Source organism: Narcine bancroftii, chromosome 2, assembly GCF_036971445.1.
Source record: "Narcine bancroftii isolate sNarBan1 chromosome 2, sNarBan1.hap1, whole genome shotgun sequence".
In the NCBI taxonomy this organism is placed as follows: Eukaryota; Metazoa; Chordata; class Chondrichthyes; order Torpediniformes; family Narcinidae; genus Narcine; species Narcine bancroftii.
This window is the reverse complement of record NC_091470.1, coordinates 367,491,952-367,636,130: the sequence shown is the minus strand read 5'-3', so window position 1 is coordinate 367,636,130 and position 144,179 is coordinate 367,491,952. Positions and strand designations below refer to the sequence as shown.

The window sequence follows — 144,179 nt, the reverse complement described above, 5'->3', positions numbered from 1 at the left end:
ATAAACACAGGATTCCCCTTGTCTTCACCTACCACCCCATCAGCCTCCGCATCCAGCACATTATCCTCTGCAATTTCAGTCACTTACTAAAGGATCCAACCACCAGACACATTTACCCTCTCCTCCTCTCTCTGGCTTCCATAGGCACCGCTCCATCCATGATTCCCTCGTGCATTCATTTCCCCCCCCCCCACCCCCATCCCGGCACCTTCCCCTGCGTGCCACACTTGCGCCCACACCTCTTTCACTCACCATGGTTTGGGGCCCCACTTCACCTGTGTCTCCGCAGAACTGATTTACTGCATCCAGTCCTCCCTTTGTGGCCTTCTCTACATCAGAGTGACCGGGTGCAGATTGGGAGATCACTTCACTGAGCACCTCTGCTCCATCCGCACCAGTCAGAGATCTCCCAGAGGCCAATCATTTCAGTTCTGTGTCACACTCCCATACTCTGTCCATGGTCCCACACAGAGCACCCGCATTCTGGAGGATTTTCCTCCTGGTAATTCTCCAGCCAGATGGCATTAACCGACTTCTCCAGCTTCTGCTCTCTTCTCCCCCACCCCCTTTTCCTTCCCCTGTCATCTCTCCAACCCCCTCCTTCTCTATTCACTCAGCCATCTCCCCCTGTTTGCTGCTGTGCCCATCCTCCCTTCTGCACCTATCACCTCCTGCCTTTGCGACCACTCCTCCCCTTACCCTTTTATTTGGACACCTGCCAACATTTTCCCATACCTCGATGAAGGGCTCAAACCCGAAACGTCAGTTATGTATTTTTATCTTTGTTCTATAAAGAGCGCTGTTTGACCTGCTGAGTTTCTCCAGCGTCATGTCTTTGCTGAACGAAACATTGGTTAGGCCACATTTGGAGGAATACGTGCAGTTCTGATCACCATGTTACAGGAAGGATATGAAGGCTTTGGAGCAAGTGCAGAAGAGATTCACCAGGATGTTTCTGGGTTAGAAAGTAATAGCCTAGAAGGAGGTTGGACACATATGGACTGTTTTCTCTGAAGTGTCAGAGGCTGAGGGGAGACCTGATGGTTTATCAAACTACTAGGGTCAATGATAGGATGGAATCTTGTCCCAGGGTTCAAATGTCAAATTCAAGAGGACGCAAGTTTAAGATGAGAGGGGGAAGTTCAAAGGAGATGCGTGAGACATTTCTTTTACACAGAGAGCGATGAGTGTTTGGGGGAATGAGGGGACAATAGAATCTGATACAAGGTCTGTCCGGGTCGATCGGAGGACATCAAGGAGCACTGAGCACTGGCGCACCTCAGGGTCGTGGGTTCAACCCGTTTCTGTTCACGCCACTGACCCACGACTGCATCACCAGATCCAGCTCCAACAGGGTCATCAAGTTTGCAGATGACACGACAGTCGTTGGCCTTGTCAGCAACAACGTCGAGTCGCACCACAGAGAAGGGGTGGAAAGTCTCGTGAGATGGTGCGAGAGGAACAACCCGAGTCTCAACGCGGACAAGACGAAGGAAATGATTGTGGACTTCAGGAGGGCCAGGAACGAATACCCTCCACTACACATCAACAGCTCAGTAGTGGAGAGAGTGGAGAGCATCAAGTTCCTTGGAGTTCACTTAACTAGTGACCTATCATGGACACTCAACATCTCCTCAGTGGTCAGGAAGGCGCACTTCTCACTTCGTGAGAAAACTGAAGCGGGCAAGGATACTGGCCACCACTACGTCAACCTTTTACAGGAGCTCTATTGAGGGTGTCCATCCTGGCCATGGATCGGAGGGCAATCCACTGGACCATAAGAGTAGCAGAGAGGATCACTGGAGTTCCCTTCCCTCTCACCCACACCCCCCCCATTGATGTGATCTACTGGGATCATTATTTGAAGTGGGTGGAAAACCATTGAGGACCTCTTCCACCCCGCACACATCTTTCAGCTGCTCCCGTCGGGGAAGAGATCCAGGGGTATCAGAGCCAACACCATCAAGCTGAGGAACAGCTTCTTCCCACAGGCAGTGAGAACGTTGAACAAGCAAAAGAACTGTTCACACTGACCCTCCGAGACTCTCATATGACAAAAACAACATTTATCTATTTATTTATTTGCAGAAATAAAATATTTGCCCTGCTTATGTAGTATGTGTTATGTCTGGTTGTGTGTCTGCGTGTTTTACACTGAGGACTGGAGAACGCTGTTTCATTGGGCTGTACTTGCACAATCAGATGACAATAAACTTGACTTGATGTTCATCAGGGTGAGAAAGTCTTAACCTAGAAGGGAGTTGGACAAACATGGGCTGTTTCCTCTGGAACGTCAGAGGCTGAGGGGAGATCTGACGGTTTATATAACTATGAGGAGCAATGATAGGACAGGCCGTCCCAGGGCGCAAATGTCAAATTCAAGAGGACATAAGTTTAAGATGAGAGGGAGAAATTGAAAGGAGATGTGTGAGACATCTACACAGAGAGGGGTTGGTGTCTAGGGGAATGAATCAGATAGAATCGTAATGATTGAAAAATGTGAAGAATGGAAGTAAATGGACTATTTACCCCCAATTAACCTACAACCCCCGGTATGTTTCAAACAGTGGGTGGAAGCCAGACCCCCCCCCCCAACCGGGGAAAACCCACTCAAAAACGTGGAGAGCATACAAACTCCTTACAGACAGCACGGGATTTAAAGCCCGTTTCCGATCACTGGCGCTGTAAAGTTGTTGCACTAACCGCTACGCCAGCCGTGCTGGATGAGGTAGATGGGATGCATTAGATTGGCATCATGGCCCACAGCAGAGATGATGGGCCAGGGAGCCTCTACCTCTACTGTACTGTTCGAGAGAACCACAGAACCCCACAGCGCAGATTGTCCAAATGAAGAAGGAGGCAAATTATTAGCTAATTTGTTGAATAAGCAACTGCAATTCATTAAACCATCTCAAATGAAATGTTATCCTAATGCAATGTTTGGCATTTTACAAGTTAGCTCTGCATGGCTGAATGCAGAGTCAATATTGACAGAGATCAGTGGGTTGCATTTGGGAGGGTTCAATCTTGCTGTGTAACTAGAGGCAGATTTGTGATAGAGATCAGTCACTGTTCTGGAATCCACCACCCAAACAACTCCAAAATTACGCCATGTAATTCAACACACAGAAAGGCTGGAGGAACTCAACAGGTCTCGTGGCGTCCATGTGAGGTGAAGGTTATATAACCAACGATTCGGGCCTGAGCCCTTCTTCAAGATATGAGCAAAAAGTAGGCAAGATGCTAGAATCAAAAGGCTGGGGGAGGAGGACATGCCAATGGGCAAAAGGCCAGAATTGGATGTGATGGAAGGACAGGAGAGAACATACATGTCCTCCTTTCTCAAGAGTTCAGAGCGTACACTCCACAGACTCCATCTGCATCTCCCCCTGCAGCAGGCTTGGAGACACTGTCTTCCCCGCAGCCATCAGGCTCCTGAATGAACCCCACAGCAGCCGCCCTTTGTTCTTCCTTTTCATTACAGTCCTCTTCTCTGTTAATTATGCTCTTAACACCACTTGATGAATGCTAGAGATAATCTGTTCACGGAAGAACCGGTTAATGATGTGACAAGTAAAATTAAATAAAATTTAAACATCAGAGTGTAGAAGCCCAGAACTCGAGTTCTTGGCTTCGTCCTGATTAGAGAAGCAGGGAAAATACCTCTAACTTGATGGAAAGGAGGTAATATTTAACCAATTTTCCCCTGCAACCGCTGCAACCGTGCCTGCCTGTCCCGCATCGGACTTGTCAGCCACAAACGTGCCTGCAGCTGACGTGGACATTTACCCCCTCCATAAATCTTCGTCCGCGAAGCCAAGCCAAAGAGAGAGATACTTAAGGGGTCCTCACAGTTCATGAGACGTGTGTGCACTCAGGAATTGGGTTGTAAGGTTCATTTCCTCGAGTCATTGTGGAATTGGTCACACCCAAGGACGAAGACAAACCTACTTGTGTATGTGAAAGCTTGGTCTAGTTTGCTGACACACTACTAAAGTTAACATTGTTATGTGGCACGTGAAAAGATTAAAAGACAGTGACTCAGGAACAAACCCATTGCTTTGTTTTTAAAAAGATATTGCTGAATATTAACCTATTTTAGCAGGTTGATATGTAATCCAGAGAAAATAAAATTCCAAAAGATCATCAGAACCATTTAGTGATCTACATGGTTATGGTCACAAGATCAAAGGTCTGCCTGTGTAACGTGAAACTCAATCGGTTTCACGATGCTCTCTTGAAATGCCAAACTGAGATTGGATCCATCACTTTACAAGAATGTTGCTGGGCCTTGAAGAAATGGAGTTACAGGGAAAGGTAAAACAGGTCAGGAGTGCAGAAGAATGAGGGAAGGTTTGATGGAGGTATACAAAATTATTAGTGCCAGCAGGCTTTTTCTGCTGAGGGGCAGTGAGATACAAACCGGAGGACGTGGGATAAGGGTGAAAGGGGAAAAGCTTAGGGGGAACATGAGGGGTGGGGGTGTGGAACGAGCTGCCAGTTGAAGTGGTGAATACGGGCTCAATATTAACATTCAAGAAGAATTTGGATGGCAGGTGGGGATATCTCCTAAAACATCCCTGACTCAGAATTATTTAATACCCTTAACTCTGGGTAATAAAATCCTGGTCACCTGGTGCAGAGTGGGATCAGGTGTATCGAGGATTTTATGAAAGGAGGAAACTTATGTCATTTGAGCAGTTGAGAAACAAATACGATTTGTCCAACGGAACATTCTTCTGTGATCTGCAAATAAGATCTTTCTTAAGGGAAAAAGTGCGACCTGCTATGACCTTACTTAAAATTAGTGACATGGAGATTGTAATTTAAAAGGGGAATGTATGTAAATTTATTTCTAAGATGTATTACATATTCCAAACTAATAGAGCTGTAAGTGGACAAATCCCCGGTCCTGATGGGATGCATTCCAGGGTACTGAAGGAAATGGCGGGAGTTATAGTCGATGCGTTGGTGGTCATTTACCTAGATTCTATGGATTCTGGGCAAGTCCCGGCAGATTGGAAGACAGCAAATGTCCCGCCATTTTTTAAAAAGGCATGTGGACAGAAGACAGGTGACTATCGGCCAGTTAGTTCAACGTCTGTAGTTGGGAAAATGCTTGAAGCGGTCCTTAAGAACGAAATAGCAACACATTTGGAATGAAGGGTTCCATCACGTAGACACAGCAGGGATTCAGAAAGGGCAGGTTTTGTTTGACAAACTCTGGAGTTCTTTGAGGATATCATGGGTGCGGTAGAGAGAGGGGAACAGCTTGATGATGTATATTTGGATTTCCAGAAGGCGTTTGATAAGGTGCCGCGCAAGAGACATCAATAAGATACAGATGAATGGAGGCGGGGAAGTATATTGGCATGGATTGCGGATTGGTTAACTGACAGAAGGCAGAGAGTCAAGATAAATGGGTGTTTTTCTGATTGACAAACAGTGGTAAGTTGGGGGGGGGGGGGCCGCAGGGGTCGGTGCTGGGCCCATAGCTGTTCACCATTCACAATGATGATGTGGAAGAGGGGACAGAGTGTCGTGTAGCCAACTTTTCAGATGATACTAAATTGAGTGGAAAAGCAAATTGTCCAGAGGGTGTGGAGAGGCTGCAGAGGGATATAGTTAAGTTAGGTAAGTGGGCAAAGGTCTGGCGGATGGAGAACAACGTTAGTAAATGCAAGGTCATCCACTTTGGCAGGAAAAATAGAAGAGCAGATTATTATTTAAATGGTGAAAGACTGTAACATGCTGTAGTGCAGAAGGACGAGAGTGCTTGTGCATGAATTACAAAAAATTGGGTTTCAGGCACAACAGATTATTAAGAAGGCAAATGGAATGTTGCCTTCATCGCTAGAGAAATTGAATTCAAAAGCAGGGAGGTCATGCTGCAACTGTACAAAGTCCTGGTGAGGCCACACCTGGAGTCCTGTGTGCAGTTCTGGCCTCCATATTTGAGGAAGGATATACTGGCCTTGGAGGCAGTCCAGAGGAGGTTCACCAGGCTGATCCCAGAAATGAGGGGGTTGACCTACGAGGAGAGACTAAATTGCCTGAGATTATACTCACTTGAATTCAGAAGTATGGGAGGAGATCTTATAGAAACATATCAAATGATGAAAGGGATGGATAAGATAGAGGCAGGAAAATTGTTTTCACTGGTAGGTGAGACCAGAACTAGGGGACACAGCCTCAAGGTTCGGGGGAGTCGTGAATCTGTGGAATTCACTGCCCAGGGAAGCGGTTGAGGCAACTTCATTAAACATATTTAAGGTTCAATTAGATATATTTTTACATAAATAAAAGGAATTAAAGGATATGGGGAAAAGGCAGGCCGATGGAGTTGAATCAATGGCGGAGCAGTCTCGATGGGCCGGTTGGCCGACTCCTGCTCTTATTTCTCATGTTCTTATGTGAAGTGAAGGTCTGAAACTGGACCTACAAAGGTCAAGGAAGAGATGGGAGTTGGACTTGGGTACAGAATGAAGAATGGTGGCAAGACCTGTGTCTGGGCAGTGTGACAGGGGTCGTTGACTGGTTTAATGTATCTTAGATTTTGTACTTTAAATAGATGGGGGGGAGGTAGGGAGGGTGGGATGGGAGGAGGGAGGGGTGGGGAGAAAATGACACTGTATATATTTGAAAAGGAAATTGTCAATGTGGTTTATGGTGTGAAAAATGACACTGTATATATTTGAAAAGGAAATTGTCAATGTGGTTTATGGTGTGAAAAATAAAAAATTAAAAAAAAACACTACATACAGGATGTAGCAAAATAATTTCTTTTACCAGTTGTACCTTACACCTCAGAAACTACACAAATCAAAGTCTAAGATTTCAGGAACATGTTTCAGGTGTGATGTGGAGGTGGGAACTTCTGTCCACTACACCTGGCTGTTCTCAAAAGTGAGACCTTTTGGGGGAGATCTTGGGGACATTCTAAAGCGAATTTCCCACAGGACCCAGAACTATTCCCTTTGGGGGATATTGGAGAAGTGCAGTTTAGACTGATTAAATTTCAAATTTTGTTCGTGAAGGTTGACTTGGTGGTATCAGGAAGTGTACAGAGGTTTTGTGGACATCCAACTCCAGCTAAATACCACACGATGGTATATGGAAACGCAGAGTTGCATTCCCCTGGAGAAAAATCACTTATAACCCAAAGAGGAAACTTGGCACACCCTAGTTGCAGTACATTAGTACTCAGATAGATTAATTCCCCCCTTCACATAGGGATAAGGCAACAAACCGCCCCAGTAAGGCCAGAGGTTTGAATATGGAAATAGGACTTGGCGCGGACGTCGTACCTTTTCTTTTCAGGTCCTTGGTTCCTTTTTCATCTCCAACCTTCATGTCATCAGCAAAATATCATGAGGACAGATGAGTAGCCTGGGACTTGTTATTGGAGTTTAATGGATGTAGGGGGGGGGTGTGGATTGGAGTCTTTTTGAAAGATTTTATATGAAAGTTGATCAGGAAGAAACGGAGGTTTCCACTGACAGATGAGACTGGAACTAGGGAGCATGGTCTTCAGATGTGGAAGAGTAGACTTTAAATTTAAACATTAAGCACGGTAACGAGCCCATTCCACCCAATTACACCCGATTAACCTACAACCCTTGGTAAATTTCAAATGATGGGAGGAAACTGGAACCCCCAGAGGACATGAGCACGGACATGGGGAGAACATACAAACTCCTTACAGACAGCACAGGATTCAAGCCCCTGGCCCTGTTCTCCGATGCTGTAACAGCGTTGTGCCGAATTTCACAATTGTCCTGTTTCTGCCACCCCCCCGGTTTCTGCCACCCCCCCCGGTTTCTGCCACCCCCCCGGTTTCTGCCACCCCCCGGTTTCTGCCACCCCCCCGGTTTCTGCCACCCCCTCGGTTTCTGCCACCCCCTCGGTTTCTGCCACCCCCTGTGTTTCTATCACCCCCTCTGTTTCTACCACCCCCTCTGTTTCTATCACCCCCTCTGGCAACTCATTTCACTCACCCACCACCCTCTGCTCCTCAACCCCCATTTAAAATTTTCCCCTCTCATTTCAAACCTCTAGTTTTAGACTCTCTGAACCGAGGGAAAATGACTGTGATCTTATGTACGCCCCTCATGTGCTGTTCGGGACACCCCATTACAGGAAAGATTTGGAAGGGGTGCGGAAGAAGTTTAACAGGATGCTGCTGGATTCAAGGGTGTGAGCTATGGGGAGAGGTTGGACAAATTTGTGCTGTCTTCTCTGAAGTGTGGGAGACTTGATAGGAGTTTCTAAAACCATGAGACATCGACAGGGTGGGAAGTCAGAAACCTTTCCTCAGGATAACACACACTGGATGACACACATTTAAGGTGGAGGAATTTCGAGGGAGATGTGTGGGGCAAATACTTCACGCAGAGAGTGGTAGGTGCCTTGAACGGGCAGCCAGCAGTAGTGGTAGAAGCAGGTGCATTAGTAGTATGTAATCAGCATCGAGAGGTACATATATCTATCAAATATCTATCAGAGGAACGGAGAAGAGCTTTTGTTTGATTTGGACATCATGTTCTACACAGATGGGATGAAGGACTTGTTCCTGTGCTTGAATGGTTCTATTGTACAAACATCCACAAGGACCCCCCTCTCCTACACTCCAGGGAGAAAAATCCCAGACTATCCTGGTGGGATCAGGTGAATAGTGGCAATCTCCTTCCAAGAGTGGGAGTATTGTTACGGGCCCAGAGGACCCCAAAACCCAGCAGCAATAGATATTCACCAAGATAAATGGTTACTTCAACAAAAGTTGCTTTTAATTACCTTTAACCATGAAAACAGAATCACACGAACATATCACTATTGATTTAACTAACCAAACTTAACCCCCCCTTATAATTCTAAGCATACGTGTATGTAATATGTGTGCAAGTTCAGAAAAGTTATTTGATTCACACTCTAATCTCACTTCTCACACCTCCAAGTTCACTGGTTGCAGGCAATTCTTGTACTGTGCACAGAATTATAAAGTTCACCAGGCTTTGGTGCTTGAAATGTAAATGGTTACCGCTTAAGAAGGTTCTTGTTGGATTTCAGAGAGTGATTTGTTGTTTGATGGACACCCAGCCACTCCAGTGTCTTGCCAAAGAAACTTGCCCCCTCTGGGTTCTCCAGATGATAACCTCTTTCCTTCAGGTCACCACAGAGTTCCTTCTTGTTTCACTTATTCCAAGTGAAACATTAGACAGCCAGTCCTCTCCTCTTGCATGAACCACAAGGGCTTTGACCAGGCTGAACTAAGATATCACAACCCATCTTCCAAATGGGGTTTTCCACAAGCCTGTCAGCTTGTCCTGTTCCAGTCCCAGCTGCTGTTGCTTGCTGTAGCGCTGTCGAACTGATCTCTCTCACACAGAGAAAGCCTGTTTGACTCTCTCTACTTGCAAAACCACATGACCTTCTTGGAACAGCAAGTTCCCTTCCAGACAATATGTGGCTCCGACAAGCTCTTTCATCTGTTGCCTTTTTTGTAAAGAACAATCCATTAGTGAAGTCTCTTAGGTACTCTCCAAAGCTTTTGTAAAGACTCTGAGGCCCCAACATGTCTAGCATGAGCAGAGCTCCAGTATTTTAAATAAGATCTGTTTTAAAGTGTTTGTACACTAACAAATCTTGCCCCAATTTATCTCCCCAAAACATCTATAATACTCTGTCACAGTATCGAGGGCCTAACTACAAGTTGAGGTGGGTGGAATTTAGAAAGGAGGTGACAGTTCTTCACTCAGAGGGTGGTGGGCACATGGAACAAGCTTCCAGACAATGTGGTAGAGGCAGGGACATTAGTTTCCTTTTTAAAAGCACTTGGACAACTCCTTGGACAGCTGGGGACTGGAGGGGTTTGGCCCTAATGCAGGCAGGTGGGACTAAAGTTGGAGAGCATGTGGTTCACTGTAGTCCAGCTGGGCTTGTTAGCCTGTTTCTGTGCTGTAGAACTCAATGATTCTAAATAAATACAGTTGCAGTTAGTGTACGAAAAAAGGAACATTTCAATCGTGCAAACAGATCTTTTGTTGGTTCCGGAGGGTTAGGCTAGTATGAGAGGTTCAAGAACCTGATAGCTCTAATTCCTTTGAACAATTTTGAATTTGATTTATAAATAAAGTCCTGCATAAAATCTTCTAATGTTTTACTCGATTCTATATTATCCCAAGCTGAGAGTTCATCTAAATCAGTGGTTCTCAACCTTTTTCTTCCCACTCATGTACCACTAAGTAATCCCTATGCCATCGATCCTCTATGGGATTGCTTAAGGTTGTATGTCGGTAGGAAGGGAAGGTAGAGAATCACTGCTCTAGACCCAATTATTACTGAAATATTTAGCTGAAGGAAAATGGTCATTGGCCCATTTCCTTTGGAGTTCTGAAACCATGCACATAACGAGTCAATGAGGGACGATTAAATCAGTGGTTTTCAAATGTTGTCTTTCCTCCCACATCCCACTTTAAGCAATCCCTTACAAATCACAGAACACTGATGGCACAGGGAATGCTTAAGGTGGGCTGTGAGTGGATAGAAAAAGGTTGAAAACCATTGATATAAATGTTTGCACCGTGATGCTGCCACAGAGCAACAAATTTTGTGACATGTTCATGACAACAACTTCTGATTCTGAGATCACCCCTCATTCTCCTGCGCTCCAGGGAACAAAGCCCCAGCCTGCTCATCCTCTCCCTGTAGCTCAGGCCCCTGACTCCTGGCAACATCCTCAAAAATCTTCTCTGCACCCACTCCTTCTCATGCTCTTGCATTTATCCACTTCAAGGTCTCTGTTTCAAGTCCTCAGCTAGGCGTTGGCCTGCTGTGGTTACGTGAGCTTGGGTTGAGTGAAAGATCCCTGTTGTTGTAGGTTGGCCTTGGGTTCCAATACTGGTTCTCCTGTTTCAAGTATTGGCAGGTTCCTGCACATTCGTTGCCAGCTGCAGCAGGTGTGGCCAAGGCCTTGCCTCAAAAAACAAGCTAATACAATCACTCACAAGCCAGGGCTAATTCACAGAGACTTCAATAAAGTGTATTCCCTGGCAATAAAATCAGAAAATTTTATACTCTAACAAACCATAGAACATTACAACCAGAAACAGGCTCCTTTGGCCCTTCTAGTCTGTGCCAAACCATTTTTTTTTGCCTAGTCCCACTTACCTGTACCCAGTCTATGTACCTATCCAAATTCTTCTTAACTGTTAAAATTGAGCCCACACTCCCCACTTCAGCTGGCAGCTTGTTCTGCACCCCACCACTCTCTGTGTGATGAAGTTTCCCCTCATGTTCCCGCTAAACTTTTCCCCTTTCACCCTTAACCCATGTCCTCTGGTTTGTATCTCACCTCCCCTCAATGGGAAAAAGCCTGTCTCCATTTACTCTATCCCCTCAAATTTAAATGCTTCTATAAAATCTCCCCTCATTCTTCTACACTGCAGAGAATAAAGTCCTGACCTGATTGACCTTTCCCTGTAACTCAATTCCTGAAGTCCAGGTAACATCCCAATAAATCGCCTCTGCCCTCTTTTCCATCTTATTGATATCTTTCCTGTCGTTAGGTGACCAAAACTGCACACAATATTCCAAATTTGGACCCCAAATATTCAAACTACTAACATCCCGGGTGAGAGCAAGTGGACAGAGCTGTCCACAGCCCACTAACCTCAGCAGAAATGCCAGAAAAGTGTCCGCCATGTAATAACACAGGACTATGATTTGACTTTGTTGAAATTTGTAGACATACAACATGGTAACAGGCCCTTTTGGCCCACGAGACCTACAACCCCAGTACATTTCTGAAGGGTGGGAGGAACCTGGAGTCCCCAGCGGAAACCCACGCAAACGGGGGGGGGGGGGGGGAGGGGGGAGAATGTACAAACTCCTTATAGACAGCACTGGATTCGAACCCCAGTTACTAACACTGTCACAGCATTTCACTAACCATGCTACCCTTACTCAGTGCAAAGGAGAAAAGTTCCAGACTATCCAGCTGGTATTGGGTGAAATCGAAGAAGGGGGAGGCCATGAACCTGTCCACATTTTTGGAACTGTTGCAGAAAGGTCTAGTAGTTTTAGGTTCCTGAGAGCCCACATATGTGTATGACAATAAGCTCATTACCATCTGGAGGATTTGTGGAGTGTGGTTTCCCGTTCATGCATTTATGCCAACTTCATCCAGTCCTTTCACTCTTCTCCAAGTCCTCTGCTTGTGGCGTCAGCATTATCAGGTCTACCAATTAGGTCAACGTTACCAGTCTCATTAAAGAGTTCGCTCGGCCATTCAATCATGAGCTGATCCATTCTCCCAATCAGCCCCAGTATCCTGCCCGCTCACCATGATACCCTGTCTATTTAGGTACCCACTGTACATCTCCACTGCCGCCCGTGGAAGGTTCACTCTGGCTGAAGAAATTCCTCCACATCTCGGTTTTAAATGGGCGTCCTTCCATCCTGAAGTTGTGCCCTCTTGTCAGAGTTCCTCCACCACATCTACTCTGTCCAGGCCTTTCAACATTCAAAATGCTTCTGTCAGGTCCCCCCTTCATTCTTCTGAACTCCAATGAGTCCAGTCAAACATTCCTCATATGATGATCCCTTCATTCCAGGAATCATTCTTGCAAACCTTCTCTGAATCCTCTCCACTTCCTGCACGTCCTTTCTTAAATAAGGACCCCAAAACAGTACCCCGTACTCCATGTGAGAGCCTGATAAAGCATCAATATCACATCCCAGCTCTTGTATCCTGCTCCTTCAGATAAGAATGCCAACACTTTGTTCGCCTTCACCACTGACTCAACCTGGAGATGAACCTTTAGGGTATCCTACATGAGAACTCCCAGAGGAAGGGGTAGAGGCAGGGGCCATTGCAATCTTTAAAGGACATTCAGACTGCTATGTGGATAGGACTGTTACCAGCTCAGGTTGGACCTGAGGTGTTGGACCAAAGGGCCTGTTTCTGTGCTCTGTCAATGACATGATTAACTTGAATGCTTTTGGACATTATTCACGGAGTTCTCCGTTCAGACTACTCTCCTCCCTTTCACTGGAAAGAGACTTATTCAGAATGTCAAGAGGCTCGGAATCCATGGAACCTTCCCTGTGTGGATTCAGAACTGGCTCATCTATAGAAAGCAGAGAGCAGTAGTGGGAGGAAAGTGTTCTGCCTGGAGGACAGTGACTAATGGAGTTCCGCAAGGATCTTTTCTGGGACCCCTGCTTGTGATTTTTATAAGTAACCTAGATGAAGAAACGGAAGGATGGGTTTGCAGAAGATACAAAGGTTGCCGGAGTTGTGGATAGTGTAGAAGGTGGTCATAGGTTACAAAAGGATTTAGACAGGATGCAGAGTTGAGTGGAAAAGTGGCAGGTGGCGTTCAATTCAGATGCATTTTGGAAGGTCATACACAGAAAGCGGAGTACAGGGTCAATGGTCAGATATTTATCAGTGAGGAGGAACCAAGGGACCTTGGGGTCCAGATCTAGACATCTCTCAAGGTTGCTGCACAGGTTGCTAGGATAGTTAAGGCGGCCGATGGAAAGTTGGGGTTCATTAATAGGGGGATTGATTTCAAGAGTAGAGTGTGGCAACTCTACAAATCTCCGATGAGACCACACTTAGAATATTATGTTCATTATGTGGCCTGGAATTGAAAATACATCTTATGAGGCAGGGTTTAGCAGAGTTAGGACTTCTTAAGAATGTAGAAGGATGAGAGGAGATGTAATAAGAGTCTACAATATTATGAGAGACATTGACAGGGTGAACAGCCAGGACCAGTTTCCCAGAGCAGGAGTAGCAAACACCAGAGGACATCTGTACAAATTGAAGGGAGGGAAGTTTAGGGGAGACATCAGGAATAAGTTTTATACATAGAGTTGTGGGTGCCTGGAAGGCCTTGCCAAGGGTGGGGGTGGAGGCTGAAACATTAGGAGCCATTTAAGAGATTCTTAGACAAGCACATGGATGGAAGAAAAATGGTGGGTTAAGAAGTGGGAAGGGTTTAGTACTTTTTTTTAGTAGGAATATATAGATTGACCTGGAGGGCTGAAAGGACTGTACTGTGCTGTGGTGTTCGATATTCTTTGTAACACTCTTCCTTTCATCCTTTCCAATGCACTGTCCCTCAATCTTGTACTTCTGTGTGGTTTACATATATGCATGTTGCCCCCCAAGTTCCATGTCCAGATGAGTGGAACCTTCTGTAATTCCTTTAAATACAAACACTAGAGCAGCCAAACCCACAACAAGAACGTGTTTAACTGATGCTAACCCAGCATTGTCTTAAAAACTGGCCAACCGTTTTCAGCCAGCGCACCATGGAGAATCTGGGGCCTATTTGATTAACTTGAAGAGGTTGTGCACTAACGGGATCCTTCTCTAATCACATACAGTGGCTCTCAACAATTCACAAATCAGTATTGAAGCAGAAACCATGGTCCCGCCAAGTCTGGACTCGTCCTCCACAGCTTTGGAACTTGCAAAGTACCAGAATGCTACAGCGCCCAAAAACCCAGGTTTAAATCTGGCACTGTCAGCAAGGAATTTGTATGTTCTGTGACAGAATATAGATATGCTTATGGGAGATAAATTGAGGCAGGGTTTTTAAGTGTAGGCCACAAACAAACACTAAAACATATTTTATTTAAAATACTGGAGCTCTGCTCATGACATGTTGGGGCCATGCCAATATTTGTCATACGTAAGGATATACAGTAAGTAACAGCTATATAATAATATTAATTGTGAGTTTAACTGTTGCATAAATACATTGCAAAAGCTTTGGAGTGTGCCCAAGAGACTTCACTAATGGATTGTTGTTTACAAAAAGGAAGTAGATGAAAAACCTTGTCGGAGCCACAGCCTGACTGGGATGGAGCTTGCTGCTCGATGAGGATCATGTGGTCTTGTAGACAGAGACAGAGAAGTTCTACAGTCAGCAGCTGGAAAGCTTGTGGAAAACCCCATTGGTTGTTAACAGGCATTCTGGGGCAACCTGAAAGAAAGAGGTTATCATCTGGCGAATCTTCGGCAAGACACTGAAGTGGCTGGTGGAAGTAAATTAGCATACAACGAATCTTTCTAAAAACCGACAAGAACCTTCCTCAGCAGTAACCATTTACCTTTCAAGCACCAAAGCCCAGTGAACTTTATAAATGTTAAATTCTGTGCACAGTCTAAGAATTGCCTGCAACCAGTGAACTTGGAGGAATGAGAAGTGAGATTGGACTGTGAATCAAAGATCTTTTCTGAACTTACACACACACATTACATACACGTTCAATTAGAATAAGAAGGGGGTTAAGTTAGATTATTTAAGTCAATAGTGATAAGTTAAAATGTGATTCTCATTTCATGTTTAAAGATAATTAAAAGTAACTTTTGTTTAAGTAACAATTTGTCTTGGTGAATATTTATTGCTGCTGGGTTTTGGGGTCCTCTGGGCTTGTAACAGTTCTCCCAGTGCCTGCATGTGTTTCCTCCGACCCTTCAAAAAGTACTGAGGTTGTAGCTTAATAGGGTGCAATTGGGCAACATGGGCTCGTGACCAGAAGGGCCTGTTACGGTGCTGTAGGTTTAAATTTAATTGTGAAACAAAAAGCTAATTCCCTAGTAATGTTGGATTTGTTCACTAAATCGACCAATTCCTGCCACGTAGAATAATGATGGTGCAATTTGATGGGTGGTATTCTGAGAAGACATGTGATGAAGAGGGAGTAGCAGGACATCAACCCCTCGATCTCCCGGACCAGTAAAGCCAAATAAAGTTAAAAAGGAAGCACTAAAAATTGCAAGAACAGATAAATAAAGATTCCTACCTGATAAAAATGGGGAGGGAAAAAGCCATTCAAATAAAGACAGTAAGGTAGGAGAAGCAGTTGGCACCCAATCCAGCCCGCCCAATATTGAGACATCAATTCCAGGCCTGAAGCCTGGGAGGTCCTGATGACCCACAGAACATGGCCAGAGGAGGGCAGCAAGAGGTGAGATCGATCCAGAGAGGAGAAGCTACACGGTTCCCGATCGGGGAGGGGGGGCGCGAGTGGCCTGCAAAGAGGTCCGAGTCTCAGGGGGGTGCGTCGCACTCCTCCTCACCCCACGAGGACAGCAAGAAGAGCGCCCAGGAGTGAAACGTGATGGGCGGTAGGAGCGGCTTGCGGGAGACCACAGCCCCAGGGAATCCACGAGGGAAGCAAGATGGCATCGGCAAGAGGGGGAAGGGGACCATGGAGCCCTCACTACAACACATTTTAAAGGCCATGGGAAGAATGGAGGAGAATCTGGCCAGAGATTTAAGGGGGAAAATGGGGAACTGTACAATAAAATGGATAGATGGGAAAATGTCCTAATTGGACTGACAGGAAGGGTGTCTGAAGTGGAAGAAAGAACTGGGGAATAATGAAGACAGAATAAATAAATTGGAGAGGAAAGTTACCACGAGGGTGAGGGGGGTGCAGAAAGGGGATGCCTCTGGCAGAGAATTGACACTCTGGAGAACCATAGCCAGAGGAATACCATTAAAATTGTGGGGCTGCCGGAAGGTAAAAAGGGAGGGATCCTGTAGCATTTTTCCAATGCTGGTTGCCAGAGGTTTTAGGAAGGGAGAAACTGGGGGAATCAGTGGCGGTAGAAAGGGCCCATCAGCCCATCAGTCCTCCTTCCTGAGCCCCAGTCAAAGGCCACGCTCGGTGCCAGAAAAGCTTCTGCGTCAGCAAGACCTTGGAAAATTTTAAGTGCAGTTATTGTTGTGGCAAAAGCGAGGGGGGGGGGCAAGTGAAATAGGGTGATATTTTCTACCCAGACTCTAGTGTAGGCCTCTTAACACAAAGAAAGTAATTTGAGCCAATAAAAAGAATGGCCAAGCAGAAAGGGTATGAATGTGTCCTTAGATTCCTGGCAACTCTAAAAATCTTAATGCCAGGGGTGAGACAAAGTTCCTGTTGGAGGACAGAGGCCCAACAGTTTGTCAGAAATAAGTGCCAAATGGGTAATGCCAATGTTTTGTTGTACGTAAGAATATACAGTAAGTAACAGCTATAATGATAATACTAATAGCGGGTTTAACTGTTTGTTGCATAAACACATCGATGAGAGAATTCGTTAAAAAGGAAAACGGTCCAGGGGTCTTGGGTTGGGGGAGGGGGTTAGGGTAGAGGGGTGTGGGAGGTAGATGCATGCAAAATGCACTGCTTCTGGTGAGGAGGGGTGTGGCGATGTCGTGAAGGGTGAAGTCACCAGAGAGGGGTGGGGGGGGAGGATTAAAGAGAGTGAGATATAGATGGGGAATATGTGAATTTGATAGTTTGTTGCCGCATTTATGTTGTTTTTTTTTTGTCTCTTATTATTTTCTCTTTCTGGGATTTGTCACAGACTTGATGGACTGGAGTGTCTGGCTGAAGGAAAAGGATTGGGTGGACGTACCGGGGAGAAGCATGGACTTGGGAAGAGTCTCTGTGGAAATGCCTAATAATATCACATATATGCTTTAGCATAAACAATCTGAATGGTACAGGAAGAGGAAAAGAGTCTTGGCACACAAAGAAAATGGGGGTGGATCTGGCCTTCCTCCAGGAAGCGCATTTAATAGAGCTGGAACAATAGTCTCCTTGTCTGGTTCTAAGGCAAGGGGTGTGGCAACCTTGATTTAATGGTGGGGGGTGGGAAAAGCATTCTGGTAAGAGTGGACAGCATGGTCACAGACAGAGCAAGGGGATTTGTATTGGTGCATTGTCAGATGTATTCATAGTCCGGGACTCTAGTGAATATATACACCCTAATCTTGATGACGAAAAGTTCATTCAAGATGTCCTGCATGTCAATGAAAAAAAAAATAGATGTATGGAGATAAAAAATGGCCAAGGGAGAGAGATTACTCCTTCTACTCAAGGCAACATGATTCCTCCTCTAGGATTTATTTTGGGTTTCAGCCCATAGAGGGTAGAATCTTGAAGACTGAGTATGCAATAAGGCTTCTGTCAGACCATTCAACTTTGACATTTAACTATAGAAATGCCAAATAAGCAAGAGGAAGTGTATAAATGCTGCCTTAATGTTGCTGATAAGGATGCAGAATTTTTGTAGCTTTGGTAGAACATAGATAGACACATTCTGTGAGACCAATTGCACCTCTACTCCAGATAAATTTCTCCTCTGGGACACCCTCAAGGCACATTTAAGAGGTCAAATAATTGGTAACGCTAAAGCAGTCAAAAAGGTATACACGAGGGAGCTGGAAAAATTGGAACAGGAAATTACCTGTTTAGAGAGGGACTTTCAAAAATCTGGCTCAGAAGAACAATAGAGATCTAACAAACAAAAAGCTGAAATACAATACGCTTCAAAAGTATAGTATAGAAAAGTCAATAATGAGGTCAAAATAAAAATATTGCTAATTGGGGAAAGAGTCCCCATAAAGTCCTCTCCTGGCAGTTGAGGGAAGAACAGGCCTCAAGGACTATCAATGCGATACAAACCAGGAATGAGAGGCTCTCGCACAAGTCAAGAGAAATTAATGAGTTGTTTTTGACAGTTTTACAAAAATATATACAAGAGAGTTAGATCTCCCCTTCAGAGGAAGAAATAAGAAAGGTATCAAGTTCCCAACAGACTAAAATCTCCAGGGGAGGATGGGTTCCCACCTGAGTTCTACAAGGAATTTAAAGATTTATTGATACATCTTTTTATGGAGGTGGTAGACCAGGAGATTGAGACCCATCTCCTCCTAGAATCCTTTTCTAAAGCAATTATTACAGTAATGCTCAAAAAAGACAAAGATTCATTGAAACTGTCCTTTTACACATCAATCTCATTATTAAATAAAGATTATAAGATACTTGCCAAAGCCCTGGTGAATAGATTGGTGAAACATTTGCCGAAATTAATAAATAAGGATCAACCAGACTTCGTGTATTAAAAAAATGCAGGCAGCAGATAACAATTCACCTGGAACAGTCAAAGGGTGAAAGAAGCATAACTGTAGCCCTGGATGCAGAGAAGACACTTGACAGACTGGAGTGGGACTTTTTGTTCAAGTTGCTGGAAAAATTGGGGCAAGGACCAACTTTTATAAATTGGACAATGGTGTTGTATCACACCCCCCAAGGCTAAATTTGTGACCAATGGTGAAAATTTCTTCAGCCTCCCCACTGTCAAGTGCCAGAAGACAATGGTATCCATTATCTTCAATTCTCTTCGTACTAGCTATGGAGCTGTTGGCCAAGGCCATTGGCCAGGATCCAGACATCAAGGGATTTAGGGTAGGAACACAAAAATAAATCTATTTGCTGATCTGACAGACCCACTGGCTAGGCTGCACTCAACTCTGGAAGACTATGGAGTCTCTGGGTACAAGATCAATTGGGTTAAGAGTAAAATCATACCACTTACTAAGGGAGAATTACAGTCCAGAGAATAGATTCTTTTCCTGTGGGCACAGCAGAATTACCACTAATTGGTAGTGCAAAAAGAACCTGCAAACTGGTGTCACTTGGGGAGTGCGGACCGCACTGGGTGACACCATCAGAGGGGGTGATACCAAAATGACTGTCTATAAATGTTTTGTGCAGTGTTCCAGCATAAATTTATTATTATTTTTTAATATAAAAATATCCCTGTACTTAGTTATAACAAAAACATTTTTTGTAATCCCAGCTGACATTATCAATATATCCACAAGGCTAAAACTCGATGCTCATCAACTTTTTGAACCGACTAATGCGCTGTAGTCAGAGCCATCGTTATTCCCAATGACGCTTCAAATCACGTGGATTCATCTGCACCAGCAAGTGCTGTTGTTTTCCCTGCTACTGTACATATGATTTTGTAATTTAAAGGTATAATTTTAATTTTGCTAGTTGTTTATCTCACCACTCTTGCCATTCCATTCCTGAGTAACGTTAGTATAAGAAACGTTACCAAGGATTCTATCTGGTCTGGTATGGGAGGAGGTCCATGGGGTGGGAGGGGGGTTGACACCATGAGCTACCGCACTGGATGACTCCAACCCTTGTGACACCACTTAGAAAGTGTGTACAGTGTGAATAGTGGGAGAGTGTTAACTTGGAGGAAGGTTGGAGGAACAAGAAGTCACAGGTACAAAACAAAAGGAAAGAGAATTAAGATTGACCTGGTTTGCTTACCACCCCCCCCCCCCACCCCACCCCACACAAGCGTGTGGTTGGAATCTGGAGGCACCGTCTGAGGGGAAGATGGAGATAGGTTCCACCGAGGGGTTTTGAGAAGTAATTGGATCAACCTATGGCAGGAGAATACTTAAAAGGCCACAGAGAAAGGAGCAGAGGGTGAAAATGGAATGTTCCCTCATTACAGACTAGGTGCAGGCACGATGTACTGAACAACTTCCTTCTTTGCTATAACAGTTTGACAGTCAACAACAAATGTGCCAAGGATACTATAATTAAGGTGTACGTATTGACATAGGACCGATAGAAAACAATGGTGGGGAAGTTATAATGGGTTATAAAGAGATGGCAGAAGAATTAACTCAATATTTTACATCAATCTTCACTGTGGAAGTGTGATATTACAGATCTATCACCAATGTACATAGTGTATATAGTTACTGTATCTAGACTGTGCTTACAGCGATTGGCTGAGAGCTAAGCCACACCTATTGTTTGGGCCTTAAAGGGGTGTGTCCCTAGCCAGGTCGGATCATTCCGGACTGGTCGGCCACCTGTGAAGAGCTCCGGTCTTTTGCTAATAAAAGCCTTGGTTTGGATCAACAAGTCTTTGGTTCTTTCGACGAGCTCTACAATTTTATTAGCAAAAAGAATTTTTTTTGAAAGGGATGGAGCGTTTAACTCGGCCAGAAAAACTTGATATCGACCCACAGTCAGCTACAGCCTTCAAAGCCTTTAACTTCTGGCTGCTGAACTTTGAAAACTTCCTGAGATTCATTCAGGTAGAGGAGGATAACCAGCGTCTAACAGCATTGCTGTCTATGGTGTCCTTGAGAGTCTACGAGAACATCCAGGATGAGACCACTTACACCGCAGCCATAAAGGTACTGAAAGGACTGTATGATCAACCGGTGAACAGAGTTCATGCCCGGCTCGTGCTTGCGTCGAGGAAGCAACAGCCCGGCGAGTCCAGCAGGGCATATTTACAAGTATTAAAGGCATTGGGCAAGGACTGTAACTGTGTGGACAAAACTGCTGCCGAGATCACAAATGATCTCGTCCGGGATGCCTATGTGGCCGGGCTCAGATCGAATGAAGTGAGGCTGCGCTTGCTCGAACAAGGGGTAGAAAAACTAGAGGACGTGGCCTGGATTGCAATCACAATGGAGGATGCAGCCTTAAAGTCCACCGAGCTCTCTAGGGTCTGGACCCCTCGTTCTGATGTGAGTAGAGTGCCCTTCTATCCTACCACCCCCCGAGATACTGACGGCCTGTCGGCTGCTGCTACACTGCTCCACCCGAACCCACATTACGCCTACGTTGAGTTCCCAGACGGGCGGGAGGACACTGTTTCGGTGCGGGACCTAGCTCAGGACGCGGTAGACCCAGCAAACCCCCCAACTCCTTATTCTCCAGGCCCCGTGCCGCAACAGAAGGACCAATAGCACCCCAATGACCCGGGCCACCCTGCCGACAACACGACTGGGGAATTGAGCGACAGAGCAGTTGCACCCGACGAGCCCGCTGGCGACACCACTCCAGCGACCCCAATCCCGGCACCATGGCGGTCACGCCGGATGGTCAGACCCCCTGACCGCTACAGTCCTTGACCTAACCCTTCCTTTCATTCTCTCCCTCATTTTTGTTTTTTTTTCCCCAGGGTCAATTCTCCAAGAAGGGGTGAATGTGATAGTACAGATCTATCACCAATGTACATAGTGTATATAGTTACTGTATCTAGACTGTGCTTACAGCGATTGGCTGAGAGCTAAGCCACACCTATTGTCTGGGCCTTAAAGGGTTGTGTCCCTAACCAGGTCGGATCATTCCGGACTGGTCGGCCACCTGTGAAGAGCTCCGGTCTTTTGCTAATAAAAGCCTTGGTTTGGATCAAGAAGTCTTTGGTTCTTTCGATGAGCTCTACAGGAAGATATTAGTGATATCCCTGATAGACAGAGACTTCAGTTAGATACAGTTAAGATTACTGGAAAAATTGTGCTAGGTAAATTGAATGGATTAACGAAAGATAAATCTCCCAGATTGGACGAGGTACACCTGTGGGTTTTGAAAGAGGTGGCTTTGGAGGTTGTAGAGCCATTGGTGACAATCTTCCAGAAATCAATAGACTCCAGCGTGGTTCCAGGGGATTGTACGGTTGTGAATGTGGTTCCATTGTACAACAAAGGTGGGAAACAGAAAAAAGGAAACTATAGACCTACAAGTCTGATGTCGGTGGTGGGGAAGATATTAGAGTTGATCCTCAAGGACGAAGTTATGAAACACCTGGAGATGCATGACAGGGTTGGTCCAAGTCAGCTGGTTTTTTTTAAAGGGTAGATCCTGCCTGACCAACCTATTAAGAGTTTTTTGAAGAAATCTCAAGTAGGACAGACAAAGGGGAGGCTGTGGATGTTGTATATTTGGATTTTCAGAAGGTGCCGCATGTTAGGCTGATAAATAAGATGAAGGTCCGTGGAATTACAGGGACACTATTAGACTGAATCGAAATTGGCTGATAGGCAGGAAGCAAAGGGTTGAAATTAAGGGATCCCATTCAGGATGGCTGCCTGTAGCAAGCTGTGTTCTGCAGAAGTTGATCTTAGGACCGCTTCTGTTTACAATTTAATATTAATGATTTGGATTGTGGAATGAATGGTTTTGTGGCCAAATTTGCAGATGACAATAAAATAGGTGGCGGAGCATGAACTGTTGAAGAAACCGTAAAATTGCAGAAGGACATTGGGAGACTGTACTTCATCTGCCACATTTTTGCCCAATGTTGAGAAGTGTTTGGTTCTACATTTTGGCAGTTGAAATAAACAGGCAGAGAAGTATTTGGATGGGGAGAAAATTCAGTCCTCGGGATGTGCAGAAAGACCTGGGCGTCTTTGTGCAGTGTCATTTAACAGTTAATGCCCAGGTGGGATTGGCAGTGAAGAAGGCGAATGCTATACTTGCATCCTTTTTCAAGAGGAATAATGTATAAGAGTAGACAGGTGTTAATGAGATTTTATGGGGCATTTTATGGGGCACAGTTATTCATTTGGAGTAACTGTGTGTAGTTTTGGGACCCCTATCTTAGAAAGGATGTGATGTTGATAGAGAGGAGATTTACTAGGATGATTCCGGAAATGCAGGGGCTGGCGAATGGGAAGCGTTTGGCAGCTCTTGGGTTGTATTCATTGAAGTATAGGAGAGTGAGGGGGATCTCAGAGAAATTTCGAATATTGAAAGGTTTTGACAGAGTGGAAGTAGATAAGATGTTTCCCTTAGTGGGTGAATCGAGGACAAGGGGTCATAGTCTTAAAATTATAAATTATCCAATTAAAACAGAGAGGAGGAAGAATTTCTTTAGTCAGAGGGTCGTGGATCTGTGGAACTCACTGCCGCATACAACAGTGGAAGCCCGATTACTGGGAGAATTTAAACAGGAAATGGATATCTCATTAGTCAGGGTATCAAGGGATATGGAGAAAAAGCTGGAAATTGGAAGGAGGTGTGAGCATAATTCAGCTTAGTGTAGAGTCACGGAACAGACACGATGGGCCTAGTGGCCTGCTTCTGCTCCTTTATCTTGTGATCTTGTCTGTGAATGAAGTACACTGAACTCAATGGCACATCGTGTTGACAACAAACTTACAGTAAATTCATTGCACAAAGAACATCCAAGCCCTTTAGCTCATGATGTGAAGCCGGCCTTAGGGAACCCACTCCAGCGTCAGATTGCACAGGTTTATTTACCTTATGTTTGGCCTGGAAGTCAGCCTGAAGAAAACTGAGGTCCTCCATCAGCCAGCTCCCCACCATGACTACCAGCCCCCCCACATTTCCATCGGGCACACAAAACTCAAAACGGTCAACCAGTTTACCTATCTCGGCTGCACCATTTCATCAGATGCAAGGATCGACAACGAGATTGACAACAGACTCGCCAAGGCAAATAGCGCCTTTGGAAGACCACACAAAAGAGTCTGGAAAAACAACCAACTGAAAAACCTCACAAAGATAAGCGTATACAGAGCCGTTGTCATACCCACACTCCTGTTCGGCTCCGAATCATGGGTCCTCTACCAGCAACACCTACGGCTCCTAGAACGCTTCCACCAGCGTTGTCTCCGCTCCATCCTCAACATTCATTGGAGCAACTTCATCCCTAACATCGAAGTACTCGAGATGGCAGAGGCCGACAGCATCGAATCCACGCTGCTGAAGATCCAACTGCGCTGGGTAGGTCACTTCTCCAGAATGGAGGACCATCGCCTTCCCAAGATCGTGTTATATGGTGAGCTCTCCACTGGCCACCGTGACAGAGGTGCACCAAAGAAGAGGTACAAGGACTGCCTAAAGAAATCCCTTGGTGCCTGCCACATTGACCACCGCCAGTGGGCTGATATCGCCTCAAACCGTGCATCTTGGCGCCTCACAGTTCGGCGGGCAGCAGCCTCCTTTGAAGAAGACCGCAGAGCCCACCTCACTGACAAAAGACAAAGGAGGAAAAACCCAACCCCAACCCACCAATTTTCCCCTGCAACCGCTGCAACCGTGTCTGCCTGTCCTGCATCGGACTTGTCAGCCACAAACGAGCCTGCAGCTGACGTGGACATTTACCCCCTCCATAAATCTTCATCTGCGAAGCTAAGCCAAAGAAGAAAAAAAGATTTACCTTATCAAGAGGAGGAAATTTGTAAAAGGAAATAAAAGCTTTTTTAATGAAGAGCAGCTACTAGTATTTAGGAGAGCGGGTTTGTACAGGAAATATGGAAAGTTATTTGCAATATCTTTGATCATTTTTTAAAAAATTATTACATACAGCAACAGTAACAGACCATTTTGGCAAACTGGTTTGTGCCCTCCAATTTACACCCAATTCACCTAAACCCCTGGTATCTTTCAAAAGGTGGGGGGGAGGGGAACTGGAACCCCCAGGGAAAAACCACCCAGACATGGGAAGAACATACAAACTCCTTACAGACTGCACGGTCAGGACTGGTGTTCGAATCTTGTGCTACGCCAACTCGTGCCACCCATAGATCATACAACGTAAAACATTACAGAAAATTCTTCTCAAATGTTAAAATTGAGCCCGCATTCACTACTTCAGTAGGCAGCTTGTTCCACACTCCCACCACTCTCTGTGTGAAGAGGTTCCCCCTCATGTTTCCCCCCCCCCATGTCCTCTGGTTTGAATCTCACCCACCCTCAGTGGAAAAAACCTACTGACATTTGCTCTATCCATCCCCCTTATAATTTTAAATACTTCTACATTACAACACAGTGTAGGCCAGTGGTTCTCAACCATTTTCTTTCCACTCACATGCCACTTTTAAGTATTCCCTATGCCATCGGTGCTCTGTGATTAGTAACGGATTGCTTAAGGTGGCATGTGGTTAGAAAGAAAAGGTTTGAAAACCACTGTTTTAATCGTACTTAATTGACTCATTATGTGCACGGTTTCATAACTCCAAAGGAAATGGGCCAATGACAATTTTTCTCAAGCAAAATATTTCAGGAACAATTGGGTCTGGAGCAGTGATTCTCAACCTTCCCACTCACATCCCACCTTAAGCAATCCCTTACTAATCACAGAGCACCAATGGCATAGGGATTACTTAAAGTGGGATGTGAGTGGAAAGAAAAAGGTTGAAAACCACTGGTGTAGGCCCTTCAGCCCACAATGTTGAGCCAACCTATATAAACCTTCTCCACAACAATCTACTTTCTCCCCACCTCACACCCATAACCCTCTATTTTTCATACATCCATATGCCTGTCTAAGAGCCTTTTGAAAGTCCCTATTGTACCAGCCTCCACTACCATCTTGGCAATTTCACCCAGCACTCTGTTATAAATCTACCTCTGACGTCTCCCCTAAACTTTCCTCCAATCATCTTAAGCAGATGTCCTCTGGTGCTTGCTACTGTCGGCCCGGAAAAAAAGGTGTTGGCTCGCCACCCTACCTAAGCCCTTCATTATCTTATAGACCTCAATTGTCAAGTCTGTCCCTGCATCACTCCATAAAGAAAAGTTTGCTCAACCCATCTTCATAAGACATGAGCCGGGAAGATGATACACAGAAAGATTCCAATTTAGATTTATTGTCAGAGGATGTACATGACATCACGTACAACCTTGAAATTCTTTATCCTGTGGGTACAGCAGAATTACCACTCATTTGTTGTGCAAAAAAAACTACACAGCATAAACATGTAAACAAACAAAACTGTAAACCGATAACGAATGTCAATGAACTGAATGTGCAATACAGAGGGCATCAAAGGATCCCTGATCTTGTCGGAGGTTTGGATCTGGAGCTCGGGTTGCCAATGGTTTGGATTGGACTCTTGAGTGGCAGTGGAGGCTGCTGGAAGGTGAATCTACGGACATTTGGTGACTCTGGGGAACTTTCTTTTGCTTCTCCCTCTCTGACCGTAAGAAGCGCTTAGGCAATTCCTGCCAGTGGCGAATCTGTCTGCCTTGCAGCAGGCAAAAGGGAATTTCATGTAATATTATTCTGACAATATATTGAATCTTGAATAAAAATAAAACCAATAAAGTGCATGAGTCCTTAAATGAGTCCATGATTGAGTTTGTTGTTGAGGAGTCGGATGGTGGAGGGGTAGCAGCTGTTCCTGAACCTGGGGGCGCGAGTCTTGTGGCACCGACACCTCTTTCAAGATGGCAGCAGGTGGATGGACGTGCTGGGTGGATGGACGTGCTGGGTGGATGGACGTGCTGGGTGGATGGACGTGCTGGGTGGATGGACGTGCTGGGTGGATGGACGTGCTGGGTGGATGGACGTGCTGGGTGGATGGACGTGCTGGGTGGATGGACGTGCTGGGTGGATGGAATCAGAGACCCACCCTTCAACAACCTGATTGGAGACAATTGGACCTCAAGCCTTGAAACAAAGTTCGATCCAAATGTGAGGTAGTAGGGTGGGATCCAGGGGGAAAATTTTCCCAAGCATCAGAGGAGTAAAAGAATGGGTAGGATCTTCTGAAAATTACCATTATATGGGGATAGGGTGGATTTAGAAGGATATGGGACAAATGCAGGCAAGCAGGAGACTGGTGTGGATCAAACATTGTGGTCAGTATGGGCAAGATGGGCCAGAGGGCCTGTTTCCACGTTGTATGATTAATTGCTTTGTTGGAAGAGGGAAAGAGATAAAATGTTAAAAATAAAAAAATAAAATAAATACTGCAGGCACTTAAATTAAAGCATAAAATCCAGGAAACACTTCTCAGATCATCTGTTGGGAGTTGAAACATGGGAGAACTTTTCAAACCTCCTTCGTCACAACTGGGAAGCTTGTTGAACTGCAGGGAGGATGGGGAGAGGGTGAGGAAGGGGTGCCCCTGAGGATAAGGTACAGATGGGAAGAATGGAGAGAGGGTATCCCTGGGAGTTAAGGTGGGGTAGGGTGGGGAGGGAGTGCTTCTTGCCGTAAGGTGGGGGAGGGTAAGATGTAGGATGGTGGGGAGAGGGTGCCTCTAGGGGTAAGGTGGGGTAGGGAGAGTATGGGTTGGTGATGGGTGGAAGAGGGTGGGGAAATTTGGGGGGTGGATGAGGAAGGTTGGGGCTAAAGGGTGATATGGCAGCAGCAGGTAGAAGATTTTGTCTGCTGGACCTGTTGTGTTGGATCAAGAACCTTTGAGTTGACGTCAGTCCAACCTGAAAGGTTTAGGCATGGATTTTATTCGATATGTATTCATGTGTGCAAGGACTTGTGGAGACAGAGGATTAAAAGATAAATTAATCTTTGCACTGCAGAATCTGGATATGATATAACAAAACATCCAGTGGAATTGTGTGGCTTGGTACAAGAATAACACCATCTGCAAATATGTTGACGATTCCTTGTATAAAGGAAGGGGATGAATCAGCGTACGGGAGGGAGCCTGAAAACATGGCTGAACAGTGCACCAACAACAACCTCGCACTAAATGTTACCAAAGCTAAGGAGCTGATTGTTGACTTCAGGAAAGTAAAACCAGAGGTGTAGATCCAGCGATCATTGGGGGATTGGGCAAATTTAAGTTCTTGGGAGTTACCATCTCGGAGGATCTTTCCAGGACCCATCACACCAATGGCATCACGAAGAATGCATTTCAGCTCTTTTTCCTCAGGAGTTTGTGGGAGGTTCGATATGACATTGCAACCCTTGGCAAATTTCTAGATGTGTGGTGGAAAGTGTGGTGACCAGCTGCATCACGATCTGGTACGGGGACACCAATACCCGAGTGTAAAGCCCTGTAAAAGCAGCCCAGGACTTCACAGACAAAACCCTGCCTACCATCGAGAACATCTACGGGGAGTGCTGCCGTCAGAGAGCAGCAGCGATCATTCAGGATCCACACTGCCCAGCACAGGCTCTGTTCTCGCTGCTGCCATCAGGAAAGAGATGTCAGTGCCATAAGACTCACACCATCAGGTTCAGGAATAGCTGCTACCCTCCACCATCAACTCCTCAATGAAAAACTCAATCAGGGACTCATTTAAGGACTCTTATTGATTTATTGCATTTTATTGATTTTTTTTGTTCTTGTATTGCACAGTCAGCTTGTTTACCATAAAACAATTACAGCACAGAAACAGGCCATCTCAGCCCTTCTGGTCTGCACCGAACCAAGTACTCTCCTCTAGTTCCACCTATCTGCACCTTGCCCATAACCCTCTATTGCCCTCCCATCCAATTTTTCCTTAAATGACAAAATGGACCCTGCTGCCACTTCTCCCAGAAGCTCATTCCAAACAACCATCACTCTCTGAGTGAAGAAGATCCCCCTCATGTTACTTCTAAACTTTTGCCTCTTAACTTTTAACTCATGAACCCTTGTTTCAATCTCTCCAACCCTCAAGGGAAAAGCTGATCCACATCAACTCTATCTATCCCCTTCAATCTCCAAGGAATGCTCCAAGGAATAAAGATCTCATCTTCTCAATCTTTCTTTGTAATCTAGATTCTGAAACCCAGGCAAAATTTTCATAAATCTTTTCTGCATTTTCTCTACCTTGTTGATATCCTTCCTATAATTTGGTGACTAGAACTGCACACAGTATTCTAAATTTGGCCTCACCAATGCCTTAAACAGTCTCAATCACCTCTCAACTCCTGTATTCTAAGCATTGAGTTATAAAGGTCAGCATACTAAAAGACATCTTCACCACCCTATCCACACAAGATTCAACCTTCAGGGAATGATGAACCGTTATTCCTAGATCTTTCTGCCCACTCCATTCCTCAATGCCCTCCCATTTACTACGCACATCCCGTTTTGATTATTCCTTCCAAAATGAAACACTTCACACTTCTCAGCATTAAACTCCATCTGCCATCTTTCAGCCCACTCTTCTAATCAGTCCAAATCCTTGCAATCTTTGAAAACCTTCTTCATTATCCACAATTCCACCTATTTTAGTGTCATCTGCATATTTACTAATCCAATTTACTACCCCATTATCCAGATCATTAATGTAAATGACAAACAGCAAAGGACCCAATACAAATCCCTGAGGCCTCCAGCCTGACAAACAGTTATCCATTACAATTCCCTGGCATCTCCATTACAACCACCAATGAATCCATTTGACGATCTCAAGGTTAATACCTAACGAATGAACCTTCCTAACTAACCTTCCATGTGGAACCTTACTGAAATCCATATAGACAACATTCACTGCTCTACCCTCATCAACACTCCTAGTCACCTCTTCAAAAAGGTTCAACAAGATTGGTGAAACATGACCTTCCACACACAAATCTGTGTTGCATGTTCCTGATCAGACCTGGTCTCTCCAGATACTTATATATTATCTCGAAGAACGCTTTCCATTAACTTGCCTACCACAGATGTCAAACTTACAGGCCAATAATTGCTAGGCTTGCTCCTCGACCCCTTTTTAAACAAAGGGACCACATGTGCAATGCGGCAATTCTCCAGCATTATACCCATCTCAAATGGGATTTGAAAAATCACTGCCAGGGCTGCTGATATTTTCTCTCTAACTTCTCTCAAGGTTCTGGGGAAAATCCCGTTGGGACCTGGAGACTTATCCACCTTTATATGCTACAAAATCTCCAGAACTACCTTTTTCTTAGTCACTATATTTTCCATAATTACTCTCTTTGCTTCCTTTACCCTGCACAATTCAATATCCTTGTCCTTAGTGAATACCGAAGAAAAGAACTTGTTCAAGATCTCCTCCATCTCATTCGGCTCCACATACAGTTGTCTGCTCTGATTCTCTAATGGACCAATTTTATTCCTCACTCTCCTTTTGCTATTAACATATTTATAGAAATCTTTTGGATTTATTTTCACCAGTTGCTAAAGCCACCTCATACCTTCTTTCAGCTTTACTTATTTCTTTCCTTATGGTTCTTTTTACATTCAATGTATCCTCCAAACATCTCCTTTATTCCTCGTTTCTTATATTTATTGTAGGTCTCCCTCTTTTTTTGAACCAAGTTTCCAATATCCCTTGAAAATCTTGACTCTCTCAAACTTTTGACCCTGCCTTTTAACCTAACACGAACAAAAATTTTGACCCTCAAGATCTCACCTTTAAAAGACCTCCATTTCTCTACTACATCCTGTTCATCAAACAAATCGTCCCAATCCACTCCTCGTAAACCCCTTATCATCTGCCCAAATCTGACTTTTACCCACTCGAAAACCTCAACCCTAGGTCCTGACCTATCCCTTTCCATAATTACATTGATACTAACTGTACTATGACCACTGGACCCAAAGTGCTCCCCAACACATATCTCCATCACCTGACCTATCTCATTCCCCAACAGTAGATCCAACACTGCCCTTCTCTAGTCAGTACCTCTATGTATTGTTCTAAAAATAACCTATTCTGCACACATTTTACAAATTCCAATCCATCTAGCCCTTTCACAGAATGGGTTTCCCAATCTATATTTGGAAAATTAATATCTCCCACTATCACAACCCTGTGTTTATTACAAATATCTACTATTTCCCTATAAATTTGCACCTCTAGTTCTCATTCCCCATTAAGTGGTCTATAAATCATCCCTACAAGTGTGACTACCCTTTTCCCATTCCTCAGTTCCACCATGCAGCCTCTCTGGACGAGCCTTTAATCTATCTAGCCTAAGCACCGCTGTAAGATTTTTTCTGATAAGCAATGCTATTCCACCCCCTCTTGCCCCTCCCATTCTATCACACCTAAAGCAACAAAATCCAGGAATATTTAGTAGCCAATCACATACATCCTGCAACCATGTTTCACTCATCACTACCATGTCATACTGCCAAGTATCTATCCAACCCTTAGCTCAACCACCTTGCTGACAGATTTCCCACTACTTATTCTCTGTTTACCCCTATCTTTAAAAACAACCCTATTATGTTCTTTTTCTATCATATCTCTTCCATCTTTGTACAGAGCATCTTCCTTCTCTATCACCTGCCTTTCTACCCCCAACTTTCTCTGTTTGCAATCTAACCTTCTCCTTGCTGTTCTCCTTTGCTTGGTTCCCTCCCCCCAACCATTCTAGTTTAAAGTCTCCTGAGTTGCCTTAGCAAATGTCCTTGCCAGGATCCTGCTCCCCCTGTGATTCAAGGGCAACCCGTCCATTCTGTACAGGTCCCACCTCCCCCAAAAATGGTCCCAGTGATCCAGAAACTTGAATCCCTGCCCCTTGGTCCACCCCTTCAGCCACACATTTATCCTTCACCTCATTCTATTCTTGATCTCACTGTTGTGTGGCACAGACAGTAATCCCGATATTATTACCTTCGTGGTCCTTCTTTTCAGCTCCCTACCTAACTCCCTGTACTCACTTTTCAGGACCTCTTCACTCTTCCTCCCTATGTCGTTGGTACTGACATGTACCACGACCTCTGGCTCATCTCCCTCCCACCTCAGGATATCTTGGACACAAGCAGCAATATCCTGGACCCTGGCACCAGGGAGGCAAACCACCATCTGGTTCTCCTTATTGTTTCCATAGAATCCCCTATCTGTCATCCTAACTATGGAGTCCCCTATGACTACTGCCCTCCTCTTCCTTTCCCTACCCTTCTGAGCCACAGGGGCAAACCCTGTGCCAAAGGCACAGCCACAGTTGCTTCCCCCAGCTAGGCTGTTCCCCCCAACAGTACTCAAAGAGGAGTACTTATTAATGAGGGTGACAGCCACAGGGGTCCTCTCTAGCACCTTACTCTTCCCCTTCCCTCTCCTAACTGGGACCCACGTGTCTTCCTCCCGTGGCCCTGGTGAGACCACCTGGCTGCAACTCCTGTCTATGATGTGCTCACTCTCCCTGACCAGAGTGAGGTCATCGACTGCAGCTCCAGTTCCCTAACACGGTTCCCGAGAAGCCGCAGCTCAGCACACCTGGCGCAGACATGGACACCCAGGAGGCTAGAAGGACCTCCTCAGTCTGACACTGAGAACAGCAAACTGCCCTCACACCAATCCTTTCTCTCTCTCCCTTCCTCGTGCAAAAGAAACAAATAAACAACTAAACCAGCCTTACCTTAATGCCAACAAGCTCGACCTCAGCCTCCACTCACTGAAGCCACACGAGCCAAAGCCTTGAAGTCCCATTCCTTCCCTCGGGCCACACTCACTGGGCCCCTCCTTTAGCGAGCCCTTCTTTTTATTGGTTCCTGCTAATTTTCTTAATTACCCAATTAATCCCTCCCACAATAATCAATGACCAGACTCACCCGGCTGAAGGCTCCTCACCAAGTGAACAGCAAGGCAAGCTGTCCTTTCCTTTTTAAGTTCTGTCGCCCAACCAATGTCGAGCGCCTGCACACTAGGACCCCACCCGACTCCCAAAATCAACCCGAAAATTAAATAAATAGATAAACAGCAATAAATAAATAAAAAATAGACCCCTAGAATCATTATCTGTTTACAGTTCTTTATTTGTTTACATATTTTACGCTGGGTACAGTTTATTTTTTTACACCATCAATGAGTGGTAATTCTGCCAGGCCCACAGGAAAAAGGAATCTCAGGATTGTATGTGATGCCACGAGTATACTCTGACAATAAATCTGACATCTGATTATTGAATCAAAAACGGATGAATGAGTCACAACAGCAGAATGACACCCTTGCAGAAGATAATTAGCAAATTGAGAAGGGGGAGATCCTTCAAGTTGCGGATGGTTGATGGACATAAACCTCTATGTAGTGGTCCTCAAACTTTTTCTTTCCACTCACGGGACCACTTTAAGTAATGTCTATGCTGATTAGTAAGGGGTTGCTTAAGGTGGGATGTGAGTGGGAAGAAAAAGGTTGAGAACCACTGCAGAAACAGGCCTTTTGGCCCAACTTGTCCATACTAACCAAGCTCTTCCCATTTTCCAGCATTTTGCTCCTATCCATGTACCTCTATAAATACCCTTTGACCATCATAATTATTCCCACTTCTACAACCTCCTATTGCATCTCATTCCATACAACTGCTCATACGATCCCTCCATGACTAGACTAATTATTTAACATTACTGTGTTATCATTGAATTTTGGGGACCAATTTTTAAGGTCAAATTTGGGGGAGGGGCTGTGGTTTGACTTTTACATGGGTCATACATTTGACCAGCATCGTTCAAGGCATCAGGAGCTCAGATAGCTGTGATCAGGTGGTAAGTACACATTCGGGGCGATGAGAGTTCAGATGGACAGGCATCTGGGGCCGGGAGGTCAGGAGCAGGGATCAGCAGGCGACCAGGACGAGGATCCGTGGTTGGGGCGGCGGGAACTCAGATGGGCGGGCGGCCAGGGTGAGGATCTGCGGTCGGGGCATCGGGAGCTCAGATGGCTGGGCGGTTGGGGCCAGGGCGTTGGGAGCTCAGATGGGCAGGTGGCCAAGCGAGGATCCGCAGTTGGGGCATCGTGAGCTTGGATGGGTGGACAGCCAAGCGAGGATCTGAGGTTGGGGCATTGGGAGTTCAGATGGGCAACGGCCAAGTGAGGATCCGCAGTTGGGACGACGGGAGCTCAAATGGGTGGGCGGCCAAGGCGCGCGCGGATCCCTGATCGAAGCATTAGGAGCTCAGATGGACAGGCAGTCAATGCCAAAAAAAGGGTGTCAAATTTTACACGGGTCATAAAACACATGCTTTTGGGCCTAAAAAGGGGGTTGACTATTGCATGGTATCAACAAATACACGGAAATATTTATTCATTTTAATATTTGTGTTCTTTGTATAGACATTGTTTGTCTGTACGTGTGTTACGTCTGTGTGTGTGTTTGCAGTGTTCTACACTGAGGACTGGAGAATGCTATTTCGTCAGGTTATATTTGTACAATCGGATGGTAAATAAACCGGAATTTGATAACCACCACCCTTTTGTATGAAGGACTCAGGTCCTTTTTAAGTATTTCCCCTCTCATCCTAAAATAGAAGCCCTCGAGTTTACCCTGGGAAATTGCCAATGACCTTTTCATAGCCCCTCACAATTTTATAAACCTCTATTTGGTTATTTCTTAGCCTTTTCCATTTCACATGTTACTCGGGCCCTGTTGACATTAATTTTGAAATTCTCCCTTAGATTTGAGTCCTGACTACAGTGCAGAATTTATTGTCGTAAACATGTCATGAAATTCGTTGTTTTGTGGAATCGTCACAGGCGCAAATATTTGCTATAAATTGCATTTCAAAATGTCAAAAATATGGAAGAAAGTGAGGCAGTGTCTGTGGTTCATTGATCATTCAGGAATCTGGTAGCGGAGGGGAAGAAACCGTCCTTGTGCCGCTGAGTGCTCGTCTTCAGGCTCCTGTATCCATTTCCCGATGGTAGCAGAGTGAAGAGGGCAGGGCCTGGGTGGTGGTGGGTTCTTGAGGATAGAGGCTGCTTTCTTAAGACACCATCTTGTGTAGATGTCCTCGATGGAGAGAAGGCTGGTGCCCTTGACGGCACTGGCCAAGTTCACAAATATCCTTAGTTTTTGTTCCTGGCCAGCACGTCCATACCCGACAGTGATGCAACCAGGCAGAATGCTCTCCACAGTACACGTGTTAAAATTTGCAAGAGTCTTTCAAGAGAATGAGGTTATTTACATATTATAAAATAAAAATAGCTCAGGGTAAACTTGTGTAGATTTCAAGGAAGCTTCGGAAAGGTCATTCCAGATACCTTAACTCAAAGCCTTCAGTTTCTAGAAACTTCTACCCTGAGAAAGAAATTGTGGGCATTCACTTTATCCATGTCTCTCATGATTTTATAAACCTGTATATGGTCAACTCTCAGCCTCCTGTGCTCCAGGGAAAAAAGACCCAGCCCATCCAAAAAACCCCAGCCTATTCAATATCGCTGGAACTCAAGCTCCCAGTCCTGGCAAATCTCCTCTTCCCCCTTTCCAGCGTGCTGTTCTCCTTCCCAGAGCTGGCCAACTGGAATTACACAGAGACCTCTGGGGTGGTCTTTCTAATGCCTTGTACAGCGGTATCATGAGGTCCATAATTTTGGATTCGATATCGCACCTCACCAGGACTCCGACACGTCATTCATGGCTTGGCTTCGCGAATGAAGATTTGGAAAGGGGGCTGTCCACATGTGCTGCAACCTCGCTGGTGGCTGACAAGGCCAGTGTGGGATAGACGTGCCCGGCCGCAGAGGCTGCAAGGGAAATTCTGTTCTGGGTTTGGTGCTACTGTGTCACGGTTCTTCCTCCGAATCCTTTTGTCCTCAAGGCCAGCCCTGCATGGGTTCCTGAAGGAGGAGACAGACTGGTGAATGGTGTGTTGCCAGGCCGCGCGATCGGAGCCTGGAGCAGATCGCTGGTGATGGTCAATGCGACAGGCACCAAGGGATTTCTTCAGAGACTCCTTGTCCCTCTTTTTCGGGGCCCCTCTGTCACGGTGGCCAGTGGAGAGTTCGCTGTATAGCACAATCTTGGGCAGGTGATGATCCTCCATCCTAGAGACATCCTCTGCCCTATGCAGCTGTGTCTTCAACAGTCTAGTCTCGATGCTAGTAACCTCCGCCTGCTCGAGGACCTCCAAGTCACTCCAGTGGATGTTGAGGGTGGTACGTAGGCAGGGCTGGTGGAAGCGCTCAAGGAGTTGTAGGTGGTGATGGTAGGTGAAGCACGACTCAGAGCCGTACAGGAGGGCAGTCAGTACAACTGGGCTGAAATGGCGTGCTACCGTGCTATATGTCAAATAAAAATAATTGGTTTTAGCTCTGTGAAAGGAGCAGAGGGAAAAGTGAAGAGAGACAGAGGTGAAGGAAAGGGGTTGGGGAAGAAGAAGGGGTGGAGAGGGATGTTAAAGGAAACCGGAAAAGTCAATGTTAATGGCATCCAGTTTTAGGGTGTCCAGACGGAAGATAGGGTACAGTTGCTCCTATCCACTGCTCCTCTTCCCAGATCATACGAAGGATAAAATTCCAGGAAGATCTTCACTGACTGGGTGGTGGAACACGGTACCGTGGGCATGTCCGGCCATGTCCTCACTGTGCCGAGCAGGATGGCCCGCCTTCTGTACCTGTAAACCACCCCCCACCCCATAAGATCCTCTAATAATGGTCGAGAGCCCTAGATTCCTCCCTCATACCTCTCTTGGACGTGAGCCAGCAGCGTGTAGAGGCTTGCCTGGGTCTTCTGATCAATAAAGCCTTTGACTCTTGCTTTGTGTCTGCGAGTCCCGCCATAATTTATTGATCAGAAGTATTAGAGTGCCATGGACAAGGCGATAAGACTGGAGAAGCTGGAGATCGACCCAAAGGATCCAGAGGCCTCCGTAAAGTTTGATATGTGGCTGCACTGTTTGAAGGCCTACCTGAGGGGCCACAAAATCACAGCCGATGGCGATCAGTATGATCTGCTCTTCGCAGAGGTGGGCCACCAAGTGTACCAAATAATTCAGGACTGCACTGGATACAAAAAGGCATTGGCCCTACTCCGACAGCAGTACGGAGCCCTGAGGAACGCAATGTACGCATGCTTCCAGCTTGGCTCCCGACGCCAGGGTCGGGGTGAGTCGATCGATGATTTCGTGAGGGCCATGCGGGAGCTGGGACATGACTGCGGGTGACGGGATGTGACTGTGGCAACCTACCAAGAGGAGCTCATCCGCGATGGGCTAGTCCCTGGATTCCACTCCCATCAAATACGGGAATGACTCCTGGAGAAAGGCAAAAGATCTGTACAGGAAGTGGTGCAGATAGCCCGAGCGATGGAGACTGCTCAAATGAATGCGGAGGGCTACTCAGTGGGCCACGCAGCCACCAGGTGGGGAGAATGGGCAGCACCATCTTGGGACTTGAGGCCACTGACTGCCGCTTCCACTGCCGAGCACACGAGGCACAACCACTGTGTCCAAAGCAAACACCCGCGAAAATACTGCCCGACCCATAGCACGACCAGCTAGAACTGCTGGAGAAAGGATACTATGCCAAGGTATGCTGTTCTAAGCCACACTCTAGCAGCGTGCGGACCGCAACCCATGTCACCATCTTGGGCTGACCCACTTCCATCGTCATTTCCGGTGGCTGAGAACTGAACTTCTGGGCCAAGGGCGCAACAACATGGAGGGACGTCACATCCAGCTTTAATTCCGGACTCCACCACGTGCGATCCATGCGGGTGGCCATCTTCACGATCTCCCGGGCAGCCATCTTGGCGGCAGTGATTCAGACAGCGAGCTGACATTGGGTTCTATTGTGCTGGACCAGAGTAGACCACACTAGCTGGGGCGATCGATGATGGATAATGAGGTAAACGGTCACACCACTGGCTGTCTGTTCGACACGGGAAGCACCGAGAGCTTCATACACCCAGGTACGGCTGAACATTATTCCCTGACTAAGCCCCCAACCAAGTGCAACATGGTGGAACACGGTGCTGCGGGCATGTCCTCACTGGGCTGGGCAGGCTGGCCCGCCTTCTGTACCTGTAGCCCCTCCCCATAAGATCCCCTAATAAAGGCCGAGATCTCCTCCCTCATACCTGCCTTGGACATGAGCCAGCTGCATGTAGAGGCATGTCTGGGTACTTCTGATCATTAAAGCGTTTGACTCCTTGCTTGGTGTCAGCGGGTGGTCATTGATCGTGCCACACCTTTCCAAACTCCTCATCTGCAAGGATGTAAAGATCTTTCAGTGCATATTGAGTGTGTTTACAGTGCCAGGTGTGGACGAGACTGAAAGAATGTAATCTGCATTCAGCGAGTTTCAGAAAAGAGATCAGAATATCGTGAACTTCAAATGGATGAAACACAGTTGGATTCCAGCTGAATCACCGCTCCCTACCTTGCAGGCAAAGCATGTGATGGTGTTGCATCTGACTCAGGCAGTCCGTCCAACAACACAAACAAAGAACAGGGCCTGAAACACAGAGGCCTCAGGAAGTAGCCGAGTCCCCTAGGGGCACTGACCTATCCACTGCAGACATTCAGTGAGGTGGGAGCCAACATCATAAAGAACCCCCATCATTGGGTGTATTTAAGGCAGGGGTTGATAGGATTATCCAGGGCATCAAAGGTTATGGGGAGAAGGCCGGGCAGTGGGACAGAGTGTAAAAATGGATCAGCTCATGATTAATTGGCAGGTCAGACTCGATGGGCTGAATAGCCTATTTCTGCTCCTATGTCTTAGAACCATAGAACATTACAGCACAGAAACAGGCCTCTTCGGCCCTTCTAGTCTGTGTGGAACCATTTTTCTGCCTAGTCCCACTAACCTGAACCAGTCTATAGCCCTCCATACACCTCCCATCCATGTATCTGTCCAAATCCATCTTAAATGTTAAAATTGAGGCCGCATTCACCACTTCAGCTGGCAGTTCGTTCCACACTCCCACCACTCTCTGTGTAAAGAAGTTCCCCTTAAACTTTTCCCCTTTCACCTCCTCTAGTTTGTAGCTCACCTACCCTCAGTGGAAGAAACTGATCTACATTTACTCTGTCTGTCCCCCTCATCATTTTAAATACCTCAATCAAATCTCCCCTCATTCTTCTACACTCCAGGGAATAAAGTCCTAACCTTTTTAACCTTTCCCTTTAACTCAGTTCCTGAAGTCAGGGCAACATCCTAGTAAATCTTCTCTGCATTCTTTCTATCTTATTGATATTTTTCCTGTAGTTCGGTGTCCAAAACTGCCCACAATACTCCAGATTTGGCCTCACCAATACAGTAACATCCCAGCTCCTGTACTTTGATTTATGAAGGCCAAGCTCCAACCGTAAACTACTCCAGGACCTCCCAAAGCTAAAGATACATCACCATCGTTTCGGGCTCAATGTCCTCCTTCTTCCAAATCGTCCAAGATTTCCTCCCCACCCCACCACTTTGTTCGGATGCTTGCCAACATCGTGCTCATCCCTTGATGAAGGGCTCAAGCCCAAAACGTTGGTGATGTATCTGTAACTTTGCTGTATAAAGGACACTGTTTGACCTGCTGAGTTTTTCTACTCTCCAACAATCTCACCCTTCCTTCCCTCACACCCTCCAGTTTTCTTACATGTGCCTAAATGTCCCTTTTGTACCAGCCTGCACCACCACTCTCTATGTAAAACAAAAACTAATCTTTCTTCTACTCACCTTAAAAGGATATCCTCAGGTATCTGAATTCCAATGAGTGCAATTCCATTCCCTGGAACGACCTTACAGGGGTGTATAAATTCATGAGGGGCACAGACAAAGTGAACGCTCACGGTCTTTCTCCCCTCGGTAGAAGTTTCTGGAACAAACGTCCATAGGTTTCAGGTTGACACTTTGAAGAAGGGCTCAGGCCCCAGGTGTTGGTAATATATCTTTACCTTCTATGGACACTGTGACACCTGCTGAGTTCCTCCAGTGTTTCCAAGGTTAAGCTACAGGACCACAAGAGAGGATCTCTGGGAATCTTCCCCCCCCCCCCCCCCATCCACATGATCTACCAGGATCATTGTCTGAAGAGGGTGTGCAAAATCCCTTCCACCCCCACCCTCACACCTTCTCCTGTCGGGGAAGAGATGCAGGAGGATTCGAGCCAGCGCCACCAGGCTGAGGGCCAGCTTCTTCCCGCGGGCAGCGAGAACGCTGAACGACCAAAGGAATGGCTCGCACTGACCCTCCCAGCCTCATGAAACATTTATTTAGTGATTTGTATCGATGAATACTTGCCCTGCGTGTGCATAACACGTGTGTTATGTCTGGTTGTGTGTCTGTGAGTTTTGCACCGAGGACCGCCTGTGGCATCAGATGATAAACAATTTGGAGCTTGAAGAGGGGGAAGGTTGGTTCTAGGTCTGCCCCACCCCCCCCCACCCCCGGTGGGCCACGCATGATCTGCTCCAGCATTTCTGTGTCTTTAACCATCTGAAGCGTGCTCTTTAAATGTTAGAGCTAGCCCGATGGACTGCTCGCAGAAGAACCCTTCTGGGTCCGCGGGACTGAAACCCGAGAGCAGAAGGCTGCCGACCCTCGGTGGGAACTTTGGAGAGGGACTGAAACTCCTGCCCCAGCCCCAGCCCAGAGAGCCTGGGGTTTCCAAGGGCGGGGGTGGGAGGGGGAATGAGTTGCCTCTCGCCAGCTATTTCGCCACGAAACTGTAGTCTCACTCTGCTCTGTTGTTCTCGGATGTTTCACCTCGCCCCAGGGCTGGGCTGGGCTGGGCTGGGCTGGGCAAGGACGACCGTGCCCTTTCTAAGCTCCCTCTCCTGTTCGCTGCCTGCAGTTGGACTCAACGCTCCGCTGCGGCTCGTCTCTCCCGGCTGGGACTTGGATTGGTGGCGGCGGCCAGATGGCTCGGATCTGGGCGGAATCTCTCATTTGCCTCCTGCTCTGGACGGTAAGGCTCTTAACAGAAGAGAGAAGCCCTCAGGTGGGATGGTTTGGGTTTGGGTTTGGGACCCCCCCCCCCCCCCCTGCCCCATTGGGACCCCCCCCCTTTGGGACGTGCGTGCAAACTTTGCAAAGAGTTGGTGTGGAGGTCCCGGTCCCTCTCCCAGGACAAGAGACGTGTTCCCTTCCTCAGCACTGCAGACATTTGGGGATGGAACTTGTCTGAATTGTTATCCGAGAGAAGGAACTCCCATGTTCCAGGAAATGATCTTTATAATTCACCAATTATGTTTTAAATCGTCTACCTGTTTTTCTATACATCTTTCTCCATAAATGCATGTATCTGTGTATGTGTGTGTGTGTACAGATATCTAGAAAGGTACATGTTTGTGTGTATTATATATAAAATTACATTTATGTATATATGTGTAATCTCTAGAAAGATGTGTGTGTGTGTACGCACACATACATTCATAAATATGTAGATATGTATAAATATTTTAGATAGATTTATATTTCTAGATATATATCGGACTTGGAGCCAAAATACTCCCTCTTGGGGAGGGGGATTTCATGATGTCATAAGTGTAGAACAAGCCCCTTGACCCAACCAATTCTGGGATGGTCACAGCCCTTCCAATCCACAAATCTGTCTTTAGAACATCAAGTTCGCTCTATTATCTTCCTCTGGCAGCTTGTTTGCCCTCTCTGAGTGAAAACGTTGCCCCTCAGATCTCTCACCTTGGTGGGGGGGGGGGGGGGGGGGGGAGGAAAGCCAGTGACCGTTCACTTTATCTGTGCTCCTCATACCGACATAAACCACGACAAGGTCACCCTTCAGCCTCCAAAGCCCCAAGGAATGGGACTGTGCTCGCTGTAATTCAGAAGAATGAGAGGGAATCCGATTCAATGAAAAGTTGTTTCAGGGGAGGAGATTTAGGACGAAGATGAGGAGGAACTGCTTCTTGCAGAGTGCCGGGAATCCGTGGAATTCTCTGCCCAAGGAAGCAGGCGAGGCTGGCCCACGAAATGTATTTAAGACACGGTTAAAGAGATTTTCACCAAGTAGGGGAATTGAGGATTATGAGAAAAGGCAGTTGAGACCTTGGCCAGATTCAGCCGTGATCTTATTAAATCGTGGAGCAGGCGCGACGGCTCAGATGGACTGTTTCTACTTGTTATGTTGATGTTATGAGCGAAGACCCATCCTATCCCAACCTCTCCCTCGATAGGCCATCAAGTCCTGGTCACACCCTTGTGACAGTGATGTGCTTTGATGGATTAATCTCTGTATATACTCAAGTAGAAGTCAAATTTTCAAGATCATTTTTTAATGTTAAATATATGGAGTTGACAAATACATGGATACTACTTCTGAGGGGCTGAAATTCATGCCAATGAATCTCAACCGAATTGGCCATAGCTGTGAACGGTAGGCCAACCAAATGTGTTAACGTAGCCATTCAGAGATGCATCGTGAAGTACTGTAAATCTCAGAGGATCTTTCCTGGACCCAACACCCTAATGGCATCGTGAAGAAAGCACATCAGTGCCTCTACTTCCTTAGGAGTTTGTAGAGATTTGGAATGAGATCGGAAACCCTGGCAAATTTCTACAGAGGTGTGGTGGAAAGTATGCTGACCGGCTGCCTCACTGTCGGGTATGGAAACACCAATACCCCTGAGTATAAAGCCCTTCAAAAGGTAGTGGACACAGGACAGGACATCACAGGCAAAACCCTCTCCACCATCGAGAACATCTATGGGGAACGCTGCTGTCGGAGGGCAGCAGCAATCATCAAGGATCCACATCACCCAGGATATGCTCTGTTCTCACTGCTGCCATCAGGAAAGAGGTGTAGGTGCCACAAGACTCGTCCCACCAGGTTCAGGAACAGCTGCTAACATCAGGCTCCTCAGCAACAAACTCAAATCAGGGAATCATTTAAGGACTTTTGGACTTTGTGCAATAGAAAGATGGGAAAAAACAACAATCAGTTTGTTTACATTTCTTTGTTTACATGTGGACATTGTGTACAGTTTTTCTTGTCCACCAATGAGCGGTAATTCTGCCTGGCCCACAGGAAGAAGAATCTCAAGTATGTACTCTGACAATAAATCTGAAATCTGAAGTACTGTAAATGCATATCGGCCTAACTTACCCGTATTAGAATGACGGTGTGACATATCCTGTACTGACTCAGTAATAAGGTCATATAATGTGAATGAATTGTGGCCCAGCTGTGTACCTACCCATCACCATTTATACAGGTATCTGTGAATGGCAAGCAGACGAAGTGTGTCTTTTTGTAATTTTACAATAGTTACAGCAATGGTTCCCAACCTTTTTCTTTCCATTCACATCCCACCTTAAGTAATCCCTCTGCCATCAGTGCTCTGTGATTAGTAAGAGATTGCTTAAGGTGGGATGTGGGTGGGAAGGGAAGGTTGAAAATCGCTGCTCTAGACCCAATTGTGACTGAAATATTTTGCTTGAGAAAAATGGTCATTGGCCCATTTCCTTTGGAGATCTGAAATGGTGCACATAACGAGTCAATGAGGGATGATTAAAACAGTGGTTTTCAAACTATTTCTTCCCACCCACATTCCACCTTAAGCAATCCCTTACTAATCACAGGAGTTATCGTTCTTCAGGGAAGGGAAATGGGAAAGGAGTGTGAGTACAGAAACATGGGGGTGGGGGGGCTAGGATGGGATCTAGTCAGGCCCTGATGGGCTGAAAAACCTCCTGTGTTGTTATTTTGCATTTGGAGAGGTGCCTTGAGGCTTAACCTCTCCACCATTAATATCCAGAATATGGAGCCCCGACCTTGAGTTGTTCAGCATGGACCAATGAATGCTCAGGCCCACCAAAATGAACCACAGCATTAGTCCCACCTGCCTGCATTTGGCCTAGATCTCTCCAAACCTATCCTATCCATATATCCATCCAAACTTTTCTTAAATGTTGCAATAGTACCTACCTCAACCACCTCTGTTTCGCACCCTCTGTGGAAAACTTCTCAAATATGCGCCAGAATTACCTCTCTGCCTCTTCACCAAGTCATGCCCCGAGTCCCATTTCTCTAGCCCCTTTTCCACTGGCACCCCAGATAATTGGGCCGCCCAGTGTCCCGGGATAGGAAGCCCTTTGTGCTGTTTCCACTAGGCCACCCTCAACTGGGACAGTGACTGGTTTTCCTCTGGACACAACTGATCCCCGGGGAAACTGATGTGTTCCTTCAACTGGAAACAGGTCACTTTCTGCCGTCCCTTTTCCACTGGTTTTATCAGCATGCCGGGGGTATGAGTAGGGGTGGAGGTGATTTATTCCCGGCATGAAATGGTGTTATTTCGGACAGTGAAAAGAGGTTAACTATTCATGCCAACAAGAGAGTGTGTGTCCGATTTGGTTCATTGCTTATCTCGTGGTGCTTTCTTTCCTGAAAAGGGGGGTACGCAAAGGCAAATCCACCATTATCGACACAGTGATGGAAGGTTTTTCTTTTACTGAGTCAACTCCTGGAACTTCAGACCAAAATGGTGGTAGCAAGAATTGGAAAGGGACGAATTTTCCAGTGTGCGGCACCACGTGGGTCTGTATTAGAGAGCTGCATGTTATCACATGAAGGGTGCCCTGTGATGAGAGGTTTTTATTTCCTCATTTTTTTTACATGATCTGGGCATTCCTGGCCCTTTCCTGACTGCCCCTTGAGAGAACTCCAAGATCTGTTCACCCTCTACACAGCTTTAGCCAAGAGGCCAGTGAGTGCGTGGAAACAGACTGGCGGAGGAGGCGCTGCTGAAGGGCTCTGGGCCTGAATGTCAGCCTTTCTTTTTCTCCCCGCCGATGCTGCTCGGCCTGCTCATTTCCACCTGCAGGCTCTTGTTTGCCTTGTGGCTTGGCAGAGTCGACATTGTGCTGTTTCCACATCGTGAACAAAGGCACTGCTGTGATTAAAAAAAGAACTTGTCATTTTAAATTGAGGTGCATAGAACATTTCTCCCAGAGGCTGGAGGATCATTTTATAGAATGTTACAGGACAGTACAGACCCTTCAGCCCTCAATGTTGTGCTGACTTGTATAAACCTCTTCAACAACCTAAACCTTCCCTCCCTCACACCCAAAACCATCTATTTTTCTTGGATCATGATTATCTTTATTGCCACAAAGGTTATATGATATGCAAATGCACTGAAATTCTTATTTAGAGCACAGAACAATGCCACACAGTACAAGCCATTCAGCCCACGGTGTTGAACTAATCTATGGAAGCCTACTCAACAACAATCTAACCCAGAGGTTCTCAACCTTTTCCTTTCCACTCACACACCACTTTAAGTAATCCCTATGCCTTCGGTGCTCTGTGATTGCTTAAGGTGGGATGTGGGTGTGAAGGGAAGGTTGAGAATCACTGCTCTAGACCCAAATTGTTACTGAAATATTTTCCTTGAGAAAATTTGTTATTGGCCCATTTCCTCTGGAGTTCTGAAACCGGGCACATTACAAGTCAATGAAGTACGATTAAAACCGTGGTTTTCAACCTTTTTCTTCCCATCCACATCCCACCTTAAGCAACCCCTTACAGAGCACTGATGGCATATGGATTATTTAAGGTGGAATGTGAGTGGAAAGAAAAAGGTTGAGAACCACCGATGTAACCCTTCCCTACCTCACGCCCATGACCGTCTTCTTTTCTTGCATCATGTCCCTGTTTAAGAGTCTTTTAAATGTCCCTATTGTTCCAGCCCCCATCACCACCCCCATCAATGTATTTCAGGTCCGCACAACTCTTTTTTTTTAAAAAAAACTACCTGTGATGTCTCCTCTAAACTTTCCTCAACTCACCTTCAATAGGTGTCCTCTGGGATTTTCTGTTGTTGCCCCAGGAAAAATGTGCTTTCTGTCCACCCTATCTAAGCCCCTCATAATCTTGTGCACCTCTATCAAATCACCTCTCATTCTCCACCACTCCAAAGAGAAAAGCCCTACCTCTGTCAACCTAGCTTCATAAGACTTGTTCTCCAATCCAGGCAACATCCAAGTGAATCTCCTCTGCACCCTCTCCGTAGCTACCACATCCTTCCTGTAATAATCTGGCCAGACTGAGTGAATTATTCCCAGTGTGGTCTGATCAGAACTGCAACATCATCTCGTGACTCTAGACTAATGAAGGTCAGCATACCAGGCATGTTTTTAAAAATATTTATTAGAAAACCTTTACATAACTGAAATGTTAACAAATCGTCAAAATCATTTGTGGTTACAAAAAAAAATCTAAAAAGTACTACAGAAAATCCTCAAGGAAAACCCCTAACCGCCCCTCCCCCCAAACATTACCCCTCCCACTATCCCAACGCTACCCCCCGATAGAAAAAAGGGCGAAGAAAGAAGTAGATAAGGAGAATATCTCACATCATTTATTTACTATATGGTGTGGAGGTCCAGCAGCACTCAAGACCAGTCTTAAACTTTCAAATTAAAATGATCCAAATATGGGCCCCAAATCTTTTCAAATACATAATATTTATCCCGTAAATGGTAAATATCTTCTCCATTGGTATACAGGACCTCATTTCCGAATGCCATCTTTGTAAATTAAGCTCCATTTGATCTTCCCACGAAACAGCTATACATTTCCTTGCGACTGCAAAAGCTAATCGTAAAAACGCCATTTTATTTAATTTATATATCAAAGCCATTTCACTAACTTCCCCAATTTAAAAAGATCTTTGGATCTAGAGAATTTTTTTTTCCAAAATATCTTGCAAACATTCTCTTAATCTAGCCCAAAAACTTTCTCACAAGACCAAATTGAGTGCAAAAATGTACCTTTTTGCTTATTTCATCAAAAACACAAATCCGGAGCACTCAGTTTGTATCTTTTCAAACGTTCTGGGGTTAAATATAATTGATGTATAAAATTATAAGTCACCAATCTATACCTAACATTAACTAACTTTGTCAAAATATCCCTATTAATCTTCCTCCAACAATCCATTTCAAATTGAACTCCCAAATCCTTCTCCCATTTAAGTCTCGACTTATGCAGCTCAATCTTAGGCATTTTTTGTTGCAACAATTTATACATTTCTGAAATAAAACCCTTCTTCCCTCCATCCCGGATCAATATTTCAAACGTCGATTCCTTAGGTAAATACAGATATCTCCCTAAACAGTCATGCAACATTGACTTAAGTTGATATTAACAAAAACGAGTATTATTAGGGATTTGATATTTTTCCTTCAACCTTTCAAATGTTAAAAAAACGACTCACCTCAAAACAGACATTTATCTTTCTAATTCCTTTCTGATTCCAAATTTTTAGGAGGTTTTTATCAATCGTGAAAGGTAAACCTTTATTCTGAAACCAAGGTATATATCTAGACAATTCACCTGGAATCCCAGTAATTTTACTAACCTCTTCCCAAATGCTTATCAAACAAAATAAAACTGGAGATTTCTGACTACTTCATAGCTTTCGTATTCCACTTATAAATGAAATAATCTCTTCTGTCCTCCCAATTCTCTTCAATTCAATATTTGACCAAGTCACAGGACTATCTCAATCAAACATACCAGGCATGTTAGATGGAGGAGGGAAGTCCCTGATGTTTGGGTCACAGTTGAAAGAGAAGGGAGAACCCATTTAGGGCTGAGATTGATTTTAGTTTTTAAAAAATTTAGACCTACGGCCCATGAGCCTGGGCCACCCAATTACACTCGATATGTTTTTTTTAAGGGTGGGAGGAAACATGAGCCCCCGGGGAAAACCTACGCAGACACAGGGAGAGCGTACAAATTCCTTACAGACAGTGTGGGATTTGAACCCCGGTCCCAATCACTGGCGCTGTAAAGGCATGGCGCTAACCGCTACGCCAACCGTGTCACTCAAGATGAGGTGAAACTTCACTCAGAGAGCTGTGAGCTTGTGGAACTCCGCACCTCAGAAGGTTGTTGAGGCCGGTTCATTAGGTACATTCCAAAGGGAGTTGGATGTGGCCCTTGGAGCTGAAGGGATCAAGGGGGAATGGGGAGAAAGCAGGAATAGGGGACTGAGGTCACGTGATCAGCCATGATGGTGGAGCAGGGTCGAAGGGCTGCATGGCCTCCTGCTCCTGTCTTTTTTAATGCTTCTCAAAATTTTGTTTCATTTGGGAAACTTAAATCATTTTGGCTTTTGGGAAGTTCAATTAAATATGAGAGAGAATAACTTTTCAAACATCCGAATAGATTATGGTAAGACCTAAAAGAGAGTAAGCTAAACACGTGTTTTCTTCTCTGAGAAGACTGTAAGTCTAAGCCTATGCCAAGCCCTGGACATACAGCCAATGGTGGGAGAATGGAGTTGAGAGGAAAAATACATTAGAGTTGAAGATTCTATCATAATAAAACAAAACTTCCTTCAGCCTGCAACAAGGCAGAAAAAAAGTCACCATAATCAAACAGAGGAAAAGAAGCAAAAGAGGGCCTCCTTCTCACTCCCACTCCCCCGAGAGACAGAGTGTCCGTGGATTCACCTCCAGCCCTCCTGCAGCCGCGCACACCCTTGTGCGATCCACCCGAGCACCAGATTCCAAATCTCTGATACGTTGGGATCTTCATTCCCTGGAGTGTTGGAGGCTGAGGGGTGGCCTTGTGGAGGTTGAATGAAGTGACGGATCTCAGTATTACGTCCAGGGTAGATGTTTGCAGAACTAGTGGGCTTGGTTTTACGCTGAGAGGGGAGAGATTTAAGAGGGACCTGAGGGGAAACTTTTTCACTCAGAAGGAGGTCCGTATCTGGAACAAGCAGCCAGAGGAAGTTATAGAAACGGATTATAGAGTTCACAGCATTCAAAAGGCAGTTGGACCAGTATATGGATGGGAAGGGATTTCAAGGATTTGGACCAATTGTGTGCAAACGGGACTAGCCCAGAATGCCAACTTGATTGACATGGACAAGATGGGCCAAAGGGCCTGTTACTTGTTAAATTACTCTCTCATGGCTCGAAAGAGAATGCAGTTTTAAAAAAGAGGTAAAGACGCCAGTGATACAGTTGACGAGGTGCTAAAGGTCCAAATGTGTCCATGCTATGTGTCTGGATGCATGGAGTGATTGGGTTACAGGGACACCCAAACTGACATCTATAGATCCATGGGAAGAGATGGAGAGAGGCAGAACTAGAGGAAAGGAAGCAGAGGGGATGAAGCTGGGTAGAGGGGGGGTGCTTTTTCCTTTGAGAAAGGGGAAGATACAAATGAAGAGGGCATGAGCTGAGAGTTGGGGGGAAAAATTTTAGAGGAAACATGAGGGGGACTCTACTCAGAGAGTGGTGGGTGTGTGGAATGAGCTTCCAGACAAAGTGGCGGAGGTAGGCTCAATATTAGCACTTAAGGAGAAGCTGGATATGAAAATAGACGGGAAAGGAATGGAGGGTTATGCGTTGTGTAGGTTAGGTGGGAGAAAGAGTTCGACATGGACTAGAAGATCCAAGTTGGCCTGTTTCTGTGCTGTAATTGTTATATGGTTATATACAGAAACCAGAGAAGTCGATATTAATGCCATCCAGTTGGAGAGTGTTTGAATGAGTCCAGAAGAGATTTACTGGGACGTGCACGCTGGCCTTTTGTGAATCATTCAAGAGGATATCCCGATCTCTCTGCATCTCACTCTCTGCAATTTCTCCCCATTCAGATAATATGCCTTATTTTCCATATTTCCTTCCAAAATGTTTGTTTATTGTCATCTGATTCTCCATATGCAAGATGATGTGATAAAATTGTTTAAGATATTAGTGAGGCCAAATTTGGAGTATTGTGTGCAGTTTTGGTCACCAAACTACTGGAAAGGTATCAATAAGATAGAAAGAGTGCAGAGAAGATTTATTAGGATGTTGCCTGGACTTCGGGAACTGAATTACAGGCTAACATTGAACAGGTTAGGACTTTATTCCCTGGAGCGTAGAAGAGATTTGATCGAGGTATTTGAAATTATGAGGGGGACAGACAGAGTAAATGTAGGTCGGCTTTTTCCACTGAGGGTGAGTGAGATACAAACCAGAGGACATGGGTTAAGGGTGAAAGAGGATAAAGGTTTAGAGGGAACGTGAGGGGGAACTTCTTCACACAGAGTAGTGGGGGTGTGGAATGAGCTGCCAGCTGAGGTGGTGAATGTGGGCTCAATTTTAATTTTTAAGAAGAATATAGACAGGAACAAGGTTTGGAATGGAATGGAGGGCTTTGGCTTTGGGAGAATATGCATGGGCTGAAGGGCCTATTTCTATGCTGTATTTTTCCATGGCTGCTGGGATTTGAGGAACTGAGTTACAGGGAAAGGTGAAACCAGTTAGGACATTATTCCCTGGAAGGAAGATTTGATTACACTAGTGAAATATTACTGCCTTTGCTCTGTTCCCTCTCTGTAACTCTGCACTCTTGTTTTTAACTGCTGTGCTATGCGGGGGTACAGATGGAGTAAACGTAACCAGGCTTTTACCACTGCGGTTGGGTGAGACAAGAACCAGAGGACGTGGGTTAAGGGGAAATATTGAAACAGAACATTTTCATGCAGAGAATGTGGAACGAGCTGCCAGCTGAACGCGGACTCGATTTTGAGATTTAAGAACAATTTGGAGAGGTGTATGGATGGGAGGGGTGTGGAGGGATATGGTCTGGGTGCAGATCAGTGGGACGAGGCAGAATAATAATTTGGCATGGACTAGATGGGCCAAATGGCCTGTATCTGTAGTGTTCTATGGTTCTCCCTCAGGAAGCACTATATTGCTACTGTTTCAATGGAGGGTTCTGACCTGGAACTTCCATCTCTGTTTCCACTGATGCAGATCCACGGATCGTGTCGGAATCAAAATTTATTGTCGTGAACACTTCATGAAATTCATTGCTGTGCGGTAACAACACAGTGCAAACATTTATATGAAGCCCCTGACAATATAAATAAAACTAGTGTCGGAAAAAGTCAAAGAAAGGCAGGAATAAAGATAAGTAAAAGGCCGTGTCTTTGGTTCATTGTCCATTCAGGAATCTGATGGCGGAGGGGAAGAAGCCGTCCTTGTGCCGCTGAGGGCTTGTCCTGAAGCTCCTGTACCTTTTCCCCGATGGTAGCAGAGTGAAGAGGGTGCAGCCTCTATCCTTGAGGATAGAGGCTGCTTTCTTGAGACACCGCCTCTTGTAGACGCCCTCGACTGGGGCAAAGTCTGGTGCCCGTGATGTCGCAGCATTACACTACTGCTCTCGCTACGGATAGCGCAATATACACCACTCAGACAACTTCGGTCAAAGCAGATCGTCTCAAGTGCACAGTTCTTGCCGTTTGTCCTGAGGTATAGAGAGAATGTTCATTTTGCAACCAGGCCAGCTAGTCGACCCCTGTGTAGTTACAGTAGTAAAAGAAAATCAGCACAGAGTTGCAGAGATCAGTTAGCAAGGGCAGTAATATTTCACTGGTGTGAATCGGGTATTTATTACTCTTTGAGAAAGCTCATTTTTATATCAATTAACTGTCGCACTTATCCATGCAACCACATAGCAGAAGCAATTAGCTGACTATAAAATGGTAATGATAAAGAGTCCATTATCGTACACATTGCACAATGTACGTATGCACCAACATTTTTACTTGCTGCAGCCAAACCCAATAATGGGCATAATTTCAATGAAAAAGATAAAAAATTACTAAAGATATAAGGGGCCAGGGGCTGGGGCAGAGCCAACAACCTGTATCTGAACATTAAAAAATCAAAAGAGATAGATGTCAACTTCAAGGGGGTGGGGGTCCTTGGAGTGCATTTGATGGAAAATCTCACCTGGTTCCTTAACACCAGCTCCGTCGCCAAGAAAGCCCAGCAGCACCCCTACTTCCTCCGAAGGCTGAGGAAAGTTCATTCCCACCCTCCACCCTCACTACATTCTACAGAGGGTGTATCGAGAGCATCCTGTGCAACTGCATCACTGCCTGGTTTGGAAGCTGTACCTCCTCGGTCCGCAAGACCCTGCAGAGGAGAGTGAAGTCAGCGGAAAAGTCCATTGGGGGCTCCCTTCCTACCATGAAGGACGTCTACAACACTCGATGCAGGCGAAAGGCAATAAACATTGTGAAGGTCTCCACAGACCCCTCACGTAAACTGTTCTCCCTTCTGCCACCTAGTAGGAGGTACTGTAGCACTCGACCCCCTAATGTCTAGATTGAGCAAGAGATTTTTTCACCCCCAAGACATCAGGCTCCTGAATCCCCAGAACATAAAAGTGCAGAGAGTACTTTGGTACTGGGGACTCTTACAGTATACTTCTTAATATTTAACATTTTATGTGTTTAACTATCTTATATTTATGTAAATATGCTCTTTGGTCCTGGAGAAACGCTATCTCATCTTTACTGTGTGAGCATGGTGTGAACAATAAATAAAGGTGACTTAATCTGAGATAGATAAATATATAGTTATCCTTGTGCAAGAACAAAAGTGACTGGACAATAGTGCAGGCAGTTCGTTAGTGGTGACAGAGTAGTCCCTGATAAGTGTAAATTTTAAATTTAGACAGTAACCCATGCCACCCAATTAACCTACAACCCCCTCGTATATTTTGAGGGGTGGGAGGAATCTGGACCGCCTGGAGGAAACCCACGCAGACATGGGGAGAACGTACAAACTCCTTACAGACAGCGCCAGATTCGAACCCGAGTCACTGGCGCTGTAATAGCCTTGTGCTAACTGCTGGACTAACCATGCCACCCTAATAAGGGGAGGTTCAGAATCCTGATAACTGAAGGAAAGAAACTGCTCTTGAACTTCGAGGTGCTGGTCTTTAAGGCCTCCGTCCCTTCTGCCTGATGGGAGCAGTGAGAAGAGGTTGTGACCAGGGTGGTGGGGTCCTTTATGATGTTGGCTGCCTTCCTGTGCACTTAAAGTAGATGTATTCGGTGGATGGGAGGTTGGAGCCTGTGATGGCTAATCTGCAGCCTTCTTGGTTCCTGGGCAGTCGAAAGGCTGTTGGTGGAGGGGTGGGGTGGGGGGGGGGGAGGTCAAGGGAGGTGCTGTAGGCAAAAGATATTGCATAACTATTTATGGAATATTTGAACTTTGGGATTGAGTTGTTTATTAAAAATATTTTTTTCCGTTGAAGGTGTGTGCTCCATCCAGACAGAGCTGCAAGAAAGCTTTTTCACAACACAAGCTTGAGGCTCTGGTTCCCCAACAGATCTCGAAAGGGGACGTTCTGTTGAAAGGTAATTCAGATTTTTTTGAGGCAATTACATTAGGCATTCTTTTCAGTCCAAACTACATGATTTTCCTTGAATCACAAATTCAAATATTCTTGATGTAATTTTTTAATTTACAGTTCGTTCATGGTGAATTAATATCTTCTATTTATAATGATTTATTGGATTGAAGATGAGCCTTTAATGGCTGGGATTAAGGACGAATGGGAGTGAGATTTGAACATGACATTCTCAGATGAATCTTAGCTTGATTAACGATTCCTCATTTTGTACAAGGCATTGCCTATTACAATTTAAGGTGGTACATAGAACTCCTATGTCCAAACTTAAATTATCTCGTTTTTAGGCAGATATTGATCCACTATATAACAAGTGTAAATTTTTTGATCCACATGTCTTGAGAGGGCCCCATTTTAGGAAAATTTGGGGAAAATATTTTCCAGACTTTGTATCAATGATTTTTAAGATTAAACTAGAACCATGCCCTTTAATTTGTTTGGTTTTTTTTTTCTTGCAAACCAGATATACCTCTGTCTGCATCCCAGGGAGGAAGTTTTAGTTTTTATCCTGTTGATAGCTAGACGAGCAATTTTAATGAAATGGAAAGAGGACTCTTCACCTACTCTTACACGTGATGTAATGTCATATTTAAATTTAGAGAAAATTAGATACAACATTTTAGATGGAACGTTTCAATTTGACAAGATGTGGGGACTATTCATCGATTATTATCATGGCTGAATGCTTCAGAAATTCTCGGCCTAGTGTCTGAAGGTCGCTATTCGATCCATATCCCCACATCTTTTTGTACAAGATAACCCTGATTAGAGGGAGGGGGTTGATTAGCTTTAGCTTTAGGTTTTTTTATTTACTTTTTTTTGGATAACTGGTTATATATGGGTTTAATTATGGTCTTCTTGGATCATATCATCGTTAGACAGAATTATTCTGTGTCTTGACCAAAAGGTTGTAATAATGCAAGTTACTTGATCTCTATCCAGAATTATTTTTTAGATTACATTTATATTAATTTGTGATCTGCTATTTGTATATAGGATTTGTGTTAATAGCAATTTTTAAAAAGTATAATAATTCATGGTGTTTACAGCGTGAACAGACTCTTCAGCTCTTCTCTTCCATGCGAGCATTCTTTGCCTGAATTTCCTCTCTCTTATGCCATCAACAATGCTTCCCGTTCCTTTTCCCAGGAGAAATCCCCCTCAGAGAGCGCAGCAGTGATTTTACAAGAGAGAACTCAGTGAGAGGTTTCAGCTACGTGAGTTCCAGGATCACGAGCTGGCAGTCAGCCAGCATGTAAACAGGCCTTTCTGTCCACCTAGTCCATGCTAACCAGAGGGATTGGTGTGGTACAGGATCCCACCTGCATTTTTCTCTGGAGCTTCGGAGGTTGATGGAGGCGCATAAAATCATGAGCGGGTGGACAGTCGGAAACTGATCCCCAGAATTGAAGTTTCACAAATTAGAGGAAGCTTGTTTCCTATGGTGGGAGAGCCTAGGACAAGGGGGCACAACTTTAGGATTGAAGGGCGTCCACTTAGAACAGAGACGCGAAGGAACTTCTTCAGCCAGAGTTTGGTGAATCTGTAGAATTTGTTGCCACAGGTGGTTGGGGAGGCCAAGTCATTAGGTGTATGGCAGAGGTTCTCAACCTTTTTTCTTTCCACTCACATGCCACTTTAAGTATTCTCTATGCCATTGGTGCTCTGTGATTAGTTAGAGATTGCTTGAAGTAATGGGTGGTTGGAAAGAAAAAGTTTGAAAACCACTGTTTTAATCGTACTTAATTGACTCGTTATGTGCACGGTTTCAGAACTCCAAAGGAAATGGGTCAATGACAATATTTCTCAAGCAAAATATTTCAGTAACAATTAAGTCTAGAGCAGTGATTCTCAACCTTCCCTTCCCACCCACATCCCACCTTAAACAATCACAGAGCACCGATGGCATAGGAATTACTTAAAGTGGGATGTGAGTGGGAAGGGAAGGTTGAGAACCACTGGCGTACAGAATTTAAAGCAGATTGATAGGTTCTTGATTTGCCAGGGCATCAAAGTTATGGGCCTGAGAGGGAAAATGGATCAGCTCATGATTGAATGGCAGGGCAGACTCAATGGGTTGAATCACCTACTTATGCTCCTATGTCTTATGGTCTCATGGACATGCATTTAAAGTGAGGGGGAGGAGGTTTAAGGCAGATGTGTGGGGAACTTCTTTTATACAGTGGTGGGTGCCTGGAGTGGACTGCCAAGAGTCGTGGAGGAAGCAGATGTAATAGAGGTGTTTGGGAGGTGCTTAGATAGATAAGTGAACATGCAGGGGATGATGGGATATCTATCAGGTCCAAGGAGCAGTTTTACTTTGCGTCGGACCCCATGATTGGCAAGGATGCATGGACCTGCATTCACGAATTTAGCTGGCAGCTCGTTCCACACTCCCACCACTCTCTGCGTAAAGAAGGTCCCCCTAATGTTCCCTTTAAACTTCTCCCCTCTCACCCTTAACCCATGTCCTCTAGTTCTCGTCTCATCTAACCTCAGTGGAAAAAGCCTTGGTGGTGAGGTTCCTTGAGGATAGAGGGTGCTTTCTTGGGACGTCACCTCTTGTAGATCGCCTTATTTGAGTGAAAACTGGTGCCCGTGATGGCACTGGCTGCATTCGCAACCCTCTGTAGCCTTTTCCTCTCCTGTGCATTGGCACCTCCATACCAAACAGTGCCCCTGAAGAAATTTGCAAGAATCTTTAGTGACATACCAAATCTCCTCCAGATTCTAATGAAGTATAGCCGCTGGTGAGCCTTCTTCGTGATTGCATCCACATGGAGGCCCCAGGATGGATAAACAGAGTTGCTAAAGGTGGGAGAAATTGCAGAATGTTGGATCCAATATATTGGAGGAACTCTTCTTCTTTGGCTTGGCTTCGCGGACGAAGATTTATAGAGGGGGTAAATGTCCACGTCAGCTGCAGGCTCGTTTGTGGCTGACAAGTCCGATGCGGGACAGGCAGACACGGTTGCAGCGGTTGCAGGGGAAAATTGGTTGGTTGGGGTTGGGTGTTGGGTTTTTCCTCCTTTGCCTTTTGTCAGTGAGGTGGGCTCTGCGGTCTTCTTCAAAGGAGGTTGCTGCCCGCCAAACTGTGAGGCACCAAGATGCACGGTTTGAGGCGATATCAGCCCACTGGCGGTGGTCAATGTGGCAGGCACCAAGAGATTTCTTTAGGCAGTCCTTGTACCTTTTCTTTGGTGCACCTCTGTCATGGTGGCCAGTGGAGAGCTCGCCATATAACACGATCTTGGGAAGGCGATGGTCCTCCATTCTGGAGACGTGTCCCACCCAGCGCAGCTGGATCTTCAGCAGCGTGGACTCGATGCTGTCGACCTCTGCCATCTCGAGTACTTCGACGTTAGGGATGAAAGCGCTCCAATGGATGTTGAGGATGGAGCAGAGACAACGCTGGTGGAAGCGTTCTAGGAGCCGTAGGTGATGCCGGTAGAGGACCCATGATTCGGAGCCGAACAGGAGTGTGGGTATGACAACGGCTCTGTATACGCTTATCTTTGTGAGGTTTTTCAGTTGGTTGTTTTTCCAGACTCTTTTGTGTAGTCTTCCAAAGGCGCTATTTGCCTTGGCGAGTCTGTTGTCTATCTCGTTGTCGATCCTTGCATCTGATGAAATGGTGCAGCCGAGATAGGTAAACTGGTTGACCTACACCTTGTTTAACACCATGTATGCTGACCCAGCAGTGGCCGGCCTGAGAATCACAGGGATACCATCTTTGCTGAGAATGGTAACAAGATTAATCTTGGCAGAGAAAGCGTTTAATTTTTGCATCAACACTAACGTAAGGAACAAATCACATTTAAATCCTCAATGTGGGCTGAATGGTCAGTGCAGCGGCTAGCGCAACCCTATCACAGCGTCAGCGCATGGGTTTGAATCTGGCGCTGTCCGTAAGGAGTTTCTACATTCTCCCTGTGTCTATGTGGGTTTCCTCCAGGTTCTCCTTCAAAGACATATGGGGGTTGATGGCTAATTTGATGGCATGGGGTCCTGAAGGGCCTGTTACCGTGCTGTGCACCTAAATGAAATAAAATTTATAAGAGTGACTTTCCAATGGGAATCTAGCAGGCCCATCACAGAAGGTAGACAGTGTTGGGCACCACCAGTTGGCCCAATAATCACAGAGACAAAGACTGAGGGGAACGATAGGCTTTATTACACACAAGACTTGCAGGCCCAGGTCCAAGCCAGGGAAGGAAGAGGTGACTCGGCCTTTATGGTCTGGGTCACAGGGGAGGAGTCCAAGGAGGAGTCTAGGAGAGGATGTCATCAGGAGGGTGGGCCAGCTCGTGTCTGTACTGGTCAGTACATACAATACACCTTATCATTACAGAGAGCCACCACCTTTTTCCCCAGGGCAGGAGTAGCAAACCCCAGAGGTTATCTGTGCAAAGTTTTATACCATCGTCCTGTGCCTCTGTGGGTTTCCTCCGGGGGCTCCAGTTTCCTCTCACCGTTCTAAACGAACTGAGTTTGGAGTTTAATTGGGCTCATGGGCCAGGCGGGCCTGTTACCGTGCTGTATGTCTAACTTCAGCATTTAAATTTAAGGCAGAGATTGACTGGTTCTGTGGCCTGTTACTGCACTGTACATCTAACTTTTAGAAATTAAAAGAAATATTTAAAGTCAAGTCGATGGGTACATGAATACAAGGTATAGAATGGTACTGATGGAATGACTCTGCTCCATGCTAGCACAGACCCAATAGGCTGAAGGGCCCCCTTCTGTGTCGCTGAACATTTAGAGTATGGGAACTGCTTGGAAAAGTGTTCTTTGTGTTGGTTGCACATTAGGGAAGTAACCAGAATGTTGCCTGTAGTGGGTGCCTGGAATGTATTGTTGGGAGCGGTGATGGAGGCTCATACAATCTAGTACTGAGACAGGCACATGGAATTAAGAAAAATAGAGAGTTATGGGTGTGAGGGAGGGAAGGATTAGATTGTTGAGTAGGTTTATATAGGTCAGCACAACATCATGGGCTGAAGGGGCTTTGCTGTAATGTTCTGTATGCTGTGACTTTTAGAGGTACAGAGTTCTAAAGCAGGGAAACAGACCCTTCAGCCCAACTTTCATGCTGACCGAGCTAGTCCCATTTGCCTGCAGCTGGCCCATATCCCTCTAAACCTTTCCTATCTATGCACCTGTCCCAGTTTCTGCTGCCTACTCTCTGATCTCCATCCCTTCCCTTCCCCTCCGTTGTCTTTCCTCCAGCTCTCCACTGTCCTCCCCAATCCACAGAACCAACCCCCTCTTTCCCCCCCCCCCACCATGTTTGCTGGTGACGTGCCCTCCCTCCCTTGTCTGCCCATTATCTCCTGTCTTTGGACCCCTGCCCCTCCCCATCCCCAAACCCACAATTCTGTACAGATACCTGACCACATTTAGTCATCCTTTGATGCAGGGCTCAAGCCTGAAACGTCGGTTCTGTATCTTTATCTTTGCTACATAAAGGACGCTGATTGACCTGCTGAGTTTCCCCAGCGTCGCGTTTTTACCTCAACCACAACTTTGATGTTTGACCTGTCTTTTAACTTTCTGGTGCGTCGTCGTCCCAGGAATCCACTGTGCTCAGTCTAGAGAACGTATATCTTTTATTGGTATGGAATTGGTTGGTTTACTATCATGAGATACATTGGAGGGGGGGGAAACTTTGTTTGGTGGGCTATCCAGCCATATCAACCCATGCACTGATGTAGGCTTGTTTCCTTTTTAATTCCAGTGAAATTTAATGATTGCAATTTGGGGAAACACATAAAGTTGAGCACCAGTGATAACAATTTTGGTATCCATTCCAATGGCAAGGTCTACGCAACTCATAGCCAAGCCATCAACTCCATGTATCACTTCAAAGTTTTGGCAAAGGATCTGGTGACACACAAGAAATGGAAACTTCCTATTTATTTAGTGCCTTCACTGGTGGAACCAAAGGAGGTAAGAAATACCCCTCAATCAGGTTTACTTGTGATTTGTCATAACATTCTGTACATCTTCAGTCTTCAATCAGTATTCAGTATGGAGAGTTGGGTGGAAAAGTGGCAGATGGAGTTCAATCCAGATAAGTGTGAGGTGATGCATTTTGGAAGGTCAAACCAGGATTAATGGTCCATTACTTAAGAGTGTGGATGAAGAGGAACCTTGTGGTCCAAATCCATACATCCCTCAAGGTTAAGAAGGCCTAAGATATTGGGCTTCATTAATGGGGGGATTGAGTTCAAGAGGACATGTTGCAACTCTCCAAATTTCTGGTGAGACTACACTTAAGGATAAGTGGTATTTGGAAATGAAATTTTGTTTGACGATGGAAAGGATATCTTTTTCAATTCAGGATAAGATGTCTTTTTATAAGTTAAAGTGGACTCTGTTTGCTAATTATATGCATTTAAGTTTGATTTAAATATATGTTTAAGTGTGATATTTTAGTATTGGCAATTTTTTTTTGTAGTTAGAATTTTTTTTTAGGTTGAGTTTTATCTTTTTGTAAGTGGGTTTTTTTTCCATATATAATGTTGTCAATGTTATTAATTCTTCACTCTTTATTTTGGGGGGGAGGGTTGGACTAATTTTAAGTTAGACTATTAATATTGTGTTACAATTAACGGGGGGGGGGCTTTATTTGGTGTAGTTTTCTGATGTAATATTGTAATCATACCTTTTTAAATTTTTTTTTCTATTTTTCTTTAAATGTAATTCTTGTATTCATGTTATCAAATTTTAAATAAAGTCTTCAAAAAACAAAGGATGTGGAAGCTATGGAGAGAGAGTGGAAAGGAGGTTTACCATGAGGTCTGGAAAATAAGTTGTATGAGGCAGAGCTGGGACTTTTCTCTTTGGAGCGAAGAAGGATGAGAGGAGACTTGATCAAGGTCAACAAGATTATGAGAGGGGCAGATAGGGTGGACAGCCAGCACCCATTTCCCAGGGAAGGAATAGCAAATACTAGAGGACACATGTACAAAGTGAAGGGAGGGGAGTAGATGTGGAAAAGTTGTTTCCCATGGACAAGAGGGCACAACTTCAGGATTATTAAACAGAGATGCGGAGGGATTTCTTTTGCCGGAGAGTGGGGTATCTCTAGAATTTGCTGCACTGGTGGTTGTGGAGGTCAGCTCATTAGATGTAGGCCTGAAACGTTAGTTACTCTTTGCTTCTTGCAGACCTTGCTGAGTATCTCCAGCACGTTCGTGCCCTTCGCCGTGATGTCTCGCATTTTCCTTTTGCAGGTCTTCAAAGAAGAATGTCCCACCATCCATTTCGCGAAAATGAGCCGGTCAAGGCGACAGAAGAGGGAGTGGATCATTCCACCGGTGGCTGTGGTGGAACATAAACCTCCGTTGAATAAGCCCATTGGTCGTGTAAGTCATAGATGAAGCAGGGAAACTGCCCTTTCATCTTGAGTTCACTCACTTACCTTGAATCAACCCACTAACTCTTGCTTGCCGATCTTGGGAGGAAACCAGAGCATCAGGAGGAAACCCACATGGTTGTGAGAGAATGTACAGACACGTTAATGTGATGCTATTGCAGTATCAGCGAATCTGCCACTGTCTGGAAGCAGTTTGTACACTCTCCCCATGTCTGCGTGGGTTTCCTATGGGTGATCCGGTTTCCTCCTACATTTCAATGAAATAGGGGGTTAGTAGGTCAAGATTGAACCTGGGTTGGCAGAACTCTCCTGGCAACACTGTCACAGCATGGGACAGGAAAACTGCTGCGCCCAAGACCACCTGAAACTGCAGAGGGTTGCCAATGTAGCTGAGACCCTCATGCACACCCCCCTCCCCTCCATCGACTCAAGTTGATACTTCCCACAACCTTGGAAAAGCACCCACCATGTTAAAAGACTCATCCCACCCCGGCTACTCTCTCTCCACCTGCCTCCTGATGGTTGGAAGATTCATGAGTGCCTCCAGATTCAAGGACAATTTCTTTTCCGCTGTTTTCAGACTCCTGAACAAACCTCGCTAGAATAAAATAAAGTTTCCCTTGCTCCTTTCTGATCCCTCTTTGTTACTCTGTGCTCTGAACTGCATTTTACTTGCAAAACGTGTGCATGGGTTGACTTACTGGATAGTACACTAAACAAACTTCTCCACTGCGCCTTGGTGAACGTGGCAATAAACTTAAATGAACTTGGATCATGGCCTCCATTTTTCATTTGCCCATGTGCAGACTGACACCAAAGCTCAGTTCTGTGGCCATGACTCCAACTACACAGTGGGCACCAGTGAGCTTACACATCCCAGTACCTGGAGCAAACATGCACTCTCTGGGTCGAGCAGCATCAGTGGGAGAAACAGAACGGTCTCCATCCCTTCATCCAGGCAGTTGGTGGAGAGGGAAGATGGCCGGTGTGTTAGGAGGAGGAGAGGAGGGGGTGGGCTCATCGGGAGAGTCCAGGACCTAGATGGGTGAAGGATGATGGACAGACAGAGCTGGGGGGGGGGGGGGGGGGGTTGGTGGGGAGAGGAGGCAGGGTGCCACACAAAGACAGAAAGGAGGAGAGAGAGAAAGAGAGCAGGGGGAGAGAAGATGGAGGCATCGGCTAAAGTGGGAACAGTACTAAAACATGGTGGTAGAGATTAGAGACTTGGAAAATAAAAGCCAAGTGGTTATGCACAACTGATGAAGAGAGTTAGCTGAGAATATTCTCTGCTCAAAGTTTATGGGCCCTCTTCCCTTTGAACCAGTAAAGTTTAGTTGGTTTCTTCCATGCATCTCTCCTAACCCCCACCCCCATATACAGATCTTCTTATTAAGGATTTCAATCCATGAGCATTCCCCCCCTTATAAACATGCTGTGGATCCTGGGGTGGCGGTGTGTATGCCTCCGTTGAAAATGGCTGGTCTTGATATTAGGGCAAGGCTGGTGGGAAAGATATTTAACGACCAGAGGGCGAGATAGTCAGACACACTGATCAGCAGCCATGGGGGTGACTGAGCAGTTGGGAGGAGTGTGTCCAGGGTTGATGGGAGTTGATGGGAGTCCAGTGTGTCGGCTCCCTTTCTTGGGCAGCGGGAGATGTAGATGCAGTCCTTGGAGGGGAGGGAAGTTTGTGTGATGTGTCCACCACCTTCTGTGGCTTCCTCTACTCTTGGGCCGAGCAGCTCCCGTACCACACTGAGATACACCTGGACGAGATACTAATGATGAGGTTGTTGAGGGACATGGTTTAATTGAACATGCCATCATGGGGCCTGCTGGCAAGACCAGGCTATCGCCCTGATGTGTGGAGGTAGAATCCCTCAGACTTTGCAACCGAGGTGCTCCCACCGTATTCAGATCTGGTACCCCCCCCCCCCCCGCCCCCCAAGACTTTCACTGGACTAGACCTCCTGATAGGAGAGAGTTGGAGATGGAAAGAGATTCAGGAGAGATGGGATTGTAGTGAGGGTAGCAGAGAGATGGGGAGAGGCCAACTGTCAGAGAGGAGTGAGGAAGAAAAGAGGGAGTGTAGGTTGGGGAGTGAGGGTGTAGGGACAAGAGAGGAGGGACTGGAGGATGGGGAAGGGAGTGGACAAGGCTTTCTGTAACATGAAGAGGGATGGACTGAATTACGAGAAAATTGTTTGCACCGATCCTCAAATTACCAGCCATCAAGATCAATATATTTTGGGCACAGTTAAACAAAGTAGATAGGCTGGTGAGGCTGATGTCAGTAGTAGGTAAGTTATTGGAAGGTATTCTCAGAGATCGGATATACAATCATCTGATAGCCGGGGACTGATTAGGTAGAGTTAACATGACTTTGTGCAAGATAGGTTGTGTTTAATCTTATTAGAGACTTTTGAGGAGGTTACCAGGAAAGTTGACAAAGGAAAGGCTTTTAATGTTGTCTACACAGACTTTAGTAAGGCCTTTGGCAAGGTCCCGCAAGGAAGGTTAGTCAGGAAGGTTCAGACGCTAGGTATTCATGGTGAAGTAGTGAACTGGATTAGACAATGGTTGGACGGGAGAAGCCAGAGACTTATCCAGGTGGATAATTGTTTCTCAGACTGGAGGCCTGTGACTAGTGGGGTGCCTCAGAGCTCGGTGCTGGGACCATTATTGTTTGTCGTCTCAATCAATGATCTGGATGATAATGTGGTAAATTGGATCAGTAAGTTTGCAGATGACACTAAGATTGGAGGCGTTGTGGGCAGCAAAGAAGGTTTTCAAAGCTGTGGAGGGATCTGGATGAGCTTGAAAAATGGCAGATGGAGTTTAATGCAGACAAGTGTGAGGTGTTGCATTTTGGAAGGACAAACCAAGAAAGGACATACACGGTAAATGGTCGGGCACTGAGGAATGCAGTAGAACAGGGAGATCTGGGAATACAGATACACAAATTCCCTTAAAGTGACGTCACAGATGGACAGTGTTGTCAAGAGAGCTTTTGGCATATAGGTATTCATAAATGAAAGTATTAATTATAGGAATTGGGATGTTATGGTAAAGTTGTACAAGACATTGGTGAGGCCAAATTTGAAGTATTGTGTGCAGTTTTGGTCATCTAACTACAGGAAAGATATCAATAAGATTGACAGAGGGCAGAGAAGATTTACTAGGATGTTGGCTGGACTTCAGGAACTGAGTTACAGGGAAAGGTGAAACAAGTTGGGATTTTATTTTCTGGAGCATAGAAGAATGAGGGGAGATTTGATGGAGATATTTAAAATTATGAGGGGGACAGAGTAAATGTAGATAGGATTTTTCCACTGAGGGGAGGTGAGATACAAACCAGAGGACATGGGTTAAGGGTGAAAGGGTAAAAGTTTGGGGGAACTTGAGGGAGAACTTCTTCACACAAAGAGTGGTAGGAGTGGGGTACGAGTTCGAGCTGAGGTGGTGAATGCGGCCTCAGTTTCAACATTTAAGAAGAATTTGGACCAGTACATGGGTGGAAGAGGTATGGGGGTCTATAGACTGGGTACAGGTAAGTGGGACTAGGCAAAAAAGATGGTTTGGCACAGACTAGAAGGACCAAGGAAGCCTGTTTCTGAGGTGTAGTGTTCTATGGTTCTATAAAGTTGTAGATGTATTGATAAAGATGAGATTAAAAGAATATGAACTAAATGCAGGCATGAACACCAACTGGGTTGGCATGGTGAGTTGGGCCGATGGCCACCTACTAGGTTGGCATGGTTAGTTGGGCCGATGAGCATGTTCTGTGTTTTATGTCCATAACTCAAAGGTTAGATATGGAACCAGGCCTGAGATGTGTCTCTCCCAGGTTCTCAATCCCACAATGCTTCCAGCAATATTCACTCGCCTTGCATGTACAATATTTTATTATTTTTAATGAAAACAAAGTCTGGCCTAATTATTATTTATTAATGATCCAATCCCCTCCCATTTCAAGTTCAAAGTTATTGTCATATTATACCAGGTACAGTGAGAAGGGTTCTTCTGAGAGCAGTCAAGCATGTTAGCTCTAGCATACATAAAGCAGAGCAGAGAAGGAAAGCAAGAGTGCATTTGCAGAGTTAAGCTTTGTAGCAAAAAAGATTGATTATTTCCGTAAACCTCTGGTATCCAGAACCTACGGGGATTGGTAGATGCCGGATAAATGAACTTTCCGGTTGCTTGAGATCATGAGTTGAGTGATTGGAAACTAACAGCAAGGCACGCCAATTTTGAACTTCCGTATTTTTTACCTATTTATTTTCCATGATTTATTTTGGGCCGGTTGCTTGAATTCTGGATAACAGCGGTTTTGCTGTACATAGCGAGGGCATCATGAGAGCTCTGTGGTGGGGTTCATTCAAGAGCCTGATGGCGGCAGGAAAGAAACTGTCTTTGAGCCTGTTGGTGTGCAATTAAGCTTCCTCTCTGATGGAAGGAGGGAGAAGAGAGTGTGTCCATGTTGCGATGGTTCAGCTGCCTTTCCTAGGCAGAGGGAGATGAGGATGGAGTCCATGCAGGGAGGTTTGCGTGATGTTCCGTTACCGTCCTCAACTTCTCCCGACCGTGAGCAGAGCAGCTCCCGTCCCACACTGTGATGCATCCAGCAAGTCTGCTCTTGATGATGCGCCTGTAGAAGTTGTTGAGGGGTCAGGGCAGACATGCCAAACTTCCTCGGTCTTCTCAGAAAGCTGAGGTGTTGGTACACTCCCTTGATTGCTGCTTCAGTGTGCTTTCCTGATGTGTGCGTTCTCTACCCTTGACAGTTCCAAACTTGTGTGTCTGGCAGTCTGTCTTTCTATACGTCAGGTGAGGGGTTGCAAGTAATTGGAACAGTTGTCCTTGGAATGCAGAGAGTAGAATTTCTCAACATATGCTGCAATGGGGAGAGGGGTCACAACAACACTGCTGTGGGGGAGGGGGTCACTGGTGTGGGAAGGGGATGAGAGGGGTCACTGGTGTGGGTGAGGGGGTAGAGAGGGGTCACTACACACTGGTGTGGGGAGAGGGGGTAGAGAGGGGTCACTACACACTTGTATTTGCGAGGGGCTGTGGAGGGGAATGTAGATGATGGAGCTGACAGAATTGGATTTAAAACAATGGGAATTATAGGTTTATTCTGCCATGATCAATTACGCCTTAACTGCAATGAATTTCCCCTTGTGTGTTGATCCTTCAGATCACCTCCGACTTTGAATTAAAGAAGAAAATAACTTATGTCCTCAGTGGCCCAGGGGCAGATCAACCCCCAGTCAAAATGTTTGTGATCGATCCAGTTACAGGCGATTTGAGCATCACTGGGGAAGTAGATCGAGAAACCAACCCCCAGTTTGTGGTAAGTGTTAATCTCTTAACCCACACTTGATCTAAAGAGAGAAATTATTTTCGCACATTGGCCGGAGGAGGTTATTAAACAAGAAAGTCTGCGGAGATCGACAAGATTATGAAAGGCATAGGTAGGGGGGAATCAGTTCCCCCCTCCCCCCCCCCCAGGGTGAGAGTAGCAAACACCAAAGGACATCGGTTTACAGTGAGGGGAGAAAAGTTTAGGAGACATGTCAGTGGTAAGATTTTTTTAAACACAGAGAGTGGTGGGTGGCTGGAATGCATTGCTGGGGGTGGTGGTGGAGGCTGGTACAACAGGGACATTCAAAAGATTCTTAAGACAAGGCACATGGATGCAAGAAAACGAGAAGGTTCTGGGTGTGAGGTTGGGAAGGATTAGATTGCTGTGAGGGTTTACAGTATATACAAAGTAAAACCCCCAGAAATACTGGAGGAAAGATGGCCGTGCAGCGTTTATAGATACCTTACCGATGTTTCGGGCCTGAGCCCTACTTCAAGGAATAAGCTTTTCCCCATCACCAGGAACTGCAGACTTTGGTGTTTCTCTCCGTAGGTTCATTGTGGGCTGAAGGGCCTGTACTGTGCTCTAATGCTCTATCCTGGGTTCGCACACGTCGTAGCGCTCGAGAGCAGCTGGGATTACAGAGGGTGGGGCAGTGAAAGAGGCTCTCACCGAGGCTTTCTTGGTTCTGTAATCACTACTGCTTTCAAGTGGTATGACTGGGTATTGCAGTGGGAATGTTTTCTCCATTTCATTGCAGCTGATCTGGAAAAAACCATGTCCAATGTGTTGCAACATCCCTCAAGGTGGCCGCACAGCTTGGCAGGATGGTTAAGAAGGCCTGTGGGATGCTGGGCTTCATTAGTCGGGGGATTGAGTTCCGGAGTAGAGAGGTCAGATTTCAGATTAATTGTCACAGTGAATTCATGACGTAACATACAACCCTGCGGTTTTTTTTCTCTCTCTGCAGGCCCGGCAGAATTATCACTTATAGGTAGTGTAAATAAAAGCTGTGCACAATGTATACATGCAAACAAATATAAATAACGGTGCAATACAGAGAAGGAAAAAAGAACAAACAATAAAGTAAAAAAAAGACTCTTGCTATAACTCTACCAATCTCTGCTGGTGGGAGTGGAAAAGGCATTCATTCATTTGCAGGCAATACTGGTCCAAATTCCTCTTTAATGTTAAAATTGAGCCTCTATTCATTACTTCAGCTGTCAGCTCTTTCCACAAATCTCTCACTCTTTGTGTGAAGTTCTCCCTCATGTTTCCCCCAAACTTTTACCCTTTCACCCTTAACCCATGTCCTCTGGTTTGTATCTCACCTGCCCTCAGTGGAAAAAGCCTGTCTACATTTACTCTGTCTGTCCCCCTTATAATTTTAAATCCCTCTATCAAATCTCCCCTCATTCTTCTACATTCCAGGGAATAAAGTCCTAACCTGTTTCACCTTTCCCTGTAACTCAGTTCCCAGTAATCTTCTTTACTCTCTTTCTATCTTATTGATATCTTTCCTGTAGTTAGGTGACCAAAACTGCACATAATCCTCCAAATTTGGCCTCACCAATGCCTTATACAACTTACCATTACATCCCAACCCTGTACTTAATACTTTGATTTATGAAGGCTAATATGCCAAAAGCTTTCTTTACAACCCTGTGACACCACTTTCAGGGAATTATGTATCTGTTTGATAGTTCTATGGTCTGTGGATGCTGTGATTGTAGTTTAATACACCACAGTGCTGGGGGAAACTCAACAGGTCATGCAGTGTTCTTTATGGAAAAGATACATAATCAACATTTTAGGCCTGAGCCCTTCGTCAAGGGATGAGCAAATAGTAGGTAGGTGCCTGAATAAAATGTAGGGGTGAGGGGGCAGAGGGAGGAGCGCCGGCCCACTAGCAAGCGGTCATGGGTGGATATGGGTGGGAGTGCAGAAGAGAAAATGGCTGGGAAGTGATGGTGGGGGGGGGGAGGGGAGCTCTCTGAATGGAGAGGGAGGGAGGTAGTGGTATCATGATAATGTGGCCACTTCTGGAAAAGACCAGGAATCCTTTGGTGCTAAGGGCGGCACAGTTGGCGTAGCCACGCTGTTACAGCGCCAGCGGTCAAGTCCGGGGTTCGGCTCCAGCGCTGTCTGTAAGGAGCTTGTACACTCTCCCCGTGTCTGTGTGGGTTTTTCCCTGGGGTTCCGGTTTCCTCCCACACTTCAAAACGTACAGGGGGTGTAGGTTAATTGGGCGGCACAGGCTTGAGGGCCGATAGGGCCTGTTACAGACATAGTGCTGTATGTTCCATGAATTTGAGAGTCTTGGAGGGTCAGTGTGAGCAGTTCCTTTGGTCGTTCAGCATCTCACTGTGAAGTGGGAAGAAGCTGTTCCTCAGCCTGGTGGTGCTGGCTCTGATCTCCTGTGTCTCTTCCCCAATGGGAGCAGCTGAAAGATGCTGCGTGCAGGGTGGAAGGGGTCCTCAATGACCTAGCTGAATTCCTGAATTCCCACTGTTCACAGCAGGCAGTTTGCTCACAGCAAGGTCCCACTGGCAACACTACAGTAATACCCAACCGAGATCAGGAAAAAGGTGCAGGTGCCACAAGGCTCATCCCACCAGGTTCAGGAAGAGTTGTTACCCCTCTACCATCAACAACAGGGACTCATTTCATTACACATTATTTAATGGATTTTTTTTTTCTGTATTACACAGTCCGTTTTTTTGCACTTCTTTATTTCCATCTCTCTATTACATTCTCTCTCTTTTCTTGAGTAGAGTTTATTTTACTCCCAATAAGTATAAATTCTCCTGGGAAAAGAACTGAGGGTTGTGTGCATGTATGTACTCCGACAATAAATCTGAACTTTGAACTTTAGAATCCTTGGGCAATATAAAAATGCATTAATTGCAATGATGCTTAAAGATTTTTTTTATTCTTCTGTTCCAGTTGACTGGGAAAGCTTTGGATTCCTTTGGCAATCTTGTCGAGAGTCCACTTAACCTTGTGATAAATGTTATTGACATCAACGATAATCCTCCGATATTCTCGAGTTCCATGTTTAAAGGAAGTATCGAAGAATTATCTTCATTCGGTGAGAATCATTATGCATTTACACAATAAAAGCAAATGACCTCCGTTATCCACGGAGTGCTGGCATATGTTGTGCAGAGGCAATGGTTAAAATCCAGAGATGTAGCGTCTGCTATGGAATCGGGAGACATCTGCACGGTGTGAGGGTGAACCAGTAACTAACTCTATTGTTTGAATTCCTCGCGTGGCACTCAGGGAAACACCCACCTCCGGTGACGTGTGAGCCGGCTTCCAGAAGTGACGTCAGCCCGGCACGGTGTCACTCCCTGACTGGCGGTGCGACACCCGGAAGTGGTGATGTCCCCTGGGCAACATGAGTCATTGACCGCAAGCTTCTCCTTGGGAGTGAAGGGTGACCCGCGCCATTTTGAGTCGGATGACTGGGGCGGCGATTGGTCCGTCTAACCGTGCGATCGCTCAACCCGCTACAGAGGCTCCTGGACCAGGGGTGGCCAAACCTTTTTGATTGTGCGCCACATCCAGAAAAATATAAGGAGTCACAGGTTAAACACTATTAAGCCCTGCAGTTTTCAACCAGTTGTACTGCAATTTATATCAGGCAAACCAGCCCAGGAATTGACTGCAACTGGTGAGGCCAAATTTGGAATATTGTGTTCAGTTTTGGTCGCCAAATTATAGGAAGGATATAAACAGTATAGAGAGAGTGCAGAGATGATTTACAAGAATGTTACCTGGGTTTCAGGGTTTGAGTTACAGGGAAAAGTTGAATAGGCTGGGACTTCATTCCCTGGAGCATAGAAGATTGAAGGGTGATTTGATAAAGGTATTTCAAATTATGAGGGGGACAGAAAGAAACCATGTGGACAGGCTTTTTCCACTGAGAGTGGGGGAGATTCAAACAAGAGGACATGGATGGACATTGAAGGGGGGAAAGTTTAGGGGAAACATGGAGGAGAGGGATTTCTTCACTCAGAGGGTGGTGGGAGTGTGGAATGAGTTTCCAGCCAAAGTGGTAGAAACAGGATCTATTTTAATATTTCAAGAAAAGTTGGATAGGTATATGGACTAGAGAGGTGTGGAGGGTTATGGGCTGGGTGTGGGTCAATGGGACTAGGTGTTCAGCCTGGTTAGAAGAAAAACAATGCTTTGAGACCAGAAAACTCCTGTTGCATTGAAAATTCGTTTTCTATCAAAATAACTGTACAACACTACTGAAGAGTTTTACTCAACAAAAATATATTTCGGTCAGGAAAAAGGGCAGCAAGGGAGGGAAAAATCAACCGTGGTTAATAAAGGAGAATATAAAATTGAAGGCGCAGGTGTACAAAGCTGCAAAGAGCAGTGGGAAACTGGAAGATTGGGAAAACTTTAAGAGACCACAAGGGGTTACAAAGCGGGTAATAAGAAATGGGAAAAAGGATAATGAAAGTAAATTGGCACAAAATATAGAAACAGAAAGCAAAAAATTTTATTAATATATAAAATGGAAGAGGGTGGCCACAGTTAACATAGGACCCTTGGAGGATGAGAAAGGAAAACTGGTAGCAAAACATGAGGAAATGGCCGAGGCATTAAACAAATATTTTGTGTAAGTCTTCACGGTTGAAGACACGTCCAGCATGCCCAAGTGCGGAGTTAAGGATGCGAATGTTGGGGAGGGCCTTGATAAAATAGTTGTTACAAAGGAAGTCGTGATGGAGAAACTAATGGGACTAAAGCCAGACAAATCACCTGGTCCTGATGATATGCATCCAAGGGTTCTGAAGGAAACGACAGAAGTTATAGTTGATGCATTGGTGGTCATAGACCAAAATTCCTTGGATTCTGGGCAGGTCCCGGCAGACTGGAAGACAGCAAATGTCACGCCACTTTTTAAGAAGGGATGTAGGCAGAAGACTGGAAATTATCAGCCAATTAGCTTGACGTCTGTAATTGGAAAAATGCTTGAAGCTGTCATTAAAGATGAAATAGTGAAACTTTTGGAACGTAAGGGTTCAATCAGGCAGACGCAGCATGGTTTTAGAAAGAGAGGATCTTGTTTGACAAACTTGTTAGGATTCTTTGAGGATATAATGGGTGTGGTGGATAGAGGGGAACAGGTTGATGTTGTATATTTGGATTTCCAGAAAGTGTTTGATAAGGTGCCGCACAAGAGACTTCTCAGTAAGTTACAGGAAAGTGGAGTCCGGGGAAGTCTATTGGCCTGGATTGAAAATTGGTTGTCTGACAGGAGGCAGAGAGTTGGGATAAATGGGAGTTTTTCAGGTGGGCAGAGAGTGGTAAGTGGGGTGCCACAGGGGTCGGTGTTAGGCCCACAACTGTTCATCATTTACATTGATGACTTGGAGGAGGGGACAAAATGTGGTGTAGCCAAGTTTGCGGATGACACCAAATTGAGTGGAAGAGCAAATTGTAATGAGGATGTGGAGAGTCTGTAGAGGGATAGAGTTAAGCTGAATGAGTGGGCAAAGGTCTGGCAGATGGAGTACAATGTTAGTAAGTGTGAGGTTATCCACTTTGGTAAGTAAAATAAAAGAGCTGAATATTATTTAAAGGGTGAAAAACTACAGCATGCTGTTGTGTAGAGGGACTTGGGAGGGCTTGTGCATGAATTGCAAAAAGTTAGGTTGCAGGTGCAGCAGGTTATTAAGAAGGCAAATGGAATGTTGGCCTTCATCGCGAGAGGAATTGAATTCAGGAGTAGGGAGGTCATGTTGCAACTGTATAAGGTACTGGTGAGACTGCACCTGGAGTACTGTGTCCAGTTCTGGTCTCCATATTTGACGAAGTGTATACTGGCTTTGGAGACGGTCCAGAGGAGGTTTACTAGGTTGATCCCTGGAATGAAGGGGTTGACTTGTGATGAAAGATTAAATAGTCTAGGATTGTATTCGCTCGAGTTCAGAAGAATGAGAGGAGATCTTATAGAAACATATAGGATTATGAAGGGTATGGATCGGATAGATGTAGGAAGGTTTTTTGAGCTGGCCGGGGAAACTAAAACGAGAGGACACAGTCTCAAGATTCGGGGGAGTAGATTTAGGACAGAGATGAGGAAAAATAGTTTTTCCCAGAGAGTAGTGAATGTTTGGAATTCTCTAACCAGGGAAGTGGTTGAGGCTGCCTCATTAAACATATTTAAAATTCGATTAGATAAATTTTTACATGATAGAGGAATTAGGGGATATGGGGAGAAGGCAGGTAGGTGGAGTTAGGTCATAAATTAGATCAGCCATGATCGTATTGAATGGCGGAGCAGGCTCGATGGGCCATTTTTGGCCTACTCCTGTCCCTACTTCCTATGTACTGGTGACATTACAGTAGTTTATTGATGTGCGGACATATTGCAGTCGGTATTTCTTTATCCACTGCTCTTTAATTTAATTTAAATTAATACCATAAAACTCTTCTAAATAAAAATCTAGGTGCAAAATAAGAACAGGAGAAAAGATCAAGAAAAGGACAAGATCATCTCCCACTTACATGCTCACATCTGTCCATGGCCCTACCAAGACCATCTGCAAATTGGAGGAACACCGCCTGATTTTCCATCTGGGCAATTCTCCAGCCAGATGGCATTAACATCAACTTTTACGGTTTCTGCTAATCTGCTCTCCTCTTCCCCTTCCCTTCCCCTTTCCAGCTCTCCCTTCCCCCTTCCCTCTTTATTCACCTAACCTCCTCTCCTTGATCCCTGCTGTGCCCTCCCTCCCTTCTCCCCTTTTGTGACCGTACTCCTCCCTTTTTTATTCGGGCACTTGCCAACATTTTTCTGAAGGGTTCAAGCCTGAAACATCAGTTACGTATCTTTACATTCACTGTATAAGGGAAGCTGTTTGACCTGCTGAGTTGCTCCAGCGTTGTGTTTTTACTTCAACCACGGTGTCTACAAACTTTAATGTTTTACTTAAGGCCGCCTCCAACATTCCTCCAAAACTCATGGCCAAAGTGTCCACTTGAATGATTATGATGCAATGTGTAAATCTCTAGATAGGGGGTTGGGGTTAGAGTTAGAAAGATTTCTTCTTAACTTATTCAGAAATCAGGAATTAATAAATTAATTCCTGTTTTTTTTAAAAGGCATTGGTGAGGCCATATTTGGAGTACTGTGTACAGTTTTGGTCACCAAATTATAGGAAAGATATAAACAAAATAGAGAGAGTGCAGAGAAGGTTCACGAGAATGTTGACAGGATTTCAGGGTCTGAGTTACAGGGAAAGGTTGTGCAGACTGGGGCTTTTTTCTCTGGAGCGTAGAAGATTGAGAGGGGACTTGATAGAGGTGTTTAAGATTTTAAAAGGGACAGACAGAGTAAATGTGGATAGGCTTTTTCAATTAAGAAGGGGGGTGATTCAAACTAGAGGACATGGTTTAAGATTGAAGGGAGAAAATTATAAGGGGAACATGAGGGGAAATTTCTTTATGCAGAGGGTGGTGGGGATGTGGAATGAGCTTCCGGCAGACGTGGTCGAGGCGGGATCATTGGTTACATTTAAGGAAAGACTGGATCGTTACATGGAGAGGAGGGGACTAGAGGGGTATGGACCGGGTGCTGGTCAGTGGGACTAGGAGGGTGGGGATTTTCTACGGCATGGACTAGTAGGGCCAAACTGGCCTGTTCTGTGCTGTAAGTGGTTATATGGTTATATGGTTATATGGTTAAATCAAACAAGCACACTTCCCCTTGACTTCTGTGAAAAAATATTTATTTTCCCACTGTGTCTGAAATTTTCAGAACTCTCTTGCTATTTTCTGTCTTTTCGGTTCCACAATATTTAATCAACTGTGGGAAATGTTTTTTTTAAACTGAGATAAACATTTTCATCAATGAGTAACAAACATTGCAACGGTCGGTCTAGTGGTTATTCAAAATGGCAGCGCCATCTAGTGTTGAAAAGTGCATGGCACACACAGTGCAATGTAATCTTGGATACTATATTCTGACGGGTCAAATTCCATTTTATTTTTAACATTTGCCCTGGGCCATTGAAAAATGGGCAACAGGCCACAGTTGGCCTGGGGGGTGAAAGTCTAGCCATCCCATGCAAGACTAATGCTGAAGTTCAAACCTCAGTTTGGTTGAATTATTGCAAGGTTCAAGATTCCTTCATTGTTATGTATGTAAAAAGTGTTTCCCTCCGTCTGCCTTGGAAAAGCACACAACAAGATGCCACTAGCCCAACATCTCTATCAAGACAAGAAGGAGAAATAAACAAGAATACCTCAGAGACATCAAGTATCCATGGATCCCACCAACTCCATTGATTCTGCCGCCTCTTGCACCCCCGTGACCTGCATAGCCGCATGTCCTGTCCAGTCCAGCGGTGGCCCTGAGAACCAGATGTTCGAGACTCCTTCCTCGGCCCCAACCATCCCTCCCTTTGACAGTCTCCGACTTGTGGGAACCAGATGTAAGGCATTCAGCTGGCCCACTGCTGGGTCTCTGCTCCTGTAGTGTCCTCTCCTCCTCCTTCATGGTGGTGCTGACCCACTCTGGTGCACTGTGCAGGTCTGCTGATCTCCCACCATCTGGCTATCTCAGGAAGGACGCCTGCCAATCTGTTGTAGAACCCCATCTGAAATGTTGACGGCCTGCAGGAAACTGCATATAACCATGTGACATCAGGCCCAAAGTAATAATAGGGAGTTTATTGTCATACACCTAAGTACAATGCACAGAATTCTTGCCTGCTGCAGCCAAACAGGTTCTTTGTAAAGTCAAACCTTCAGTAGTAAACACTAAATTAATGTGCGGAAAGAAATAATAAATTTAAAAGATTGAGTGGCACAGTGCTGAGCACCATGCTGGTACAGCACCAGGAACTTGGGTTCGAATCCCACGCTGTCTTACTTGCCCTATCGTACTTCTGTGGTCGTCCACGCATTCCACCATGATTCCAGTACAGCGGTCCCTCGCCGTCTCTGTCCTCAGATGCACGTGTGTGCTGGTCATCCCCGAATTCCATTCCTCAGGAAGAGTCTCCAGGTGGTCGGGAATCCGCGTTGGAACAGAAGCAGCTTCCATCCTAGTAGCTATCATATTAGTTTATTAAATTGTACTGACAATAACCACACCAGCAGTGCGAGTATAAGACCGCTTTAATAAACTAATATGTACACTAAGAGGTCTTGTCTCTCTGCAAGACCATCCTGGAAGACTTTATAGACAAGGTCACCGGGATGACCCCTGGTGGCCTAGTGGTGTAATTACATATCACCACGTTTGTTTAGATTTCTTTCTTCTTGAGTACAGTAATTCAAAATTCTGCTGGGCCCACAGGAAAATGAATTGCAGTGTTGTATGTGATGTCATGTATGTGCTCTGACAGTAAATCTGAACTTTGCATTGCACACAATATTCTCAGTGTGGCCCAGCATAAGATTTTGCCCGAGGCAGTGACATTTTCATTGTGCTTTGTTCCAGGTACTTTGGTGATGAAATTAAATGCCACAGATAAGGATTTGGGAAAAAATGCTAAAATCGCCTACAGAATTCTGTCTCAGGGAGGCAAGCAGATGTTTGTTGCAGAATCCAATGGAGAAATTAAAACAATGACAAGTAACTTGGACAGAGAGGTTTGCACCAATTATTTGCTTCCTAATGTATGTTTAAACCAGCTCCAGTTAAACGAGAATCTCAGCAAAGGTTGCAGTTCACAAATGTGTTGGAGAAACTCAGCAGGTCACGCATCATTTGCGACAGCACAGGCATCGCAACGCTGTTACAGCGCCAGCGACCCGGGTTCGAATCCCGCGCTGTTTTTAAGGAATTCATACGTTTTCTCCGTGTCTGCACGGGTTTCCTCCAGGGGGACTCCGGTTTCCTCCATCTTGCTTCAAAAAAAGAAGCACATGGGAATTGTAAGTTAATTTGGTGTAAATTGGGCAACACGGGCTCAAGGATCGGACGGGCCTGTTACTGTGCTGTATATCTAAAAACATTTATTTTAAATCCAGAGAAAGCAAAAGGTACTCGACATTTCAGACCTGATTCCCAGTGCAGAGCTTGAGCCAGAGATTTTTCTCATCTTTTACTACCTAAGGATGCTGGGTGACCTGCTGAGTTTATCCACCCCTGCATGTGGTCTTGGAGTTAACAATCTCAGGGCGTGATTGCACTCATAGTTTCCATGCCAACCGTTGTCTCTGTCAACAGGAAGACCTTTTTCTGTCCGTAGCCTTCAGTGCCTTCAGATCCAGTACTGATCTTTCTCTCGAGGGACTATCTACCTATCAGCTCAAAAAGTTTTAAAAGTCCCTGCTCCTCCAAGCCAGTCACGTTAATACTGAGGAGGATGAAATCCCCCATTGTTCTTGCACTTTGCTGTGATTTACCTACAATGGAAACAGCCTCCCTGCTTCCATCTTATCTGTCTCTTTCCATAATCTTTATTGGTTTCTCTAAGATCTTTTTTTTTAACTTAAACAAAAGTTGCTTTTAATTATCTTTAAACATGAAAACAGGATCAAACTTTAATTTATTGCTATTAACTTAACCCCCTTCTAATTCTAAATACATGTGTATGTAAGTTCAGAAAAGTTCTTTGATTCACAGTCAAATCTCACTTCTCACTCCTCCAAGTTCACCGGTATCAGGCAATTCTTATACTGTGTACAGAATTTAACATTTATGAATTTATCCAGGCTTTGGTGTTGAAAGGTAAATGTTTACCGTGTCAATTTTCAGAAAGAGATTTGTTGCTCATTGGACACAAACTGATTCCTTCTGATCAGCCACTTCAGAGTTTTGCTAAAGAAACTTGCCCAATCGGAGTTTTCCAGATGATAACCTCTTTCTTTCAGGTCACCACAGAGTTCCTTTTCTGTTTCCCTTATTTCAAGTGAAACATTATACAGCCAGCCATCTCCTCTTGTATGGACCACAAGGGCTTTGATCACGCTGAACTAAGAACTCACAACCTGTCTTCAAAATAGGGCTTTTCCACAAACTTGACAGCTTGTCATGTTCCAGTCCCAGCGGCTGAACTACAGAACTGAATTTTCTCTCTCTGTAATCCATTAATCCACAGCATGTCCAATTAACACCTACTTGTGAAGTCCTTATAGGCATTCTTCAAAGTTTTTGCAAAGGCTCTCGGAGCCTGGACAGTCTGGCTTGAGCAGAGCTCTGGCATTTTAAATGAGAACTGTTTAGAAGTGTTCATATGTGACCTACACTAAATCTAAGATCTTTCTAAATACCACTGAGTATTGTCCCAGGCGACAATCTCTCCACATATGCTGATCTCTTCATTTCCGGAATCCTTTGTGCGATACGAAAGTCTGCAGATACTACGACTGCAGTAAAAACACAAAAGAAATGCTTGAGGAACTCAGCAGGTCACACAGCGAACAATAGGAGGCACTTTGAAGAAGGGATCAGGCCTGAAACATCGGTTCTATGTCTTAAGCTCCTATGGACGCTGCGTAACCTGCTGAGTTCCTCCGGCATTTCTGTGTTTTTTTAATATTTCCGAAACCTCCCCTGCACTGCCTCCAAAGCCAGAACATCCTTCCTCAAGTAAGGAGACCAGAACTGCACGCAGTTCTCCAGATGGGGCCTACCCAGTCCCCTGTACAGTTGCAGCAGAACCTCTCTGGTCTCCAGTTCAATCCCCGTAGCAGGGAAGGCCAGAATTCCATTTGGCTTCTTGATCACCTGCTGCATTTGCAAATCGATCTTGTGCAATGCCTTCTCCTACCTCTCCCCTTCACTGTAAGGAGGTTGAGAGGACGCACCGAACGAAACGATCAATGCAAGAATGAGCTGAAAAATCTCAGCAGGTCACGCAACGGCCAGTGGAAGTAAAGGGTAACCAATGTTTCGGACCTGAGCCCTTCGTTGGGTAGAGACTTGAATAAAAAGGCAGGGGAGAGGAAAGAAGGGAGGCTGCGGTGGGGGAGCACAGGCTAACAGGTAAGAGGGGGATTCAGGAAGGAAGAGAAAAATGTTAAGTGATGGGGAGGGGGAGGGTCTCTGAGAGGAGGGGGAAGGGAAAGAGGTGGGAAGTTGGAGGAAACGAGACAGAGGGATGGGGAAACAGAGAGAGGAGGGTGTTCACGTAAACTGGAGAAGTCGATGTTAATACCGTCTGGTGCCCACACTTGGCATCACACCTTTACAGTGCCAGTGATCAGGACTGGGGTTCGAATCTCGTGCTGTCTGTAAGGAGTTTGTTCGTTCTACCCATATCAGTGTGGGTTTTCCCCGGGGACTCCAGTTTCCCTCACCTTTCGAAACGTACCGGGGTTGTAAGTTAATTGGGTGTAAATAGGGCATCACGGACTCGTGGGCTGAAATGGCCTGTAACCGTGCTGTATGTCTACATTTTTTAAAATTAAAATGTAAAATATTGGTGATCACACCATTTTATTTCTTACCTCCATCCAATAAATTGTTCTGTTGTTCTCATTCAGGCCCAAGACTTGTACACCCTTCTCGTGGAAGCTCGTGACATGGATGGGAATCCAGGGGGATTGTTCTCCACGACAAATTTACAAATCCAGATCATGGATGTCAATGACAATTTTCCAACAGTTGAAAAAGAAGAGGTATTATCTCGCAGATTTCCACGAAGACTGCACACCTGTAGGATTGCTCAGCTATCGTCGTGCTAGCCCTTCTCATCGAGTTATACGGCACAGCATCTGTCCCCCTCAGCCCAACCCATCCATGCTGACCTCCTTGTCTGCCTCTGGCTCAAGTCTGCCTCAATGTTTTCCATCTGTGTACACCCAAGAGCTTTCGGTGATGTATTTGTACTGGCTCAATCACTTCCTCTGCCAGCGTGTTCCATATCCCGGAGAGAAAAATTTGCCCCTCAGGTCCTCTTTAAATGAATCCCTTCTCGTTTTATGTTTTAGACTCCCTTATGCTGGAGAAAAGACCATGTCCATTCACCTTATCTTTTCCCCTCGTGACTTTTTTTATATAAGGTCACCCGTCAGCCTCTTGTGCTCGAGGTAATAAAGTCCCAGCTTATTCCATCTCCCCTTGTAACTCAAGCTTTACTGTCCTGATAACATCCCGCTGAATCTTTCCTGCCCCCCCACCACCACCTTCAGCTGTATTGTATCTTTTCTATAGTTAGGTTTCTGTCCCAACTTGTATAAACCTATTCAACAAACTAAACCTTCCCTCCCTTACACCCAGAACCCTCTATTTTTCTTGTATCCGTGCACCTAAGAGTGTTTTAAATGTCCCTATTGTACCAGCCTCCACCAGCACTACCAGGTGGCATTGCATTACACGTGACCACTAATCTCTGTGTTAAAAAAAAAAAAAAAAAAAAAAAAAAAATCTTAGCCCTGACGTCTCCTGTAAACATTCCTCCCCTCACCTTGTACAGATGGCCTCTGGTGTTTGCTTCTCCCACCCTGGGAAACAGGAGATGGCTGTCCAGCTCATAATCTTATAGACCTCTACATCCTTCTTCCCTCCAAAGAGAAAAGCCTCAGCTCTGCTAACCTTGACCCATAAGACTCGTTCTCCAATCCTGGTGAATCTCTTCTGCACCCTCTCCGTAATGATGAGAGTTTCTTGCCTTCTACTTAATTCTTGGATTACTACTAGAATTCTTGTTTTTATTTTTAATGGGTAATGAAACACTCTTCCCTATTAAGTTTCTTTCTATTACGTGGGGAGTGTGGATGTTGCTGGTCAAGCCAGCTCAGGAGGGTGGTGAGAATCTGTAGGCGGTGGGATTCTCAATCCCCTTGCTAACCTTGCCTTTCTTCAAGGTGGCTGTTGTGGGTTTGGGAGGTGCTGTTCGGAAGATCCCATGTGAATAACTGCTGTGCATTTTATAAATGATGCACAGTGCAGCCATGAAGCATTGGTGATTAGGAAAGCCATAAGACATAGGAGCAGAAATGGGCCATCCAGCCCATCAAGTCTGCCCCACCATTTAATCATGAGCCGATCCTTTTTCCCACTCAGCCCCATTGTCCAGCCTTCTCCATAACCTTTAATGCTCTGGTTAATCAAGAACCTATCAATCTCTGTCTTAAATACACCCAATGACCTGACCGCCACAACCACCTGCAGCATTAAATTCCACAGATTTACCACCCTCTGGCTGAAGAAATTCCTATGCATTTCTATTCTAAGCAGATGCCCTTCAATTGCGAAGTTGTGCCCTCTTGCCCTAGACTCTCCTACTGTGGGAAACAACCTTTCTACATTTACTCTATCCACATCTTTCAACATCGAAAATGTTTCAATGAGATTTCCCCACCACCCCTCATTCTCCTAAATTCCAAAAGGTATAGAACAAGAGCTGTCAAACGTTCCTCATGTGATAACCCTTTCATTCCCGGAATCATTCTCGTGAACCTCCTCTAAACCCTCTCCAATGTCAGCACATCCTTTCTAAAACTGCTCTCAGTACTCCACAAGGTCTCACCAGGGCCTTATAAAGCCTCAACATCACATCCCTGCTTACTCCTCTTTGAATGAGTGCCAGCGTTGCATTTGCCTTCTTCAACCTGCAAGTTTCCCTTCAGGCTGTCCTGCACGAGGAGTCCCAGGTCCCTTTGGATCAGGGGATTTTCAATTTTCTCCACATTCAAAAAAAAGTCCACTGTTTCTACAAAGTGCAAGACTGTACACATTCCGACCCATCAATATCTTTCGATTTGCAGTTGTAGGTGGAAAAGATTTCTGTTGGATGAGTAAAATCAAATTCACCATTTGCATTGTTTTTTTTCTCTTCAGTATGAAGTGTTCATTCAAGAGAATACCCAGGATGATGAGGTCATGCGTATAAAAGTGTTTGATGCAGATCAGAAATTTACAGATAACTGGTGGGGGAACTTTGAGATCATTGAGGGAAATGAAGGGGGACACTTCAGGTTCGAACTCGATGAAGAAACCAACGAAGGAATTTTGATTCTTCAAAAGGTGAGGTTGAAGATAAAGGGAATTGGTTCCAGTTGGGAGGGGTGCATGGGGAGATTGGCCGGGACTGGAGGGGATCAGTTTTCGGAAGAGGTAAGATAGGCTGGGGCTCTATTTCCTGATGGATGGGAGGCTGAGGGGTCATCTTGTAAACGTGAACTAGAGGGCATCCGTTTAAGCTGAGAGGGGAGGTAGAGATGTAAGAGGGGCCTGAGGGGCAACGTTCTCACTCAGAGTGGGTGGGGGGCGGGAATGAGCTGCCTTGTCTGGAAGAGGATGCAATGTTCAAAAGGTATTTCAACAGACATGCGGATAGGAAGGGTTGCAGACAAAAGGGACTAGCCCATAATGCCACTGGGTCGGCATGGACAAGGGCATATACGCTAGATGCTTTCAGTGGATGAGAAACCAGTGGCTGTAATGAAATTTCTGCAGCCCTTCTGCGTTCCTGGGTAATCGAACTTCCGAACCAGTCAGTGTACTTCCCACACTGTTCCCCTTCCAAACCAGGCTGCAATGGAACCAGTCAAGCACTGCACCACCCTTCGTTCCCCTTCTCTGAAAAATCTATCTTACTGCATCTTAACCAGGCAGCCTCTGTTGTTTCCATTGGTGGGGAATTCCACAGATGCACCACTCTCTGGGAAAAGCAGTTCGTCCTCATTTCAGTCTGAAATTTACTCCCCCGAATCCTGAGGCCGTGTCCTCTCATTCTAATCTGTTCCCTCCAATGCCGCTCTTTCAAGCAAGAAAAGGGGACAGAGCTCTCTATACTGGCCAATTTATTTGCACATTTACGATATTGATTTTCCTGTCAATGGCTCACGTTCCTATTAGTGGGAGTTTGCTGTGCAGAAATGACCACAATAATTAGATTGCCGTGATGTCCAACTGCAGTAATACCTCCCCCCTCCCCACCCACTGCCAGTATCTGGCACCTATGGGGATTGCTAGATGCCTGATAAGTGAATATTCCGGTTGCGGGTATCTTAAATCCAGGCTGAAGTTGTATTTTTACTTTCAAGTGTTATGAGGTGATTGTCGATTGTTACCAAGTTGTACGTAAAATTCTGAAGCTCGGGGATCCGTTTCATACTGCACATTAAGTAGCTGCTTGAGATGTAATTTTTGATCTGGTCAGAACTTTGGTCAACGGGAGTTGTTTTAAATGTGCTATGAAAATAAATAAAATAAACTTGAGATTGCGTGATTGGGGGACTGACCACTAGGGGGAGCCAGTTTCAAACTTGGTATTTTTTTACCTGTTTATTGTCGTGATGCTTTTGCCGGTTACTTGAGGATGCCGGTTGCTTGAATTCCGGATAATGGAGGTTTTGCTCTATTTTGATGCAAAAATCGGGGAAAAAAATCACCGTCAGGCAGATTCTGAGTGAAATAACATTGATTGGTAAGCATTCTTCCTCTCTCCTTAAATGCTGCCTGATCTAGGTGAATTTATATTTACATTTCAATTAAAAAAAATCTTAAACATACAGCAGGCCATTCCTACTGCACAAATACCCCAATTGATCTACGATGCAAAGACATTTTGAAGGGTGGGAGGAAACCGGAGCACCCAGAGGAAACCCAAGCAGACAGGGGATAACGTACAAACTCCTTACAGACGTCACTGGATTCGATCCCAGGTCACTGGCGCTGTAACAGCGGTGCACTAACCGCTATGCTAACCGTTCCGCCCAAGTTTCCTGATTTTATTTTGGATGCTCACCTTTGGCTTCACGACGCAAAGATTGGAATGTGAACGGTGCTAGTGAAATGCAATTCTTTTGCTTTCATTAGCTGACTGAGAATTTTGTCTTAGTCTTGTTGAGGTGGGAGTTTTGTCTTGATGGTTTTGTTCAGCAGTATATTTCAGAGACCCCTGATTCGGAGCCGAACAGGAGTGTGGGTATGACAACGGCTCTGTATACGCTAATCTTTGTGAGGTTTTTCAGTTGGTTGTTTTTCCAGACTCTTTTGTGTAGTCTTCCAAAGGCGCTATTTGCCTTGGCGAGTCTGTTGTATCCGATGAAATGGTGCAGCCGAGATAGGCATCACCTACGGCTCCTAGAACGTTTCCACCAGCGTTGTCTCCGCCCCATCCTCAACATTCATTGGAGCGACTTCATCCCTAACATCAAAGTACTCGAGATGGCAGAGGCCAACAGCATCGAATCCACGCTGCTGAAGATCCAACTGCGCTGCGCAGGTCACGTCTCCAGAATGGAGGTCCATCGCCTTCCCAAGATCGTGTTATATGGCGAGCTCTCTACTGGCCACCGTGACAGAGGTGCACCAAAGAAGAGGTACAAGGACTGCCTAAAGAAAGCTCTTGGTGCCTGCCACATTGACCATCGCCAGTGGGCTGATATAGCCTCCAACTGTGCATCTTGGCGCCTCATAGTTCGGCGGGCAGCAACCTCCTTTGAAGAAGACCGCAGAGCCCACCTCACTGTCAAAAGACAAAGGAGGAAAAACCCAACACCCAACCCCAACCAACCAATTTTCCCTTGCAACCGCTGCAACCGTGTCTGCCTGTCCCGCATCGGACTTGTCAGCCACAAATGAGCCTGCAGCTGATGTGGACATACCCCTTCATAAATCTTCGTCTGCGAAGCCAAGCCAAAGAAAAGAAGAGAAAGAATATTTCAGAGAAATTAAAAACACAACGCTGGAGAAACTCAGCCAGTCAAACAGTGTCCTTTATACAGCAAAGATAAAGATACATCACCAACGTTTCATCAAGGTATGAAAAAATACCTTGCCTATATTAATGAAGGGCCCAAGCCAAAACAATGGTTATTTAGACATCCAGACATACAGCACGATAAGAGGCCTTTCGGCCCAGGATCCCATGCCGCCAAATTACATCGAATTGACCTACATTTCAAACAGTGTGAAGAAACTGGGGCCCCAATGAAAACCCACACAGACACTGGAAGAGCATACGAACTCTTCACTGACAGAGTGGGATCCGAACACTGGTCCCGATTGCTGGCGCTGTAACAGTATTGGTCTAATCCTCCCACCCAACATATTTAGCTTTGCTACATTAAGGACAACATTTGACCTGTTGAGCTTTTCCAGTACTGTGTCAACCATGGTGTTTGCAGACGTTCGTGTCTTACTTCACGTGTATTTCACCAAACCTTGTTACTTTTATGTTTCCTGTGTTCCATAGGAATTGAACTATGAAGAATCAACAACCCGGAACCTGTCCTTTCAAGTTACAAATAGAGCAGCTTATCATTCTTCTATTTTGACTGGTGGTGGAGGTGGTGGAGGTGGTGGAGGTGGTGGAGGTGGTGGAGGTGCAGGAGGTGGTGGAAAATCTATAAAATTAACAGTTAACGTGAAAGATCAGAAGGAAGGATTTTCATTCAAGCCAACCAAAAAACGAATCAATCTCAGTGAAAACACGATGAAAGTTGGTCAGTCACTTGGAATATACCCAGCCATCAGTGCTGACACTGGAAAACAGATCAAGGGAGTCAGGTAGAGTATCTCTACATATATTTTTCCCGTTAGGAGGGATGCAATCATGGAGTGGTGCGTTGACCAGCATTGCCTGCAATTTACATGGCTGTGTGTCTGTGTGATGCAAATGTGTTTGGGATAGTATTGTGCGGACCACAAGTGGGATTCACAAATGCGTTCATGGGCCGGGGAGTGAGTGTGTGTGTGTGTGGTGTGTGTGGTGTGTGTGGTGTGTGTGGTGTGTGTGGTGTGTGTGGTGTGTGTGGTGTGTGCGTGCGTGTGCGTGCGCGCGTGTGCACGTGTGTGTGTGTGTGTGCGCATGTTTGCGTGTGCAAGTTAGGTGTGGAGATGGAACATGCATGTGGGATTGATTGTGGAGTTGGAACATGTGTGTGGGATTGAGTGTGTGGATTTGGAACATGCATGTGCGATTGAGTGTGGAGTTGGAACATACGTGTGGGATTAGGTGCGTGGAGCTGGGGTGTGTCTGTAGGCCAGGGGGGAGTTGGGGGTGTGTGTATCATGTGTGAGTGTGTATGTGGCTATACACATACATATTTGCCAAACATACATGTGTGTTTCCAAACCTAACCATGTTTGTGCCTTTTCTGTAGGTATATAAAGGGCATAGACTTGGCCAAATTTTTCAAAATTAACCCCAAAACTTCAGAGATAACACTTGCCAAAATCCCTGACCGGGAGTCGGAGTATGTGGTTGATGGGAAATACACAGCAACGATATTGGCCATAGATGATGAAGGTGTGTGTGCAGTTCACAATGGGTTTGTTTGCATGCAGAGCCCATTAGGTGAAGGTGTGCAGGATATTTTTGTTTCGTTGACCCGTGGATGTTATTTTGGGGGATTACAGAGTGGTGTTTACATATTTGAAGAGTAACACTGTCTTGGTAAAATTTGTGGGCCGCTTACTGGTCCTCCCATCTCAGTAGGATAGGTTGAGAGGGATGTGAGCCAAATGCAGACAAATGGAACACTTGGTCAGCAAGGACAAGTTTCAGCTGATTCTAGATCAATGGTCTTCAAACTTTTCTTTCCACCCACTTCCCACTTTAAGTAATCCCTACGCCATCGATGCTCTGTGATTAGTAAGGGATTGCTTAAGATGGTATGTGAGTGGGAAGGGAAGGTTGAGAATCACTGCTCCAGACCCAATTGTTACTGAAATATTTTGCTTCAGAAAAATTGTCATTGGCCCATTTCCTTTAGAGTCCTGAAACCATGCACATAACGAGTCAATGAGGGACGATTAAAACAGTGGGTTTCAAACTTTTTCTTTCCACCCACATCCCACCTTAAGCAATCCCTTACTAATCACAGGGCACCTATAGCATAGGGATTACTTAAAGTGGTAAGTGAGTGGAACAAAAAGGTTGAGAACCACTGATGTAGATTATCATGCTTTTCCATGGTAGGCCATTCAGCCCACAGCTTCGTTCCTATTTGCCATTTCCCTGAATCATTTTGCCTCTCATTTTGGCCAGAGGGTGGTAAATCTGTGGAATTTGTTGCCACAGTTAGTTGTCGAGGCCAACTCATTAGATGTATAAGCAGCATGGTTAACATAGCAGTTAGCGTAACAATTGATGCAAAGCCAGTGACTCGGGTTCGAATCCACCACTGTCTATAAGGATTGTACTTTCTCCTCGTGTCTGAATGGGGAGGGGGGGGGTGGGCTCTGGTTTCCTCCCACCATTCAAAAGATATGAGGGTTGTAGGTCAATTTGATGTAATTAGGGCAGCACGAGCTCGTGGGCCTGAAGAGCCTGTTATCGTGATCTATGTTCAAATACAACATTTAAATTTAATATTTAAATTTAAGGCAGAGATTGATAGGTTCTGGATTAGCCTGGGCATCAAACATTATGGGGAGAAGCCCGGGCAGTGGAGTTGAGTGGGAAAATGGATCAGCTCATGATTAAAAGGTTGTGCAGGCTCGATGGACTGAATCGTCTATGTCTGCTCCTATGTCTTGCGGTCACCACACAACAGGATGTGGTATTGATAGAGTGGGTGCTTAAGGACAATTATTAGTCAATCTATGCAAGGATGTAAGAAATATTTTAAAAAGGTTGTGGGTTTGAGGTAGGAAGGGGTCCACTTTTTGGGTAGGTTTACATCGTGGGCCAAAGGGCTGAAATGCTCTCTGTTCTTAAAAGTACAAAAACATAGTGCAGGGAATAGAGAAAAGTATTGTTATAGAAGTCAATGCAAGGGTATCCTCTGTTAGCAATGAGAGGACCATTCAAGAGTCTGATAACAGCTGGAAAGAAACTTCTTGAATATGCAGGTTGGTGTTTTCAAGCACGTGTATCTTCTGCCTCATGTAAGGGGAGGAAGAGAGTGTGATTGAGGTGAGATGGTCATTTAACATTTTGGCAGTTCTCACGAGACATCAGGAGGTACAGGTGAAGTCGATGCATTACCAATACATGGAAGCCTTGGTCCAACTGTGGGTAAATGCGATCAGTCGAGATGAGTACAATGGTCAGAATGGGCATGAAGGTCTGAGGAGTGAAACACAAACGTCTGCAGACCCTTTGACTGTAGTTAAAACACTGGTAATGCTGCAGGAACACAGCAGGTCTCAGTCTCCATAGGAGGTAAAGATATCTGGCCATAGTTTTGGGCCTCAAGTCAAGTTTATTGTCCTCTCATTGTACAAGTACAACCTGACGAAACAGTGTTCTCCGGTCCAAAAATAAATCAGACATGCAACCAGACATAACAGAGACAGACAAACAACACACATGTAGGTCAAAAATTTCATCTAGACCAGTGCTTTTCAACCTTTTTCTTTCCCCTCACATCCCACTTTAACTAATCCCTATGCCATCGGTGCTCTGTGGTTAGTAAGAGATTGCTTAAGGTGGGATGTGAGTGGGAAGGGAAGGTTGAAAACCACAGCTTTAATCGTACCCAATTGACTTGTTATGTGCACGGTTTCAGAACTCCGAAGGAAATGGGGTGAATGGCAATTTTTCTCAAGCAAAATATTTCAGTAACAATTGGGTCTAGAGCAGTGATTCTCAACCTTCCCTTCCCACCCAAATCCCACTTTGAGCAATCCCTTACTAATCACAGAGCACCAATGGCATAGGGATTACTTAAGGTGGAGTGTGACTGGAAAGAAAATGTTTGAAAACCACTAATCTATACAAATACACGTTGTTTCATAAATGTGAGAATCTCAGATGGTCAGTGTGAACTGTTCCTTTGGTCATTCAGCATTACCATAGCCTGAGCCCTTCTCTAGGATATGAGAGAAAGGAAGGCAGACACCTGAATTAAAAAGCTGGGAAGGGAAGAAAGGACAGGGGGAGGAGCACTGGCCAACAGGCAAAAGGTATTAATTGGCGTTGAATGGAGCAGAAAGGTGAGAATTGATTGGGAGAAGGGGATTATTTGGGGCTCTGGGGAAGCAGAGCCTGGGGAAAGGAGACAGAGGGAAAGATGGTGAGTGGCTAACAGAAGCCAGAGAAGTCAATGTTAATGCCATCTGGTGGGAGGGGCCCAGACAGAATACAAGGCAATGTTCCTCCAATTTGTAGGTGGTCTCAGTCTGGCCGTGGTATTAGGTTCTGAGAGGCCTGACTCCATGCTGATGTGACACCCATACTTCAGCGCTGGGCACAGCCTGCTTTCAGAAGGCAGAAAAATATGCATCTTTCCTTCTCTGCCTCGCAGGTCCCGTCCCCAAAACTTCCACTGGGACTATGGTCTTCCATGTGAAGGATGAAAACGATAACACCCCCATCATTAGCGATCTGGAGCCCTGCATGTGTGACAGGGCTGAGTCTTTGACCCTCACAGCTAAGGACCTGGACTCTTATCCAAATGCCGAACCGTTCACCTTCAAGCTAAGCGATGCTCCAGGAATTACTGAGCAATGGAAGATTCTTCGCAGAGACGGTAAGAATGTTTTCCCTGCTCGTTGGAATTACAAATGCCCCCCAATTTACAAATGATATGCGGTATCTTTGACCATCAGGCAGGAGGTACAGAAGCATCAAAATCAGGACTGCCAGGCTGTGGAATAGCTTCTTTCCGCAGGCTGTGAGATTGATGAACAGTTTTCTGTAACCGAGTAAATCATCCCAAAATATTTATGTATACAGTAAAACCCCTGGTATCCAGCCCTTACGGGGTTTGGTATATGCTGGATAAGTCAATTTTCTAGTTGCTTGACATTACGTGTTGCGTGGATTAGCGAACTGATGGCGAAGCTCACCAATTCTGAACCGGTATTTTTTTTAACTTATTTATTTTCCACTATGTTTTTGCAAGTTGCTTGAGGCTGCCAGTTGCTGAGATTCCAGATAACAGGGGTTTTACTGTATTTATTTTAAATTTAGACAAACAGCAAGTAATAGGCCATTTCAACCCATGAGTCCGTGCCGCCCAATTTACACCCCATTAACTTCCAACCCGGTCAGTACATTTCGAACGATGGGCAGAAACTGGAGCCCCCAGAGAAAACCCACACAGACACAGGGAGAACATACAAACTCTGTACAGGTAGTGTGGGATTTGAACCCTGGTCTTGATCGCTGGCGCTGTAAAGGTGTTGCACTAACCACTACACCAACCAAGCCACCCATTGTATTTCTATGTACATACGTGACTAAGTGCTGTGTATTGTGTGTGCACCGTGGTCTGGAGAAAATCTGTTTCGTCTGCTGTACATGTACAGTTAGATGATAATAGATTTGTTCCAGGGTGGCCACACCTGGCATAGTTGCCTATTTTTGGTTCCCTTGCCTGTCGTAGCATTGGAGGTAACCTTAAGGAGATTCACCAGACTGATCCCTGAGACCACGAGGCTGGCAGTTGAAGAACAACTGGATAGACAAAGGTCCATTGGGATTTAGAAGCATAAGTGGGATCTTATTGATAAACATAAAATTTTGGCAGATTTAGGCGCAGGAAGAATGTTCCAGATGTTGGGGAAGTCCAGAACAAGGGATCACGGTCTAAGGAGAAGGGGGAAGCCATTTTAGACTGAGATGAGGAGAAACATCTTCAATCAGAGAGTTGTAAACTTATGGAATTCCCAGCCACAGAATATCTTTGAAGCAGGTTCATTAGATATATTCAGAAGGGAGTTGGATGTGGCTCTTATGGCTAAAGAGACCATGGAGGATGGAGAGAAATCAGGAAAAGGGGACTGGGGAGACATGATCAACCATGGTGGTCTTGAATGGTGCAGCAGGTTAAAAGGGCTGAATGGCTTTCTGCCCTACCCACCCTTCCTTCATTCCCCCTCATTGTCTCATTCTCTCACTCTCTCCCATATTTTACAAAGGGCCTGACTCCGTGCTGAACACCACCAGGTCGAGGAGTAAAGCCCTGTAATCACTTGAGCTGGAAGTAGATTGGTGATTTAGATTCTCACTGGCAGACAAGGCCCTCCCACCAGATCAAATCTCCATGCTCACCACATGCCACCTTCACCACCTCTAGTCAAGTTTATTGTCATCTGATTGTACAACAAGTACAACCTGAGGGAACAGTGTTCTCCGGTCCTTGGTGCAAAACATACAGACACACCACCAGACATAACACACATACAGACAAATAATGCACATGCAGGACAAGTATTCATGTATGCAAATAAATAAAGATTGTTTCATGAATATGAGAGTCTCAGATGGCCAGTGTGAGGAGTTCCTTTGGTCGTTTAGCATTCTCACTGCCTGTGGAAAGAAGCTAGTCCTCAGCCTGATGGTGCTGGGTCTGATCCTCCTGTATTTCTTCCCCGATGGGAGTTGCTGAAAGGGGTTATGTGCGGGAGTGAAAGGGGTCCTCAATAATTTTGCATGAACCTCAAGGAGACGTTAATAAGATAGAAGAGTTTCTCTCACAAATTAGGCTTCCAAGTTTAGCCTGGAAGAACAGGTAGAACTTAATGCCCCCTTTACCCAAATGGAGGCACTGGGTTCTTTACATTTTGATAAATTTCCAGGAAAGGATGGTTTCCCCTGAATTTTATTAAGAATTTAAAGATTTGCGGATTTCTCTTTTTTTGGTAGAGTTAGATCAGGCGTCGAAAACGCATAGCCTCCCAAAATCATTCTCAATGGGGATAATTACAGTAATAGCAAAAAAAAAAGAGATCCATTAAAATCGTCATCTTGTAGACTTGTGTCACTGTTAAATTGAGATTATAAAGTCATTGCCAAAGCCTTGGCAAATAGATTTGGGAAAGTTTTGCCGAAATTAATAAACATGGACCAAACAAGGCCTGTGAAAAAGAGACGATCTTCTGATAATATAAGTAGGTTGCAAATATCCTACATCACAGTCCTCCTAATGCCCTACTCCACTTCAAGACTCCTCAGATTGGCCAATTTAGGGCGCTTGGTTTTCCCCACGTCAAATCGCAAACTCGGGAGATCGTGCCTTCGCAATAGCAGTCCCCAAATTGTGGAGCCACATTCCTCCCTCCGTCAAATCGGCCCCTTCCTTAAATTCTTTTAAATCCAGGCTCAAGTTGTACTTCTCCTCACAAGTGCTTTGAAGTGTTTGCTGATTGTTACCATGTTGTATGTACAATTCTGAAGCTCGGGTACTCTGAAGGTAGAATCTCCTGTGGATAGGGTGGTGAAGAAGGCTTTTAGTGGGCTGGCCTTCATATATCAATACATAGAATACCGGAGTTAAGAAGTGATGTTGAGACTGTTCAAGGCATTGGAGAGGCCAAATTTGGAATACTGTCTGCAGTTCTGGTCACCAAATTATAGGAAGGATATCAACAAGGTAGAGAGGGTGCAGAGAAGATTTAAGAAAATGTTACCTGGGTTTCAGAATCTAGATAACGAAGAAAGATTGAGCAGATTAGGTCTTTCTTCTTTGGAGTGTAGAAGGTTAAGTGGGGGATTTGATAGAGGTATTTCAGATTATGAGGGGGATAGATAGAGTTGATGTGGATCGGCTTTTTCCTTGGAAGGTAAGAGAGATTGAAACAAGAGGTCATGAGTTAAGAGTTAAGGGGCAAAAGTTTAGAAGAAGCATGAGGGGGAACTTCTTTATTCAAAGAATGGTAACTGTGTGGAATGAGCTTCTGGAAGAAGTTGTGGGGGAAGGGTCCATTTTGTCATTTAAGGAAAAATTGGAAAGGTATATGGATGGGAAGGGAATGGAGGATTATGGGCAGGGTGCAGGTAGGTGGGACTAGAGGAGAGTATTTGGTTCAGTGCAGACTAGAAGGGCCGAGATGGCCTGTTTCTGTGCTGTCTTTGTTATATAGTTTACACTGCACATTAAATAGCTGCTTAAGTTAAGATGTAATTTATGATCTACACAGCAGTTTGGTCAACTTGGCTTGATTTAACTCTGCTCTATATATAAAATACAATAAATTAAAATAAAATAAACCAGTATCATTCATTTGGCACAAAAGAGAGGAGATCTAAATGTAGCTGTGGCCTTGGATACAGAAAAAGTATTTGATAGACTGGAGTGGGACTTTCTATTTAAAGTACTGGAAAGATTTGGATTAGGGCAATTTTTTATAAATTGGATTAAGGCACTGAACAATGCTTGTAAAAACAAAGTAGTAACAAATGGACAAGTCTCTGCACCATTCCAGTTGACAAAATCTAGTAGACAAGGATGTCCACCATCTCCAGCTCTTTTCATTCTAGCTATAGAACTGCTTGCAGAAGCCATTCAGTGAGATCCAGTCATTAGAGGATTCGGGGTCAATCTGGAGGAATCTACGATAAATTGATTTGCAGATGATGTATTGATATATTTGACAGAGCCAGTAACGGCACTCAAAAATGGAAGATTATGGGAAAGTATTGGGGTAGAAAAAAATTGGGATGAGTGAAGTTATGCCACTTAGAGAAGGAGATTATCTTTCTTTGGCTTGGCTTCGCGGACAAAGATTTATGGAGGGGTAAATGTCCACGTCAGCTGCAGGCTCGTTTGTGGCTGACAAGTCCGATGCGGGACAGGCAGACACGGTTGCAGTGGTTGCAGGGGAAAATTGGTGGGTTGGGGTTGGGTGTGGGGTTTTTCCTCCTTTGTCTTTTGTCAGTGAGGTGGGCTCTGCGGTCTTCTTCAAAGGAGGTTGCTGCCCGCCGAACTGTGAGGCGCCAAGATGCACGGTTTGAGGCGAGATCAGCCCACTGGCGATGGTCAATGTGGCAGGCACCAAGAGATTTCTTTAAGCAGTCCTTGTACCTCTTCTTTGGTGCACCTCTGTCTCGGTGGCCAGTGGAGAGCTCGCCATATAACACGATCTTGGGAAGGCGATGGTCCTCCATTCTGGAGACGTGACCCACCCAGCTCAGTTTGATCTTCAGCAGCGTGGATTCGATGCTGTTGGCCTCTGCCATCTCGAGTACTTCGATGTTAGGGATGATGTCGCTCCAATGAATGTTGAGGATGGGGCGGAGACAACGCTGGTGGAAGTGTTCTAGGAGCCGTAGGTGATGCCGGTAGAGGACCCATGATTCGGAGCCGAACAGGAGTGTGGGTATGACAACGGCTCTGTATACGCTAATCTTTGTGAGGTTTTTTCAGTTGGTTGTCTTCCAAAGGCGCTATTTGCCTTGGCGAGTCTGTTGTCTATCTCGTTGTCGATCCTTGCATCCAATGAAATGATGCAGACGAGATAGGTAAACTGGTTGACCGATTTGAGTTTTGTGTGCCCGATGGAGATGTGGGGGGGCTGGTAGTCATGGTGGGGAGCTGGTAGTCATGGTGGGGAGCTGGCTGATGGAGGACCTCAGTTTTCTTCAGGCTGACTTCCAGGCCAAACATTTTGGCAGTTTCCGCCAAACAGGATGTCAAGCGCTGAAGAGCTGGGTCCGAATGTGCAACTAAAGCGGCATCGTCTGCAAAGAGTAGTTCACAGACAAGTTGCTCTTGTGTCTTGGTGTGAGCTTGCAGGCGCCTCAGATTGAAGAGACTGCCATCCGTGTGGTACCGGATGTAAACAGCATCTTCATTGTTGAGGTCTTTCATGGCTTGTTTCAGCATCATGCTGAAGAAGATTGAAAAAAGGGTTGGTGCCTCAGTGCCAAATAGACACCCAATTTAAGTGGCTGTTAAATGGGATAAAATATTTAGGAATACATACAATTTAAAGTATTTATATAAATTAAATTACTCATCTTTGTTTAAAAAGGTTGAAGAGTTGAACAGGTGGACAGCTTTACCAATAACATTAGTTGGAAGGGTTAATTGTGTCAAAATGAATATATTTCCAAGAGTTCAGTACCTATTTCAAACATTGCCCATTCCATTAACTCATGGGTTCTTTTCAGGAGTTAAATAAATATGTTAGAAAATTCCTTTGGAAGGTTTCCAGAGTCTCCATTGAAAATTTTAAATGGAAATATGATTTGGGAGGTTTACAGCTTCCAATTTTTAAAAATTATTAGCAAGCGGCCCAGATGAGATTTCTTACTTCCTTTTTTGAGGAAGGAATCAAATCTGCACGGTTGAAAATAGAACTAGAAAAAGTAGGAGAGAGAATAGCAGAAAATGTTCTATATAAATAGGAAGCGGAATTAATTTCTGATGACTAAGAAGCCCCCTTGTTCAAACATGTAATTAATACTTAGTATTAATCTCCTAAAACACCTGATTCAAAACAGGCTTTTACAATGGGTAATAAGATTGTAGAGACTTGGCCTCGTAAAGGGATCGGATATATTGAGGATTGCTATGGGCAACTGTGTCATTTGAATATTTAAAAACTAAATATGGAATCCTTAACATCACAATCCTCTGCTACTTTCAATTAAGAGCCCACGAAAGGGAGAAGTTGGGGCCAACAATGTTTTTATCAAAGTGTTAGTGATGTGAAGACTCTGATCCGAAAGGGAAACAAAGAAATTCACTTTGGCAACGTATCTCCTACTTCAAACAGGAGCCCCTAAACAAGGGGGTTCATAAGTCTAGACAGGGATGGGAATCAGACTTAAATGTAAATATTGATGAGCAGATCTTGTCTGGTTAAGGACAGTATGACAAATACACTCAATGTAAGGTAAAGATTAGTACAATTCAATTTTTTGCAACAGTTAAATCTCACACCACAGAAATTAAATAAGTTAGACAGACTGATCAGGTCAATGTTTTAGCTGTGGCGAGGAGATGGGAAGTTTCTTATACTCAACTTGATCATATTCCAAAGTGAGACCTTTCTGGGTGGGTTTAGGAAATGTTTGAGAACAGATTATTGGAATTGAATTTCCACAAAACCCAGAATAGTTTTTACTGGGAAATACAATGGGGATAAGCCCACGATTGAAATGATCTAAATCTCAAGTTGAATTCGTTAAAAGGCCAGAAAGTGTACTGAAGTTACTTGGAAGTCTGACTCCCATTGCAGTATGGCTCGCTGGAATGCAGAAAGGCATCGCTGTGTTCCCCTTGAGAAAATTACTTATAACGTAACAAATAAGTATGACACCTTTCTGCAAAAATGGAGATCCTATTTACAGATCTCAAGTTGAGTTTCTTCCAGTCCTTCAGTCCTCGTTAACCTTCTCCAAAGAAGAAGACAACTTAAATAATGAATTGAAATCCGTGGAGTGAACAACACTTTCCAGCAACCTTTCTGATTTTTCTACTTGATCTTTCTTTATTTTCTCTCCTCATACACTTTTTGTCAGGGTTTTTTTGGATGGTGGGTTTGGGTTACAACCTTCATGCAGCGTGAATTTTCTCTACTTGTGTAATCGTATATTTAATTTTGTATTTGACTACATGCATGGTCTAAAAATCTTTAAATTAAATATTAATAAAAAGATTTTGCACGCCCTCTTCAGACAACGATCCCAGTAGATCACGTCAATTGGGGATGGGGATGGGGGGGGTGGGGGAATGCTGGGGAAGGTCAAACCCAAGTATTGGAGGAGGGGTGTTATTTCCAAAGCACAAACGGAACTTTGCACCAGAGTGAGCATTTGATGGGAAAGTTGGACCACCTCGGATTTGTCAGTTGGACTGGGTCAGTCATACTGCCCACTCCCTTGTCCTGGACTAGACCACCGTCTTATTGTGCACGCATCCTGGATGCTGGAATGCTTCAGAGGTTTTGTTCCTGGGTATCTGTCTGCAGTCTCCTGTAGGTTTTATTTCAAGTTTATTGCCAAAGGTGTAGTGAGAAAGTTTGTTTTGGCAATCAGTCCATCTGGTCAACCCATGCATAGTGCAACAGGACACGCACAGAGCAGGGTGCAAAGGGACAGCAGGAGATCAGGTAGAACATAACAGAGGCAATGTCACTCACGTGAGGCTCATTCAGGAGTCTGATGATAGCAGGAAAGAAACTGTCCTTGAATCCCATGGTGCGGGAACTCGTGCTCATGAATCTTCTGCCTGATAAGAAGGGGTGTAGAGAGTGTGGCCAGGGTGGGAGGAGTCTTTTAATACCCTTCGGCTTTCCCGAGACAGCAGGGATGGAGTCGATGGAGGGGAGAGGAGGGGGTGTGATGGAGTCGATGGAGGGGAGCTAGAAGTGTGGTGGAGTCAGTGGAGGGGAAGGGGTTGATGGGGGGTGGTATGTGATATGGAGTCATTGAAGTGAGTGGAGGGTCTGTGATGGAGTCGATAGAGGAGAGAGATTGCGTGCGATGGAGGGGAGGGTGTGAAGAAGTCGATGGAGGGCAGGGAGGCGTGTGCGATGGATTGAGCCACGTTTACATCCCTCTGCTGCATCCCACCATGTTGGGCAGAGCTCCACAACCCCTTTAATCAGACCTCCTCCCAGCCTGCTCCTTCCTCTCGTGATGATCTGGGAGCCTATGGGCAAGCCAGTAGCTTTACTAATGGGATAAGATGCCTTTACAATGATCCACCTTTTATGTTTACTCATCTTTCTCCCAAAGACACTAGCATGGAGCTCATATCTTTGAAAAAATTGTGGCCGAGTACGTTTACAGTCCCCATAAAGGTCGAGGACAATCAAGGTGCTGGCAATTTCCAAGACGTGAACGTTCACGTGGTCGAGTGTTCCGGCAATGACCTGTCCTGCTCGAAAAAGTCAATGATTACTGGAAGCAAGGATTCCAGACTGGGAGCAGCCGCCATTGGGCTCATGATTCTCGGAGCTTTGTTACTGCTACGTAAGTTCAGTAGCTTCCAGTAGAAGCACCAGCCATTGGGTTCAATGCAAAATGTACCAGAGAAACTCAGCAGGTCACACAGTGTCCAGGGGAAGTGAAGGGTACAGCATGAATCGCAGAAGATTGGTTTGCAGGTGCAGCAGGTATCAAGACGGATGGAATTTAGGATCAGGGAGGTTCTGTTGCAACTGGACAAAGTACCGACCGGTGAGAGACCGCATCTGGAGAACTGACCGCAGTTCTGACCTACTTACTTGAGGATGTACTTTGGCTTTGAAGGAGGTTCACCAGGTTGATTCCAGAGATGGGGAGGGGGGTTTGGCCTCTGAAGAGAAATTGTACTCACTAGAATTTAGAAGAATGAGAGGGGATCTTATAAAAACATATAAAATTATAAAAGGAATAGATAAGATGATTCCATTGGTGGGGGAGACCAGAAACAGGGGACATAGATTCAGGGGAGTAGATTTAAGGTGGAGATAAGGAGGAACTGCTCTTCCCAGACGGCGGTGAATCTGTGGAATTTGCTGCCCATTGAAGCAGAGGAGGCGACCTCAGTAAATATATTTAAGACAAGGTTGGAAAGATTTTTACATAGTTGGGGAATTAAGAGATATGGGAAAAGGCAGCTAGATCAGCCAAGATCTCATTGAACAGTGAAGAAGGCTCGATGGGCCAAATGGTCCTATTTCTTGTGTAACTTCTCCCTGTTGCCTCCTGCTTCATTTATCATCCACCTCCCTTCCTGACCGTTCTTGTGCAAGCAAGAGGAACAGCACCTGATCAGAGGGCAGCCTCTTGACCTTGGTGCTGAATTCTCCAGCGACATGGTTAGGGTTTCCTTGACTGGGGGCCCCAGAGCTTGGGGCCAGAACAATTAAAGGCGCAGCCACCTTCCACCCCACCCAGAGGCCTCTCGAGAGGCATGTACCATTGTCTGTCTCATCACGTAAATGGTTAAATGGTTATATGGTTATATCCAATTAACACCTTCTGTTGGTCTGGATTCCCCCCTCCCCCCAGCCAGCATTGTCTGAGTTGTGAGACTTTCCTGTTTCTGACTCATTCTGCTTATGGGCTCCGGGCCCAAAGCGTTGGCAATAGATCTATGGACATTGGAAAGACCAGCTGAGTTCCTCCATCATTTCATTGTGTTTTTACCAGACTATGGTGTTTCACTCACGTCGCTGACTCACCCCACTCCTTCTGCGTTATAACCTGTTGGCACCAACAGGTGAGTTTTTTGTGGATTGATGGAGTTTCTGATCTAACATTATGTGAAATGTTTGTCCTTAGTTGTTCCTTTGCTGTTGCTACTCTGCAATTGTGGTGGTTACGGAGGAATCCGAGGAGGTTCAAATTTGCAACAAATACCTATAGATTCACTTGGAACTATGGAACGCAAAAATATTGAGGGCGGAGGAGAGTGGGACACGGTACGTCTTAATAAAGGTTTATTTGATTGATATTTTTTTCCACTGAAACATAGCCTGGCCCCTAGTTTCTACTACACCTAGTGGCAGTACCATTACTACACACTTTGCCTCTTCGCTCACCACCAGTTGGGGCCCCAACAATCCTGCCAAGTGAAGCCACACTTCACTTGTGAATCCGCAGGGGTCATCCACTGCAGCCGGTCGGTGCTCCCAACGTGGTCTCCTTTTCATCGAAGAGAGAGAACGCAGATAGGGAGATCGTCTTGTTGAGCACTTTTACTCTGGCCAACCACGTTAATTCCACATCTCATTCCCACACCGCCATTTTTATGGCCTTGGGCCACCCGCAAACTTTGAAAGAACAAACAACCCCTAATATCTCATCTGAGCACTCTCTGACCGGATAGTATTAACACTGACTTTCCAGTTTCCGTTAAACTGCTCCCATGTCTCTCTTTCTTTCCCTATCGCTCTGTCTCTTTTCCTCCTGATCCCCACCTCCTTCCGTCTAGTCAGGGAGCTACTCCCTCCCCCATCACTTCTCAGCTGTTTTCTGTCCTCCCACCCATACCCATCCATGACCTCTAGCCTGTTGGTGTGTACTCCTCCCCCTGCCCTTCCTCCCTCCTCTCCTCTCCTCCTGCCACCTTTTCATTCAGGTGCCGGCTTTCTTTCTGCTCATATCTCGAGTAAAGGGCTCGAGCTCAAAAGAAAAGGTACTCCAGCACTTTTGCGTATTGCTCTACGATCACAGTGTCTGCAGACTTCCCTGTCTAACACTGGTTAGTACAGTTTCCTTCAGTTCCAGTCAAGGGCAACAAACAACCTGCTGGAGGAACCCGTTTGGAAGGGGTGCAGAAGAGAGATCGTAGGAAACTGGAGGGCTTGAGTTTTGTGGAGAGGTTGGATGGGCTGGGGCTTTATTCCCTAGAATGTGGGAGACTAAAGGGTGACCATGGGGAGATGGTTGGCTGATGCAGGGTCTCCATTTGTGGGAAGTCGTCATAGAGCCAAGCGGCATGGAGGAGGCTCTTCTCCCAATTTATCCATGCTGACTATTGCCATCGTGGGCTCATCCCATTCGGGCCCTCAAAACTCTCCCTATCCAAATGCATGTTGAACCATAGAACAGTACAGCGCAGAAAACAGGCCATTTGGCCCTTCAAGTCTGTGCCGAAACATCATTCTGCTAATCCCACTGACCTGCACATTCCCACCACTCTCTGAGAGAAGAGGTTCCCCCTAAACCTTTCCTATTTCACCCTAAAGCCATGAATTTATCCCTCCTAATCTCAGTGGAAAGAGCCTACAAGCATTTACTCTGTCTATACCCATCATAATTTTGTAAACCTCTGTCAAATCATCCCACATTCTTAAATGCTCCCAGGAATAAAGTCCTAACCTGTTTAATCTTTCCCAGTAATTCAACTTCTGAAGACCCAGCAACATCCTAGTAAATCTTCTCTGCACACTCCCAATCTTACTGATATCCTTCCTGTAGTTTGGTGACCAGAACTGTACATGATATTCTAAATTAGGCCTCACCAATGTCTTGTACAACTTCACCATAACATCCCAACTCCTGTACTCAATACTTTGAATTATGAAGGCCAAGATTACAAAATCTTTCTTTACAACCCTCTCTTCTATCTGTGAGGCCACTTTCAGGGAATGATGTATCTGTATTCCCAGGTCCCTTTGTTCCTCTGCACTCCTCAGTGCCCGACCATTTACTGTGTACGTCCTACCTTGGTTTGTCCTTCCTCACACTTGACTGCATTTAATTCCACCTGCCTTTTTCAAGTTGGACCAGATCCCTCTGAAAGCTTTGAAACCCTTCCTCTCTGTCCACGACGCCTCCAATCTTAGTGTCATCAGCAAAGTTGCTGAACCAGTTTCCCACGTTATCATCCAGATCATTGATACAGACAATGAACAACAATGGGCCCAGCACCAATCCTTGAGATACACCATTAGTCACAGGCCTCCAGTCTGTCTTCTCCCATTCAAACAATTTTGAATCCAGTTTATAACCTCTCCATGGATACCTAGTGTCTGAACCTTCTGAACTAACCTCCCATGTGGGACCTCGTCAAAGACCTCAATAAAAGCCATGTAGACAACATCTACTTTCTGATAACCTCGAAAAACTCTCAGATTGGTTAAACACGACCTACTAAGCACAAAGCCATGCAGAATATCTGATCTCTCAGAACAACCTCCAATAATTTATCCACTACAGGTACACACGATCCTTTATTCGGGCATCTAAAATCCGGAAAGCTCCAAAATCCGGCAAGTGGGGAGACAGATGGCAGCGCGAGTTGGGCAGGCGAGGGGGGAGACCAGCAGCGCGAGTCAGGCGGCCGGGAGGGTGGAGACCGGCAGCGCGAGTCGGGCAGCCGAGAAACCGGCAGCGCGAGTCGGGCAGCCGAGAAACCGGCAGCGCGAGTCGGGCAGCCGAGAAACCGGCAGCGCGAGTCGGGCAGCCGAGAAACCGGCAGCGCGAGTCGGGCAGCCGAGAAACCGGCAGCGCGAGTCGGGCAGCCGAGAAACCGGCAGCGCGAGTCGGGCAGCCGAGAAACCGGCAGCGCGAGTCGGGCAGCCGAGAAACCGGCAGCGCGAGTCGGGCAGCCGAGAAACCGGCAGCGCGAGTCGGGCAGCCGAGAAACCGGCAGCGCGAGTCGGGCAGCCGAGAAACCGGCAGCGCGAGTCGGGCAGCCGAGAAACCGGCAGCGCGAGTCGGGCAGCCGAGAAACCGGCAGCGCGAGTCGGGCAGCCGAGAAACCGGCAGCGCGAGTCGGGCAGCCGAGAAACCGGCAGCGCGAGTCGGGCAGCCGAGAAACCGGCAGCGCGAGTCGGGCAGCCGAGAAACCGGCAGCGCGAGTCGGGCAGCCGAGAAACCGGCAGCGCGAGTCGGGCAGCCGAGAAACCGGCAGCGCGAGTCGGGCAGCCGAGAAACCGGCAGCGCGAGTCGGGCAGCCGAGAAACCGGCAGCGCGAGTCGGGCAGCCGAGAAACCGGCAGCGCGAGTCGGGCAGCCGAGAAACCGGCAGCGCGAGTCGGGCAGCCGAGAAACCGGCAGCGCGAGTCGGGCAGCCGAGAAACCGGCAGCGCGAGTCGGGCAGCCGAGAAACCGGCAGCGCGAGTCGGGCAGCCGAGAAACCGGCAGCGCGAGTCGGGCAGCCGAGAAACCGGCAGCGCGAGTCGGGCAGCCGAGAAACCGGCAGCGCGAGTCGGGCAGCCGAGAAACCGGCAGCGCGAGTCGGGCAGCCGAGAAACCGGCAGCGCGAGTCGGGCAGCCGAGAAACCGGCAGCGCGAGTCGGGCAGCCGAGAAACCGGCAGCGCGAGTCGGGCGGGTGAGGGGGAGTGGGGTGAGACAGGTGGGTGACTGGAAGGAGGTGGGGGTGGATAAGGCAGCACAATTCAGGTGGGCTTAAATCTGGCTTTCCGAAATTCAGAACACACTATCCCCCAAGGGTTCTCGATAAAGGATCCTGTACCTATACTGACATTAGACTCAGCTGCCTTTAACTTCCTGGTTTATTTAGGGAACCTTTTTTAAACAATGAAACATTAGCTGTTCACATTCTCTGCCAAAGCAACCTCCTGTCTTCTTTTACCTTCCTGATTTCCTCCTTAAATATTTTATTACATTTTCTATACTATATATATTCAAGTACCTCATTAGCTCCTTGTTATCTATACTTGCTGTACACCTCTCTCTTCTTCTTAACCAGATTGCTAATATCCCTTGAAAGCCAAGGTTCCTTATCCCTGTTGACTTTGCCTTTAATCCTGATGGGAACTTGCAAACTCTACACTCTTAAAATTTTGTCTTTGAAGGCCTTCCACTTGCTGGAAAAAACTTATCCCAATCCACTTTTCCTCAATCCTTTCTCATTTCCACAATTGTCCTTTCTCCAGGTTTGAATCTCAGCCCGAGGACCAGACTTATCCGTCTCCATAATTAACTTGAAACTAATGACATTATGGCCACTGGACCCAAAATGTTCACCAACACAGACTTCTGCCACTTGACTTGTCTGGATCCCTAATTTGAGATCAAGTATTGCATTCTCTCTCGCTGGTACCTCTATATATGTATTGATTTTGAAAACGTTCCTGAACACATTGAAGCCATCCAGTTCTTTTACAGCAAGGGAGTCCCAATCAATATTACTACCACAACTTTCTGTTTCTTGGATCTATTTCTCTACAGATTCTCTCTTGACTATTGGGTGGTCTATAATACAACCTTTCCCGTTCCTCACTCCACCCATGTAGCCTCTGTAGACAAGCCTTCTGGGCTGTCCTGTCTTAGCACAGCTGTTATATATTCCCTGACGAGCAATGCCACTCTTCCCCTTTTCATCCCTCCCCCTCCAATACGTTGGAAACAACAGAACCCCAGAACATTGAGTTGCCAGTCCTGCTCCTCCTGCAACCAAATCTTACTAATAGCAATAATGTCATAACCCCACACGCCAATCTACGCCGTAAGTTTGTCTGCCTTTTCCAACAATACTCCTTGCATTGAAATAAATACACCTGAGAACCTTTCTATCACGTACAAAACTTTGATTTCTGTCTATACATGCAGACCTTGCGTGACCTTTACCCTCCTCCACCTCACTATCTGCTCCAACACTCGGGTTCCCACCCCCCTGCCAATCTAGTTTAAATTCATTCCCCAGAGCATTACTAGCAAGTCTACCCACAAGGATGTTAGTTCCCCTCCAGTTCAGGTGCAACCATCCCCTTGAAAGAGGTCCCACCTTCCCTGGAACAGAGCCCAATTGTCCAGGAACATGAAGCCCTCCCACCTGCACCATCTATTTAGCCACGTACTTAACTTCCTATTCCAAGCCTCACTAGCACTTGACGCAGGTAGCAAAACGGAGATGGCAACCCTGAAGGTCCCGTCCTTCAACTTTGCATCCAACTCCCTGACTCTCTTTGCAGGACCTCCTCATCCTTCCTACCCACGTCATTGGTCCCTACATGGACCACCACATCTGGCTGCTCACCCTCCCTTCTGAGATACCAAGGACACAAGCTCCAGGGAGGCAACAGATCATCCAGGATTCTCGATCTTTCCCACAGAACTTCTTATCTGACCCCCAACTATCGAATCCCCTGTCACTACTGCTCTCCTCTTTTCCCTCCTTCCTTTCTGAGCTGATGGTCCAGAGATGTGACCCCTACAACTTGGTCTCTTGTAGGTTGTCCCCACCAACAGTACCCAAAAGATCATACTTATTGTTGATGGGAATGTCCACAGGGGTGCTCTGCAATTCTGTCTATTCCCCTTCTCTCTCCTGACACTCACCTAGCTACCTGCCTCCTGACTTTGGGGGTAACTTGTCTCCCTGAAACCCCTCTCTATCACCCTCTCTGCTCTCGAATGATTCAGAGTTCATTCAGCTCCAGCTCGATTTCCCTAACTTGGTTAATGTTGTGATTGGTCTGCAGTTTCCGTGGGCAGCTCTTTCCAGAGGTAATTCCCCACCCCATTCCCTTGCCGACATGTCCGTCCATGGTCTCGTACACTGCCATCAAAGAGGTAATTTGGAGCTATTCATGTAGAATGAATGCTGGCGATATTTCACAACACTAAATATTGTCCTGTGCTTGCTTCACTTCACCTGTGAATCTACAGAAATTACCTACTACTCCCATTGTGGTCTCCTCTACATTGGAGTACAGACTGGGGAGATCACTTCATTGAGTGCCTCAACTCTGTCCGCTCCAATAGTGGCGATTTCCCAGTGACCCCCCATTTCAATTACCCACCCCATTCCCTTGTCGACATGTTCGTCCATGGTCTCGTACACAGAAAAAAGTTTCCCCTTTATGCTCCTCTTAAATCTCTCCCCCTCACCTTAAACATGGGGCAGAACGGTTAGCGCAACGCTATTACAGCTCCAGCCAACTGGGTTTGAATCTGGCACTGTCTGTAGTTTGTATATTCTCCCTGCATCTGACACCCAAGTCCAGTGATTCATTGCATTAAATTGGGGTGCATTAAATAGGGGTTCCACTGTAGTGGGCCAACGATCCTGTGCTCTGGATGCAAAGAGGTCTCCGTTAATCCTTTGAGCCCTATTTAAGTAACGCTCCCAGTAAATGGCCTCTCTTCACTCAGAACAGGATAGTCCAGAATGGTCAGCAAGCTTGTGTCCAGCGTAAACCGGAAGTGAGAGTTGAGTGTATTTGTAATGCTGTCTTCTGATAAATTGCTGTTCCTTCCACACAGAAAACGTCTTTGCTTCATGTGGGTTCGACTGACAATAATGGAACAGGGAACCTATTGAGTGAGGTTGATGCGGCCAAGGGAGGATCCTTTCTTAGGGAAAATAACCTGTCTACTTTAGCCAATGTTACATCCAGAGGACTGTACACAGTCAACAATCAATTTAACTCGGGCCACATGACTTCCGGTGATATGTACACAATCAACCCTGCAATGCCGGGGGGAGTCAACATCAGAAGCAGTAATTATTGGTACTCCAACATGGAACCGAATATGAACAAGGTTGGAATAGACCAAGGCAAATATGGAACAATGTCAGGAGGAATCCATGTCAACAAGATGGGGCGTTACATCAAAGAGGTAATTTGGAGCTATTCGTGTAGAATGAATGCTGGCGATGTTTCACAACACTAAATATTGCTCTGTGCTTGCTTCACTTCACCTGTGAATCTGCAGAAGTTATCTACTGCTCCCATTGTGGTCTCTACATTGGGGCACAGACTGGGGAGATCACTTCATTGAGTGCTTCGACTCTGTCCGCTGCAATAGCGGTGATCTCCCAGTGACCCCCCATTTCAATTCCCCAGCCCATTCCCTTGCCGACATGTCCGTCACTGCCAGACTCACAAAATGGAGGAAAAACATCTCATATTCCGTCTGGTCAACCTCCAACCAGATGGCATTAACATCAACTTCTCCGGTTAGCCACCCCCCCACCCCCCACCCCACAATTCTCCTTTCCTCCAACTGTGTGTGTCCCTCTCTCTTCCCTTTTACCTCTGTCTCCTTCACCCCAGCTAACCCCCCCACCAAATCAATTCTCACCTTTCCTCTCTCTTGGCCATAAGCAGCTCGGTGAGCGTAGAGGTTAGCGTGACCCTGTTACCGTGCCAGCGGCGCAGGTTTGAATCCAGCACTGTCTATAAGGAGTCTTACCCGTGTCTGCATGGATTTTCTCACAGGCTCCGGTTTCCTCCCACTGTTTGAAATATACCGGGGGTGTTGGACATAATTAGGGGGCATGGGCTCGTGGGCCAAAAGGGCCAGTTATCGTGCTGCAGGTCTACATTTAATAAAATTAAAAACAACCGGTCGAAACAGTGTTTCTCTGCACCATAATGCACACACAATTCACATGGCACTGAACTCAACCCCTGCATCTGCATACTCCCTTGTCCAATTTTTAAAAATCACTATCCTTGCTTTCAAAACTCGGTGCTCCTCCCAAGATTTCTTCCTTCTCCCAGGCACGGTCTCTCACACATTCCCAACATTCATTGTTTTACCATTGCAGCGGAGCTTCTTTCATTTGTTTCCGAAAGTGTTTTCTGAATATGTGCAGAATGGCTGATTAAATTGCACGCTATATTTGTAAAGTTGAACAAGTGCTGGTTTGGTGTCTGATTAAAGAGTAAAGATTCTGGAAATAGACGGCAGGTAAGCCAGCATCCGAGGAGAGAGAGTAAGTGCGAGATATTCTGTGACAGTGGCCTTCAACTTTTTTTCCCCCGCTCACATTAGGTCAGTGGTTCTCAACCTTTTTCTTTCCACTCACATCCCACTTTGAGTAATCCCTATGCCAACGGTGCTCTGTGATTAGTAAGGGATTGCTTAAGGTGGGATGTGAGTGAAAAGAAAAAGGTTGAGAACCACCAGATTAGATGATCCCTTGCTAACCGCAGAGCACCTATGGCATCCTATGCAACAGGTACTCTCTGGTTTGTAAAGGATTGCTTAAGGTGGTATGTGAGCTGAGGGGAAAAAAAAGGTTGAGAATCACTGGCCTATGTCCTGAAACATTATCCCCATTTTTCCTTTCTCATGTTCCTTGACCTGTTGAGTTTTTCTAGCACGTTCAGTTTTTTGTTTCAGAATTCCCATATCTGTGAGATTTTTTTTTACTTGGAACACTATAACACAGAAACAGGCTGTTCTGCCCATCTAGTCTGTGCCAAACTATTCTGCCTGGTCCCATTGACCCACACATGGACCACATCCCTCTATTCTCCTCCTTGGTTCTTGATACTCCAAAATATTCTGTATGGAAATTAAACTGGAGGTGGGGGAGGAGGAGGAGGAGATTTTGATTAGTTAATTGAAAAAAATTTTTAATTTTCAAGTGCCCTGATAACTTGATCCTTGTTGAGATATAGATATGTTTAATTGATTGTTCTCTTCCCCCCCCCCCCCAATGCCCCAAGGGTAGGAGAGTCTAAAACTAGAGTATAAGTTTAAGGTAAGAGAGGAAAGATTTAAAAGTAACGTGAGGGGCAACTTTTCCACTCAGAGGATGACTGATGTGTGGAACAAGCTGCCAGAGGAAGTGGTAGAGGTGTGTACCTTATTTTGGACAGGTACATGGATAGGAAAGGTATGACAAGATATGTGCAAACTCAGGACTAGCTCAGTTAGGCAATGATCAACATGGACAACTTGGGCCGCAGGACCTGTTTCCATTCTGTATAAAGGCATGGCTCTGTGGGTTCTTACAACGTGGGTCTGCCTGATTCCCCAAGGCAGGTGTGGAAAAAAAATGCATGGCTATTTTAGAGGTATTGTTATACAGAGAGTGGTGGGTGCCTGGTGTGGCGGTAGAAGCTGACATGATGGTAGCATTTTAGAAGGCCGTGAGGTAGATATGCAATGAGTGGGGCAGGGGGGCATGGAATGAAACAAAACAAAGGGCTCAAGCCCGAAGCATTGGTTAGTCTTTACTTGTAGATACTCCATGACCTGCTGAGTTCCCCAGCACATTTGTGTGTTGTGGAGGGTATGGAATTTGCTTAGGGGCAACTAATTTAGTTTAATTTTGGCATCATCAACTATCTTTTCCTGGGGCCTGAGGTGACAAGGTCAAATACCTATGGGCATCTGTTTAAGCAATGGTTCTCAGCCTCCCCCCCGACCCCTCACTCACATACCATCTTAAATAATCCCTTACTAATTACGGAGCACCTCACCATCTTATTCCATAAGTGCTGTGTTGTTAGTAAAGGATTACTAAGGTGGTATGTGAGTGGGGGAAATAAAAGGTTGAGAACCACTGGTTTAAGATTTGCAGAGGAAAGTTTAGGGGAGACGACAGAGATTAGTGGCTTTTTTTTACACAGAGGTGGGTGCCTGGAATGAATTGCCCATGGAGATGGTTGAGGCTGTTACAATAGGGACATTCAAAAGACACTTGGATAGGCCCATGGATGTAAGAAAAATAGAGAGTTATGGGTGTGAGGTGGGGAAGGATTAGATCCGCCATTCTCAACCTTTCTTTTGGCAATGGCCCCCTCAAGGTTTAAGGGCCTTCTTCCCTGTGAAGCTGTGAAGAGGTTTTGGTACAGACTTTACAACACAGTAACAGGTCATTTAGCCCACGAGCCCGTGCCGCCCAATTACATCTGATTGACCTACGCCCTCAGTACGTTCGTGAACTTCTGTACTTCTCTCCTACTGACTACATTAAAAAAAAATTAAAAATATTTATGTTACACGAGGTAAAAAGGAGTCGAGGCCTTTACTTAAACGTGCCACCAGGAGGGGGAGTGTAAGGTCCTCATTGAGAATGGCTGGATTAGGTTATTGTGGAGTAGGCTTCCAAAGGTTGGTACAACATCGTGGGCTGAAGGGCCAAAACTGGGCTGAACTGTTCTAGATACTGAGGCCATATGATCAGCCATGATCATACTGAATGGTGTAGCAGGTTTAAGAGCTGAATGTCCTTCTCCTGCATCTATTTTCTGTTCCTATATTCAACATAGATCTGTGAGCCAAAGGACTGGTTTTTGAGCTGTTCTGTTCAATAGCGTCTCCTCCCAACTCTTCCTGTCTCATTAAGAAGCAAGAACTTTTCGGTTGTTGATATGTCACAAAAGTGATTTTCTCTTTTCTTCTTCCTTTCGTTTAGAAAATAAAAGAGCATAATTTGATGGAAGAGACTTCCCCCACCCATGATACACTTTTGGTCTATGATTACGAAGGAGAGGGTTCGCTGGCTGGCTCAATCGACAGCTGCAACTTTATCGAGGATAAATTCCAAATTGGAGATTCCTACCTGAATGACCTGGATGTGAAATTCAAGACACTGGCCGACATCTGCACGGGTAAAGTAGAAAGCCAAAAGTCGACAGTGACTGTGGATCGTATGGTCCAGCAGCAGGTAGTGAATAGGGAACAGACCATATCCTCCAGTTCAGGGGGGAGTTTTGGATTGAATGTAGTTCCGGACTCGACTCTCATGCGGAAGAATTACGTTGTGACCACAACAATAAATCCAGTGGAAGACGTGGTGCCAGTCGTTCCTGATCAAGTGTTTGACCAGCAAAATGTTGTGGTGACTAAACATGTTAATACCATCCCAAGGAGGGTCAACGTAATCGACGATCCTTCCCTCGCCCACCAAAACGTGCTGGTGACTAAGATGGTGAACGCTGGAGCAGGAGGATTCCCAGACGTGATCTTTGACCCAACAGTTACCCATCAGAATGTCATCATGTCCAATCAGCTTAGTACCAGCCCCAGAGGAAGCCCAGGGGTAGTCTTCAACCCATCCCAGGTCCATCAGAACACCGTGGTGACCCAAGTGGTCGACGGTGGCTATGGGGGGATCAGCAGCCCATCGATTGCTCCGTCGCACGCCTTCGAAAAGAGCATGACCCAGACCAGGCTGACACAGGTGGTGGATTCCCAAGGCAGGCTTGTCAACCCATTACCCGCCCCTGTTATCCACAAAAATGTCACCTTGAGCAGGTCGGGTTACTCTGACATGGGCGAGCTGCAAGGCAGCCACATTGCTGGTGATGTGGTGGTCCAGAAAACCAAGGATTCCCGCACGTCTCTCACGTCCCCTGACAACAGCATGCGCAGGTCAGTGACAAAAGTAACGAAAGTTGCTCAGGTGATGCACCAGTAGGAAACTCTCCCCATCCAGGTGGCGTCTTTCAACGCAAAAAGGCTTTGGAGGGGGAAAAGGACGGATTTTTTTTATCCAAGTGGGAACTATTTTAGAGTCTTCTGCACAATTCTGGTAACAGCTGCGTTGCCTTTTACCCCCCCAAAGATTAACTTACAAAACTTCAAATTTAAACAGAAAGATATTTGGAAGAATAACATTTTATATCAACTCAAAATATCATCTCAGACTGTGGATCCTTACCTTTAACAAGATCTCGGAAGTGATATCTAAAAATTTGAAACAAGGAAAATGTTGGGAATCTGTAACCAGCTACTTGAATTTCCCTGAAAAGATATAAACATCATCGTTGGCAGGAAGAGCCTGCTTCGTCGCTGCGCCACGGTCAGATTCTGTGAATCCATGACCTGCAGCTCGCCAGGAACTTAAAAAAAAGATTGTTCTTCTCTTCTGTAACTTGCCGGGACATCCTGCTTCGAGATTTATCATAGTTCTTTTCTGGATGACACTCAGCTTCCTTAATCTTTCAAGAATCACTAAAGATGGGCCATATAAACTCCTGGGAGCAAGTTACAACCAGGTTCCTTTATTGTCATGTAATAGTACACAAAATTGCCTCTGCCTGCCGTAAGGCAGACAGTCACCACTAGCGTCGCCCAGCGCCCCTTTCACCAGTTTCTCCGTGATCAGTCGTTTTTCAAGGTTTGGAAAATCTCCGAACTAAAAGGAACGAATAAGAACATCAGAAGTAGGAGCGAGAGTCGGCCATCGAGCCTGTTCCACCATTCGATGAGATCATGGCTGATCTGATCATTCACTTAACTCCACCCTTTTCCCCTTATCCCTTCATTCCTTTTTTATGTGGAAATCTATCTAACTGAACCTTAAATATGTTTAATGAAGTCGCCTCAGCCTCTTCCCTGGGGAGAGAATTCCACAGATTCACGACTCTCTGAGAAAAAGTTTCTCCTCATCTCCATCATAAATCTACTCCCCTGAATCTTGAGGCTGTGTCCCCTAATTCTGGTCTCACCGACCAGTGAAAACAATTTTCCTGCCTCTATCTTACCATTTGTCTGTTGGCCTGTGCTCCTCCCCCTTTCCCTTCTCCCAGCCTTTTAATTCAGGCATGTGCCTGCTTTTAACTCGTACCGTGAAACATCAGTTATATCTCTTTACGTCCCATAGACGCTGTGTGAGACCTGCTGAGTTCCTCTAGCACCTCTGTGTCTTGACTACGATCACGGCACCTGCAGACTTTGGTATTTCACTTCAAGGAAGCGTTTAATGTTTGGTTTTCCGGATCTATCTGGAGGACTGAAGAAGAAGATGATGAGCTGAACGTCCCGTTGTGCATCAGCTGTTGATCTTGTGACAGGCAGTGTAGATGACGTCGGATTAGCAAAGGAAGAGAGTTAAGGGAAAGCTGTGACCCAATAAAGAAGATAGGGTTCCGTTATCCATGGCACATTAGAGTGTAGCGGAGGCAGGAACCTTGGTCGCTCCTGGAAGAGCACTTAATATGTTTTAGACTAGCCCATAATGGGCACGGCACTGGAAAATGGGCCTAATCTCAGTAACCCTCTGTGGCTCAGCAGTGTGCTCCACATATGCCATGAATTTCTTTATAAAACTAGCATTTATTTAATTAAGATGAACAGTGGTGAAGATTGAATAAAGCCACAAGTCAAATAAATGCTGGTAATATTATGCAAAGAGAGTGTACATATACAGAAAATTGTGGTGTTGTACAGATTTATAATGGTGTAACCCATTTTGTATATAACTATTGGTTTTTAATGCTGTTAGAATAGTGAGGTTATCGTGCATTTATTAAATAAAAAATCCTCCTCATGGTGGCAGTTTTTGACCTATATAAGTAACACAGGATGAAAAAAATGGGAATTGTGGGGAAAATGCTCTGCAAGTCAGACAGCATCTGCGGAGAGTGAAAGCAGTGGAAGTTATGTCGTCAGAATGGGGAGGGGAAGGGGGTGGGGAAGTTAGAAACGCAGCGTTCCAAGTTTCAGGAAAAATGGGAAGGTGGAGAGAATCCAGTTAATGTCTGACTGGATGGCAGTCGAAAGGCTGATAATGAAATCGCAGGGGGCTGCATGAGAGACAACCGGTGAAGGCTTGCTGATCTGCCAGGAGGTGGTGTAAGTCGAGGGAGATGAGTGAGAGGGGAGAGAAAATTGCTGGGACTGATTTTTGCAGAATAGCATTTCAAAGATGGAGACTTTTTTTTTCTTGTTCATCAGTGTCGACCTGATGTTTCTAATCCAATGGACTGTATTGTATACTAGGGGAGAGCTACAAGGTGGCGCGGTTAGAGTAGGGGCAGCACAGTTAGCGTAAGTGGGGCACGGTCAGCATAGCGGTTCGTGTGATGCTAATACAGTGCCAGCGGCCCAGGTTCGAATCCGGCACTGTACCAAGGAGTTTCTCCCCGCGTCTGTGTTGGTTTCCTCCGGGTGTTCCAGTTTCCCCGCACCCTTCAAAAACGTACAGGGATTGTAGGTTAATTGGTGTATTTTGAGGTCACGAGCATGAGAGCCGGAGGGCCTGTTAGCATCTTGCATAACTAAATTTAATTAAGAAAGATCATGTGAGAAACACTCAGTTTTCAATGGTGGTTGTATATTCTGATGTAATTGACCTGTTCACAATATTGGTGTTTAATCTATAGATAAAAATAAACTTTTCAAAGCAGAGTCACCGAGTCATGGCATTTACCTTGCACATTTCAGAACAAAACATCAAGAGGTGAAAGTATTAAAAAATCATCTTCAACTATTCCATCCTTCATCCCCTTCCTTCCCACCCTTGCCCTCCTCTCCAGCCCTCTCCCCTTTGCCCTTGTCCTCATTCCCTCATCTTCTGCCTGTCCTGCCGTCATTTTCTCCTCCTTTACCATCTTCTTCCTTTCCACAGCTTTCTCCTCTTTTTCTCTCATCCTCCTACTCACTCTGCTTTTCCAATTCCGATCCCTCTTTCTCCCCTCTCTCCCCCAAATTCCCCTTCCCTCCCTTTGTACCTCCACCCCTTCCCTTCTCCCCTTCACCTCAGCCTCTCCCAAACATACATAACTTCCCCCCTCGCCTTCACCTCGCCCACACCACCCTCACCTACACCTCCCCTCACCCCCTCCCCTACACCTCCCCTCACCCCCTCCCCTACACCTCCCCTCACCCCCTCCCCTACACCTCCCCTCACCCCCTCCCCTACACCTCCCCTCACCCCCTCCCCTACACCTCCCCTCACTCCCTCCCCTACACCTCCCCCTCACCACCATCCCCCTCACCCCCTCCCCTCACCACACTCCACCTCCCCCTCAATCCCCTCCCCTTCACCCCATCCCCTCCCCTCATCCCTCCACTCCCCTCATCCCCCTCCCCCTCACCGCCCTCCCTTCACCCCTACCCCTCGCCCTTACCACCTCACTCCCCTCCTTACCTACTTCCTGCTTCTTCCTCCACCCCTCCCATCCGCGGCCTGCTGGAGGGCCCAAGTGAGGCGCAGCCCCGCGGGGGTGTGGCCGCCCCAGGTGAGGCGTGGCCCTGCAGGCGGACAGCAGACAGACCAACCAGGTGAGCAGACGGAGCCTGGAGAATGGTCCAGGCAGCAGCGATGAGTTGGGTAGCGCTGGTCACCCTCAGCCTTGTGCTGGTGAGTACACCTGGCTGCAGAACTCCATGGGATGGCTGCTGGCCCCCTCCCTACCCCTACCCCCTACCCCTTTCACATCCTTTTCACCCCCCCCCCCCTTGTCCTTCCCTTGTCTGGAATTACACTCTTTCCTGCCACTTCTCATCGTGGTAGAAAGTTTGTGAGCGTGTATTTGTGAGAGAGAGTGTGTGTGTGTTCTTTAAGCAAATCTTAACTTCCTATTTTCGAATTTTCAAGGTGATTTTTTTGTGCTCTCGACTGATAATAATACAGCAGTCATACAATTAACCTATGTTTCAACTCACCCAAGCCAACCAAGGCTCGTCCCATTTACCTCCGTGGGAGGAGAGGGGGTGGTGGGAAAGAGAGAGGGGGAGGGAAGAGTATGTGGGGACAGTAGGGTAGAGGTTGGGGAAGAGGGGGTTGGAGACGGGAGGAGAAGGATGGGGAGGAGAGGTGTAGGGAAGGGCTTGGGGAGGAGAGGTGTTAGGGGTTGGGGAAAGGGGCATTTGATACCACAGAAAATATTGAAAGCAGGAATTTGAATATTAAAATGCAGTAAAACAAAATGCTGGAGAAACTGAGCGGGTCAAACAGTGTCCTTTGGTTATGTATATTTATGTTTGCAAAACAATGTTTCGGGCTTCTACGGGCAGGGTTTGAATTGGTCACAAGGAGTGGGTGGTGGGGTAACTGATTTCGGGTTTATTGTTGGAGTACACGCATGACTTCACATACAATCCTGAGATTCCTTTTTTCGGCAGACAAGACAGAATTACCACTAATTGCTTGTGCGAATAATCTGTACAGTGTAAAACATGTAAACAAATAAAGAATTGTCAACAGATAATGAATGTAAATAATGTGCAATACAGAGAGAATTAAAAGGAAAATCAATAAAGGGAACAAATAAAAGTCCTTAAATGAGGTCCTGATTGAGTTTGTCGTTGAGGAGGCTGATGGTGGAGGGGGAGCAGCTGTTCCAACCTAATGGTGCGAGTCTTGTGGCACCGACACCTCTTTCCTGATGGTGGAACCGAGAACAGAGCGACTGCTGGGTGGTGTGGATCCTTGATGATTGCAGCTATTCTCCGACGGCAGCGTTCCCCATTCGCGATGGTGGGCAGGGTTTTGCCTGTGATGTCCTGGGCTGTGTCCACTGCCTTTAGCAGGGCTTTACGCTCAGGGATGTTGGTGCCCCCATACCAGACCAAGATCCAGCCGGTAAGCACATTTTCCACCACACCTGGTGAGATACCAAACCTCTGCAAACTCATGGTTTGTTTCAAGCTGAGATGTGGTTCTTCATTACCACACGGAAAAGAGGGTACTGAATCCATGGATTGAGTATCCGGAGGAAGAGATGGCAGAGGGTACAATTATTACCTTTAAAAGGCATCTGGGCAGGTGTGTGGATAGGAAGGGTTTAAAGCAGGGGTGGGCAACCTTGGCTTTAAAACTCACATTCCACCTTAAGTAATCCCTATGCCATCAGTGCTCTGTGATTAGCAAGGGATTACTTAAGGTGGGATGTGGGTGGGAAGGGAAGGTTGAGAACCACTGCTCCAGACCCAATTGTTACTGAAATATTTTGCTTGAGAAAAATTGTCATTGGTCCATTTCCTTTGGAGTTCTGAAACCGTGCACATAACGAGTCAATGAGGTACGATTAAAACAGTGGTTTTCAAACTTTTTCTTTCTACCAACATCCCACCAAAAGCAATCCCTTACTTATCACAGAGTTTGTCCAGGCATCTTGTTCAAACTCCCCCCGTCCTCTGTTGAAACGGTTACCCCTCTGGTCCCTTTCATTCTAAAACCTATCCCCTTTTGTTTTGGATTGTCCTCCTTTATGGGGAGGGGGTGGGGGGGAGAGAACTGTGACCTTTCACCTTATCCTTCCTCTTTGATTTTCTTTACTGCCATCGCATCTGGGACCTGATTTAACCGTCATTATCTATTCAATCCTTCGCAAAGCCAATATTAACTCTCCATGCTGAATTGGGAAGATTGTCAAGAGCTACCTGGGTTGAAGGGTATTCAGAGGATTGAAGATTGTTTTGAAGATGGGAGATTTATAACATTTGAAAGAATGAGGGAAAAATTTAATGTACCTAGTAATTTATTTTTTTACTATCAAGTTAACACTTATCTGGCAAAATAGGTCCCTACTTTGACGTTTCCTAATCAAAGTAAATTAGAATTATTGATTTGTAACACTACTGTAAATAAATTTATTTCAGTATAACTTACTCCGAACTAAGGCCCCAAAATTGGGGTGTATAAATCAAAATTAGGTTGGGAATTAGATTTAAATACACAAATAAGTGAAAAGCATTGGATGATTTGTGTCAGGATAATGTGACTAAACTTATAGGTAAGTTCAATATAACTTTTTACATTTGACTCCACAAAAATTAAAAAGATTAAATTCTCCTGTATCAGATTTATATTTTAGGTGTAAATCTGAGATTGGAACTTTTTTTTACATTCAACTTGGCCATGTCCTAAAGTTAGATAATTTTGGTTGGGGGTCGGTAATATTTTGGGGCGAATCACTGGGGTCAAATTCAAACAGGACCTGATGTTATTTTATTTTTGAGTAATATTAAGGCCATGAGGCCAAAATTAGATATTTATCAAATTGAATTTGTGTGAATTGCTTTAGCAGTTTTGGTCACCTTATACTAGAAGGATATAATGACATTGAAAGAGTGCAGAGAAGATTTACAAGGATGTTGCCCAGACGTCAGGAACTGAGTTACGGGGAAAGGTCAGGGCTTTATTTCCTAGACCATAGAAGAATGTGGGAAGATTGGATAGAGGTATACAATATTATGATAGGTATGGATAGAGTAAATACACACAGGCTTTTTCCACTGAGGTTTGGCTGGACGAAGACTAGGGGATATGGGTTCATTGTGAATGGGGGGGGGGGAGTTTGAAGCAGCTACTCTCATTGGGATCCCTGCACCTCTACATTGAAGGCCTTGTTTTATTTTCACCTCACATAACAAATGTTTCTATCGTTGTTTTATGCAGGATAGGAGAGAAATACGGAAGAAACCAATTGACTGCTTCACAGGGAAAGGGGGCCCATAAACTTTGAGCAGAGTTCTAAGGTGTCCGGGGGATGGGGGGTGGGGGGGGGGGCTATATCTGAAAAAGAAATGTTGAGAAAGGATGGTTTAAAAGGAATGCAAGAGGGAACATCATGGAGAGAGTGGTAGGAGTGTGGAACGAGCTGCCAGTCGAATTGGTAAATGCAGGCTCAATTTTCTCATTTAAGAAACGTGGACAGGTACAGGGTGGGAGGTGAGTGAAGGGATGTTGTTCATGTTCAGGTCAGTGGGACTTGTCAGAAAAGTAGTTGGGTACAGACGAGAAGGGCCGAAGGACCTCCTTCTTTGCTGTAGTGTTCCATGGTTCCAGTTGAACTTGAAATCGTCCAACTCCCACCATGAGATTCAAACCTGTCTTAGGGTCGAGTGCCAGAATTCTGGCTTCACTAAAACCTGTAAGCACGATTGTAATCTCCCTTAAAGACTTGACCAGTGCGTTTCAGTCTATATGGTATAAAGTTTCATTCCTGATACTGGTTTACTTAGAATCAGTGATGAAGTCATTATTCCAGGTGTTGACTTTTTCAGGTGAAACACTTTTTTGTCGTGTTCCATCTGAGGTGGAGAAGCAAAGTTTGCAGAAACTGTGAAGTTATTATTCTAAGAATTCAATTGGCAGAATTATGCAAACAAAGGAGATTTGGTGAATCATCTCAGAGTTGGAAACCGGCCTGTCAGCCCAACTTGCCCACGCTAATCAAAATGACCGATCCGCGCCAGTCCCACCTGCCTGCTTTCTGCCCAGATCCCTCTAAACCAGCCATTCTCAACCATTTTTTTGGCTATGTCCCGACCTAGGACTCTACTCAAAGTTTATCAGCCCCATTCCTGTGAAGCATTCAAGTCTTGGTTTCTTCTGTACTTCTCTCCTACCGACCACATTAAAAAAAATATTTATATTATATGAGGTTAAAAAGAGAACAAGCCTTTTAGCTTAAATGTTCTGTGTCTACCCCCCAATTATGTTAAGGCAGTGTTTTTCAAACTTTTTCTTTCCACTCATATTCCGTGTAAAACAATCCCTGTGCCTCAAGTGATTAGTATGGAGTAAATCACAAAAATCTGTAGAGACTGTGGATGAAATTTAAAACAAAACACAAAATGCTGGAGGAGCTCCGCTGGTCAAACAGTGTCCTCTATGTAGTAACGGTAAAGACGTAACCTTGAAGGCTCAGGCCGGAAATGTTGGTGATGTATCTTCACCTTTGCCATATAAAGGATACTGTTTAACCTGCTGAGTTTCTCCAGCATTGTTTTCACTTCAAACTCTGCATTTGTAAACTTTTGTGTTTTAATCCTGGATACAAAATTGGCTTTATGGTGGGTGTAGAAGGATAGTGATGGAAGGTTGGCTTTAAGATTGGAGGTCTGTGTGATGCAGAGATCAGTGCTGGGTTGTTTGCCATTTATATTTAGTGATTTCTATGAGAATGAAATCTGCAGTTAGCAAGTTTGCAGATTACACCAGAATTTGTGGTGTGGCGGTCAGCGAAGAAGGTTAAATTATATCAGAACAGGATCTAGATGAATTGGGAAAGTGAACCATAGGATGGCAGCTGGTATTCAACTCCGACATAACGTGAGGCATGCTTACCACAACATTGTTCGGAACCAGTGCTTTCTGTAAAGAGTTTGTACGTTCTCCCTGGGTCTGCATGGGTTTTCGCCGGGTGCTCTGGTTTCCTCCCACCGTTCAAAAATGTACTGGGGGTTATAGGTCAATTGGGTGTAATTGGGCAGCCTGGGCTTGTGGGACAAAAAGGCTTGTTATGGTGTTGTATGTCCAAATTTAAAATTTAAGGGTAAAATGATGTAGTTTGGGAAGTTAAACTGGGAAGTACTTGGACAGTGTATGAAAGCCTACTGACTATAGCACAGAAGCAGGCCCTTCAGCCCACCTAGTCTGTGCCAAACGATTATTCTACCGATGGAGAGACCAGATCTCTCCATACCCCTCTCATCCATGTACATATCCAAATTTTGCTTAAATGTCAAAATTGAGCCTGGATTGGGTTGGCAGCTCATTTCACACACACACCACTCTCTGCGTGAAGAAGTTTCCCCTAATGTTCACTTTAAACTTTTCCCCTTTCACTCTTAACCCGTGTCCTCTGGTTTGTATCTTACCTCCCCTCAGTGAAAAAAGCCCATCTACATTTAATCTGTCTGCCCCATTCATAATTTTAAATCCCTCTATCAAATCTCCCCTCATTCTTCTACGCTCCAGGGAATAAAGCCCTAACCTGTTTAAACCTTTCCCTGTAACTCCATTCCTGAAGTCCGGACAACATCCTAGTAAATCTTCTCCGCACTCTTTCTATCTTATTAATATCTTTCCTGTAGTTAAGTGACCAAAACTGCCCACGTTAATGTACTTTAAAGCTGTGAACATTGGAGAACTGGGGGGACAGGTACCTAGTTCCCTTAAAGTGGTGACATGGTTAGGACATGATGATGAAGAAGTATTTTGACATGTTTGCATTCATGCATCAATGCACCTTATACAAGAGTATGGACCAAACAGGAAATGATGCAGATGCTGGGACTGTAATAAAAATGCCACCGGCCCCCATCATGATGACCTTTCACAAGAGTACAATTGAGAGTGTCCTGTTTGGCTGCATCATTTTGTGGGACCGAAACTGGGAACCATTGGACCAGAAGTCTGTACAGAGGATCATTAAATCAGCTGAGAAGATCACTGGGATCTTCCTTTCCTCCCTTTATGGGGAGTGTTGACTAAATAGGGCTCAAGGAATTAAAGACCTATATTCTGCTGAACCTCCCCGTCCAGAGGTTACGAGTCCAGTGGACCCCAAAACCCAGCAGCAATAGATATGGACCACGACAAAGGGTTACTTAAACAAAAGTTGCTTTTAATTAACATGAAAATAGAATCAAACTTTAACTTATCTTTATTGACTCACTTAACCCCCCTCTAATTCTAAGCGCACATGTGTGTGATGTGCATATAAGTTTAGAAAAATTCTTTGGTTCACAGTCCAATCTCACTGGTTGCGGGCAATTCTTGTACTGTGCACAGAAGTTAGCATTAATAAAGTTCACCAGGCTTTGGTGCTTAACAGGTAAATGGTTACCACTCAGGAGGGTTCTTGTTGGTTTTCAGAGAGAGTTTTCTCTTTCCAGGACATCCACAACTGATTCCTTTTTAATCAGCCTCTCCAGTGTCTTGCCCCCCTCAGGGTTCTCCAGATGATAACCTCTTTCTTTCACGTCACCACATAGTTCCTTTCTGTTTCTCCTATTCCAAGGGAAACACCAGACAGCCAGTCCTCTCCTCTGACCAGGCCGTCTTCCAAAGTTTGCCAGCTTGTCCCTTTGGAACCGAAGTCTCGGTCTCTCCCCTCTCTCACTCCCTCCCACTCTGAGAGCAAAGCTGTTCTCCTCTGCCTGCAAAGATCACATGACCTTCCAGACAGCAACCTGTTTTCCAGACAAAGCTGCTGCTGTACCTTGCTACCTTGTTGCCTTTTGCAAACAGCAGCCCATCATGAGTCTGTGAGCTCTCTGGAAAACTCCTGCAAACATTCTGTGTTTCAAAGTGTCTGTGTGTGACCTGTTCTAACGAACCTCCCAACTTATCACCCAAACACCTCTCTATATACTCTGTAACACTGCCTTTGGCATTGTCTGAGAGCAATACTAACAGACAGAGGGACACATGGTCCAACTGCCAGGTAGTGATGTCAAGGTTCCATACAGGCTTTAAACGACCTGCGAAAGGAGTAATTTTTTTTAAAAAACATCCTGTAAACATAGTGGTCTCAGAAGCAGACTGATGCAGAGCACCACCCCACCCCCACACTGCCCACCATGGAGAAGGTGAAGCCTGGGAGATGACCCCATGGGAAGGTGACCACGGCAGCGGACCAGAGAGGGGGCTCAGTGGCTAAAGGATTCACACAGGCTGTAAGAGACTAGCTCATGGGAACCAGGCTTCGGAGCTAGGATTTGAGAGGGTGCTGTGGGCAGGAATGGCTCCCAAAGGGCCTTGGGCGCTGAAGGCTTCCTGATCGTGTCGGAGGTGTGGATCTGGAGTTCAGGGTGGCCGATGGATCGAATGGGAGTCTGTGCGGCTGCAGAGGCTGCGGGTATGTGAAGGTGAATCCACGGATGCTCAGTGGCAGTGAAGGGACTCTCTTTTGTTTCTCCGACTCCTATCATTAGGAGCGCGGGGCAATGCTCATGAAGACTCTTTGTTTGCCTTGCGGCAGGCAGAAGTTAAAGCATGTCATGAATCTTACATATTTAATGTATTATGTGACAATAGAAGGAACGTAGAAGGTTTTAGGTGTGAATGAGGGATGGGTTAGATCAATGGTTCTCAACCATTTTAAGTATTCCCTGTGCCATTGATGCTCTGTGATTAATAAGGGATTGCTTAAGGTTAAATGTGGGTGGGAAGAAAAAGTTTGAAAACCACTGTTTTCATTATACCTAATGGACTCGTTGTGTGCAGGGTTTCAGAACTCCAAAGGAAATGGGCCAATGAGAATTTTTCTCAAGCAAAATACTTCAGCAATAATTGGGTCTTGAGCAGTGATTCTCGACCTTCCCTTCCCACCCACATCCCACCTTAAGCAACCTCTTATTCATCACAGAGCACCGATGGTATAGGGATTACTTAAAGTGGTGTGTGAGTCAGAAGATAAAGGTTGAGAACCACTGGGTTAGATTGTTGTGGAGTAGGTCTGAAGGGCCTGTAGTGTTCTGGAATGTTCTATGTTCTAAGCATCCTCAGTTCTTTGGCTGTGATTACACAGGAGGCCATTCAATCGGACCTGACATTGAACAAGATCCTGGCCGGACTCTGATTGCAGCTGTATTTGCCTTTTCATTATCTAAACCAGCTATTTTCTACCTTTTCTTTTGGATATACCCCCTCCCCTCTCTATGATTTACTCCCTCCAAAAAGGTTTTTTTTTAAAATATTTTATTTTAGTTTTCACAGACTTACAAAATCCAATAAACAAAGCCATTCATGTTCGTATGCGTACCCAAAGTCCGTATTTGCCCCAAGCCCCCCTCCCACCCACCACAGCGAATACATTTCAAAAACTTATCTCAATCCCACTCATCATGGGGCACACAACCCCTATCAAGGCCTGTCATGACAAAAAAAATCACAATGGCCACGCCATTCAAAGAAAACACTAAAATGAAAATGAAAACGGAGGACCTGAAAAGGGCAGATGGGTTGTCTGCGCCAAGTCCTATTTCTGTAACCGCACCTCTGGCCGCAATGGGATAATCTAACCTTCTCCCTATTTGAAAGGGGGGGAATTAATCTATCTGAGAACCAACGTACTGCAAGTAAGGTTGCCACACTTCTACCGAATGTGTCACATTTCCTCCGTAGGATTTTCTCCAGGGGAATGCAGCTCTGCATTTCCATATTCCATTGTGTGGTACTTAGCTGGGAGTCGTACTTCCACGAAACAGCTGTACACTTCCTGGCTACCGCCAAAGCAACCTTCATGATCAAAGTTTGGAATTTAGTTTCCTCCAAAAACTGGTTGGGGTCCTGCAGGATAAATCGCGGGGCAGGAATTAACTCAAAATTCCTTCACATTCCTTTTTAGACTGCCCGTGTGGTGACAAAATTCCTTGCTCGTACCGTTCCAGGCCTGCGGCCAAGAAACCATTTCTGTATGAAGAGCTTAATCCAGATGACAGGAAGGTGTTGCATTTTGGGAGGTCTGCAGTTTATGGCTGAAAAGACTGAGGTGGACAAGGGTACCGGCCACTATCATAGGAACTTGAAAAAATATTACATACACGTTTTAACTCTTACATGCACATTTAGTTGCAAAAACTGTATATAAATATTAAGAAATACATGTACATAATATTTATTAATGTATGTAGTTTTTAAACTGCTACTTTGTATAGTTTAAATGATCAAATTGCACATACTGTACACGTGTAATAGTCGAATTTTGTGGACCAACTTTTGGGGTAAAATATAGAGGTTAAACTATTACACATATGCTACTTTTGACCTGCATCATTGAGGGCTCGGATGGGTGGACAGCCGGGGCGTTGGGAGCTTTGGGATCTCAGCAGGAGACAGGGGTGTCAGGAGCTCGGACCAGAGGGCGGCTGGAATGTCGGTGTGACAGATTATGTTATATTTTATATTGTATATAAATATGTTTTGTGGCACGTTTTTTAGTGTAGGTCACAAACAAACACTTCAAAACAGATCTCATTTAAAATGCCAAAGCTCTGCTCAAGCCAGGCAGTCCAGGCTCCGGGTGCCTTTGCACAAACTTTGAAGGACTTCACAAGTAGGTGTTAATTGGACCTGCTGTGGAGTAATGGATTATTGTTTTGGAAAGCAACAGATGAATGAACTCAGGAGATTAGGTCCAGATCCACAGTCTGTCTGAGTGCAGTCAGCTGTTCTAAGAGGGTCATGTGGTTTTCTCTGTGTGTGTGAGAGAGAGAGTTCAGTTCTACAGTTCAGCAGCAGTAGCTGGGACTGGAACAGGACAAGCTGACAAGCTTGTGAAAAAAACCCATTTGGAAGACGGGTTGTGAGTTCTTAGTTCAGCCTGGTCAAAGTCTTTGTTGTCCATACAAGAGGAGAGGACTGGCAGTTTAATATTTCACTTGAAATAAGAGAAACAAAACGGATCTCTGTGGTGGCCTGAAAGAAACAGGTTATCATCTGGAAAACCCTGATGGGGCAAGTTTCTTCAGCATATCACTGACGTGGATGATCAGAAGGAATCAATTGTGGGTGTCCAACAAGCAACAAATCTCTCTCTGAAAGCTGACAAGAATCTTCCTGAGCAGTAACCTTTCAAGCACCAAAGCCTGGCAAACTTAATAAATATTAAATTCTGTGCACAGTATAAGAATTGCCTGATACCGATGAACTTATATAACCATACAACCATATAGTTTATGGCATGGAAACAGGCCATTTTGGCCCTTCAAGTCCACACCGGTTCACTCAAACAACTCTGCTAGCTCCCCCCCTCCCAGCCTATTCACCCATAACCCTCTTACCCCCTCTTATCCATGTATATATCCAGTCTCCTCTTAAATGAAAGAATTGACTCTTCCTCAACTATTTCCTCTGGAAGATTATTCCATTCAGCCACCACTCTCTGAGTGAAGAACCATCCTCTAATGTTTCTCCTAATATGTTGCTCCCTTACCCTCAACTTGTGTCCTCTTGTTTCAACCTACCCTGCTCTCAGGGGGAAGAGTCTACTTGCATCTCGTCTATCTATTCCCTTCATAATTTTAAACACCTCTATTAAATCCCCTCTCAACTTTATATGTTCCAATGAATAAAGTCCTAACCAATCTTTCTCTGTACTCTAGGTATTTTAAGTCAGACAACTTTCTTGTAAATCTTCTCTGCACCCTCTCCACCTTATCTATATCCTTCCTATAACTTGAAGACCAGAACTGAACACAATGCTCCAAACCTGGCCTCACCAATGCCTTAAACAGTCGCAACATCACCTCCCAGCTCCTATACTCCTATGTTATTGATTTATGGAGGCCAGCATACCAAATGACTTCTTAACCACTCTGTCAACATGAGAATCCGCCTTCAAGGAACTCTATACCATAACTCCAAGATCTCTTTGTTCTTGAGCATTCCCCAATGTCCTCCCCTTTACTACATATGTCCTATTTTGATTATTTTTACCAAAATGACACACCTCACACTTCTCTACATTAAATTCCATCTGCCATCTTTCAGCCCAACTATCCAGACAAACCAAATCCCTCTCTAAGTCCTGAAAACCTTCCTCGCTATCCACCACTCCCCCTATTTTCGTATCGTCTGCATATTTACTTACCCACTTGGAGGAACGAAAGTGAGATTGGACTGAATCAAAGACCTTTTCTGAACTTAAATACACGCATTACATATTCGTGCACTTAGAATTAGAAGGGGGTTAAGTAAATAGTAACAAGTTAAAGTTTGATCCTGTTTTCATGTTTAAAGATAATTAAAAGCAACTTTTGCTTAAGTAACCATTTGTCTTGGTGAATTTCTATTGCTGCTGGGTTTTGGGGTCCTCTGGGCTCATAACATTGGGAGCTTAGATGGATGGGCAGCCCAGATCACATTTACACTCTGTTAATTGCACTGCCTGCAACACAGCCACACATGCCACAATCACGTGACCCTGACCACTTTTTGGAGGAAGCTAAATTCCAAATTTTGTTCACGAAGGACGCTTTGGCAAAAACATTCTCACAGCGGCATTCAATTCCTGAAAAAATACCTTTGGAAGTACGCATGGAATTGACTGAAAAATATATTGAATACGTGGAAAAATATTAATCTGGATACAGTTCACACGGCCTATTAATGTTATAGGAAGATCTTTCCACTTATTCAATTTTTTCAGGAATTGAATGCCGCTGTGAGAAAGTTTTTGTGGATAAGTAAATTAGCTAGAGTAGCATTGTAAAAATTGACCTGGAAGTATGCTTTAGGAGGACTTCAATTATCTCATTTTCAGAATTATTATGAGGCTGCCCAATTAAAATTTATTAATAGGATGTTTGATGTTATTCAACCTCCTGGGTAGGCTAAAGTTGAATTGGTTTGTATTCCTGAGTTTCAGCTTCATCAATTTATATTTAAGTGGAGTCCCCGTTTGTTGCAGGGCTATAATGTACTTGTTTTAAGACATTTGTTGGAGATTTAGACTAAAAGAAATTATATTATAGGTTCTAGAGGTAAAATTACAGCTCAAATTCTGTTCGTTATTTACATTAATGATCTAGATGATGGGGTGGTGAATTGGATTAGTAAATATGCAGACGATACTAAGATAGGTGGAATAGTGGATAATAAAGAAGGTTTTCAAGGATTGCAGAGGGATTTGGGCTGCTTAGAAAAGTGGGCTGAAAAATGGCAGATGGAATTTAATGCTGATAAGTGTGAGGTGCTTCATTTTGGTAAGAAGAATCAGAACAGGACATACGTGGTGAATGGGAGAGCATTGAGGAATACAGAAGAGCAGAAAGATTTAGGAGTAACGGTACATCGTTCCCTGAAGGTAGAAACTCACGTGAATAGGGTGGTGAAGAAGGCTTTTAGTATGCTGGCCTTTATCAATCATTGCATGGAATATAGGAGTTTGGAGGTGATGTTGAGATTGTAGAAGACGTTGGTGCGGCCTAATTTGGAGTTCTGTGTGCAGTTCTGGACGCCTAATTATAGGAAGGATATAAACAGAGTGGAGAGAGTGCAGAGAAGGTTTACCAGAATGTTACCTGGGTTTAAGCATCTAGAGTACAGAGAGAGATTGGGCAGATTAGGTCTTTATTCTTTGGAGCGTAGAAGGTTGAGAGGGGATTTGATAGAAGTATTTAAGATTATGAAAGGGATAGACAGAGTGGATGTGGATAGACTATTTCCGTTAAGAGGAGGAAAGATTAAAACAAGAGGACATGAGTTAAGAATTAAGGGGCAGAGGTTTAGAGGTAACATGAGGGGGAACTTCTTTACACAGAGAGTGGTAGCCGTGTGGAATGAGCTTCCGGGAGAAATAGTGGCGGCGGAGTCAATTGTATTATTTAAGAAAAGGTTGGACAGGTATATGGATGAGAAGAAGATGGAGGGTTATGGGCATTGTGCAGGGAGGTGGGACTAGAAAGGGGTGTTTGGTTCGGTGCGGACTAGAAGGGCCTAATGGCCTGTTTCCGTGCTGTAATTGTTATGTTATGTTATGTTTTGAAACTCAGATTCTTTAAATTGTTGCTCAACAGCAATTATGGAGTAGGCGAGAGGCATCAGACTTCTCAACTCATGAGATTCTTGTAGAGTAGTTTTCAGAGAATTGTTTCTTCATACGAATGATTTTCCCCTCTTGCATGGAGATTTCAGTACTTGTTTTTCTTCCACGATGATTTCACAAACCCAGGCAAGGGTTTAATTAAGTGCCCCTGCAGAAATGGACACAGAAAGACTGCCCTCTCTCTCTTAAGGAGACAGTCAGAAATGGTCATTCTCTTTTCTCTAATGGAGAAATTGCAAAAATCGTTTATACTGGTTTGGCATAAAAATAAACCAAAAAAGGTGACTCAACCGTGGATAACAAGGGAAATTAGAGACAGCATTAGGTCCAAAGAGAGAGCATATCAATTGGCCAAAAAGAGTACCACAACCGAAGACTGGGAGGAGTTCAAGATGCACCAAAGGAGGACAAAGGGATTAATCAAGAGAGCAAAAATAAATTACGAAAGTAAGCTTGCGGCAAATATAACAACCGACTGCAAAAGCTTTTATAAATATGTCAAGAGGAAAAGATTGGTGAAATCCAGAGTAGGTCCTTTGCAGTCGGAATCAGGGGAATATATAATGGGGAATAAGGAAATGGCAGACCAATGAAATTCTTACTTTAGTTCGGTTTTTACAAGAGAGGATACAAATAACCTCCCAAGGATGTTGGGAAACAGAGAGACTAATGCAAGGGAGGAACTGAAAGAAATCAGTATCTCTAAGGACATGGTCTTGGGGAAATTGATGGGATTGAAGGCAGATAAATCCCAAGGGCCTGATAATCTACATCCTAGGGTACTTAAGGAAGTGGCCATTCAGATAGCAGATGCTTTAAGAATTATTTTCCAGAACTTGATAGACTCAGGATCAGTACCCATGGATTGGAGGGTAGGTAATGTTACCCCACTATTTAAAGGGGGGTAGAGAAAAAGCGGGGAATTATCGGCCGGTGGGCCTTACATCAGTAGTGGGCAAAATGATGGAATCCATTATTAAAGATGTAATAGCAGAGCATATGACTAGCAGAGAAGGGATCGGACAGAGTCAACATAGATTTACAAAAGGTAAATCATGCTTGACAAATCTACTGGAATCCTTTGAGATGGTGACAGGTAAAATAGATGGGGGAGAGCCAGTGGACTTCCAAAAGGCCTTCGATAAGGACCCGCATAAACGACTGGCTTACAAAATCAAGGCTCATGGGATTGGGGGCAAAGTATTGATGTGGATTGAGAACTGGCTGGCAGGTAGAAGACAGAGTTGGGATAAATGGCTCGTTTTCTGAGTGGCAGGCGGTGACCAGTGGGGTGCCACAGGGATCTGTACTGGGACCCCAGCTGTTCACAATTTACATTAATGATCTGGATGAGGGGATTGGATGGAATATCTCCAAATTTGCAGATGACACTAAGCTAGGAGGGGTTGTGTGCACGGAAGAGGGGGTCAGGAAGCTCCAGTGTGATTTGGATAAATTGGGGGACTGGGCAGATACATGACAAATGCACTACAATGTGGATAAATGTGAGGTTATCCACTTTGCTAATACAAACCGGAGGGCAGATTACTATTTGAATGGCAATAGATTTGGAGATGGTGAAGTGCAGAGAGACCTAGGGGTTCTTGTGCACCAGTCACTGAAGGCGAGCATGCAGGTACAGCAGGAGGTTAAAAAGGCAAATGGTATGTTGGCCTTCATATCAAGAGGGTTTGAGTATAGGAATAAGGATACCTTACTGCAGCTGTACAAGGCCTTGGTGAGACCACACCTGGAGTATTGTGTGCAGTTTTGGTCACCTTATCTAAGGAATGGAGGGAGTGCAAAGGCGATTCACCAGGCTGATACCTGGAATGGCAGGAATAACTTATGAAGAAAGATCGTACAATTTGGGATTGTACAGGCTGGAATTTAGAAGATTGAGAGAGCATCTCATAGATACATATAAAATTCTGGCAGGTCTGGACAGAATGGATGCGGAAGGAATGTTTCCAATGGTGGGGGAGTCCAGAACACGGGGCCATGGTTCGAGGATAATAGGCAAACCATTTAGGACCGAGATGAGGAGGAATTTCTTTACCCAGAGGGTGGTGAATCTGTGGAATTCATTGCCACAGAGGGCAGTAGAGGCAGGTTCATTAAATCTATTTAAGAGGGAATTAGATCTATTTCTTCAGTATAAGGGTATTAAAGGTTACGGAGAGAAGGTGGGGACGGGGTACTGAACTTTAAGATCAGCCATAATCTCATTGAATGGCGGTGCAGGTTCAAAGGGCCGAATGACCTACTCCTGCTCCTATCTTCTATGTTTATATGTTTAGTTCAAACAGGGACCCGTGCATCAAATCAACCAGATTCCCATCTCTGCCTCCATCTCACTTACACAACCTATGTTTTCCACCCACCAACCCCCTCCCTTCCACCGCCCCCCCCCCCTCAACCCGGTTAATTTTTAAAACCAAATTCCAGGCCGATAAGAAATCAACTGCACAAGTGACAAATAGGTCTGGCACTAGACTGGATTGAAATGCAAACTCTTAAAAATTTTAAAAAGAAAAATCAAACTTCAAGAGGACCAGGAGCGACCACCCTCCACTATACATCAACACTTCCGTAGTAAAGAGAGTGGAGAGCACCAAGTTCCTCTGAGTTCACTTAGTTAGTGACCTACCATGGACACTCAACATCTCCTCACATCCATGTACTCATCTAACCTCCTCTTAAATGACTGAATTTACCCTTCTTCCGGAAGGCCATTCCAGTCCTAAAGTTTTACCCCCTAACCCTTAACTTATGACCCCTTGTTCTAATCTCCCTTACCCTCAGGGGAAAGAGCCTATTCACATCTACTCTATCTATTCCCTTCATAATTTTAAATACCTCAATCAAATCCCCTCTCAACCTTCTACGCTCCAATGAATAAAGTCCCAGTCTACTCAATCTTTCTCTGTATTCAAGATAGTGCAATCCAGGCAACATTTTCGTAAACCTTCTTTGCACCCTCTCTAACTTATTTATAACCTTCCTATAATTTGGAGACCAGAACTGACCACAATACTCCAAACCTGGCCTCACCAATGCCATAAACAGACTCAACATCACCTCCCAGCAACTATATTCTAAGCTATGATTTATAAAGGCCAGCATACCAAAAGCCTTCTTCGCCACCCTATCTACATGGGAATCCACCTTCAAGGAGTGCTGAACCGTTATTCCAAGATCCCTCTGTTCCTCAATGCCCTCCCCTTCACGGGATACGTCCTGTTTTGGTTATTCTTCCCAAAATGAAGCACCTCACATTTATCTACATTAAACTCCATCGGCCACCTTTCAGCCCACTTTTCCAAACAGTCCAAATCCCTCCCCACTATCCATAACTCCCCCTATTTTGGTATCGTCCACATAGTTACTCACCCAATTTACCACCCCTTCATCCAAATCACCAATATAAATGACAAACAATCCAGGCAACACCCTCCCGAAAGCTTCCACATCCTTTCCTTCATGAGGAAGAGAGCGCAATACTCCAAGTATGGATTAACTAGAGTTTTATAGAGTTGATTCATTACTTCATGGGATTCAACTCACTCAAATTCAGAAGAATGAGAGGAGGTCTTATAGAAACATAAAATTATGAGAGGGATAGATAGTTAGAGGCAGGAAAATTGCTTTCACTGGAGGGTGAGGCCAGAACTAGGGGACACTGCCTTAACATTCGGGGGAGTAGATTTAAGATGGAGATGAGGAAAAACTGATTTTCCCAGAGAACCATGAATCTGTGGAATTCTCTGTCCAGGGAAGCAGTTGAGGCGACCTCATTAAACATATTTAAGGTTCAATTGGATAGATTTTTACATAAAAAAGAAATGAAGGGATAAGGGGAAAAGGCAGATAGGTGGAGTTGAGTGAATGATCAGATCAGCCATGATCTTATTGAGTGGCGGAGCAGCCTCGATGGGCAAGATGGCCGACTCCTGCTCCTATTTCATATGTTCTTATGAACTCAACCCCCCCCCCCCAACTAATGAAGGCCAACACGTCGCACGCCTATCAACATGCGTGGCTTGGGGACATCTTGTTGCCTCTTCTACAGATGCTGCCTGGCCTGCTGAGAGGTTCCAGCTCTATAAATGTTTACTTAAAGATGTTTCACTCTCTGCTCGTTTTTTTTGTTGCGTTTCGATGGCCTCACTCTAATGAGTCTTGACATGGTCTGCCTTATTACATGCAGGTCCCTCCGGCCCATGAGCCCAGGCCGCCCAAATACACCCATGTGACCCTGTGCGTCTTTAGAGGAAACCGGCGCGCCCAGAATGAACCCATGCGGACACGGGGAGAACTACAAGCTCCTTACAGACAGCGCAGGGTCGCTGGCGCTGTAACAGCATGACGCTAACCACTACACCTGCCGTGCCGCCTTCTTGACTAAAGACCAAGCATCTATATTATTTATGCAGCTTAAATGTCTGTATCTGGGCTGTGAACTATTTCAGTATTCCACTGCTTTAGTCATAACCACCTGCAGGTGTTAGATTCTAACCATTGAATCTCAAGGAGCAGAGTAATTGGAGATGATTTAGAGGGCACCACGCTCAATTATTAATGGAGAGGTCAATTGTTTCTGCAGGTATCCAAATGCTGAAATAACCGTGTGGATGTTCAAACCCAGACCAGGTGACCACTTGGCAAAACATCGCTGCAAAGGGGAAATTGAGTCTTCAGTTGTCTGACACTTTATCTCACTGCAGGAAAGGCAATCTGTACAGCAGGTCGTGCACTGCTCAACACACAGAATGACAAATAAAACAACAGTGTCAGGTATGGTGTTAAAGAGAAGACGGCCTGGAAGTCAGCCTGAAGAAAACTGAGGTCCTCCATCAGCCAGCTCCCCACCATGACTACCAGCCCCCCCACATCTCCATTGGGCACACAAAACTCAAAACGGTCAACCAGTTTACCTATCTCGACTGCACCATTTCATCAGATGCAAGGATCGACAACGAGATAGACAACAGACTCGCCAAGGCAAATAGCGCCTTTGGAAGACTACACAAAAGAGTCTGGAAAAACAACCAACTGAAAAACCTCACAAAGATAAGCGTATACAGAGCCGTTGTCATGCCCACACTCCTGTTCGGCTCTGAATCATGGGTCCTCTACCGGCATCACCTACGGCTCCTAGAACGCTTCCACCAGCGTTGTCTCCGCTCCATCCTCAACATTCATTGGAGCGACATCATCCCTAACGTCGAAGTACTCGAGATGGCAGAGGTCGACAACATCGAGTCCACGCTGCTGAAGATCCAGCTGCGCTGGGTGGGTCACGACTCCAGAATGGAGGACCATCGCCTTCCCAAGATCGTGTTATATGGCGAGCTCTCCACTGGCCACCGTGACAGAGGTGCACCAAAGAAAAGGTACAAGGACTGCCTAAAGAAATCTCTTGGTGCCTGCCACATTGACCACCGCCAGTGGGCTGATATCGCCTCAAACCGTGCATCTTGGCGCCTCACAGTTCGGCGGGCAGCATCCTCCTTTGAAGAAGACCACAGAGCCCACCTCACTGACAAAAGGCAAAGGAGGAAAAACCCAACACCCAACCCCAACCAACCAATTTTCCCCTGCAACCGCTGCAACCGTGTCTGCCTGTCCCGCATCGGACTTGTCAGCCACAAACGAGCCTGCAGCTGACGTGAACATTTACCCCCTCCATAAATCTTCGTCCGCGAAGCCAAGCCAAAGATAGTTAAAGAGTGAAGCATTCTGTTTTACTACTGTTGGGTCCGTCAGAACAGCAGGAAAATAACTGTCCTTGAATCTAGAGGAACTGGGGTCTCCCACCCCACCACCCCACCATCGACGTGGTCTACCAGGATCGTTATCTGAAGAGGGCTCAAAATCACTGAGGCTCCTTTCAGCCCCGCACTCAGCATCTTTCAGCTGCTCCTGTTGGAGGATCAGAGCCAGCCCCACCAGGCTGAGGAGCAGCTTCCGACGGGCAGAGAGAACGCTGAACGACCAATGGAACTGCTCGCACTGACCCTCCGAGACTTTACTAATTATTAAAGAATATTTATTTTAATACGAACACTTGTCTTGCATATGAATTTCTTGTCCGGTTATATGTGTGGAAGATTATATAGTTTTGCTATGTAAAGAATGTTGCAGAACCTGCTGAGGTTCTCCAGCATTGTGTTTTCTATGTGCCTACAATGTTAGGAGACCGCAGAGCCCACCTCACTGACAAAAGGCAAAGGAGGAAAAACCCAACACCCAACCCCAACCAACCAATTTTCCCTTGCAACCGCTGCAATCGTGTCTGCCTGTCCCGCATCGGACTGGTCAGCCACAAACGAGCCTGCAGCTGACGTGGACTTTTTACCCCCTCCATAAATCTTCGTCCGCGAAGCCAAGCCAAAGAAAGAAGACAATGTTAGGACGACTAATAGGAACCTACTCCACATCAATCTTCCCTTACACCCATAACCCTCTATTTTTCTTACATCCATGTGCCTGTCTAAGAGTATTCCTATTGTACCAGCCTCCATTACTACCCTCAGGAATGCATTCCAGACACCCACCACTGTCTGAGTGAAAAAGACCTACCCCTAAACTTTACCACTCCTCATGTCCTCTGGTATTTGCTCTTATCACTTAAGGAAAAAGGTGCTGGCTGTCCATCCTCTCCATGCCTATGATAAATTGTATACACCTCCTGTGAATGTTGTGTATCTGGATTTTTAAAGGCCTTCGATAAAGTGCCGCATCAGAGGTTGCTTAATGAGATGAGAGCCCATGGAATTACAGGAAAGATATTAGATTGGGTGGAGCATTGGCCGATAGGCAGAAAGCAAAGGGTGTGAATAAAGGGATCCTGTCCTGGTTGGTTGCCGGTCATTAGTGGTGTCCGCAGGGGTCGGTGTGGGGGCCACTTCTTTTTACAATATATATTGATGATTTAGGTTATGGATTGAATGGTTTTGTGGCCAAGTTTGCAGATGACACCAAGATAGGTGGTGGAGTAGGAAATGTTGAAGAAACTGAAAGGTTGCAGAGAGACTTGGACAGTTTAGGAGACTGAGCAAAGAAGTGGCAGATGAGATACAATGTTGAGAAATGTACATTTTGGAAGAGGAAATAAACAGGGAGATTATTCTTTGGATGGGGAGAAAATTCAACATTCAGAAGTGCATAGTGAGCTGGGGTGAGTGTTGGGGTCCTTCGTGCAGGATAACCTTAATGTTAATCACCAGGTTGAATCGGCAGTAAAGAAAGCGAAAGCCACGTTGACATTCATTTCAATAAGAATAATATACGCGACTAAAGAGGTGTTGATGAGGCTCTAAGGGGCACTGGTGAGACCTCATTTGGAGTAACTGTGTGCAGTTTTGGGTCCCTTATCTTGGAAGGGATCTAATAATGTTGGAGAGAGTCCAGAGAAGATTTACCAGGATGGTTATGAGGAACGTTTATCAGCTCTTGGACTGAATCATTGGGATATAGAAGAATGAGCGGGGATCTCATAGAAACATTTTGAAAGCTGAAAGGATTGGACAGAGTCGATATGAATAAGATGTTTCCCTTGGTGGGTGAATCCAGGACAAGAGGCCACGGTCTCAGAATGAGAAGGGACCCATTTAAATCAGAGACGAGGAGAAATTTCTTTAGCCAGAGGGATATGTGGAATTCGTTGCCACATACAGCTGTGGAGGCCCGATCGTTGGGGGAGTTTAAGGGGAAGATTGACAGGGATCTAATTAGTCAGGGGTTCAAGGGATATGGGGAAAAGGCCAGAATTGGCACAAAACAACAAATTTCATGACTTGCTCATGACATTAAATTCTAATTCTAAATTCTGATCCTGGACTGAAATAGGGAAGATGGATGATACAAGGTCCCTGGGGGATGACCACAAGTCACCAGGATTCAGAATTGATCACCGCACACTGACCTTCCTTTATATCATCAAGGACCAGCCAATTGCATCAATACTTAAAAGAAAGATTTCATTGTGCAGCCTCTAATTACATAGTCCACAAAGAGCTGGGTGGCGGTTTTTGAAAGCCTTATCACTCTTCAACGCAAACAAACAAGAGAGAGAATTTTGCAGGGAGCAAGGTCCCACAACACCAAGGAGATAAACACAGATAATCATTTATTTTTTCTCCAGTGTGCATTGAGCCATAAATATTGGTTTTGAAATATTGCTGGGAAATCTGTGGCATCAACATTCAAAGGCAGGCAGGGAAACTCAGCGCAAGGGAGGGTGTGGGAAGGGCATTGCGGTCTACAATGCAGGTTACTATGGCTTAACAGGTGGGAGACCATTGTAAGATATGAGGCCAGTCATATCAACAGAAGTGTTTGGAGGCCAGAACTTGGAACTTCAGGAGGGGGTTGAATCTCTGCCCTTGTGGATGGCAGATTACTTGGTGTATTTAAAGTGGAGAAAGATAAATTGATTGAGCAATTGAGGGTTAATGGGGAACTAGCGTAGACGAGGAGTTGTGTCAGAGAGTCAGTTCAGAAGCAGGTCCTTGCAGCCCAACTCATCCGTGCTGAACAAAGTGGCCAACACAAACTAATCCCATTTACAGTCACAGATGCATGCACCGTGGTAACAGGCCCTGCGGCCCAACTTGCTCATGCCAAACAAAATGTCCCACCCACAATTGACCCACCTACCTGCGTTTGACCCATCCTACCCAGGTATCCATCCAATTTTTTCTTACATGTTGCAGTAGTACCTATCTCAACCATATCCTCTGGCAGCCTGGTCCATGAACCCACCACGCCCTGTGTAAAAAAAAAACATTACCCCTCAGGCTCCTGTTAAATCTCCCCTCCCCTCACTTTAAACCTATGTCCTCTGGTTATTGATTTCCCCTGTTCTGGGCCAAAGACTCTGTGCGTTCACCTGATCTGCTCCTCTCGTGATTTTGTTCACCTCTCTGAGACCACCCCTCATCCTCCTGCCCTCCAAGGAATAAACCTCCAGCCTGCTCAACCTCTCCCTGAGGCTCAGGCCCCAAGTTTCTGCCTGCATTTGACCCAAATCTCTCTAAACCTTTCCTTTGTACCAAACGTAACCATCGTCCCCGCCTCTACCACTTCCTCTGGCAGTTCGTTCCACACACCCACCAAAGGTTGCCCCTCAGGTCCCTGTTAAATCTTAACCCTTTGTCTATGTTTTCGAGCTTTAGACTCCCATACCCTGGGGAAAAGACTGTGGTCCCTTATCATCATGGTTTATCTATGAGGCCAGCAAAAGTTTGAAATGTACATTTTATTTACAGTACAATTCCAGCCGTTTAAACTCATGCTGTAAACTTACATTTATGCCCTAATTAACCTACAAACCCTGTACATTTTGAGAACATTGGAGGAAACTGGAGTCCTGGAGGAAACCCACGCAGACACGGGGAGAACGTTCAAACTCCTTACGGACAGCGACGGATTTGAGGCCAATTTGCAACACCTCCCAAGATGAAATTGAAAGTGACATCACAGGTGGACAGGGTTGTCGAGAGAGGTTTTGGCACAATGGCCCTTCGTAAATCAAAGTATTGAGTACAGGAGCTGGGAGGTTGTGCTAAAGTTGTACAAGGCCAAATTTGGAGTTTTGTGTGCAGAGATTTACTAGGGATAGTGCTGGGATTTGAGGAACTGGGTGCAAAGGAAAGATTAAACAAGTTAGGAGCATAACAGAATGAGGGGAGATGCGATAAAGGTACAAAATTATAATTGGTATAAATAGAGTAAAAGCAACTAGGCTTTTTTTCCACTGAGGTTGGGTGAGATACAAACCAGAAGATGAGGGTTAAGGTGAAAGGGGAAAAGTTTATGGGGAACACGAGGGGGAAACTTCTTCACACAGAGAGCGGTGGGAGTGTGGAACGAGCTGCCAGCTAAAGTGGTGAATGCGAGCTCAGTTTTAGAATTGAGACGGGTACATGGATGGGAGGGGAATGGAAGGGGTGAAGATCAGTGGGTGGGGGGGGGCAAGGCAGAATAATAGTTTGGCACGGGCTAGTTGTTTTCTGTGCTGTAATGTTCTATGCTTCTAAGTGACTATGAAAATGTGCAGATGGTTCGATTGTGCTGTTGGAGCTGAGGTGTGATGAGTGTAACATAATGTGGAAACAGGCCATTTGACCCATCATATCTATGCCAACCCCCCTGCATTAAACCCATCTACCAGCATATGGCCCATAGCCCTCTATGTTTGGGAGCTCGTCTAGACGCTGCTTAAATGGTGTCAGGGACTCTACATCCACCACTCTCTCCACAACTGTATTAGGTACTTTCCACCCCCTGTTGCCCCTCAGATCCCCTCTAAATCTCTTAAACTTTACCCCAAATCTATACCTGCTGACTTTAACTACCTTTGATATTGGGAAAGATTCCCTGCAGTCTCCCCTTGCTGTACCCCTCCCAGATTTATATACCTCCATCACACACCCCATTTGTACCTCCCTCACCACAGGTCCATCAGGCTCACCTGGCCATAATTGTAAATGTTCCAGCCCTGGCAAACTTGTGTGGACATTTCAAAAGTAACAGAAGTGGAAGAAGGGGGTCACATCGCTGATAAGGTGGATGTACAGCACAGTAATGGGCCATTTCGGCCTACGAGTCTATGCCACCCAATTAACCTTACATCCCCGTTTTGAGCGGTGGGAGGAAACCGGAGCCCCCAGGGAAATAGCATGCAGATATGGGGAGAGCATTCAAACTCCTTACAGATAGCACCGGATTAGAATCGCTGGTGCTGTAACAGCGTTGCGCTAACTGCTACGCCAGCCAAGTCCTTAGAGAGGATATTGTCCAATGTGACCATAAGGGTAGAACTAAGGAATAAAAGACCGGTGATTACCCCCCCCCCCATTACATCATCACAGAGTTAGAGGAACATAAAGAAGAAAAGTGTACAAGCAAGTGGGTTATTGTCATGGGGGGTTGTAAATTTCCCATTTTTGACTGGGATTGTCTTTGTGAATGTAGGGCTTAGATAGGGAGGACTTTGTGAAGTGCATAAAAACACAGAATTGCTGGAGGAACTCAGCCAGTCTCACCGCATTCATAGGAGATAAATATATATTACCAACTTTTCAGGCCTGAGCCCTTCTTCGAGGTACAGTAAAATCCCCATTAGCCAGAATTCAAGAAACCTGCAACCTCAAGCAACCGGTAGAAAAAATTGCGGAAAACTAATTGGTAAAAATTACGAAGCTTTAACATTGGTATCCCCTAGTGGACAATTAGTCAATCGTGCAACACGCAATCTCAGGCAACCGGTAAATTCACTTATCCAGCATCTACCAGTCCTCCAAGGTGCAAAATAGTGGGGAGTTTACTGTATAAGCAATAAACAGGAAGGCATCTGATTAAAGACTGGGAGAGAAAGGGGGGGGGGGCAGAATGGCCAACAGACAAAAGGTGTTAATTGGATATGAGGAAAGGTGAGAATTGATTTTGGTTCTGTGAAATGAGGCAGAGAGAAGGGGGGAGGGGAGAGAGAGAGAGATGGGGAAAAGCAATGGGAGGAAGAAGAAGGGTGGTGGCTTAATGCAAACTGGAGAAGATGATGTTTATGCCAACTGGTTGGAGGCTGCCCAGTCAGAAGATGTGGTAGTGTTCCTCCAGTTTGCAGAGCATGAATACATGGACAGACATGTCAGCAAGGGAATGGGATGGAGAATTGAAATGGGTGGTCATTGGGAGATGCATGCTATTGCAGCGGACAGAGCCACGGTTCTCAACCAAGCACAGTCTGCTCCCAATCTCTCTGATATAGAGGAGACCTCAACAGGAGCACCGGGTGTAGTAGACAACCCCTGCAGATTCATAAGTGAAATGTTGCTTCACTAGGAAGGACTGTTTGAGGCCGCGAATGGTGGTGAGAGAGGTGGTGTGGGCCCAGGTGGAGCATCTCCTACGGTCACAGGGGTAAGTGCCAAGGGGATGATTGGTGGGGAGGGAGGAGTGGTCAAGGGAGTCATGGAGGGAGTGGCCCCTGTGGGCAAAAGAGAGGGGAGAAGAGGGGAATATGTGTCTGATGGAGGGATCATGTAGTGTGGTGGAATGGCGGAGGAGGATATATTGGATACGGAGACTGGTGGGGTGGTAGGTGAGGACAAGGGGAATCCTGACCTTTGTGTTTCATCCCTTTCTGACGAACATGTTCTATGTTCTATCCAAGAACATTTTTTGAGACAATATGTAGATTGTCCTAAAGAACTGTAAAGCAGTTTATCGAAGAGGTAACTAAGAAGATAAAGCAGTAGACAGGGCTCATGTCATCTTCTACTGAGTAAATTAGTGCTGTTCCACATGCAGGCCTGGCCCAGAAGGTTTAGACATGATCCAGAGTAAAATGGTCAATTGGATCCAAAATTGGCTTGCTGAGATGAAGGAGAAGGAAGTGGAAGAAGGATGTTTTTCTGACTGGAAGTCTGTGATCAGTGATGGACCACAAGGATCAGTTCAGGAATCCTTCTTGTTTATGATGTATATTGATGTCTCGAATGTGAATGCAGAAGGTATGATTAGTGAGTTTGCATATGACATGAAGGTTGGTGGCATTATGGAGAGCGAGGCAAGGTTTCCAATGGTGCAGAAGGTTAGCAATCAGGTGGAAAGTTCAACGAGGCTTTGGTCAGTGGAAATTGTTCCCAACAAGTGCAAGTAGGAAGTGAAGTAGAGATGTGACATGTACAGAAAATGGTAGGAAGTTTTAGCGATAAGCGTTGAATCAGAGTCAGGACTTATTGTCGTGAACAAGTCACAAAATTTGTTGTTTTGCGGCAGTGTCACAGAGCAAACTTTCATATTATAACCATCTCACAACATTACTATAAAAAAATTAAAATAATAGTACATGAAAAGTGAGGTCATGTCTTTGGTTCATTGTCCATTCAGGAATCTGATGGCGGTGGGGAAGAAGCTGTCCTTGTGCCTCTAGATGCTCATCTTTAGGCTTCTGTACCTTTTCCCTCCGCCAGAGGGAAGAGGGCATGGGCTGGGGTTCTTTGAGGATAGAGGCTGCTTTCTTAAGATACCACGTCAGGAAGTTGTCCTTGGTGGAGTGAAGTCTGGTGCCTGTGATGTCAAAAGCCGAGTTAACAACCCTCTGGAGTTTATTCTTGTCCTGAGAGTTGATGCCACCATACCAGGCAGTGATGTAACCAGCCAGAATGCTCTCCATGGTACACTTGTAGAAGTTTACAAGAGTCTTTGGTGACATATAGAACCTTCTCAGGCACCAAACAAAGTATAGCCGCTGGTGAGCCTTCTTTGTGATTGCATCAACTTGGATACTCCAGGACAGATCCTCGGGGATGTTGACCCCCAGGAATTTGAAGTTCTTGACCCTCTCCACTACTGAGTCCTTGATGAGGACTGGGTCATATTCCCCTGACTCCCTCCTGAAGTCCACAATCATCTCCTTAGTTTTGTTGATGCTGAGCGCAAGGTTGTTGTCATTACACCATCCAATGAGCTGATCGATCTCCCTCCTGGACGTTTCCTCATTGCCATTTGTGATTCTGTCGACAACTATGATGTCATCAGCAAACTTGTAGATAGTATGTGCAAAGGGAGGGACATTCAAGTGATGTCACAGGTAGATATGGTTGTGAAGAAGGTGCATGGCACTTGGTCCATTTGGTTGAACTATCAAATATAAGCGATGGGACATTCTATTGCACTCTTGCAAAACACTAGTGAGACCACACTTGGGTGCAGTTCTGGTCTCCACATTGTAGGAAGGATGTGGTGTTATTGGAGAGAGCGCAGATGAGATTCACCAGGATGTTACCTGGGTTCTAGTTATGAGGAGAGATGGATAGGCTGGGCTTGTTTTCACTAGATCGAAGAAGATGAGTGAGGGGAGTGGGGTTGTGCGGAAGCATGGTAACCTGATAGCAGGGTACAAAGTTAGAAGAGGCAAAGATAGGCTGGCCAGTCTAAATCTTTTTCCCATGATATTTGGATCAACAGGAACTGATTAGGGATAAGTCATCATGGCTTTGTACATGGTAGGATGTGTTTAACCAATCTTCTAGAGTTTTTCGAGGAGGTTAGCAGAAAAGTATCTAGAAGGAAAGGTTGCAGATGTTGTCTACATGGATTTTAGTAAGGCCTTTGACAAGGTTCTACGTGGGAAGTTAGTCAAGAAGGTTCAGTTGTACAGTGTTCATGGTGAGGTAGTAAATTGTATTCGACATTGGCTTTATGGGAGAAGCCAGAGAGTGGTTGATTGCTTCTCAGACTGGAGGTCTATGCCTCAGGGATCGGTGCTGGGACCATTGTTGTTTGTCACCTGTATCAATGATCTGGATGATAATGTGGGAAACTGGATCAGCAAGTTTGCAGATGACACTAAGATTGGAGACGTTGTGGACGGTGAGGAAGGTTTTCAAATCTTGCAGAAGAATCTGGACCAGCTGGAAAAATGGGATGAAAAATGGCCGAAGGAATTTAATGTGGACAAGTGGGAGGTGTTGCATTTTGAAAACCAAGAAAGGACGTACACAGTGAATGGCTGGGTAATGGGGAGTGCGGTAGAACAGAGGGATCTGGGAATACAGATATATAATTTCCTGAAAATGGTGTCACATTTTTTTTTAAAAATGTAGGCATAGAGAACTCCATAAGTTTTGAATGGTGGGAGAAACCTGGATAAAACCCATGCAGACACTAGAAGAAGGTTTCAACTGCTCACAGTGAGTGCTGGATACGAACCTGGTCACTTGGCTTCTATGCTAAATGGAACATAGAGAGAGTTTTTTGCACATCGGCCTTCATAAATGAAAATACTGAGTATAGGAGTTGGGATGTTTATGGTAAAGTTGTATAAGATATTGGTGAGGCCAAATTTGGAGTATTGTGGACAGTTTTGGTCACCAAACTACAGGAAGGATATCAATAAGATAGAAAGAGTGCAGAGAGGATTTACTAGGATGTTGCTGGGACTTGAGCCGCTGAGTTACAGGGAAAGGTAAAACAGGTTAGGACTTTTTCCCTGGAACGCAGAAGAATGACGGGAGATTTGATAGAGGTTCACAAAATGATGAGGGGGACAGACAGAATAAATGCAAGTAGGCTTTTCCCACTGAGGTGAGGTGACATGGGTTAGGACATGGGTTAAGGGTGAAAGGAGAAAAGTTTAGGGGAAACTTCTCCAAACAGAGAGTGGTGGGAGTGTGGAACGAGCTGCCAACTAAAATGGTGAATGTGGGCTGGATTTTAACATATAAGAATTTGGACAGGTACGTGGATGGGAGGGGTATGGAGGGATGTGAACTGGGTGTAGGTCAGTGGCACAAGGCAGAAAAATAGTCAGGCCCAGACTAGAAGGGCTGAAGGGCCTGTTTCTGAGCTGTAATGATCTATGGTTCTATGATAGGAATTTCAATAACAAGATGGCATAGTTTAAGTTGAGAGGAAGGAGATTTTAAAAGATTTTTAACCAGAGTGGTTTATATCTGGAACATAGACTTTCACATGGACAAAGGATAATATTCTAATACAGGTTGGGTTTTGATGGCTGGAATCAGCTTCTACTGTGTTGTAAATAAATTTAACCATGGAACCACAGAACATGGAAACAGGCCCTTTGGCCCACTTTTCCATGCTGACCATCAACTCATTTACAATCCCCAATCCTCCCACAATTCTCTCAATCCTCCAGCTTTTCGCCCTCACCCATGCTCTCGAGTGGCCAATTTAACCCACTGATTTTGGGGACATCGGAGGGAACCAGAGGGCTGGTGGGGCGGGAACCCCACCCGAATCACAGGGGAGTACGCGCAAACTCCACACGGCCAGCGGCCAAAGTCTCCGGGGCTGTGAGGCAGCGATGCCACTGCACCACCACGTTCTGTGAGCACCTGTCGGAAAACAGAGCAGTTGGTTGGAAAAGCAGTTAAGTTGATTTTTAAAATGTGGCATCGACAAACCATGCAGGAATTCTCTCAATTGTGACTGAAGCTTTTTTGTGTCTGTATTCAGTGGGGATTGGGGGACTTCATTTATTGCTATTTTCAATTAATACCCCATTCCACAAGTTACTGATTTGCCCAATATTTGTTCAGACAATAATCCTGGTCAACAGTTCAATGGTTAAAGATCAGATGACCCTGTCTGAGTCAACTATAAAGAATCCCCTCAACCAAAGCAACTCCACCTTCATGCGCAGACGTTCAGTGAGTGCAAAATGCTCCGCACACTGCTCATCCTTGTTCTGGGCCTCATTATAGCAGCACGTCTGGTAAGTGTTCATAAGGGGGTAAGTTTTATATGAAGGGCATATTTATTGGCAATTTTCAGGCACTGGTGAGGCCTCTCTTGGAATACAGGGTGCAGTTTTGATTTCCTTAATTAAGAAAGGATGTGCTGGCATTGGAGGGGGTTCAGAGAAGATTTGTGAGATTGATTTCTGGAACGAAGGGATTAGCATGTGAGGAATGTTTGGCAGCTCTTGGCCTGGACTCCTTGGAGTTCAGAAGAGCGAGGGGGGGACCTCATGGAGGCATTTCGAGCGTCAAAAGGCCTGGGCACAGTAGATGCGGCCAAGTTGTTCCCCATGGTAGGGGAGTCCAGGACAAGAGGGCACATCTTCAGGACTGAAGGGCGCCCATTTAAAACAGAGACCCGGAGGAATATCTTTCGCCGAAGTGTGGTGATTTGGTGCCACGGGGGGCTGCGGAGGCCTTGTCGTTTGGTGAATTTAAGGCAGAGCTGGACGTAATCAGGGTATCAAAGGTTAGGAGGAGGCCGTGGAGTGGAGCTGAGTGGGAGAATGGATCAGCTTGTGATAGAATGGCTGAGCGGACCACAGGCTGAATGGCCTACTTCTGTTCTGATATCTATTCCTGTGTCTGTTCAGACTATCCATTTTCTATACGGACCGTACGTGGGAGGTGGTAAGCAGAGACTCGTAGCCACGAAAAGTTTCACTCTTTTCGTACTCCCTAATGCAAAGACTCTTGGTTAATCTCACCTCCCAGCTCTTGGACCACTACGCCAAGGGTCACTGTTCTCCGAGGTACTTATTAAATGGGGGGGAGGGGGTTGTCTCAAGCTCCTCTTCCCTCTCAGACAATGAATTTAGACACTAATCTCTGAGGGTCCGACACAGGGAATGGTAGGGATCAGGAGTGTTGTCAAGCAGAGGGATCTGTGAGTTCAGGTACATAGTACCTTGAAGGTGGCATCACAGGTAGATGGGGTGGTCAACAAGGCTTTCGGTACATTGGCTTCATCAAAAGTACTGAGCATTAGGAGGTCATGTTGAAGATGTATAAGATGTAGGTGAGGCCCCATTTGGAGCGTTGTGTTCAGTTTTGGTCACCGTGGTGCAGGAAAGATGTCGTCGAGCTGGAGAGGGTGCGGAGAAGATTTACGAGGATGTGGCCAGGGCTCGGGAAGCCTGAGCTACAGGGGGAGAGGTTGACCAGGCCAGGGCTTTATTCCCTGGAATGCAGGTGGATGTGGGGGGTGGGGGGGAATCTCGCAGAGGTGGACAAAATCATGAGGGAACAGATTGGGTGATCGCAGGGAGTCTTTTGCCCAGAGTCGGGGAATCGGTAACCAGAGGACATGGGTTTAAGGTGAGGGCGGGTGTGGGGGTGGGGTTGGATTTAACAGGAACCCGAGGGGTAACCTTTTGCACAGAGGGTGGCGGTGTTTGGAATGGGCTGCCAGAGCAGGTGGTTGAGGCAGGGACTAGTGCAAAGTTTGACCATCATTCAAAGGCTGGCAAAGTGGAAATGAGGAAAGAGAGAATGAGAGAGAGAGAGAGAGAGAGAGAGAGAGAGAGAGAGATTTCCTAGACATATTTGATGTCTTCACCCAGTTCAGTGGAGGGGGGGATGGAGTTTGTACTGTTGGAAGTTTTATCTTGATTTATAGACTTGTGTGTGTGTGTGTGTGTGTGTGTATTTATATATATATATATATATATATATATATATATATAGAGAGAGAGAGAGAGAGAGAGAGAGAGAGAAAGAAAGAAAAACTGGACCTCTGATTCATTGGTCCCACTTGACCTCTCAGTCCTCTCCCACTTCGTACATTGCAAGACAAAACACAGGAGAAGCCTTGAGCGGTTGACAATAGTGCAGCAGGTCGGCTGCTTCCACGCATCCCCAGTCACCTGGGTTCGATTCCCACCACGGTCACTGTCTGGGTGGAGATGTTACATTCTCCCTGTGACCTGTGGGCCCCTGGTTTCCTTCCAGCTGGATGGTAGATGAATGAGCTGCTGTGAATTGTCACTGGTGTGTAGGCAGACCAGGGGTGGAGTCGTGGGGCAGATGAATTACGGGGAAGTAAGTCGATATTGGACGGGGTTCATCTTTCGATGATAATCCAAACAGTCTCTTTCCAAATAAATGTATTGCCATACACATTATACAATGCACATATGCATGGAAATTCTGACTTGCTGCCACGGAACATGTGCTTTGTTAAAAAAACCTACAATAATGTCCAATAGAACCATCGAACACAACAGCACAGAAACAGACACTTT

At 45.4% G+C, this 144,179-nt stretch overlaps 2 protein-coding genes across 2 annotated transcripts in view; both read left to right on the top strand.

Annotated features, from left to right (window-relative positions):
* Positions 1–40,786: 40,786 nt before the first annotated feature.
* On the top strand, positions 40,787–111,779 carry LOC138755848 (desmoglein-2-like). The gene is made up of 17 exons (XM_069922570.1): positions 40,787–40,921; positions 53,036–53,138; positions 58,929–59,140; positions 60,430–60,561; positions 65,770–65,925; positions 68,884–69,028; positions 75,413–75,564; positions 78,406–78,540; positions 80,705–80,890; positions 84,069–84,156; positions 84,205–84,382; positions 84,979–85,124; positions 88,069–88,293; positions 96,234–96,470; positions 97,767–97,906; positions 104,166–104,522; positions 108,061–111,779. The coding sequence occupies exons 1-17, from the start codon at positions 40,874–40,876 to the stop codon at positions 109,063–109,065; spliced, it is 3,645 nt and encodes a 1,214-aa protein (XP_069778671.1). The 5' UTR covers positions 40,787–40,873; the 3' UTR covers positions 109,066–111,779.
* Positions 111,780–141,803: 30,024 nt separating this feature from the next.
* ttr (transthyretin (prealbumin, amyloidosis type I)) overlaps positions 141,804–144,179 on the top strand; it is a 27,748-nt gene continuing 25,372 nt past the window's right edge. Inside the window, exon 1 of the mRNA XM_069922569.1 lies at positions 141,804–141,911. Within this exon, the coding sequence (XP_069778670.1) occupies positions 141,858–141,911 (54 nt within the window). The 5' untranslated portion in view covers positions 141,804–141,857. The remainder of the gene's footprint in view (positions 141,912–144,179) is intronic.

Bases quoted from the DNA above. Each gene is read 5' to 3' on its own strand.
- LOC138755848 (XM_069922570.1), top strand. From the start codon at position 40,874: ATGGCTCGGATCTGGGCGGAATCTCTCATTTGCCTCCTGCTCTGGACG. The intron at 88,294-96,233 runs GTAAGAATGTTT...TTTCTCCCAAAG, and splicing joins GAAGATTCTTCGCAGAGACG to ACACTAGCATGGAGCTCATA. The intron at 104,523-108,060 runs GTAATTTGGAGC...CCTTTCGTTTAG, and splicing joins TGGGGCGTTACATCAAAGAG to AAAATAAAAGAGCATAATTT.